Genomic DNA, 143,288 nt, shown 5'->3' with positions numbered 1-143,288 from the left:
TTTTTTTCTCAGCGCCAGCGTCTTTTATCAGTTGTTCCCAATGAGGAGAGAGTGCATTCGGCCGCCTAGAGAAAAAGTGTTGCACCCAACGTTTTTTTCCAGAGCACTCCACCTTTTTTGAGCAGCTGCCCTGAGTGCTTTAAGTTTAAAATCTCTGAACTTTTCAAAGGTGCCGGTGCTGCACTGCCACTTCTTTAGCTATCACAACAAAGACAGGTAAGCTAATTTTCTGGAAGACACTGGATGTTGCTGGTGTAGTCAACCCTCTCTTAATGCAGCGTTGCATTAGCTATCTAACTAATGTGGGATGAGGGTCGAAGGGTTGAGAGTCAAATTGATGAGGGATGAAAGGATGAGGATCGAAGGGATGAGGGATGAAGGGTTGAGAGTCAAATTGATGAGGGATGAAGGGTTGAGGGTCGAATAGATGAGGGATGAAGGGTTGAGAGTCAAATTGATGAGGGATGAAGGGATGAGGGTCGAAGGGATGAGGGATGAAGGGTTGAGGGTCGAATAGATGAGGGATGAAGGGATTAAGGGATGAGGGTCGAAGGGATGAGGGATGAAGGGATTAAGGGATGAGGGTCGAAGGGATGAGGGATGAAGGGATTAAGGGATGAGAGTCAAATTGATGAGGGATGAAGGGTTGAGGGTCGAACAGATGAGGGATGAAGGGATGAGGGTCAAAGGGATGAGGGATGAAGGGTTGAGAGATGAGGGATGAAGGGATGAGGGATGAAGGGTTGAGAGATGAGGGATGAAGGGTTGAGAGATGAGGGATGAAGGGTTGAGGTTTGAATGGGTGAGAGATGGGTTTCTGGGTAGCTGGTGAGCACGGTGATGAACGTGTTCAAAGGCAGGAACACAGGAGGGATCCCGGGAGTGAGACTGAGTTGGGGAGTTGTCTCTTCGTGAGCTTGGCTGCGGATTGAGCCCCAACTGGTTCCTGTATGCAGAAAGGAGCAGAGACAAAGATGTAAGAGGCAAGATGGGATTGGGTGGGTGAGAAATGTGTCGAAGGGAAAGAGAATGCATCAGATATGCTTAAATACTACTGGGCGGAAATGGGATGTGTTCAAAGTGTGGTCTTTGTTCCTGAACCTAGTTATAAAACTACATTTAGCACTGGAAATGGAAACAGGGGAATAGTTAGCCTGGCTCTGTCCAATGAAGGGACAGCTTCCTGTAGTTTGTGCTGGTTGCCTGAAATAGTTTGGCACGTGACAATAAAAAGTTGATTTTGACACTTTGGATTAAACAAACAAGATACAACATGTTAATCTGTGAGTTTTAGAGATGCTGATAGATGGATTATCTCACCTTTGGAGTGAGCATGGACAGCTGTTTCCCCATGTTTCCAGTCTTTGTGCTAAGCTAAGCTAACCAGCTGCTCAGTCCAGTTACTTATTTACCGTCCTGCAAGAAAGTGCATAAGCTCATTTTTCAAAATATCAAAGTGTTCCTTGAAAATTTCAGTTGGTCCATTTCATTTAAAACAGAGAAGTGTTTGTGGAAGTTGTGGTTATTGAGTAGAGGGTTCAGACATGGAGGAGAGTTTGAACAGTACAGGACCAGGACCTGAAGGAGGAAGCCTAAATGAGAAGCAGAAGGTCTCGTGATTAAAATGTGTCCCTCTGCATGAACAGGAACATCCAGCGAGGGTCACCTGTTTAACCTCAGGGAAATGTACAGCATTTATGCTTACCTCACATTTTTGTCACAACACAAATAAAGGATAGATTCTAACATGCCCTTTTCTCAAAAACTGCTGGCTCAGCACTTTGCGAGGCTGGTTATAGTAGCCGTGTTTGTGTGACGGATGGCCTCTTGATCCTATTTCAGTTAGAGGTGTAGTCTGACACCTCTCAGGAGACACTGAATATAGCCGAGCAGAAACCCACTCAGAGGAAACGCACACAAACTGCTGAAGCTCCGCACACAGCCGAGAAGGTCCAGCTGACGGCTCTGAAATGGCCAACATAGTTAGCGGCGTGTGCACGTCTGCAGAAAACAAGAGTAACCGGAGCAACACTCCCGATGTAAAGTTTCCTCTTTCCCTGTCTCAGGAGGACGTCGGCACAAACTCAGTAACTCTTTGCAACTCCTCTTCTGTCCAAGTCTGTGGTGGGCTGATGAGTTTGGCTGTGATCTTTATTGCTTCCCAAGAGAAGAGTAGATTACTCTGTCTCTCACGACTATCTACCTTGTACTTTCCTATCTTTAACAACCTCCCCAAAGAGATATGCACACACTCCCACCTCAGCACGCTGACGTAAACCCTGTTCTATGACTTCAAAAGAACTAGGAAGCAACATTGGCTCATGTTTCAGGGTAAAATCGGTTAAAGTAATAACAACTATACCTGACATTTATTTGTGACATTAGCAGGCTTTGATGAACTTTCTGTAATGCACCAAAGAGAGGAGGGCCAAGAGATAAAAAGAGGGAGATCTTGTACAAAAAAAAGCAGGGTCAGATATCATGCTGGAGGCTGCAGCTAAAAACTGCCATTTTCAGATCAATACATGAGAGAGCAGAATAAAAGACGGGAAGAAAGGGAGAGGAGAGGAAGAGATACAATTCTGTTTCCTCTCCTCCACATGGGCCTCCCTCTTTTCATCGAGACGCTTCATTATCGATCTGACATGAGTGTGTGTGTCTGTGTTTGTGTGTAAGAGAGAGAAAGAGAGAAAGAACAGATGCTTGTAGCTCTCGACAGGCCCGACACAGCGTGTGTGCAGCATGCCCGTTAATGAAAACCCCTCTCAGCCTCGTTTGCAGGGAAGAACTTTTTGGAAACTCAGACAAGAAATCAGCTCCAATAACCTCTTGTGAAAATTAAGAGACCCTTGATTTAACACTCTCCTCCAAGTTAGGGTCACATTAAATAAATATGCCTCCTTGAGTGAAATCTCTGCTCTCCATGCCCCAATCAACTTCGCCTGTACCTTATTTCAAATTTCAGGTCCATTGCTGCAGACGAGTGTTGTCAAACTACCAAAACTATGACTTCGATACAGCCCCTGCCTAAACATCTTACCAATGCTGAAATGATACCATGGCAAAAACTTAACACATTTTCCACTTTACCTGCCAGCCACTCCCACCTGATCACACCACTCCTCTCACCTGCCTTCACAGCTGCAGCTCATCAGCTAGGCAGCCCGGTATTTAAACCTCTTTAGCGCACCCACTCTTTGCCAGATTGTTCTTCACCTACATGCACTCCTTACTGACCCTGCCTGCCTGTGACCTGCATGCATTACCCATTTCCCGGTAAACTCACCAGCCTTCTGTCCCCGACCACCGGTTCTGCCTCAGTGTCTCTGGTTTCAATCCGCCTGTGGCTGTGTGGTGTTTTCCTGCGACAACACCTGCTGCAGCTCTGACTCTATCTGTGAGACGCCACATGCTGCCTTGTGTGTGTGCTCTCCTTTCACCTACCTGTCGGTTCCTCGATCCTTCACCTGGCTTCTACTTTCCTGCTTCTCGTCCCTCGTTGGCTCTGCTGCTTCGCTGGTTCTGAACTCCTCGCCTTCTCGACCACAACATCAGTAAGCTCTTCTTTGTTACCTCTGCCTGCTAGTGGACTGAACTCTTTGGGTTCAAGGACTCACGCCCTTGTTCTCGGTCCCGCTTCCGGGTTCAGTCCGGTCCATTCCCTGGCCTCTGAACCCAGAGACTGTGTATGGGCTTTGAGCCCCAAGATTGAACTATAAACATAATGGCATCTGGGTCCAACACATACCCGTTACACTGCAGTTCAAGGCTGGATTACAAAGCTTCTGAACGAGATACGATCAAAGCAGAGTCCTCGTTGGAGCTGCACAACAGTTCACTTAGTAAGTCCCTCATATAGCATTCCAGAGATATTTGAAGTTATGTCGTATGCAACGTCGTCCACCCCAGAGTTAACTTTTATAGTGTCCAGTATGTCAGATTTTTTGTCCTCTTTAACACTCGATGGGGAGACAAACTAGTGCACGCAACTCAGCTGGAAAAGCCTTGCTACAACATTACAGTACACAGTTTATTTTCAAATAGAGTTAGATTAGACATCACATTAAGTTTTCACTTGCCCGACTGGACAACTGTATGAGGCACTTGTAGTGTAAAAGTTTGTGCCAACAGATCAAACAGTAAGGTTAAGATGTATAAATTGATTAAGAAACTCATATAATCATGTTTTTATGTATAAGGCATTATAAAGCTCTTTGATCTACATTTAAATATGATAAAACATTGTTGTATGTGTCAAAGTACTCATAGCACCATAGCACCAGACTATGTAATCATGTTGTATGCACCTACTGAAAGAACACACTGTGTCTTGTTAAACGATGAAACACATACTCAAATGCTGTAATACATACACACATTCACAGATTGCACTCTAAAGGTTCACCTTGCATAAGACTGAGAGCACTGAGGACTGTATAGAAAGTCCCCAAAATACACATGTTTTTTAAAAATAGAGTGAAAGCGAAACCAGACCTAAGGGAAGAAAACTTGGGAAATTCCAGGCTGCATTACACCATTAAAAATGGGCCCAATCAGAATTGGACACAAAGAAAGGTTTTCCACCAATAGAATTGGTCGTAAGAGGGAAAGATTAGCAAAAAGAGGTGGAGACTCATTTGAATCTCCACCAGCATATAAGCCAGGGTTCTGAAAGCAAGTTTTCAGTCACACTCCGGAGTCTGACTCGCTAAGTTGTATGTGTTAAAGCCTGTTGACACATTAAACTTGATTGCATCGGACTTTGCCTGTTTCCAGTGTTTCTTTAAGTATTTGCCAGCTGAGCCTAAGGTACCAAATCGACATCTGAGGACACCTGATAAGAGACAAGAGGTTCAAGGTCGGGAGCCTACAGGCCCACTTCCAGGCACCGATTTTTGACACTTCACACTCTGCACTCTGAGTTTAGCAAGCATTAATGTTGAGCCCTGCAGATAGCTGTACACACACACACTGCAATGTCACATATTGACACAACTTATAAGAACTCATAGGAAATACGGCACTGTCATTCTTAAAGTAATAGCACTTATAAAATGGGGTATGGCAAGTAGTGCTTAATTTGAGCCGGAACGTACTGGAACACATACCACGATCTTTTCAGAAAAGGCCCTGGTGTGTTCCGGAACTAATTTGCATGGGTCTAGAACTTTTCACATCTAAAAACTACATACAGTATTGGCTGATGTCACTAGTGTTGCAGGGTGGAGTACCGTAGTACTACGGTGCCTCACGTACCACTACTGTGGGATAAGTTCAAAGTCCAATCGCAAGAGGGTGAGTGTCCATGCGCCGTCCAATAACGGCGCGTGCTGGCCACCTGGCACTCAATATGCTGCTGTAGTGGTTTGTTTTCCAGACATGTGAGCATCTTTGAGCAGTGAAAGTTATTATTTATTTCTTTTTATTTGTCAGCAGTGATTTGTTTTCCACAGAGCTCTACGTTTGAGCATTTTACTCGCATTTGCGACTAAAAATAGTTTTGTGCCAGCAAAATAAATCATTCATCACGCTGTGCGAGTCCAGATTTCAACTAGCAGCATTTCTCTCTTTGTGGCAGGTAACGGTTCACAAACCTCACCGCACTTTAGTGACTGTTCTTTACTTATGAAGGGACTGTTCTTTACTTATGAAGGGACTGTTCTTTACTTATGAAGGGACTGTTCTTTACCTGTCAGGGGAGGAGGGTGGCTGGTTGATTTTTATTTTATTTATTTATTTTAGTTTGATCCCCCCGATGTTAATCACTGATTGATGCTGTTTTTGAAGTATGAATAAGTCAATAAGTAATTTATTCCATTGAAATATCATTGATGTATTATAGAAAAGTGATTTATCTTTGTATAAATGACAAAAGGCACATCTGCCTCATTTTTGCTGTGGTATTTTTTTTACTACTCAGAACCGTGATATTTTCACTGGTATCGTACTGTGGGTCCCAGTTTTGCTACCATGACAACACTAGACGTCACAACCATTCCATTCAGAGTTGCGCAGTGACGCGGCTCGGGTGCCGCTTAAAAAAGTGTTCCCCCACTTTTGGGAGTGGGAGAACACTGCTCTCTCAGAGGCCCAAAGTTTTCCCCTACTTCTAATTTAAGCACTGATGGCAAGGTATTACAATATATTTTCAGTATCTGTGTACCGTGCAACATGACTGTAGACAGAAAACATCCTAGGATCAGTCTTTGTACTTTTAATGTGGTGCTTTATCTGGCTATTCACTCTAGAAGCATTAAAATCTGTCTTGATCCTTTATCAGTTTTAGTAACTGTAACAGACGATTACATTTATGTTGTAATTTAATAACATAACTCGTACGAGTTACTCCCCAACTCTGTTTGTAAGGCAACAAACTAAAAAACATTTATCCATTCTATGTACGCTCTATGACTTAGCACCAGTTTGTAACAATTTACTGGATCCTCCCTAAATGTTCCCTTCCTGGGGTTCAAGAGGTGAACATGTGTTAAAGGATAATGAGAAAGACCTCTGCACCTTTCAAGACCTGAAGGATTACTCACTCCCAGCCTGATTCTTTTATTTGAGGCTGTGCACTGCCTTGACATATGGAGTTCCCTGGAATGTATTCCCACCTGTCCGTCCCCTTGTTAATCTTCTTAATTCCAAATTAAATGTGGGAAACTGATCTTCCCTCAGCCTCTGACTGGTGTCATCCCTCTCTGTGTAGTAATATCTTCATATGCTCTAAAAACCTTGCCCACCAGCTTATAAACTACACATTTTTACACCAAATATATTTACAGCAGCTCGTAGATTCATATTTTTGATTCTTATAAATGTAACACCTGCTCCTCTGATGTGATTGGTCACAAAAAAAGAACTTGTCAGAATGAGACGCTCAACAACAAGTGCTTTCAAGGAAGCTTGTTTTACTCTCAGGAGCTATTTTTACTCCACGCTGTGATTAAGCTGACATTTTTCAGCAGACGTAACAACTATGTAAGCTCTCCTTGAAAAAATGAAAAGCACACATTGGCGATATATGCAAAACCTTTGCTATTATCATTCATCTCTCTTCTTCAGCTGATGCATATAAATAGCGTCTGTGTCAGAAGAATCCCTCTCTGAGGTCTCTTGCAAGGTGAGATATTAAGCTATCAGGTAAAAAAAACTCAGTCATTTATCTGAAGTCACTCTTTGAGCATGGCTCGGTGGCCTGTTACAAAAAGGAGATGAGTTCTTTTCTGTCACTCTGAACGATAAGAGAGAGATAACTCATGACTGTAGGCAAAAGTGCTGATGGATTTAGCGCAGTGAGAGCCATCACAGGGGAGAGCATTTGCATGCTGCAGTGAATTGCCTTGTAAGTAGAACCGAGTCGTATATCCTCCACACACCCACCCACCCTTTAAAACACACACATATATATGCACACAGACACACTTACTCTCTGACAGGTTGGAGGCACCAAAACAAATCAGGCCAAAAAATATAAAATTAGATGTTATTCATATAATCAGAGGTGTAAAAACATAATTATTCCCTTTTTGCTACCTTTCTGCTGCACAAACTACTGTGACAGAAATCCCACTTAAGTTCCTGAGTGGCATGGTGTCACTATGATTATACTGAGTTATAAACTAAAGGCTGTTAGCACAAACTTACTTATAACATTGCCCTCCTCTTCACTGATAAAGAATGTAAGCGTCATTTTATGTCAGGGTGAAAAAAGCATTCATTTACATTAAAGAATTCATCGACAAAACAATTTAAATGATCCGAACTTGTCTGAACATTAAAATCTGTGCTAGCATCTGTGTGACGCTGTAGGGGAGCCCGGGGATGATTGTTACACTTTTTGTTTGAGCAAGTGTAACTCAGTTGTTTTTTTTTGTTAGAGCTCTTAAATTTTGATACGTGGTACTCATATTTGTCTGCTATAAATAACACACACTTTGACCTCTACTACACCATCACAGATTATGGAAATTAATGTCAAATACAAAGAGGTATATTGTTACAACGTACCCCAGTACCGGGGTGAGTTGTAACACTAGCTGGGGATGGATGCAACAATGAAATTATTGTGCTTAAAAAAGATTCACAATAGGCTAAATGTATTCAAGAACTTCAATGAACAATAAAGAAAGAACAATAAACTTGTAGGAATACAATAATTATAATATTAAAATAAATAGAAATGTATAACATAAATACAAAAAATAAGTACAATAAAAAAAATATATATAACATAAAATAAATAAAATAAAGAATAATAAATTATTAACCTGTGTGTGTGTGTGTGTGTGTGTGTCATAGCCTGAATGAGGTTGACGTTTGAACAGCATTTGAACAGTTGAACAATAAACACTTTTGAAGAGTAACTATTATCTGAGCAAACTAAGGCATAATACCTATAGCCTATTTTTAATCTGATTGGCAGTTGTGGCAAATGTAGATGTCCTTGCCTGGGCTGCAGGCTTCGTGGGCCCAAAATCCCCACTTTTTAAGAACTGTTACAACCCTCCCCATGCCTAGCAGCTATGAAAGAGCTAACAGTTTTTAGCATTTAGCTTCAAAGCTATAGCACTAATGAAACACATCAAATTAAACTAGAGAAACTACTACTTGAACCTATGTAAGTGAAACAATTGTACATACAACACAATGGGCACTATGCAAAAAACAATTGTGATGAAAATGTTTGGTTTCTCACCTGAAAAACTGTTTTTGGCTCTAGAACAGACAAATTTGGACTCAGAGACATGCGGCTTCACCAGTGAGCTCCAACTGTAAACGGGCATGGACTATGTTGATGATGTCGCCACAGCTCATTTCTCATTGGCCAAACTGAGAGCGTTACAACTATCCCTTTGTTACAACCATGCCCGGTCTCCCCTACTACAGATGGCATAAAAGAAGTGAACGTTGCCTCATAGTCTGAAAAGTGAATCCAATGCCAAAGTGTCTTAAACCTGCATTCTTTCTAATGGCCAGAAGGGGGCGACTCCACTGTTTGCAAAAAAAACGTCTGATTATACAGAACACTAAAACTAAATACGTCCTTCTCATTTAATGTATTACCTCCTAATGACTTTGGTCTAAATCATTAGTTTCAAGTCTTCTTTAATACAGCAACAATTATGGTCTCATTTAGAGTTAAATAGACAAGAAAGCAGGGTGTGGTTTAGGGCAGGGTTACCTTGTGATTGACAAGTCATTACCACCACCTGTGCAGTGTCTTGGGGTTCTCAGTCAGATCCCTCGTTCCTCCCCCGCTCCGTCCTTTACTTTAAATATGGTCACTTCTGGCTCCCAAAAACCAAGAGTGTGGCTTTGAAAGTGCCAAATCAGGCTCCCGCTCAGCTTTGAAGCCAATTTTCATAGTGGCCAAACCGAACTACAGTGTCCAGGTATGTCACATGATGCCACCTGGCCCAAAAAGACCTTTGCTTGGGAAAGAGACGTCTGTCAATGGAGACAGTTTTATGAGCAGCACAACCCCAACATCCAAATTTTATCCATTGACTCCAATGACATTTTCAAAGCCTAGAAGAGCTGCATTATTGCATTATTATATACCTTTACCCCACTCAGGTTAACGGAGGTATAAACCAGAAGTACCAGGCCAGGCCAGCAGAAGTCTCTTGTGTGCTTGCGCTATGTGCCACACAGTGTGAAAGCAATGCCAATCATCCGGGTAACTCTTGAACTCTTTTAGGCTTGATGCACCTCTGAACAATTTTAATGGGAATGAATGGGGCCCCACATCCAACAGTATCCGGCTGACCCTATAGATCCATGTCTCAATCACAAGTTTCAGCACTTCTTCAATACTGCATGATGTTCATTTTGTAAATTATAGTTCCATTTAGAGTAAAATCAGTGATAAAGCAGGATATGATTTATGGAGTGAACACCTCACAGTGCAAAGTATCCTTGGGTTCTCAGTCAGATCCATCGGACGGGATTAGTTTAACGTGATTAGTTTAACGTGGAGACGTGGGGTAAAGTAAGTATTACTAGGGATTTTAGTCCCGTCCAAACACGCCATGTCTGTAATCATTACAAATTATGCCGACTTTTACCTTCTGTAAAATGGTCCAGAGAAAATACCTCGGGTAATATTAATCCTGTGCGAACGCGATCTTCTATAAAAATGTAAATATTTCGTCACGTCCTGTTTACAACCATTTTTCCGCGTTTACAACTAGTTTTGCGCATTTTTCGATGATGGAGGCGCTTGAAGAAGCATTCGGTGTTGTCGGCAGTTGTGATAGTGGACATTCTTCTAATGATTGCATAGCTTTACGTGGGAGACCAATCAAAAAGGTCGAGAAGGAAGCACTTTTCAGAGCCATGAGACTTCTGGTTGTGTTAGGTAGGCCTAATATAAATCCATATTGCTAATCATTGTGTACACACAATCCTGATCATGGGCAATATTAAATATTGGGCTAATCATTAATTATTATTATCCTTCAGCTGATGCTTACAGGAAGCAATGTAGGACACACATGCCGACAGGGAGGTGACGCCAGGGCGCAAACTGAGTTACCATTCCCATCTCTGGTAGAATTAGGGAGATTTCTTGTCCCGTGCGAATCAGACATTTATATTACAGACATCCTGTGGTGAACTGACATTAGTCCACATCCCTATGTAAAACTAATCCCATCCAAATAGTCACTTTTGGCTCCAAAAAAGATCAGGATTCCAAAATTCCAAATTCAAGGCTTCAAAATGGGAGTCCACAAACCAGTGGGTGGTTTTGTCCACGTCTTGTCTTCTTCTGGATACAGTCTATGGGTTGCTAACATCAGTAGGCTAACATTCTCCTGGTGACAATGCTAACATACTCATGTTTAACAAGTATAATGTTGACCATGTTTATCATCTTAGTTTCTCCTGTTGGCACGCTGATATCCGCTAAAAGCCTGCAGCTGATGTCGGTAGTATTGAAGATGTTTAGTGACAAAAGACAGCATTGGACAAATTAAAAATTTAATCCTGATGATACAAAGTAAACGGACCCTGACCAATCTCTCTCCTCTTGCAGAAACCTAACCCAATTAAAGAAGGCAACAAGTGGAAATCAGGGGAAGAATAGGACGGGACATGCCTTCACTATCCTAGGGAATCCAACCACGCCTCCTGAGATGGTCCATCTTGACCCTGGCACATTTAAACTGGTAATGGAAAGGCAATTCAGTCTGGTATAGTTTGACTCAACACAACCAGAAGTGCCAATGAGAAAGCCCCATTGGACATGCCTCCCAAACAGTAGACAAGACATCTTTAGAGTAAGTAAGTGATGAATTAAATCACTGCCTATTTAAGCTTTGATTTCAAACAGACTAAATCAGTGATGTTCTCGCACCGTGTCTCTTTAAAGCTGATGAGCTGCCGGTAACTATCATATCAAAGCCATCTGTAATTTAAATGCTCACACTGGTAACTATTTTGTAAGGCCTGCCAGCTAAATGTAGGAGTAGGGCAGAGTGGTTCCTTTGTGTTGTGTCAGATTCAAGTGCTCTCAGAAGTGCGCTCCAGCTGTGTTCGGCAGTGGCGCTCTATTTATAAAAAGTGCACTGAGGCGTGGGAGGGGAGCATTATGTTGTGTCAATATTTCAGATAGCATAAACCATGGCAATGTGTTACTCAAGGAAGTGAGTAGAAAGGAGATGTCTGTGTGCATAGTTGCACACAAAGAGACACACACACACACACACACACACTGTGGCCTGGCCTATAATAGTACCTATTTAAAATGCTAATTTCCTCTCTCCCGCAGGTGCCTAACTGTGTTTGAAACTAAATTGCTCGTCATAGCAGGTCAATCTGAGCCTAATGAATTCATCTGTTCTCCCATTACACTTATCGATGCTGATTGGTGGACGACAGGTGCGCCAAGTACCTGAGGGTTTGAAAGCAAAGCCTCTTCTTTGTGTTCTCAGGTGGATTTCCACATCAGCCCCTGAATATTTTAGTATTTGGCTTGGATAGGCCTTTGACCTGTGACCTTCTCCATTACAAGGGATTTTTTACTTAGTGGTGCTCACTGACATTAAACTACCCATCAGACTAAATCACCCGTCCCCAGCCGTCCACTACTGACTCTAAGGTCAAGCACTGAACAGGAGCAGCACTTAGCTCATTTCAGGGGATTTATAACATACGTTACTCTGCCCGTGTGCATGAAATATCGACTTCATAAAACTGGATAACAGCCATACAATATGGAGGAAATGTAGCTCTCAGGATGGAGATCATTTACATAAAAATCTATCAACATGCATGGAGACACATATACAAAGTGCCTATAGAGTGTATTTAGTGTTTTCTGAGCCTGCAGCGTTCTGCGATAGCACTATGGTCGGGATGTAAAACACAGGATGCATAATGGTGTGGGTGGATGGTAGGCACACAGAAACACACACATACACGGTTTGATGCTTTAGGCCATCGAGTAATTCGTAACCCTGATTCCTAAGATCCTCTTTGGTTTCTCATGTCCAGCGGTGTAGACTGGTCTGAAATGCTTCACTGCAGGTCACATGTAAACTCTATAACCACAGTCTGTTCACTGGTGTTCAAATCTCTGCAGTACACTTTAACTTTAACACATTTTTACCAATGAATTTTAAAGATTTTCCATAACTTTTCCACAACATTTTTCCCTCATTTCCATGACTTTATTTAAAATGGGTGTGCATATATAACAATATAGCCATGGGTGGATTATGAGTCAGTTGGCCCCTGGGCACAGATATGCAAAAGACCCCACCACCTCTCTTTCACAAGAGCAAGAAACACAGACTTTGTGGTGGTTTTGCCTCTTTTTTCGTCATTTTGTGTCTCTTTGCAGTTCCTTTGCATCTCTTTGTGGTCTTTTTATGTCTCTTCCTGGTCAGTATGTGTCTCTTCGAGTGACATGTTGCAGGTAAGGGCTGGGGGACCCTGACACCTGGTCCCCCTTAGCCTGTGCCCGGAAGGCCCATTCAGTAAACCAAGCATGAATATAGCCATACATTATTTAACATGCACTTTGCAGGAATTTGCAGATCAGCAAACTGCTAACACTTGCTAACTCCACCATTTGTTGGACATTCCTGCCACAAACAAGCTGCTATGCTTACTGCCAATATACCAGACTGGCACTTCACAAAACTTCAAAGCCAAACAACCTTGAAAACTAAAATATCCTGTTGATGTAAAAAACAGTTTGACTTGTGTTTGGATTATAATTTTGACAAGTTTGTATGCATGTATGCGTGTAACAGCCAGTTGGTTTACGGACATGTCTGCTATTTGTTTTGTGATCTGGCCTGAACCTGAGCATTCCCAATAATGTCTGTTTATCGCTGTCATGTCTCGTCAGGCCTACCCTGTCCAAGTAAATCAACGACCCAACACACTGGCAGGATATTTCTTCCTCTAAACATCTACACTTTTATAGACGTTCAGGTCATGACACCTGGTGATTTAATTAAATATGTATATTGGATTGAATCACATGTTGTCACTAGGCGGAGACCACAGTCAGATGCTGCTGTTTTGTACGACTGTACTGTAGATGCCTCCCATTCAAGCTAACAGTAGCTATTCATCAGTACTAACTGTTACCAGCATCATTTGGACATCAATCACACTGACAGTGAATATTCACATATCCTCCTGAGACCCTGTGTCATCGCATTTTGGGTGTACATGACCGTATACTTCATTCTACTAAACTTATGGCCGGTATACACTGTGCAGTTTTGGGCTGTCCCAGACGAAAGATGACCATTGTGGGAGAAACATGGCGATATCTTTAGTCGTGGCTCTAAAACGGTGGTCTTACATCGCACTGTGAGACAGGTTCAAGGACGGCTGTTGACAATGTCTTGCGACCAACGATAACCTGAGATAAAATTCTGACGGTGTCAGAAATTTAGGATGACCATCTCACAGTGTGACAGCTGCTACGACCTACGTCTACTAATCAACCAATAGAAATGCAGCACGAAATGCAGCAATGGTCACCGCGACACCGGCACTAAACCCAAATAAATGATCGCTTGCCATGGAGGTAAAAAGAACAAAAAGAAGTGTGTGGAACTCGCAAAAAGAGGAAGTTTGGTGGAGCTGTGGCAGCAGAAGCCTTGTTGATTTGATGTTTCCTCCAGCTGCTATCATGACCGCCAGAAAAAAGAGGCTGCATGGAAGGAAATTGCGGAGGAACTGCAACTTCCAGGTGAGCAAGCTACCTATGGTGGCGCAGATGGATGACGTACGCTGATGCAGTGCACGGTGATGACGTTGCATATTGACGTACGCCGTAACCTGCGATTCAGTAGTAAACGGCCATCGTACAATCTGCACACATCAAACTTGACGTCGTACCAAAGTTAATTAGATCCATGTCTCAGTGTGTCATGCAATAGTCTTATAAGATTGCTAAAATCACACAGTGTATAGAGGGCATCAGACCTGTTGTCCTCGTTCGTGGACACTTTTTGTTTTGTGCCATCTAGTGGCAGTAAGAGCACAATACACTAATCCATGTAAAAACAAGATGGCAGCCATCTCTGCCAAGTCAGTCTGCAGCTGATCCCGACACAAAAGTGGACAAGGTCTAAAACCTGATCACATCTTATGATTGAAACTTGTTTATTTATGATGAATGATGTTTGTAATTTGATATAGCAACAAATTTGAACAATTTTAGCAACACTGTTCATTTGGAAGTACTCGTTTGAAGGCATCGGGACGTTATGTTTGTCTTTTTTGAGGACACTGGGCCTTAATTACCGTTGACAATGTTTAGTTTTTTATACTTATCGGGTCCTGTTGATCCCAAATAGCTACGAGAATTTAAAAATGCATACAAAACTAAAGTTCAGGTCTCAGGAGGATATCGTATGTGCCTCAGATCTCAGTGTGAAAGCCTTAGTTTCACTACACAACAGCTTTTTCCTTGTGTGAAAGTGTGTTTCTTTAATCAAAGGCAGTATAATCATGGCATTAACGTGATGCCGACCTGGTCTATGTGTATCACATGACAATAGTCACATTTCAACAGGTAGACAGCGTATCACTAGATTTTAAATTAGTAATACTATGAACTTATTTTGCGTAAGAAGTTTTGGAATTTTTCTGCCAATATTTTAAATAGCCAAAACAATGTATTTTAAAAACTTTAACTTTAACTCATGACTGTGGGAACCCTGTAAGTGGTTAAGGTGTACGAATAAACCACATTGTGAAACAAGAAAAATGCCCTCCCCGCCTATCTAAACCATGCTATCATTCTGTTATGGAGTCCACACGCTCACACAGTGAGTGCCACAGACCCCACAGAGAGTAATCACCGGATAATGATAACTGAGTGAGCATAATTTTCCTCCACAGCCTGGCAACACGACACAACAAATTGGCCTCTCTAGGGGGGCTGAAGAGATGTGAAGAAGAGAAGTAAAAAAGGGATGGAGGCAAACAACAAGGGAGGGAGGTAAGAGGCCACAGGAGGATGTCTAGCAGAAAAAAAACATCAGTAAGTGACCAAACATTTTCCACGAGGATCATCACCATCATCAGAGCAGAAAACAGAAGGACAGAATGAGAAGAACAAAAAGAAAGCGATGGATGAAGATTCTTGTGGGCAGAGCCGAAGGAGCTAATCTGGTGTAAGTGGCAGATTTACAGTTCCTCAGCAGCTGTGATGTAATACCTAATGCACACAGTAGCTATAAATTAGCTCATAGCACCATGTGAGCTTTTACCACAGCAGCCCACCAGGCATGCAGAGGGATGGAGCTAATTGCAATCATTCAGTGGGAAGCAAGCGAGAAAGCCCCTCCTCTGTCTGAAGGGACTTTAGGTGCATGTGAAGCTTCACTCTTCTCATGCATGTATGTGTGGTTCAGTTTTTCCCCACTCATCTACAGTCAGTGGACGCCTCTCTTGTATCTCTTGCTGCAGTTTTGAAGGTGTCGTATCAAGTAGCCTCTCCTCTCAAAAACAAGCAAATACCAAAGACTGAATAAAAATACTGGACCTAACCACTGTGATGTCACCATTGGTTCGTAGACTCCCGACCATATTTGCACGAAAGGATGGAGGTGTGGAGGAGCAAGGGCTGGATCTGACTCGATGGCTTGCAGACAGCCTGTTACTCAAAGCAGCCATGCCCTTAATCATGTGCAACTTGAGCCTTTATAAAACCTAAACCGCTGAGTTATATAAAAATTCACCTCCCATACAGTTGTCGTGAATGTTGAAATTAGCTATAGAGACCAAAACTGTTTGTACCAAGACAAAACATGTTTATTTCTCTTGTAAAGTTGGCCATTTTATCATGGGGGTCTGTGGGGATTGATTCACCCCTGGAGCCAGCCTCAAGTGGCCATTTGAAGAAACTGCAATTTAAGGCACTTGCATGTTATTTTTCAGCCCCAGTGGTTGCAACTAGGTAAAAAAAATGCCCGTTTGTAAGGTTGCTAATTGACCTATGGCTAAGCCCCACCCTCAAACGTGATAAGCCAATCACAGTGCGTATAGCCATTCCCATACACTGGGACATTCTCTGCCTGGACGTCCATTGAAATGCATTACAGGAAGTCAGTTTTGTTCGGTTTTATGAGCTTTTCTGAGATTTGAAGTTTAAAAATGGTCAAATGGTGTGCATGGGGTACATGCAACTCTGACACAAGGTATCCTGAGAGGCTGGGCAACCAGATGTATTTTTTACACTTTAAACCACATCTCAAGCGAGAAAAGTGTCTCCTTTGGATAAAGTTGTGTGGTAACGTTAGACCACAACATCAACTCAACGTGAATAAGATTAACAATGATGTCTACATCTGTTCTAAGGTAAGTCAACATTGTGTTTGAGGCAACATATTGTCACTTTGCTGGAAAGAAATATAAAGTTATCTTTAACATCTCTAGCTAACGTTAGCTAAAGTTAGCCTAACGTTAGCTCCTAGCTGCGTTGTTCATCATGTCACCTTGTTTGCTGGGAGTTCATTAGCCTATTTTGTTCTAGTTTTGTACTTTGGTGATCGTACATCATTGTTAGCTGTTGTCCAAAGGGCTCTAGTTAAGCTAACGTTAACTTCAGTGGCACTTTAACTTGTTGTCTTGCTGCCGATGGTCAAACCTTATGCTGCGTTCCAGGCAACCTCTAACTCGTGTTTTTACAACCTTCTACCCGTGAAAATGCACTGGAACGGCTGTCAAACCTGTAACTTCCCACCCGTGAACTCGTACCATTTCGATGTACTCCCAGTTATGCTTTCTGACGTCACACAGCCCTCTAAACCAATGACCTTACTCCTCTAAACAACAATGGCAGCTCCATGGATGCAGTGTTGATGCAAGTGATACACGGTGAGAAATAGACATAAAATAACCCTAATGTTAACGCATTATTGGCAGCCGCTCTAACAGCTGGTTTCCAGTGCAAGAATAAATCAATACAAAATACTTTCCAAACACACAGATAACGTAAAATAAAAGTATAATAGCATCTGTGACCTTATGCGCTGTTTCTCCTCCTCCGTTTCGCTCAAATGAGCAAGGAATAGGCACCTTTGGTGACAGAAGTGATCATAAACAAACACAAACCCTGCACGGTCCGCCATGTTGTTTTGAGAGTTTGGCGTGACTTGCCTGGAACGCTATGAAGTCCTGAGTCGTGACTTGAAGTGGTGACTTAGGGGCTCAGAAACTTGCCTGGAACGCAGCATTACATTGTACGTATGACAGCTACAGGTAGTTAACTGACTGTCCTAATTAACAGTGTCCAGCTGTCATATGGTAGCTAGAATAGTCACACTAAGGGGTTTTAGGGCAACTGCGGTGCACTGCATAGTGCTTGTATGGGAGGTTTACAGGGGTTTATAGCTGCCATTGCAAAATATGCCAATATGAGGGGCAATAAGGGGCCCCTTTCCCCCTTTTGGTGGGGAGAAGGGGCCCAAACATTTGCCTGGTTTACCTCTCTTGGCAGTGCGCCCCTTCATCTGTGAATACATATGTGCCACAGAAGGCTTTGTACAACTTTTTCTAAACAGACTTTGATGTGTGAAATCAGTGGAATTCCTCTTTAAATGCCCAGTGTGTTCCCCTTTTCATTTGTATATAATCAACTGAAAATAAGGGTCGTTGTGTTTTAGTTACCTTAGAATGAGACATTTAAATCTACATACAGGGCGGGTCATCGTCCATAAAGTCTGTCATGTTGTTCTACAGTAGCTCAGAATGGGTAAACTCTGGCACTAGGTAGGACCATTCGTGTTTTTGCGCTTTTGCATAGTTGCCACCATAGTTCTGCTACACACTTGGCATATGGGAGAAATGGAAGAATGGAAGAAACATTATAAAGTCAAACCTTGTTCTTTTTATCTAAACCCAACCACATGTCTGAGCTGTTGAAGGAAGAAAAAGTCAAGTCACGGTGTTCCCTTCCTGTTAAAACGGAAGTACATCCCAATCAGTAAGATATTTGATTTAAATGGGCCTAGTATGTTGAAAGTAATTAAAGATGATATAAAGAGATGGACGGTCCTGCCTCTATCGCTATGGGGAAGAGCAGAGGTAATGAAGATGAACCTCCTAGCCAGACTTTCCTTTCTCATATCAGCCATACCATTAAAGTTTCCCCAGCAATGGTTCAAGGAAATTGATAAATTATTTTCAAGCTTTCTATGGTGTGATAAAAAGTCTAGAATCAACTGTAAAAAACTGGCTATGCCTAGAAACAAAGGAGGGCTGGGTGTTCCAGATGTTCATCTTTATTATTTAGCATACTTTGCCAGATTTCCACTGTCATGGGCGTACAAAGATAAAAATCAATACGCAGTAGATAGCTGGGAGTGACTGGAGGAGAGGGCCATATCTGGATATAATAAATCAATTTCTATAACGTCATTATGGTACCATCCAAAGTAAAATTCCAAACTAGATAATTTGTTAATTGAATTTTCTTGTGAAATTGTAAAGCCAATACATAAAAGACTGTCTATAAATAGAATGTCTCTACCATCCTGTCCAATATGGAATAATCCACTGCTAACTGCTGGAGGTAAAACACTGGCAGAGAGCAGTTGGCAACATCACAATGTCACCCAGGTGGGGCAGATTGTAAGGGATGGAAAAATCATACCATTTGACGAGCTTGAAATACAGTTTGGTTTGAATGACTCTGCATTTCTACAATACCTACAGCTGAGATCCATCTTTAAAAAAATAACATCGAAGGGAATTGTACTGGGATCTGCAAGTACCCTTGATGGTAAACTGAGGAATGCTGCTACTGGGAAGGAACTGTCTCAAGTGTATATAAGATATTAAGTCTATCCCTCCCTGACAGCACTATTTCCACCAAACTACAATGGGAAGGTGACATTGGTTCGTCCCTCACTTTAGATCAATGGGACTTAAAGGGAAATTTCGGTTTATTTCAACCTGTCTCCTATCGTCCTAAATTTGTTTCAAGTGACTAGTGACATAAAAATAATAGTTAGCATGTTAGCCGTTAGCCTAGATACAGCCGGGGCGCATAGTAGCGTCAGACATGTTAAAACGTAAGTGAACGGGCAACCTTCAAGTGCAAAGTTAGTCCACTAAACAAGCTTTTTTTCCACAAAGACCGCCTCATATCGTTAGGATAAATGTCAGAGAACATATAGAAAACGACATGTAAACGTGTTGTCTTACCTTACCGGTGTGCTGCCATGTTTGTTTACCATTTAGCTCTGCTTTCCAAAGCGCGTCTGAAATATCGCAAGAACAAGCAGCGATCTCATACCGTGCCTGAAATCTGGTGAGCTCTAGATAAAGCCCAGCTGGATACTAACGTTACTCCAGGTGGAGGTGTCTCGTCCTCGGTCACATCCAGACCTTGAAAATAAGGCTGCAACCGGTCCCATTCCTTGCAACAGAGGCATTCCTCTTCTGTGGGCACTGGGGCACAGCATTCACAGGTACACCACCAATCTCCAGAGCTACGCAGCCTTGCAGCAGCCATTCCTCCTCTCTCGTCCTCTACCTGTTGCGCCTCTCTCTCTCTCCTCCTCCGTTCTTCAATTTCACGAAGCTCTTCATCAGTGTATTCTGGCTCAAATAAATAAGGGCGGCCATCAAACTCTGCAAAATCAAATTCCTCCTCCACAAAGTCGAAGTCTGGCAAAAAGTCAGCCATTATTCTGTAAATCTTTCATAAAATAAATGAATGAACTTTTCAGGCTACTGTCCGGTTCTGCCTTCCAGCTGTTGCTGCTTGTTCTCGCGAGATTTCAGGCACGATATGAGATCGCTGCTTGTTCTCGCGATATTTCAGCCGCGCTTTGGAAAGCAGAGCTAGATGGTAAACAAACATGGCAGCACACCGGTAAGGTAAGACAACACGTTTACATGTCGTTTTCTATATGTTCTCTGACATTTATCCTAACGATATGAGGCGGTCTTTGTGGAAAAAAAGCTTGTTTAGTGGACTAACTTTGCACTTGAAGTATGCCCTTTCACTTTTAACAGGTCTGATGCTACTATGCGCCCCGGCTGTATCTAGGCTAACAGCTAACATGCTAACTATTATTTTTATGTCACTAGTCACTTGAAACAAATTTAGGACGATAGGAGACAGGTTTAAATAAACCGAAATTTCCCTTTAATATTGAAACGTTCAACATCTATGTCCAACTGTGTTAGATATAAAATTATTCAAATGAAAATTATACACAGGGCTTATATCACACCATATAAGTTAAAATAGATCCAAATGCCTTCCAACTGTGCTGGCATGGCTGTGGTAGGCTTGGTACTCTCATGCACTTATTGTGGTCCTGCCCAGTACACATTTTTGGACTGAGGTAATAAATGTTTTAAAGATGATATTGAATGTTCATATTCCGCAATGCCCTGCTCTGTGTATGTTGGGAAATAGATTGGAAAATACACACACTCGAAATACACAACGTATTGTTGCATTAGCTTTTCTTTTTGTAAAGAGGACAATACTTATGAACTGGAAAATCCGTAAACCATACAGAACTGGCTAAAGGACATCTTGGATTTACTTTCGATGGAGAGTGCAGCTTCAGCCCTCAAAGACTATGATAGTGGACAAGGTGCCCCATAGACTCTTATTAGACAATACATGAGCAACAGAATAATAATCTGACTTAAAAGAATGGAATGTATGAAATGATGAGTAGGACATGAATGGATGTATGGGACAGGGTTATTATGTTGAAATTACTTTAGTGGTTACTGGAAACTGCCCCAGCATCTTCACCCCCCCCCCCCCCCCCCCGTTTATGTTTTGTTTTGTTTGTTTGTTTGTTTGTTTGTTTGTTTGTAGGCATGTGTGACATTGTAACATATGCTGCTCGGGGTGTTTTGTGGATTGTGTTGTTGTCATTGTCTATTGTCTGTTTTGTTTTTTGGAAAATAAAAAAAATAAAAAAATAAAAATTTAAAAAAAAGGGAAGTACATCATACAATTCATGTAACAGGCAGAACTCGACACAGTGTCCCAGAACATAAACAACCAACGAACCCAGAGTACCTTGCACGTTATATCTGGATGTGGAAAGTCCATGACCAAACATACGTGACAAAGCTAGAGTGAGAATGTGTTGTTGATATCTGCAACCTCACTGCTAGTTGCCACTAAATCCTATGCTCTTGACCTTTCGGTGGGGGAAATCACAAACTGACCATAATGTGTTTAACCCTGGAAAAGAATCAGATAGCAGAGTGTCAGCCCCAGCTGTGACCCTAAAGCAGGACTGGAACATACTGTAAATAAGAAATAACACATTTTCCTTTTTACATTTTTCATTTCATCACACTGGTGGTTAATGTTATGTGATGTTAGATGTGCAACTGACTATGTTTTATTAAAAATTATCACATAACTGTCACTTGTGGCCACTGTGGCTGCTGTTTAGCCAAAGTTTAATATTATAGTCTCGCTTTAACTTATTTTCTCACAGCATAATCCAAACTGAACCCCGACAGGCTGCAGCTGAGCCACAAGATGCAGTGCACACTCCAGAACAACCCACCTGTGTCTACCAAACATAAACTATGTGTCATAACAGATAACAACCCTCTGTGCCTCCTGTGTCATCTTTAAACCTTAGAAATAAATGGCAGAGAGGGTTAAACAAAGGGTTAAATGTATCACGTTCTCAGGGGAATGAAGCTAATCCAAAATGGTGGATTATGTAAGGGGAACCTTAGCCCTGGCTAATCCTTCGCTCCTGTCTCACTGTTACACTGTTCTTTGATGGCTGGTTTGCAGTGGAGACGACGGGGAGTCAGGTGAATGTTCCCCTGAGAGCAACAGGAGCAATGCTTTCCACTCACCATCAGACTGTGTTTAAAATCTGTGTTCGAGTACAAACGTTACATTTAATCGACATGAAGAAAGCAGCATTTTAAGTGTACCAGCGAGTACGATTATTTACACATGTGGACATCCCTGTGGCTGGGAGGTTGCTCGGAGCATTTTCCACTACATGAATGCCCCGTCATCTCCTGCTGCACATTAGTTGCTAGCTAATCGTGGGATTGAGGGGCTTCTGTTTGCATGCGGACTTAGCTGCTGAACTCGTGTCTTTATGTCTGTCAGACTAAATGAGCTGTGCATGATGTCATGTTCAATTCATGCTCGTGCCGGCGGGGAAATAGAGGACAGATAAAGAATACTGAGCAGTATGATAAAGAATGTCACGCATGGGATTCATATGCTGACACATTTCATGTTGTTTCTAACAGGAGAGAGTTTGTGCGGGGCGTTGGTAGTGTAGTGGATAGTGTTGGTGCCCCATGTACAGAGGCACTGCCTCGCTGCAGTGGCCGCGGGTTCAAATCCGGCTCACGGCCCTTTGCTGCATGTCAGTCCCCACTCTCTCTCTGTCTCCCCATTTCACCTTCTGTCCTGTCAATAAAGGCAAAAAGCCAATAAAAAAAAAAAAAAAAGGAGAGAGTTTGTGCACGTGCAGAGAGGCGGGATTCCTAGTTTAATCGCCTGGTTGGGTCTGATAATGAGATAATCGGGCAGTCCTCCACCCCTCTGTCCTTGGCTGACCACTCAAACTCCCATCCATTGGCCTCCCCATTGGCCTCTGCAACCAGAGCCAACAACCAAATGGCTGCGAGGGGAATTTTAAGGCAGAGGACTAGTTAATTATGCTAATCCACGAAACTGATAAGGAGACGGTTTTAAAAATTTAAAACCTCTGGAAACACGCACACGCTGAGGCAGTGTGCTTCAGAGGGAGACGGGCTCTGTGAGAAAATATGAGACTGTTTTGTCAGCAGATAGATGAAGTTGAGGAACTAGAGAAAGAGGCGTAATTAAGCTCTTCCATTTTTCTCATTGATCTCCATCTCTGCGTAATATTCAAATCGCCAGTCTCCATTTTCCCCTCAAATACTAAACAGAACTGTTATATTGAAAATTTGACTAAATTCTCTGGATGCTGGACTCTTCCTCCCCCCACTCAGTGCTCAGTTCCTCCTCTGTTGCTGGTATGCTGCTGGCCTTTCCCCTCTCTTCTTGTTAACTGATGTCTGTGGGCGGATAACACTGCTTCACTGATCCACAACTCATAACACACCACTCATCTTTTTTTCCTCCGTTTCTGTCTCATCTCTGCCCAAAACCAGCTCTGCACCCGATAATTCTTGTTGTGCTCAAACACGTCATGACTGCCTTTTGGATTTTGGATTCTGGATTCTAGTGAGCAGCACACAGCAGACTTTTTAAGTCCCCTCTCCACCAGGCTGATTCTAAACTCATTTTCTTTTACAATCAGTGACCAAGAGCCAGCTTTCACTGGATTTATAAGCCTTTGCTGTGGAACTAGTTAACTGTTCAAAGCAGCATTTTGTAAAATTACAAAACAGGGCGTAAATCTGAGAGTCTGGATGTATGGAAGCAAAACAGTGACATAGGTATGACACTGAATTCATAATATTGAATTACTTTGATTGTATGTAAACCATGTGCTGAAATTAATTTGTTCTGAATTCACTTCTGGAATTAAATTACGAAATTATGAAAGTATTGATTTGCAATTTAAAAAAGGGAATTTGAATATACACTCATCAGCCACTTTATTAGGTACACTTTGCTGGTACCAGGTGGGACCCCCTTTTTAATTCTTGGTGTCACAGATTCAACAAGGTGCTGGAAACATTCCTCAGAGATGTTGGTCCATATTGACATGATGACATCACACAGTTGATCCATGATGAGAATCTCCCGTTCCAGCACATCCCAAAGGTGCTCTATTGGACTGAGATCTGGTGACTGTGGAGGCCATTGGAGTACAGTGAACTCATTGTCATGTTTGAGATGATGTGAGCTTTGTGACATGGTGCGTTATCCTGCTGGAAGTAGCCATCAGAAGATGGGTACACTGTGGTCATAAAGGGATGGACACGCTCAGCAACAATACTCAGGTAGGCTGTGGTGTTTAAACCATGCTCAGTTGGTACTAAGAAAATCTCCCCCACACCATTACACCACCAGCAGCAGCCTGAAGCGTTGATACAAGGCAGGATGGATCCATGCTTCCATCTGAATGTGGTTTTTCCAATCTTCTATTGTCCAGTTTTGGTGAATTGTAGCCTCAGTTTCCTGTTGTTAGCTGACAGGAGTGGCACCTGGTGTGGTCTTCTGCTGCTGTAGCCCATCTGCTTCAAGGTTGGACAAGGTGTTGTTGCTTCAGAGATGCTCTTCTGCACACCTTGGTTGGAACCAGTGCTTATTTGACTTCCTGTTGCCTTTCTATCATCTTGAACCAGTCTGGCCATTCTCCTCTGACCTCTGGCATCAACAAGGCATTTTGGCTCACTGGATATTTGCTCTTTTTGGGACCATCCTCTGTAAACCCTAGAGATGGTTGTGCTGAAAATCCCAGTAAATACTCAGACCAGCCCGTCTGGCACCAACAACCATGCCACGTTCAAAGTCACTTAAATCACCTTTCTTCATCATTCTGATGCTGCGTTTGAACTTCAGCAGCTCGTCTTCAACATATCTACATGTCTACATGCATTGAGCTGCTGCCACGTGATTGGCTGATTAGCCTTTAATTGATAGGACAGCTAAGCGCGAAGAGAGAGGGAGCGACATGCAGCAAAGGGTGGCAGGCTGGAATCGAAATTTGTACATTGGACGCCTGCTCTCTCCACTAAGCCACCGACGCCCCTGAATTTTTGTTTTTAATACCAATTGAATTTGCACAGCTTGAATCATTTTTTTTTTAAATTCTGAAACTTGAATTTTTTTTGGATCTAAATTTGTGAACATTCAAGAATTATATATTCAAATTTATCTTTTGAAATTGCAAATTATGAAATTAAATATTTTATTTAAGAGGGAAACAGAACAAATAATTTTAGGTACACGATTTTCAAAGTAAAAGATTTACTGCTGTGAATTTACTGGCGTTTACAGTAAATATCTGTTAGTATCTGTTGTGTTTGTTTGTTTTGTTCTTTGCTTGGGGACTCTTTTGAGGAAACTGTTTTGTCTCTTTCTATCTGTAGCAGTGTAATGCAGGTAACCCTGCGAGTCCCACAACAGTCAAAGTGCAAAACTGCCTCTGCAGAAACCAGGAGAGCTCGGCAGTGCAGCTCTGCCTGCCAGAAGTCGTGTTGCACTGTGGAGACAGTTGAGGATACTAAACCTAAGGGGGGAGAGAGGACACTGGATCATCAGGAGTATCAGCCTCCTTCACCCTCCTAACTCCCCATGTCTTATTGCTTGTCTCTCTGACATGCAGCCTAAATGTTCCACTTCTACATATCAGTGTATTCCAGGTACAGCTGATGGTGAGGCATGCTGTACTCACCTCAGAGGACAAAGCTTGCAGCCTTCTCACACACAACAACAGAGACCTGCAAACCCTGAGAACTACCAGAGGGCTGGCTTCTCACTCTGTCAGATCTCTCCGAAGAAAATTATCCCTCCAGCTTCCCAGAGGCATCAAAGGGGCGAGCAGAGGATGCAAAAAGAGACAGCAGGCAAGAAAGAAACATAAAGTTTTCAGTGCCTGTTTAGTTCTAGTTCTAGTCTAGTTTTGTGCCAAATATATTTCCTGTGTAAAACAGCTCCTGGAAAATGGCGCCTCAATACAACAACATCATCTTTTATTTATATGATTCTGCTTCTTGGACTGCTGAAAAATACATCATACCTGTAATGTAATATGAATGCACTGAAAGGAAATTCAGAAGTAATAATAATAATAATAATAACAGCTATTAGGGTGTGACGTGAGCTTGTAGTGGGACTGAGAGTTACTGACTTCAAGGCATATACACTGATAGAGAGACACAGGGAGAAAGAAAGAGAGGGGGAAAGAGAGGTGGGAGAGAGCCACAGAGTAGGGGGATAGGGGAGAGATCGAGTATCTGAGGGAGTATAATTAACTCCATGGTCTGCCTCTCTGCAGGCCTGCGGCATAGTGCTCTAAAATGCTGATTCAGTACACAGATAGACAGAGTAGCACGGGGAGGGAGAAGGGGGAGGGAAGGGGATGCAGTAGGAGAGAGAGGGAGGAGAGTGTGTGTTTGAATGAGGAGAAAATGTGAAATGAAGCAATAGATAGCTCAGCAGGACAAAAAGTACCAAATGATGAAAGCAAAGAGTAAACGGCGAAAGCAGGAGTGAGAGTAAAGCTGCTTAAATTAAAGTAATACATGCAAGATCCGTTACATAAGATTCTCTTCACAGTTACAGTGGGTAGATACAGCGGGTAGGTATACTTTATAATGTGAAGCAGGTTATCTGCAGTCAGAGGTTGACTTTACTGAGCGCTAAACATCTGCAGATGCTTCAGAGACAGCAGTGCAAAACCTCACTCTGCGCTATCAAGAGGAGAACAGCGACATCTAGAGGTGCAACAAGAGACCTGCTCCGCACTGAATCTTGACTGCAGAACTACCAATATCTTGTTCCTGTATGTTTTCACACAGAAGAATGAGAGGAGCACACTTCTCTCCTCATGTGCAGATGAGATCCTGCAGATCAGTGTGACTCTCACCACTGAATTCAGTGTAACAAAGTTGGCTGGTCCTAAATGACACAAAGATGTGATAGACAAGATGTCCCTTATCGGACATTCACATCATAGGACCCCACCAGACTCACACTGCTATCTGTCTTATGTTTTAAGTCGTACAGGTTTAATTATCCATCCATCCATCCATCCATCCATCCATCCATTTTCATCTGCTTATCCGGGGCCAGGTCATGGGGGCAGCAGGCCGAGCAAAGCACCCCAGACGTCCCTCTCTCTGGCAACGCTTCCCAGCTCCTCCTGGAGGACCCCAAGGTGTTCCCAGGCCAGACGAGATATGTAATCCCTCCAGTGTGTTCTGGGTCTGCCCCGGGGCCTCCTACCAGTGTGACGTGCCCAGAACACCTCCAGCAGGAGGCGCCCAGGAGGCATCCTAGTCAGATGCCTGAACCACCTCAACTGACCCCTTTCAAAATGAAGGAAGGTTGTTCACGAGTGAGGGTAGAATGGAGCGTGAGATGGATCGACGGGTTGGTGCAGCTTCTGCAGTGATGCGGGCGCTGTGCCGGTCCGTCGTGGTGAAGATTCAGACGGAAAGCAAAGCTGTCGATTTACTGGTCCATCTACATCCCAACCCTCACCTATGGTCATGAGCTCTGGGTAGTGACCGAAAGAATGAGATCGCGGATACAAGCGGTGGAAATGAGTTTCCTCTGTAGGGTGTCTGGGCTCAGCCTTAGAGATAGGGGGAGGAGCTTGGACATCCGGAGGGAGCTCGGAGTAGAGCCGCTGCTCCTTCGCATCAAAAGGGGTCAGTTGAGGCGGTTTGTCATCTGATCAGGATTCTCCTGGGTGCCTCCCGCTGGAGGTGTCCCGTGCACGTCCCAGGTTTAATTATGTCTCGGAAAAACCTTTAGTTTTTGTGCACCACACACATGGAATTATCTACAATGCAGTCTCAAGATGAACTCTCTCACTACTCAATGGCAGTGATCTCAAAGCACCTCAGTGTGCAATTGTTTCTATTGACTATTGTCCATTTTTGATTTGTTAAACTTTGTGTATTTTTTCCTTTATCTGAACATCATGGCAAATTAGCAAAACCTTAAAGATTTTCAAAGCTTGAAGGTCCAGTGCAATCAGAGGGATATATTGGCATAAATGGAATATAACAAGTATGTTTTCCTTAGTGTATAATCACCTGAAAATAAGAATAATTGGATTTTCGTTACCTTAGAATGAGCCGTTTATATATCTACATAGGGAGCGGGTCCTCATCTACAGAGTCTGCCATGTTGCATTGCCATGCTTCTACGGTAGCCCAGAATAGACAAACCAAACACTGCTCTAATTAGGGCCATTCATGTCTTCGCTTCAGCCAGCGTAGTTAGAAGCCCCTCTGCAATGAGCAGCATCAGAAAAACACTGATATTTATTTAACATGGAATTGTTTATTCAGTGTATTTACCGGTTTAAATGAAGTGACTGTCTGTGCCAAACAGCATATAAAGAAACAGTGAAACAGTGATGTGTCATGTGAACTGCTTGCAGTGTTCACCTGGTCTGTTTGTTTTGGAGAGGAAGAGACCTCTGCAGATAAATCAGCTCCTGGTAAAAACTTCCTGAACAAAAGAACACTGGAAGAATTCTAAATGGGAGAAGTTTCAGCTGTTGGCATTCTGCAATCCTCACCGCCACTCGCCACATCTCCTTAAGTCTTACAAACTGCTGCTTTAAATAAAGGTTTGAACGACTGAATGAATGTCCACTCGTTTTTTGGGGCAACTTTTAGGCGTTGATGTGTCTCTGTGAATTTACCTTTATTAAAAAAAATGTCATTATTTAAAAAATAAAGGAAAGAAAGAAAGAAAGAAAAACACCTGACAAAGAGTGCGCCCTGGGTCATAGCGCTAACTGAGGGGTTAGTCACAGTTGAAAGTCATCAGTCTGTCACCAGGCTGGGGGGCACAGAGGCAGCTCACATCTATAATGCATCGAGCTCAGTGTCAGGTAAACTGGAGACAAGGACATAACAATGGAGCCGATAAATGCTGCAGAGAGATGAGATGGAGAGATGGCACAAATACTTTTGATTCACAAAATACCAAATAAACATGTCGTTATTATTTTGGAGCAACTACACACAGATGTCTAATGAATCATGAGCAGGTTTCTGCTTTCACATTATAATACGACATTTCAAAACCAGGGATGATTAATGTTCAGGCAGTATATCAGGATCGTGATATGAGACTTGATATTGTGTTAGATTTTGGATCTTATTATATCTTACTATATGATGATGAAAACTCTGTGTGTGTGTGTGTGTGTGTGTTCCACGTTTTTCTCCTCACTGACTTGGTCAATCCATGTGAAATTTGGCACAGTGGTAGAGGGTCATGGGAGGATGCCAATGAAGCAATATTACATCAATTGGCCAAAGGGGGGCGCTATAGCAACCCATTGAAATGTCAAACTTTGAATGGGCATATCTCATGCCCCGTATGTGGTAGAGACATGAAACTTTGCACAGAGATGCCTCTCCTCATGAGGAACACATTTGCCTCAAGAACCCATAACTTGCGCTTATATAGATTTTCCGCCATTTTGAATTTTTTGAAAAACACTTCAAATGGATCTCTTCCTAGGAAGTTTGAGTGATCTGCATGAAACTGGGTGAACATAATCTAGGGACCAATATCTAAAGTTCCCTCTTGGCAAAAGTTGGAAAACTTACTAAAACTGAGCTTCTATAAGGCAATGAATATTGCGGAGGGCGTGGCTCATCACATAAAGGTGTTCTACTATTTGCTTTTACCCACTTGGTCATTAAATCCTCATTACTTATAATTATCAAATCAAAGTTCACATTGTGTTAAAACTTTTTGAAAGCACCAGTAATAAAGCCGACAATATCGTCACATCATCACTAAATTTGGTCAAAAATATTGCGATATTTGATTTTAACCATATTGCCCCTAAATAATATGAACAACAGTCACTGGTGAAATTCACTTTATTTATTTTACAATGAAAAACTGTTGATGGCTTCACTGAATTGGGCTGAAGGCAAAAACCACAGAGACGAATAATTAATTAAACCTGCTTCGCTAAACACCACCAGAGGACAGTAAACACATCATGTTTGTTTTCCGATAATGAAGAACCAATCCTTCTTCTTCTTCTTTAGTGGAGGGTCATTATTTCCCTCATTTTGTTTGTATGCTCAATTTTTATATACAAACTGGCAGCAGAGTCTGACATTTGTGCAAATCAGATCCATGGAGTCAAACATTTCTTCATTATTTTGTATTGTTTATTTTTATGGCTTCAAATGGAAATTTTCTAGAAATTAGATTAAATAAAAGAGTGATTGTTGTCTTTGTGATCAAGTGCCAGCATATGCAGACACATTTAAGGTAGGCTGATGATAAGGGGCTCCTTAAAGCCCTCTGTGTTGAGACTGTTTCACATGAAACAATGTGCAAAGTAAAAAGTCACCGTTGACACTTAAACATCTGTAGTTTGTATGTTACAATATGACACAACCAACAAGGATACAAGGTGCATTCTTTTTTCATTTAAACACATGAACAAGGTTTGCAACAGCAGCATTAAAGCACTCATACATTTGAGTCTGTTCAGATTTCTGAGATGACACCGTGTGAAGAGCTGCTTATAATCAGTAGTGTGAAAATATGTGGTGTAAACATGATGAAACGGATCACATAGAGGACATATAGCAGTAAATGTTCAAGTCCCTGAAAGTATCCCTTGTACCTTTCACAAGCTCAGCAGTGAAGGTTTGTGCTTCCTCGCTGCGGCTGCTCTTCTCTGTCAGCCGTGTCCCGTCACCTGGCTCTGTGCGTCTGAGGTCTCAGCAGGTTGATCGCTGTCACACGGCACGAAGCCCCAAGACTTAAGCAGAGCAAACCGCTGAGCAGGAGGAGTGGAAAAGTAGTCCTTCTGTTTCTGAGAGTAGATCTGAACCGGACGGACAATGTCTCTGTAGCTCCAGTCCTGATGGGGCAAAATGTCTCTGATTAAACCTTTGAGTTATCATATATTTCATTACATGATGAAAACACATTAAAACGTACACAGGTACTTCAGGAAAGTGTATTCATAATCGCAAGCTATCCCAGTTTGACCTAAATCTAGGTTTAATTATTTTATTTTTTTGATTAAAATAACATTTAGTTTTATTTTTGTGTCAAAACTAGACTTTATATCCTCATAAAACAGACTGCATTACATCACAAGCTTCCCTCTTTATTCCCATCTCAGCACCTACAGTACAAACAGAGGGACCAAACAAGTGAATTCTTCCCAGGTTGGGGGCCCATGTGACAACAAAACCCCCACAGACGGGGGTCTCTTATTTAAAGGCCATCAGTCTGAAAGTCTTTGACATGAAACGGTTCGGTCCAATGACTGTGTGTGTCACAGGCGTTATATCTCAGAGTGCTGAGGTCCTGTACCTGCCAGTGAAAGTTGAAAGCCTCCAGCAGCTGTATCCTGCCCTCTCTGGACGGCACACAGTCCGGAGGAGCAGGCTGCACCGTCTCAGTGCCCACCGTCACATCGCCAAACACCAACAGGGCTCTGATGGCAAACCAGCCTCCGAACCTCGGATGCACACACACTCCGAACATCTTCTGCAGGTAACAGAGGGAGATGCATGAAACAGAGGTATGGAAACAGCTTAATTCAACAGCAACCATTTAGATGCTTATGAATGAACGTTTACTTTCTCAGCCCAGGGTTGGTCTGTGACATCAGACTGTTGGTAGTAGAAAGCTGCTCCGGATACGTGAGCTGCAGTCTGAGCCAAGAACTTCGGCTTCCTGCTGGGCAGCAGCTCGTAGTCGTACCTCACATCCACCTCCTGTCCTGGGAAACACTGCAGGGCAGGAAGAGGAAGAGGAAGAGGAAGGGGGCATATTTAGGTGTCCCAACTTCATTATGAAACTAGCCAAAAATGCAAATTTATCCCTCACTGGGGTTTGGTCAGTGGTTTCCAACTGGTGCAGCCATGGGGTCCAGATTTCTCCTCAGTCATTAGGTCAAGAAATTCAGCGTCATGCTTGTGTTTGTCCATATCGTCGAGCTGGTTTGCTGTCTCTGTTGAGTAGCTGTCTGTTAGTCACTCACTCTACCGCAGGATATGTCACTTCAAAATAAAAGCTCTGTGCCAGAAATTCACTGTACTTCAAAATGAAGGGTGTTTTTACGAACTCAACACAACTCCGAGTCACTTGCAGTCCATTCAGTATAGACTCACGACCCACTTTTGGACCACAACCCACCAGTTGGGAACCACTGGGGTTAGATAACATGATGACATATACTGTGAGACCATCAGAGATTTATCACATAGATCACATACTGTAGGTGCAAGGCTACCAAAAAACAGCATACATCAAGGAAAAATATAACACCTGCAAACTTAGCCTGCTCCATGCCGCAAAAGTTTAATAAAGACAACATGTCAATTCCACTCAGATCTTCATCAGGTCATGAACACTGAGCATTCTGACCTGACGACGATCCAAGTAGTGTCGATTAAACTGTTGTGACATGGAGTACGTGTGCAGGCCTTTCTTTTTACCGTCAGATTTTTTGCCTTATAATTTCAACTACACATCTGTGAAGATTCTCAGTCATCCAGGTCAATCATAAGTGCTATATGAGCAGTCCAGTTGCCTTCGATATAGCATTTATGGTCAGCTACACACTATGAGGCTGCGATGCAAAAATAATCATGTGGGTCCTTATTGTCTTCCTACCCATTAAGGTAGGATAATACATGACATTATTTTTCACAGGGATCCATGGATTGTATGTCTAGTTGTTTTTGGCAATCACATTTTCAAAAGAATATTTAAGAATGTCATATTTGAGAACAAATTTACAACTCATTAAATTACTACAAAACAAACGGCCCTCTTTGAACCTGGGGCGAGTTGCCTGCTTTTCTCCACTTGGCATCCAGCCTTGTGTGATATCTATCCTTAAATACCTCCATTATTGGACTAGGTTCAGGCGATATGGACAAAATAAAATACCACAGTATTTTTGACCAAATATCTCAATATTGATACTGTGACGATACTGTAGTGTACACAAAATATTTACACATCAGCTTTTTTTTTTGCCAAAAACCATCTGAGCTTCCAGACGATTTACTATGTCAAAATTCATATTGTAATATTAAATTACAGATTTGGTGATAAAAGAATTTAATCATAATTGCTCACCCATATCCCCAACCAGTCATACAAATATGTTTCTTGTCTGTCTGTCACTTTTAAGGTGAGGTTATTCACTCACACAGACTCACCTTTGAGACAGCAGAGGAGACGCAGTGTTTGACACACTGGTCTATGGGGTCAGAGAGCCCCTGGCAGCCCCTCTCCTCCATGAAGGGCAGGAAGGCTTGTTCAAACATCGCAGGAGTGCTGAGCACCACCACAGCCAGGCTGTCATCAGGGTAAGCCAGGCGCAGGGTGGGAGACAGCACAGAGTTATACCAACCGACCTGGGAACATGGAGGGACACAGAGAGGCACACAGGCAGTAACAGACAGTTTATTCATTACAGTTCGTACATTTCTCACTTGCTGCATCTTATATATGAAAAGGTGAGAAGGTCCTCTTTAAAAACATAAGGCAGAAACTTTGTATTGTGTTGGTTTAAAAGGCTCCACTGCACAAACTGCCCAGCTCAGAGCCACACTGAGGTTACACACTGGGAAAGAAATACTTCCTGAGTTAAAATAAAATCTCCATGACTGATGCTGCAAATATGGACACCTATTTTAAATACATTTAACTTTTTTTTTAACGTTAATCAGTGGGTTTTACTCTCCATCCTGTGTAATGCATTATATGTACGTTACTTTAATCTTACCTTATCTTCTTGTTATTGTCAGGTGTATTTTCATTTTCCATCCTATTTTACATTAGTTGCAGTATTTTGTACTTGTATTTATTTTACACTGAGAATGAAATTCTATCCCTGTTTTCATTTAACATTTATTCCCTGTCATGATCTGTAATTTCCTTGTTGTAAAGCACTTTGTGCATTTCTTGTATGACTGGTGCTATATAAAATAAAGTTAGTAGTATCATTATTATTAGTTACCTCTGCTCTCTGGTTACATTTATATACAGTACTTTTTTTATTTGTTTATTTATTTTATTTAACCATAAAACCTCTTAAGATCAGAAATTACAGACAGACAATACAGTACAGAAATACAGAACAAAAATGTAGCTCTACAGTGGCAGGTCACAGGACTTTTTAACATCAGCTGTACCTCTTGTAAACATGGAAAAATACTGAGTTCAAATACTATACTGCATACAAACACAGTGAAGCTCTGCAAGATGAAGTTACAATCTCATATATCATTTTATAAAAAGGTTGTACTTATGTATTTGCAATCACTCTTATGCGTTTCATAATTAATTAATTAATTTAGATTTAAATTAAATTTTAATTTTTTTAATTTCAAATTTTATTTTGGTTTTTTTTTTGTTTTTATTTATTATTTATTTATTTTATGTACAGAGACCTCTTGAAAACGAGATCTCAGTGAGGCCATACCTGGTTAATGTAAAGCAAGAAAATTCATTCAAACAATTCAAATTAATTCAAATGGATTGGGAAAATAATAAACCTTTAATCGGCTGTCAAAAATGAAACTATTCCACCGACATAATCACATTTTACTGTCTTTAACTCCTCAGACATGGCGAGCAGGTTAACAGCTGGATACATTTAAGTGTTTTTATTGATATATTTTCACACTTTGGAGCCCTCCTTGTTGTCAAGGCTACACAAGAGAAAGAAATAAGTGCCACGATACCTTCAGAGGATAAACTTCAAATCCAAGTTTTGATAAATAGTCCTCTAACAGTCTTGTTATACCTTCCACATTGGCAGTGGAAGCCGCCATTCTTGCGTCTGTCAACACAACGCTTTGGATTGTGGGATATGGTGTTCTTTGGCTGGTCGCTATCAGACATTAAACTAGAATATTACCTTTTATGCGACGACTTCTTTTGAAAAAAAAACGTTTAAAAATAATACAATATACATCAAAATATGTTTTGGGGACTTTCTACCGAAGCACTTAGCGAATTTTGTGGGGAAAGACTATGTGTACTACAATACCCAGAACACCCTTGTTCTACGTCATACGCAATCACGTTGCCGTTATGGGCTCCTGGATTTAAAAGTGGAGTCGCAAGCTTTTCTGTGAGTAGCCTGACTAGCAAGCTAACATAAACGTTAGTGTCGTTCTCTTTATTAAATATATTTTATTCTGTTTCAGCGGCAGGTTGTTTGTTGTATTTAAAATAAGACTTCACTCATTGTCAAAGAAACGGTTGGAAATTATTTTGCCAAACAAACAGTCGCGTAACGCCATTAGCGGTTTTTTAAAAAGTCGAAGTTAGCTTCGGTTAATAACACGACATTAGCTATTTGACGTTTGCAACGCCCCGTAGCGTTATGTTGACGCGTGTAGTGTTTGTTGTGGCGTATCTTTGGTGGCCAGCATCTCCTCCTCCTCTGAAGTGTCCTTGACTTCATCGCTTCCAGTTCAATCTGATCCTGGAAGCTGCAGAGATATTCCCACTGGCCTGGAGTAAGTAGGTTCATTACAGTATCTGACAGCCTGCACATTTTGGCACCACGGCTACATTCACCGGAGCAGCCGCTGATAAGCGTCACTAAAAACGTGCAAATATCCAGGTCTGCTGTAACTTAACCTCACAGAGTGTCAGAGATCTCTGCTGGGTTGATACCTCACCGACCAGCCACAAAACACGTCTAAAGTTACTGTGTCGCTGTCTCACAGTGGTGGTTGGGGTTGTAACGTCACTGTCAGGCCACACAGCGCTGTGTTGCACGACAGATCAAGAATTAGACTGATGCTAATCAGTGATGCGTTTGTTTCTGCAGCTCAGACATGAACTGGGACAATCAGCTGAGCTCTATCCTGTCAGTAGCAGATGGCAGCGTTGCAAAGATGAGGGTGAGTAGATCCAAATTGCTTTCCTCTAATTTAATAGCCTTGCAGAGACTCCTCATTTTAAAGTGTGCGTGGCTTTTATTGTTTATTTTTTATTGTGCATCAGTGAAGGGAGTGCACAACATAGGAGAGCCCTCACTGTTGTCTTGTGATCAGGTGTAAGTTGGTGGAGCTGTCTGTAGATGGCAGTAATGCTCCACTAACATTTAAAAGAAGACAGAGCCGTACTGATTGTGAGAGTTTGGATATTATCTGTGGTTTGTAAATGTTTTTGTCTCCACAGGAGAGGCTGACTTCACCGGGGAAGTTCACCAAAGGAGGCCAAGGTAGGTGGACCAGTATCAGTTTCTAAATATGACTGAAAGGGGAAATTACCTTCTTGAATGTGTGTGTAACTTCCACCTTTTCAAACTTCAGAGCAAAGTGCAAACAACCATAGCAGGGATGTTGGTTTGAACTTGTTTGGTTCTGGCTCAACCTCCCACGCATCCCTCTTCCTCTCCAGATTTGTTTCCAGTGAAGGAGAGGACTCATGATTCAGATTTGGTCCCTCCTGCTCTTCCTCCTCGATCCCCCCTTCTCCGAAAGCCTTCCGCAGCTCTCAGTCCTGCTGTTCAGTGGGCAGACGTAGCTGCTATCCAATCACAGCTCCAGATACAGAGCCAGGTGTGTGAATATTTGTTTAACTATGCCAGGTGCACAAGATCAAATAGTTACCACAGAGTAGTCAAAAAGTATGTTGTGTGTGTGATAGTGTTTATCGTTGACAGAACTCTGTGTTTCTTTCCTAATGTGTTTTCAAGGCGATTGAGTCTCTCACACAGAGACTCCATGACTTGGAAAGGGAGAGACAGACTCAGCAATGTCACATCCAGACACTACAAGGTAACCTGCTGCACCACGGCTACTACCCTCAGTTTACACTGGGTCATGTTATCCCCTTACAAATACACCCACACCTGCCTCCTGCTATTGTCAACTAGAACAAAGGAGTTCTTATCAAGTTCAAAGCTGCTTAATGTGGTCACACCCAAACTTAGATAACAAGTCACATATGAAAAATAAACAGTGCCCGGAGACTGCCAAGTTATCTTCAAGTTGCTGTGTGCTGCTTTATTTTTTATTTTTGACAAGTCTGTGGCTTCCAAAATATAATATCCAGTTACTGTTCAACAGTTTAGCCATAGAAACAAGTTGATTCCACTAACATAGATTTTTTTTTTTTTTTTGGTGACCAATCTTTCATACTGTGCCTCTTCATTTTTGTACAGTCCAGCTGTCTTCTTCTCTGATTCAAAACACAACTCTAACAACACCAGAAATGCCTCCTCCCCTGGCCCTGATACTTTTACTGCTCAATTTAATATATTACTATTTGTATAAGCTGTGTGTGTCCCCAGTGGAAAAATAATCCTCCTTCTGTTTGATTATCTCAGTCATTTCATAAACCCAAAAGGGACAGCTCACCCCTAAATCAAAAACACATATTTTCCTTCTTACCTGTGGAGCTATTGATCAGTCTAGATTGTTTTGCTGTGAGTTGCCAAGTGTTGAAGATATCGGCCGTGGAGACGTCTGCCTTCTCTCAAATATAATGAAGCTAGATGGCACTCAGCTTGATGTGATTCAAGTGCCAAAAAATACCTTTTAAAAACTCAACAGCAATGTGTCTCCCAGAAATCATGACCCTGTTACTCAAGATAATCTACAAACCTTGTTGTGAACAGTTCATGATGTAGGAAGTATTTTTTTATTCTATCAAGTGCACACGCCAAACGACCTCTACTCATGGACAAGAGGCTCTTGACAGTGTGAGGTGTAAACATTTATGGCGTCCTCCTTGACTGAGCTGTAACGTTGGCTAGCTCCATGGTGCTCTGTGAGCTAGCTGTAGATGCATGCTTCCTTCTGCGTGATGGTATGGCTGTAACTTTTCTCTTAAATGTCTGTTCATCAGTATCCTATTAAACATTTAGGATCAACTGTGTTATAGCTGAAATGCAACACTGTATGAAATAGTTGGCTTAATTAGAAAACATAAATAGCCTTCATCCAGAGGACTGGCAGCTGCTACTTGGCATTATTTGCCTATTGGGTTGGATTGTGCTTTTCATCTGTCTCATTGGGCACTGAATTACAGCTCAAAACAGGAAAGAAAAGCATGAACAATGCCTCAATTTTTAGTGTACACACTCTGATCAAGTTCCATTATGATGACGGCATACTGTCAGTTTCCTTTGGCTTATCTCAGGGGAGACGAAGGGAAGTGGAACCAGTATCTGAATTCTCACTGCAACATGAAGCGAGACAACTTACAGGAAAATATGGTCTGAATTTTGTCGAGCATCAGCACCTCCACCAGCAAGATTTATTGACATTAATTAGGCTAAGATGTCATATTTTATGTCTTCCTTGATCTGCTGTGGCTCGTATTAAACCTCATTTGTCCGTTGCTCAGACAAAAGTGTCTGCCAACTGAAAAAATGTACAATTACATATTTATGTATATAAACGCTGCCTCATCACTGCCCTAAAGTTCAGATCCTGCTAAAGCTGTCTCTGCCTTCTCTACTAACTGGCCACCCCTCTACTGTTTGAAAAAGCAAAATATGCTCCTCACTGGAGGATTCATTTATAATTAAAAACATTAATAAATAATTTGGATTTATCCTGAAGGCTGCTGAAGGAGAAAAAAATCCTTTCACCACAGTAACGCTCTCTTCTTTTCCAGAGGAGGTTCAAAGGCTGCGTGAGGAGCTGAGGGAGAGGGAGAGGGAGAGGGCCGAATCGAGGAGGGGACAAAGTCCAGGAGCAGAGAGACGGATGGAGCAGTGGAGGAGAGAGGTTGGACGTGAGCTGAGCAGTCTGCGGGGACACATCACCAGAGCCACGTCGCTAGGCAACCTGGAGGAGAGGTGCATTAGGGGTGGAGCTGGGGGGGCGTAACTGCAGACTAAACTGATGATAGGTCCAGCTCGAGACTGAAATGAAAATGTTTACTCCTCAGTTTGCTACCAGGAAGGTGACACTTTCATTTCAGGTGTGACAGAAAATAAATGATGAGACAGTTTTATCACGACTTTCTTTATTCTCCCACAGTTTCAGCTCAAAACTTCGCCGAGAAGAGCTGGAACACCTGCGGAGAGAGGTGGACCAACTGAAAGCACAACTAAGTGAGTCACACACATACATCATGCCCTTGCATTGATTCTGCGGGACTGCCAAACCCAACGCTGGCCTCCGCAGCAAAGGCAAGCGCGGTCTTGTTCACAACATCTGCTCTTTTTTTTCCTGTTGACAGGGAGACAAGGGGAGGACATGTTCCTTCAGCAGGCAGAAACCAGAGAGACCAGAAGACAGTACGAACACAGCTGCAAGGTACACACACAGTAAATCACCCAGGTTGTGTTTGCTTCTGCACGTGTGGTTTGAATTCTTTCAGATCCTTAACCTTTTCTTTGTGTGCTTTGTTCAGACGCTAGAGGAGCTGACAGACAGCTACAGAGTTCACAGCACTGATCTGGCAAAGACGGTCTCTCAGTATTCTCACACACAACAAGAGGTCCACCAGATCAGGTACATGTGCGAGTGTGAGTGTGTGTTTGGGGTTTCGTCGCTTGTGTTTCTGTGAATTAACTGAAATTGCAATTCACAACAGAACAGCTGTGTCAGAACTGAAGGAGGAGGTCAGGAGACTTTTCCTCCGAGAACGCCAACCAACACCTTTGCTGTCAGCGCACACATCAGGCAAGTCTCTTTCCTTCTCTCGCTCTCACACTCACACACACACATTTACAGCATGATAACACTACGTAATGATGTCTTTTTGTCTGATTCAGGGGCATCACCGCTCCCACTCCCTGGCAGCCACAGAAGAGGGGTCAATGTTGATGAGGCAGAGTCTGACTCTGAAGACTTCAGCCCGACCCCGAGCCTGGCTGAGGTCAGCTCAGATGACCTGTCATGGCTGGATGACAAAGACTCTGGTGAGGATGACTGAATGAAAAAAGCACTCACGCATAGTTGTGCACCTCCCGGTACTAAAGTACAAAGTACGGTGTGCTGAGTCATCCAACACTATGTGTTTTCGTCATATCATTTTCATAAGCCCTTTGTTCTGACTATTTCGATCACACGCTCCAACCAAGAGAGAACATTACACAGGGCACCAGATGGACACAGACTGGTGTCAGCTTTAGTAAGACAAGACGTTCAGTTTCCCCTCCTTTCTCTCCCCCACACATCTGGCTCAACCTTCAGTGATTCATCCCAGGAGATCTGACTCAGCACTCGTCACTGTTTGCCATTTCAGCGTACGGTTAGGTTGAGATGTTGGGAAATGTGCTTATTCTATACTGAGAGTCAGATGAGAGGATCGATACCACTGTAACATCTGTTCAGGATTCTCTGCTGGTTCCCTTGCAGCATCACAGTGACGACAGGAATCCAGGAAGTCACTGCGGCCAGCCTAGAAATAGTCCTGCATGTAGCCCCTGTATTAATACGATGTGTTTTTTTGGATTTCAGTCTTTTTGTAGTAATGATCATGTTTTAATTAGTGAGATACAGAGGTGCTGGAAGGTGCAGTTTGGTACCTTTATATTTAGCCAGGCAAGCTGTTTCCCCGTTTCCAGTCTTTATGCGAGACTAACTGTCTCCTCCATGTATCGATCTTCTTATCTCACTCACAAGAAAGTGAATAAGTGATTTCCCAAACTGCTGAACTATTCCTTTTAAATATATCACAAAAGGGTGCTCCATGTTGAAGGCAGAGGAGTGTGTAAAGACACCAGAATGAAAGAAACTGTTAAAATTAATAAAATCTGGAGATGTAGAGCAGCATTTTGAGCGAAGTCATAGACCCACAGCTCCTCCATGTGCAGATAAAGCAGTAAAAGCTCTCATTTCCTCTCCAGCAGCCTCTGCTGCGAGGCCAGTCATTTCTTGGGAAATTTGGTACCTTATGTATTTGTGTGTTTGTGTTTGTGTGTGTGTGTGTGTGTGTGAGCGTGTGCGCTGCTCACCCCTGAGACTTACTGTAACAGAAGGTTGATGTTCCCGGAAGAGATTACGATCTCTGCTCTAAATGTTTCCCAGAGTGATTTGGGCCCAAGAAGCCGGGCTAATTTGACAATTGTATCCACACATGCACACACGCTCGTACTGGTGCAGAGTTGTTATGGGAAAACATTTGAATGTCTTCCAGCCTAATCCCACAAGAGGCACTCATTCACTCACACACACACACACACACACACACACACACACACACACACACACACACACACACACACAAAGTAAAGCTCCTTCTCTGCTCTTCACCTCTGCCAGCTCTTCATCAGAAGCCGCGAGTGCGTCTGAGCGTTCAGTCCAGACGGAGCGACTTTGCTGGTCCGGGATCGGATCTGGAGGACGATGATGACAATGACGATGATGGTGATGATCTCCTTGGTGAAGATGTGAACCCAGATTTAGGATCTGACCTCAGTCTCAATGATCTCTGACCTTTTATAAGGTGACTGTTGTGTCATTTGACTAAAAAAGGAGTCAGCAACATAAAGACATTTGTCCCAGCTTCTCCAGTACACTACCTGAAATGTGTTATTAATTTTATCTGATCAGTCCAGTTTAGAGTTACAGTCCTCTTCTGAAAACTGAAACTTTAAAAATAGAAAAAGGCTAACACAAACAGCCATATGGCATATTTCCTTTGTGGTCTCAAGGGAAGTGAAAAGGGAGAGGAAACAAAGGATGGCAAACAGAAGACTTGGCATGGCAACAGATGCACATGCATTTAACAAGTAATTAAGTCATCCTGCTTAGTGTTGCTTAACGGGCCTGCTTAGATATATGTGATGCAAAGTTCATACTACTGGGGAAACTTTCAGAGGGGATTTCTCAAAGGCTATTTTTAAACATGTCTTTGTGAGAGAACCAGAAGAGTTAGTGACAGATTGCACAGTGTCAGACTTACAAGTTAATCACCACTTTTTTCTTTTCAGATTGATTTTTCCCTGCTCGTCTGATTATCCTTTTAAACTGTCTGATTCCAAGTGACACACCCAAACTCCTGCTAACAAACTGTGTTGAAACAAACCACCAAAAGATTGAGCATTGTTTGTCGTCAGGCTGGTTAGTGATACCTGCTGGAGGCTGAGGACTGTGATAGCTGCATATCCTCTTTAAATAATCTGTAACTGTCTCCACATGCACAGACTGGTTTGATGCTGGGAACAAACTGGGGAGACAGGCAGCTGTTTGAGCAGGATTCTTTGTGAGAGCTTCACATTCAGAGTCTGTTTTCTGCACATTGCTGTCTGCACAGAACAGTTTTGTAAGCTTTATTTCTCACTGTGAGCTTTACTGGTTGAACCTCTGGCCACGAAATTTGGAAATCAGTTGCTTTTGCCACACCCTCTGTACCCATGTTGCGAATCACTGACACTAAATTATGGGTCCTGCCAGAGTGAAGGACAGAAGCGCTGTGATTGGTCCATTAAACCACAAGGTTTGGTTTCAGGCAGAAGAGTTTAAAATAGTTATGTGTAGGGTTGTTATGATGACAGATGGTTGGGGTTAGGTAAAGTTTTGGTGTAGTTTAAATGTGCAGGACCTTCATCTCTGCCCGTAACGACAGTGAGATCCATAAGAACACCACTCTGCTTTTTATTAGCAAAGTCAGAGCCCACAGTGTGCTTATATTGCCTTAAAGGAACAGTTCACACCTAAATCAAAAATACATATTTTTCCTCTACTTGTAGTGCTGTTTATCAGCCTAGATTGTTTTGGTGTGAGTGCAGAGTTTTGGAGATACTGACCATAGAGATGTCTTCCCTCTCTCCAGTGTATTGGACTACATGACACTCAGCTTGTGGTGCTTAAAGCGTCAAAAAATACATTTCTGATCTCTTTCCAGAAATCATGACACGCTTACTTGAGACAATCCCCAGACCTTGTTGTGAGCAGTTTCATGCAGGAAACTACTTTGTTTCTACCAAACTACACCTGCCAAATGTATCACTGCGCAGAAGGAAGCATACATTTACTGTTAGCTTACCCAGCACCACTGAGCTAGCTAAAGTTACAGCTCAGCTGAGGAGGAGGCCATTAATGATTATCATGTTGTCACAAATGTGAGTCCCTCGTACATGAGTAGATGCACATGGCAACTCACAGTAGGGATGTCACTAGAACCAATACTTTGGTACCAAGGCAGTGCCATTTTAAGTAAGTGCTGGCACTCATTTCTCTCCACTGTCGAAGGTACAGTGGATGCAGTTCTTTCAGACCTGACAGGCAGCATATTTGCCTACAAGTGTTATAGTCTGTTGTTAAATGCCAAAGGAAGTAGCTGACCAGACGAAGCTGCAGCCACAGCTCCGACTTAACTCATCAAAAAGTTGTTTTTTCTGCATAGTTTTTATATTATTCTGTTTTTAATTCTTCTGCACTGAGCGCTGCATGTTTGGTGTTTTTTCTGATCACCAAGAGTTGAAAATCCAAACCCATCAGAGTGGAGTATTAGTCTATCAAAATCACAAACCCACATAGACTAGTACTTTGCCTTCAAAGCAGATCCTCAGTGGTAAATAATAACATTTAAATTCAGTTTGTATGGGTTTTTAAGTTATGTTTAAGTTAGGCCTGTCAAAGTTAACACGTTAATAACGAGTTAACCCAAAGTCCTTTTAACGCTGCTAATTTTATTAATGCATGATTAACACATGTACGTTCTGTAATTATAATTAACCCTTGGCCCACCCTGTAGTTTGGGAACTCAGGAAGCATTGCAGCAGTAACACTGTGGATGGCGAGCAGGAACAAACCTCCATGAGCAGAAATAGATAAAGAAAGGGGTCATTTAAATGGCAAGTTCAGCTCAGAGTCGTGCCAGATGGTTCCCTCTGAAGTTAGACTAAAGCTATTTACATTAACTGTCAATATGAGTTCAGTTACCACCAGAGTATGTCGAGCTGCTTTAAAAAACGGGGGATATTTGGTTGATCTTTACATTGTGTTAGTATGACTTAAGAAACATTCAGTCAATATGTCCATCTGTTGCTGCTTGATGGTTGATGAGTTTGCCATGGTATGCTTTCAACATATGAGCATGCTGTGCCTCTGAGGTTATTCTGGAGAATATTCTGGACAGTATTTGTCATTGTTATGGATTGTTGTGATAGTGCTAAATATACTGTTGCATAAAGCAAGTATATTTGTTCACTCCCATGTTGAAAAGGGTATTAAAAACTTGAAAAATGTCACTTTAAGATACATTTAGAACAGATAAAACAAGTTTAATTAATTGGCGATTAAGTGCAATTAAATATTTTATCAATTGACAACCCTAGTTCAAGTACATGTGGGTTTTTTAATTTTTTTTCTTGGGTATGGAATTGTGGAATTGCACGGGTATTGGTATCTACTAAATTCTTGATATGGTGACATGTCTTCAGGCTAGATCACATTACACGATTTCACCCCGATTTTATGTCGCAGAGACTGTCGTAATCTTTTGAGCGTTCATACCTGGCGACGTGTTTCTGTCAGCAGGAGTCTCGCCAACTGCGTTACGACCTGTGTGTGCACACCACAAGATTTCTCCACCGAGCCCTCGCCGACAGAGCCCCAGATAACGCGGTGACGTCACCAAACTACGTTTTTTAACTTGGTGACGACACATCGTAATGGCATGGATATTCTTCCCAGTGTTGAATCAGATCTGCCTCCAGGGCCTGGGTCCCTGTCACATCATTTTCTGATGTTGCCTGGAAGTGAATTATTTCTCGCTTTAAACATGATTATTGCCGTTTTAAGTTTGACCAAATCAAAAAATTTGTTGTTGGTGTGTTCCCTGTACCCCACACTGAGTACTGTCTTTTAAAGCATGTATAATGGTTGTAAGTTGCTTTTGTAAGTGTTGCACCAAACGTCCCCACAGTAAGTCAAATAAGGTGGTACAAGCGATGAATCCAGAATGTGCAGTGATTTATGGTCCAGTACGTGTTTTGTTTTCCCAGACCTGCGATGCTCTTTGCCAGCGTTGTTCTTACATAATTGATCTGAGGTTTCCAGCAGATTTTGTCGTCTGAAAGCACACTCAAAATTTAGTTTCAAAGACTCTTTAAACATTATCAAATGTGATCTGTACTTCTGTGTCTGTACTGTGGTTTCCAAACAACATACGTTTAGTTTTGTTTAAATTTAAAGACACTTTATTTAAGGTAAACCATAGTTTCAATTTACTCATTTCTGTCATGACTTAAACTGTATGAATTTGCACTATGACGAGCTTTGATCACTTGATGTGCAGTAATACATCAACTGTAAAGAGTCACAGTAAGTTTTAAAGTTGTGCTGATCATGTATTATGTAAGCTACACTCTTCAGTGGAGCACAGTAATGGATATTTAATGGGGTTTCCTTCCTTCCTGACATAATGCACTCTTCAGTCCAGGAGAAATCTGATGAGGGATGAGTTTTTTTTTTTATTCCTGGTAATGCAGCTGAAGTGAAGACAAAGAGGAATCAAAAATCCATTAACAAGACACCAACCTCCTCTGCAGCGTCTTTATATACACACACAGCTCCGTTAAGACCGTAAAGAGTCTCTTTATGCTGTCATGTCTAACATGAGTCGCTGCGTCAGGCTTGCTGTCAAGCTGTTCAATATTTCAGCATCCAGACACCCCCCATGGAGGATCCCAGACCACAGTGCAGAGCCTCCAAGGAGCTGATGGGCAGGTTAGGTGTTGGGTGGGTCTGACTACAGACTCTATCCAGTTCATCTAACAAGATACATTGTCTCGCTAGTCAACAGCGAGCAATAAACGAGCTTGTAGAAAACCGTAAATGGTACAGAGCAGTACGGAGCAGGATTTAAACAAACCTTTTCTACCATGCTGTCTTTGTATAGCTGTTAATATTGTGGTTGAAGAGACATTTAATGAAGAAAAGGCTCATTTATTTGGTATTGTGGCTGGATAATGGCCGATGAATCAGACCCTTCTACTGCAGTTTTATTGCATTTGCCAAGTATTGTGCAGTGGCGCTGCAGTAAAGCAGTGCACTGATTCATTCGCTGAAGGCCTGTAAGGAAATGTTTCGTGTTTTGTCTCCAACAATAAAAGTCTGTGTAAAAGTTGAAAGAGAGAAGTGTGACTTTTTGTGGTAGTTTCTATACATCAGTGTTGCGTTCTTCTGGGTTTTGTTTGTTGGCGCTGCAGTCAAAGAGCAGACTGAAACAAACATCGTTAATGAGCGAGACCTGAAATGCAGAGGATGGTTTCAAAATACCTTTAATCATAAAACACCAACAGTCCATAATCCACATCTGGCAGCAAAGCCTCATTATGCATTCGGGATACGTACAGAGAATTTTTAACAGTAATATCGGAAATCTCAAGTGTGTAATTTAGAAGTGGACGTGCAGATGGGTGACAAAAGGAAAATCACCTTCAGTAGGGCTGAGTGTTGTTTAAAAAACCAGTGACACCTTCTTTTGTTTCTACTTCATTCGATACCCATCATGTGAAGGCAGTGCTGTGTAGTATACCCATACTGTTGAATGTTATGGTGGAATCTCAGCACTCTGAACTGGCTTTTCTGTATCCTACACCATGCTCGACTTCACCACGGGTTGTAGCTGCTGCAGCAGTGGGCCAACAACACGTCACATAAAATCGCTTGTGGTGATTGGCTGCGAGAAAAACCATGCAAATACTCTTTTTTTCTAGATCTGGGTGCAACAAGGACTGAATGCAGGTATCGCTTAGCTGGAGAAGTTCTGATACTCTGTGGTACTGGGTTATTTCAGTCAACACGTTTAGGGAGCAGTGTGTAAGATTTAAGGGGATTTAGTGGCATCTAGCAGTGAGGACTGCAGATTGCAACCAGCTGAATCTTCTCCCAGTTAGATTTCCTTTAGCGTTTATTGTTCAGGAGGTTTTTACTGGGAGCCGAATTATTTGCAGAGGTCTTTTTCTCTCCAACATAAACAAACCAGGTGATTAAAACAGGCAGAAACACTGACTAAAGCAGTTTCAGATTACAAATCGGTGTTTGGCACATACAGACAGGCTGCGAGCCCAGTGCCTCTTAATGTGTGCTCATCTTTTTTCTCTGATAACTTAAGATCCAGACGTTAAGTTGGTTTTTACCAATAGCTGAATTGTCTACAGAGGTCTTTTTCTCTTTAAAACAAACAGATCAGGTGATTAAAACAGGTAGAAACACTGAATGAAGCAGTCTCACATTACAAATCAGTGTTTCTCTAACGCTGTTTGGCACATACAGCCAAGCCGCTAGCTTAGCACCTGTGAATGTGTGCTAATCTGTTTTCTCGGATAACTTAAAGGCGCTGTATGTAAGAATGTGGCCAAAACGGTTACTGCACTCAAATTCAAAATACTGCTGTGAGTCGTGTCCGCCCCCCCTCCCCTACAGATTCGAGGTTGCTGGACAGCGGCACGCTGGAGACTGATTTGTTTGCCCATGGGCGGCTGCCGTGGCAGGGCCGCGTCGCCGCGTCCTTGATCTTCGGTTTTCCAGCGGACCATTCGAGCAAGTCCGGCTTCTCTGCTGCTAACGCTGCTGCCGGGATACAGCTGAGGAGACTGCTAATGCTATGTACTGGGACACTGCTAATGCTGCTTGCCTTGCTGCTGTAGCTCAGCCGTAACTTTAACTGATGCTGAGACTCTACTGACTGCGTGATTGGTAGACGGCGGTGGGTGGCGCAACAGGCCAAAACACAAATTCAAAACATAAACATGATTTGCAGATCGGAAATTTTTTTTTAAATGTGAATATTCTGGCTGTACTATCTACTATCTCTGTGACGTATTAGGAGGATTTTATGACTATTTGCTTTAGACCCAGACGTTCAGGAGGTTTTCACCAATAGCTGAATTGTCCGCAGAGGTCTCTTCCTCTTTAAAACAAACAGACTTGATGATTTAAACCGTAAAAAACACTGAGTAGAGCAGTTTCAAGTTTAAGGAAAATCTTTTTTTTTCTACACTGCTCATCACTGAGGGGCTGCTAACTACGCTGCCCCACGTGAAAACACCAGTGGCACTATCTAGAGCCAGTGTTTGGTTTGTCTGTTCTGACCTACTGTAGAAACATGGCGGTGCAACATGGCCGACTCCGTAGACAAAGACCTGCTCCATATGTAGATATAAACGTCTCATTCTAAGGTATCAAAAACACAACAGCTCTTATTTTCAGGTGATTACACACTAAAGAAAACAGACTGATTATATTATATTCCATTTCTGCCAATATGTCCCTCTAAATCCTGCACACTGGAGCTTTAAAGTATCCAGTACCGATACCCAGCCCTAATCTTCAGGGGTCCCAACACCCTACTCAGACATTTTATGTTGATTTTCCCTTTAATTTGTCACCCATCTGCCGTATTCATGGCACAGAGATTAAACAGTGAACACAAGTATCAGCTCCAATTGATTTCTATCCACGTGGGTTGTTCTGTCATCCTGTTTGTCTCCCTCCCGCTCACATTATCCTGCACGTTTGCAGAGCACACACACAGCGAGGCTGACACACAGTATAATCAATGGAATATTTGTGAACTTACTAAGAGAACAAGGTGCCGTCAGATCAGTCCCATGTAACACTTTCAATACGTTTGTGCCTGGTGAACGCTTAAGCAGCAACTAAGATGAAGAGTTTGTCTCTGAATGACGCAATCATCAGTAGTATTTACAACGCACAGGACAATGCCAACATTGTGTGGAAAGGCCACTGGGCCCGTTTCAGTCTGCAACTGTCATCGTATGAGTGAGTGGTGAACATGCTCAAGGCTAGTGTTCAAACACAGGCAAGTCAGAGCAGCTACCTGGGCCTGAGTGCGCATTTCAATTGGAATCACACAAAGCGCTGGGAATGATGGGTAAATCTGGAAGTTAGTCTGAATATAAATACAGTATTCAATAAAGAGCTGTTCCTATACTGTGTAAGGCACTCTCCCCTGGACACAAGACTCCAGGAAAGACACAAAAAAAACACACACTGCACATTTCAAAATCAGGCCAAAAGGCAGCAGGACCTTCAACACAGAAATTAAAAACAATAGAAGAAGAAGAAAAAAAGAAAACGCTTAAATATCCCCTGCCACGCCTTCAAAGATCCACACATGCACCTTTAACAAACTCACACACCGACAAACACACACAGCCTGCACCTATGTATGCACACAAAACTCAATTTTTCTCATACACAAAAATATTTGTCCTTTTTTTCCACTCCTGAAAAAGTAAAGTGCAACTTTTTAACACTATAATCAGGCCATTTGTTATGTTCTGTTTCTGGCCTCTCAGTCAGACTGCCAGACGTTCTAACACTAAGTGATAAGAGGGAAATTAGACCAGTGCCCCCAGGTAAGAGTCTGGCAGGACAGGCTGGATCTGCGTCCAGGTGAGAACCATCCAAATGATGCTTTTACCCTTTTCAACTCTGGGGAAATCAAAATATATTATACAACTCCCACACCCCAAAAGCAGGGCTGAAAAATATTAAGCATACAGTATTCAACAGAGGTGTCGGCCTAATTCATAATTACAGGCACCAAAATAGACTTTTGCCAAAACGAGCCCTACATGGGCGATACATCTTCATTGTCCATTGCAGCTTCAATCACGTCCTTTCCTACATGTCAGATAAATGAAAGCGATCCAGATGTTTGCTCACACCTACCCAGCATTCTTTCTGTTTGGTGCAGATTAAGGAAGAAAGGTCAGGTTCAACGACCGCTGCAGCATGAGCCTGGATTCATGGAGAATATTTGGGCGCCAAAACGTTTCACTTGAGCCTCCATTAGTAGCTGTACATGGACAAAGGTGTGTCCTCCATCATGTCGTCCTACACAAATGAAAATGGAAAAACACACCTAATTATACACGGCTAATATACGTATTATATGCCAGCATGTCTACAAGTGCTCAATATTTACACAATACTATAGATTTTGTGGCAAATGAGACACGGCAAGGTTTATCTTACTATATAATGACGAAAACTCTGTGTGTGTCTGTTCCACATTTTTCTCCTCACTAACTGGGTTTCCATCCAAATGTATCGCAAATTTTAAGCGAATTTTGTGAAAATGCGCAAAAGAAAATGCAAATATATGCACGTTTCTATTCATTATTGTTTTGCGAGTATTGGGAGTCAACAGGTCGAGCAGAAGGTGGCGCTTCTCATGAAAAATAAAAATGCAAAAGAGCACCGTAGAAGAAGAGGGCGCCGTGAGATGACGTCATTGAGAGCGTCTAATGTCCACAATTGATGTAAACAATTACTGGCACATCCATGACTACGACGAGATTCCTTGGGAACTTCTTGGCTATTGCGAGAGCTCTCATCACACTCATATCAGCGTTGTCAGCGTAGCCTACATAATGCCGTGATGTCTGTGTTGGTTCACCAGGCAGCGCGCATGATGCAGCGGTATTCAACACGTCCAGTCTATTCAGGTAAGCTGCGAAATACACTCACCTGACACTGGAGTAATTACCTCTCTCTAAGTTCACACAGGTGTGTGTGTGAAGTAGAAGTAGGATCCGGTAGCCTACGTCATCGTTTATTCACTAAATCTGTTTCCATTGCCAAAAGTTGCATTTTCCTAATATCGATACGCTTTTCCACCTCCTCCAAGCGTAAAAACCTTTTTTTGTGATATTTCGGCCTTTTTTCGAATTTCTGGCGTTTCCATTCAAGTTTTTTTTCGCAATTGTTGAAAATCTGAATAAAAATAGGTGGATGGAAACCCGACTACTGACTTGGTCAATCCATGTGAAATTTGGCACAGTGGTAGAGGGTCATGGGAGGATGCCAATGAATCAATTGGCCAAAGGGGGGCGCTATAGCAACCCACTGAAATGTCAAACTTTGAATGGGCATATCTCATGCCCCGTATGTCGTAGAGACATGAAACTTTGCACAGAGATGCCTCTCCTCATGAGGAACACATTTGCCTCAAGAACCCATAACCAGAGATATTGGATGAACCGAGATACCCCACTCAGCTCACTTCCTGATTCAGTGACATCAGCGCCACGCCCCCGTAGGAGACTTGCGGCAGCTCTGAATGTATTGCCGTCAATGAGGAAAATGAACGTGATCACAATTTATGGTCAATTCTTTCGCCCTATAGTCACTAAAGTAAATATTGGGTTCATTTTCCACAAGCCACACATCTCACCAACATTCTAACACTAAAGCTGCATTTTTCATCCGCACAGATCAAGAGAAAATTAACTTTGTCTGAGCCCTGTCCGTCTCAGAAAACAAGTTCTCGCGAGATCTTGTGATCTTGATAAACAGGCGGTAAAATCACAGTTAGCTTACAAACAGTTATTTACCGCTAGTAATAAATAAAAAATGCCCAAGCTTTGTGCAGCAATAGGCTGCAATAATAGGAAGAATTTATTTTCATTCCACCTGCTTCTCAATCCGCATACACAGACATACACAGAGCCTCTGTTCAACACGGTGGTGGGGAGGGGGGGGTTGAGGGAGAACAGGCTCTGATTGGAGGGAGAGCTAACCACGCCCACTTAGGAGACAGGAAGAGTAACTGTTTTCTTAACGACGGATAAGCCTACGGTGGGGTATCTCCTTTATCCAATATCTCTGCCATAACTTCCGCTTATATAGATTTTCCGCCATTTTGAATTTTTTGAAAAACACTTCAAATGGATCTCTTCCTAGGAAGTTTGAGCGATCTGCATGAAACTGGGTGAACATAATCTAGGGACCAATATCTAAAGTTCCCTCTTGGCAAAAGTTGGAAAACTTACTAAAACTGAGCTTCTATAAGGCAATGAATATTGCGGAGGGCGTGGCTCATCACATAAAGGTGTATAACATCTCAAGGGTTTCACCCATCACCACGCAACTTTGTAGGCATATGACCACACATAATCTGAGGGGACCCCTCCATTATTGACCCCATCAAACAAAATGGGGGCGCTAGAGAGCTCATTTCTTATCTAGGCCTAACCGCCATATGGATTTTTACTAAACTTGGTAGATATGTAGAACAGGACGCCTCAAGGTGACTGGAGAAATTTAACTCTAATTGGCAACTGGGTGGCGCTATAACAACAGAAAAATGCTTCAAAATGGCTAAAATGCGACCGATCGCTGTGGCTCCCCCTGTGGACCAATGTTGGTGTTGGTTTCTAATGTTTGGTATGACTAAGTCATGGTATGGTATGCTGTACATAATCACAGAAACTGTCAGTGTGTCATTCTGTCAGTCAGTCATTCTGTCTGTCCCACGTTTTTCTACTCACTGACGTGGTCAATCTATGTGAAACTGCACATAGGCATTGAGGACTGGCATAGGTAGAAGGGGACAAAGCTACCAATGGCTATGGACTAGTGAGTTTTAATTGATGGTCAGTAATCATATTTAATGTGTTATAGATCAGCTGAGCCAGAAGAACAACTTTGTAAAACATTTCCAGGGCTGCTGACAAAAGAGTAGTCAGACGTTTTTTGGTAAATACTTTTATTCCTTTTCTTGGCAAGAGTTAGAGGAGAAGATTCACACCACTCTCGTCTAGGAGAGAGGTATCAATCTACGCATCTAACTCTGGGCAAGAAAGCAAATGAACATATTTGCCCATTATCCATTAAGTCTGCACTTTAAGATGGGAAAAAAATGTCCATGAAGTCTGAGGTTAAATGTTCATTGAAGTCTTTCTGATGAGTTAGAGGTAAACACATAAAGGATCCTGCTGGAGGAGGATAAACCCCAACTTGGAAACCCAGAAGCTGTTCTGTTCTTTATCTACAAACATCTTTAGTAAATATCTATTAACCATTAATAAAGCCATGGATTACAACTCATATAATATCATTGTACCGGTAAGTTTTAACAGTATATCTAACAGAGGTTGGAGCAAGTCAGTGAACTGCATGTCACAAGTAGTCTCAAGTCTTTGCACTCAAGTCCCAAGTCTTAAACTTTGAGTTTTGAGTCTTAATCACGTTCTAATGCACTCATCACCAAGTGCATTTAAAGAATGCTTTTTGAAACCTGTATTTAGTTGTTAAAACAAGTGCAACTAAACTTAATCGTAAAAGTGATATTTCACTATAAAGCAGTACGACAACAAAATGAATTTTTTGAATGTTTCTGTCCTGTCTTGTGTGTTTAACTCATCTCATACTGAAAAAAAATGTTGATATTGACATGATACAGTTTGTTACTGCATGCTAATGAACATAAACATTAGTTAATTCAGGAAATGACTGAAAGGGAAATGAATTGACTAATGGCACACTTTTTAAATTACGTACTTTTTAATCTTTGGGCCTCGGGGAAGGTATCAAATATTTTTAAGTCAAAAGTCCAAGTGAAGTCACGAGTCGTTGGTGTTTAAATCCAAGTCAAGTTGCAAGCGTTTTTGGGTTTTGCCAAGTCAGAAAATTTGAGACTTGAGTCTGACTCGAGTCCAAGTCACATGACTTGTGTCCACACCTCTAATATCTCACGTCAGTGCTCAAAAATGTCTGACAGATTAAACACTTCCACGCAGACAGCAGTGGAAGTGTTTCCTGGATGTCACGGACGTGCTCACCATAGGAAGGTCCTGCAGCCTGCGGAACTCAGGTCGGTTGTCTCTCCGGCGCAGTTTGAGGAAGAGGAGCAGAGTAATGATGACGGCAGTGATGATGAAGGCTGACACCAGGCCAGCCAGGAGGGGGTCTAATGTGGGAGAGTCAAGGACCATCGTTGCTGGAACAAAAAACAGGAGATACTTGAGCAGGTTTCTTCTTGATCTAGCTGTAGACCAAGAACACAAGCTGCCAATGCACCATTAAAGATGGAGGTTACTTTGACTTAAAGGGACAGTCCACCCCAAAATCTAAAACACACATTTTTCCTCTTACCTGTAGGGCTGTTTTTCAGTCTTGATTCTTTTGGTGTGAGTTGCAGAGTGTTGGAGATATCAGCCGTAGAAATATAATATTATGGAACTAGATGCCACAAAAATGTAGGAACTATTTTCTTCCTACTGAACTACTCCTGCCTCCGTATCAAAGCGCAGAAGGAAGTCTACATTTATCTATTCATGCACAGGACGCTCTTGAAAACATCATGGCATCCTCCTGGGCTGAGCTCTAACATTGTCATTAACATTTTTTTTGGCACTTTGAGCACAAGCTGAGTGTCACCTTGTTCTTTTATATTGGAGAGAAGGCAGACATCTCTACAGCTCATATATCCAACACTTGGCAGCTCACACCAAAACTATCTACACTTATAAACATCACTGCAGATAAGAGGAGAAGTATGTATTTCTGATTTGGTGGTGAACTGTCCCCTCAACGTGGTGCAAATGGCAGAACTTGGTCCTTAACGTGTTTAAAGCTGCGACTGGGACTAAATATAGACTAAACAGCAGCATGTTGAACTTGAGTGTTCATCATGCAGCTCTGGACAGAAATGTCAAACACAGGATGGTGATGTTAAGCGTCCCTGTACTTGAGCTCGCTGTTGGGAAAGTGAGCGTATTCATGGGGCAAAATTTTAAGTTTTATCTTCAGAATTTCTTGTGGTTTAAAAATCGTTTGTGTATAAAGTTCAGTGTGTTTTATTTTTCTCTGAGAGTGCTGTTAAACACCATCGCTCTTTACCTTTTATGTTGATGTCTCTCTGTGTTTGTATATTTCTGTGCAGGAAGAGATTGTGTTTTTGGCAGTGTGCTTCATTGTGTTGCTATGGAAGACTATTTTGTAAACTTTGCTGGTTTTTTTACATCCTCTGGTTGAAAGTAACAACCACCACAGAGCAGTGAATGCTCCCTGTTCCTCTGGCTAATGGAAAGAGGCGAGATGCCAACTAAGCGTGGCCTAATAAAACCACACAGAGTGAGAGAAGCGGAGAGAATTTTATATGTTAACTGTATCCAAGCAGGCTGGTCGACTGAGAAGAGTCGACGAGGTTTTCTTTCTTTTTCGATGACACTGAACTGAGCCAAACATCCTGGTGAAAGTCCTCTCAAGGTGGAGCGTCGATAGAGAAACGTTTACTGTAGATACTTGAATCGTTTAGCCGACAGACAGAGGGGAGAGAGACAGAAAGAAAACAGAGCAGTCTTGAGGCCTCCGGTCCCATGACTGCCTTTCCCAAACAGAGCCATAATTGTGGAGTGCTTGGTGGTGACAGTGCTTGTAGAAGATGTAGACGGGGGGGTTGCATGGTGTGTGTTTGTGTCTGTGTGTGTAGAGGCGAGGACTGGTTTGTGCTGGAAAACAACGAACAGCATCGCCTTTGTTATTAAGCCAATTCACTTGTGGCTCTGTTAATATCCAGGCTGAATAAATACATACACAAACACAGGAGACATCGTGCACTTACGGTCACCCCCAACGTTGAGCTGGGAGGGGGTTTTGGCGTGGAGTCTGGCCTCAGCGGAGGGGCTGGTCGTCTGGGTGATGGTGGTCTTTAGGTCGGCTTTGCTGGTGGTCGGAGGGTGTTCGTCGGACTGTGATGTGGTTTGTTGTGTTGCGAGTGTCGTGGACTCAGATTTGGGGGGCTCTTGAGAGGAGCTGGACGTTGAGCTAGTCTGAGCGATGACAGCAGCAGTTGTAGATTTGAGCTTTGGTGGCTCAGGTGTCGGGACATGAGTGGACGAGTGTGTTTCGTTGTGACTGGGCTGGTTTGATGCTGTAACTTCAGGAAGTGGAACTGCCGCATGTGGTGTTGTGGGTGGTGTGGGGCTCTGTTTGTCTGTAGTAGCAGTGTGAGTTGTGTGTGTGGTGCTGGTGGGGGCAGGGGTGATGGGAGAGGCAGTGGTGTGAATCTCAGAAGGAGGAACTGGAGGCTGTGGTGTCAACTGATCTGTCGATACATTTCCAGGAAGGACAGCCTCTGTGGGAGAGCTGGTGTTGGTACCTACACAAAGAGAAGGACATTAATCATTTTTCTGCCATCCTCAAATACTGTATGTTTGTAATCAACAAACCAAAAGGAGCCATGTTTGTCACTTCACACCAATTAAAACATTTTCTCACTTTCCTCTAGTGAGCTGTTGCTCAAAGTGTGGCCCGTGGGCCAATGTCAGGTCCTAGAAACATTTTGTGTGGCCCCCAAACATGACATAAAATGCACACATTACATTTTAATAATTTGCCGTCCATTTCAATACTTTCACTCTCAATAGCTTACATTAAATACGCTATGAGGAGGCGGCATCAAACTGTGTCGCCCTCAGAAGTGTCTGTCAGGTTAGGGATAGTCTGAGTGGGCGGAAGTTCGCTGCATAGATCAGCCTCTCATTGGGCGGAACGAGCCACCCGCTGAAGTCCCGCCCTACCACCTCGGGTTGTGTAGCAGTTTTCAACACGTCCTTTACTAACTTCTCTTGCGGAGATGTAGCCATTTTTCTGCCATGGTTCGCGTCCTGTAGGCGATATTTTTGTGGCCGTGTTACACCAAAACCTGTTTCCCCCCGGCAATATTTTTGCAAGCACACCGTTGCTGTGGCACCGCCCAGAACGATTGTGATTGGTTGGAAGCTGCGGTCGTGGGGTTTGAACCCCGGGGTGGGGAAGCCCCTCTGTGCAGAGTTTGCATTGTGGGTGAAGTAAGGGCACAGGGACAGTCTCTCTGGGTGACTTGATCCACTTTAATGTCCGAAAAAGAACGTAGGACAACTGAACATCGACAACAATGGTGGCATCTCACATCTTATATATATATCGCTCTGCCAAACGTAATCATAACTCTCATTACCTACACGTAAGGTGCGCGATATTGAATAGTTCCTATTTAAAAATAAAATACGTAAACAACATATGAATGTAGTTAACATTAAATGATGTAGATGCAAAATAATGAACAGAGAACAACAAGACAATCTACTGGATACGTCCTCACGAAAATAAATCTCATGTTACGCTGGCATCCGTGTGTAGCTTACAGCACCAAAGAGCCCTAGTATGGCTGTAGACCAGTGACACTCACTGGTCCCACAGAGGTCTGGGCTGAGCCCTGAGTGTCCTAAAATCCTAGCAACACCCCTGCATACCCCTGTGTGCTGCTACTGGATTTGATCTTTGGCAAAGATGAGTGCCGACATCAAATGTCAAAAGGGTGAAAACAGGCGATTAATTTATTATACATAAATATTGTTATGTTTGTTTATGAACTGGTGCCTGGCTTCCTGTCGTTTTGTAAAAGTATCCCTGCTGTAGACTCTCACTGTCATTAAAGGGTACATTTTCAATGCTGTGAGCACCACAAATAAAAATCGATTCACCGCAGTGGAGACAGAAAACTACAAGTCAAATATCTCAACCTTAAAGTTGTGTTCATGCAAACACTACTCCAATATAAACTGTTTTTTCCCACAACAAAAAAAGTGCCTAAAAATGTGCCTGTCCTGTGAATATGTTTATGAGCCTGATGTGTGAACCAGCATCTGTGTGTGTTTGTGATCTAGGGCGCGAGAGCAAGAGAGTGTGTGTGTGTACCTCGGGGGGAAGTATTTCACTTCTACCTTTCTCACCCCCCTGTGAAAAGTCACACAGCATTTAATCACTTGTCTCCTCTCCTCAGCGCCAACCACCTTTTCTCTCAGTATATTTTACCAACACTCTCACAGCAAACTGCACCTTATTTAATCACCTTAAACCTTCTTAATTCTACTCTTTTACTTGTATCGTACACCATCTGAGACGTTTCCTTCCTTCTCTGTGCTCCAGTTTTTTAAAAACCACCCTGAGCTGGCTGTCAACACTTTAACCCAGTCACTCGCTCACTCTGTGGCCCACTTCTGGACGTGGAAAACAGAGATACGGACTTTGTTAAATATAGCTCCTAAACTCGTAGCCACCTGCTGCCAGGCTCCCTACTAAATTCTTCTGAAGTGTGACAAACCTTGTCAACTGGCAAACCCCACGACATTATCAGATCACCTTTGTTTGCTGCACCACAGAGTTGACGAGCCAAGTGACTAATTCAGTCGACTATCAGTCCCCCAGTGTGTGCTCTTCTGGTGGATAACACAGGATTAAAAAACAGAGTTGCATAGTTACCATGAGCTTTGGTTGGTTCAGGCGTCACAGCCATGCTCTCTCCCTCTGTAGTCTTGTTACTGCTCAAACTGCTGGTGCTGTTTGAACTTGTGTCGGAGTCACTCAGTGAAGGTGCAGCAGATGTACGAAGGATGGGGTCCGGATTAGAACCAGGCACAGACTCTGCAGATGGAGCCTCAGGATCACTTTCTGAAGCAGAGGAGGCAGCAGTGTGGTCACCATCTGATGAGGAGAGCCAAATTTGGATCATGGTCAGTCTCTGGTGACGTCTTCAGAGTCATTAGCAGCTTATTTGCTCATTATTCCACGCAAACAGGAGACAACAGACAGTGTGCACACTCAGAGACCGTCTGAATCAATTACGAGTGGGTATAAATCATCACAGGCCGCTGTTTATCAGCGCACTATGTTGGCAACTTGTCTGTGTTGATCATATGTATGTATGTGAATATTGTAGCTGTTTGCACTATACTGCCCAAGACGAATTTCCCTTGCGGGACAATAAAGTTTATCTTATCTTATCCAAACAATTGTTAAAGGTCCTATTTATGACATTAAGCACATTAATATAGCAGCAAACAAATATTTGCTGTGTAAAGATACAGAGGAGTAATGACGACCTCAGCAGAGAATGAAGTCCTGCTACATCTCTGTGTGTTGTAATACGAGCTTCTCTGTTCTTTGTTTTAGTAGCCGGGCCAGCTACGCATGCACACGTGTGTCCCACTGGCTAGCTAATTGCTGTGGCTCTGCACTGCACCGCTTCAATTACCACTGATAACACCGTCCTGACCCACGGTGGCGAGACAGTGTTGCAAAAGTACAAACTCTCTGGTACTCCCCGGTACTTGCCAACCTTGAGACCTCAAAAATAGGGAGGATTTTGAAACCCCCAGCAGAGTACAGGGAGGGGAGAGGGCCAGGCTGTAAGGATCCACACACCCCACGGTCCCGGATGCCTGAGCAAGGGGAAGCTAGGAACCCTACCACGTCAGAGGAGGGCAAGACTGGTCCCCCGTCGACCTCCAAGACGCTCCTCAAACCCCCATTATAGCTTACTGTCGGATTTATATGCAGATAATGGTCAGCAAGGAGAAGAGGTGTCGCCTGACTGATGCCAGCCCAACAGGCACCACTCTTTGGCCCAAGAGGGTTGGAGTAGGAGGCAGAAAGGATGAAGCACCAATGGGGAGGTGACAGTAAAGCTTTAGAGTCATAAGGCTTATACATGCTGTGATCTGTGAAACAGCTTGTGATTTAGAAAGAGAATTATGACATTGAGAGTGCAATGAAAAACAGGAGTCTTCTAGAGTTGGCAAGTATGGTCCCAACCATTGGTTAACACCACTAGCTCTGCCAGCACTGCCATTGTTAGCACTGTTAGGCTCCATGTTTGTTTGAGATGTCAGAGGTGAGAGCCGTGCGGAAGCACTCCCGGCCCCATTGTCACACATACCACATTGAAAACTAAATAAAAGGTAAACACATACATAATTTATCCGGGGAAAGTTATCTGACTTTTTCCAACAGAGCAGTGCAGCACTTTTATAGAGTTACATGCTGAGTACATCCACAGTGCTTTATTGATCAGGGAGCTGCTTCACTGGAGCAAACAGGAGTTTAGTGTCTTGCTAAAGTGTTGCATAAGAAGATAAGTCACTGTATTTACTTTGCAAATCCTGATTTTCTTCTGCTCTGGGAGCCAAACTCTGTGGCTCCCAACCATTTTGGCTCGTGACCTTTTAAAATGATGCAAAATGAAGCCACTCATGGCCCCTTGAGCTGTGAGCACTTCAGCTTAAGTGTGATGATTTCAGAGGCCTGAAAAGGTAAAACGTATCCAGTTTCGCCATTTAAAAAATGACACGTAATTTGTGAAGCAAACATGTTTATTTCTCGTTTCATTTCTTGATAATTATGTCATGACTCATATTTATCTAAACAACTCTCGGGGGACCACTGAATGGATACTGAGAATTTTTAATGACACACAACGCAGTCGCATTCCTGTCGAACATCATCTCAGAGCACAAAACAAAATGGAAAACGGCTGACTTTCACTTTGCATGACATCTTCTACAACCCTCATGAGATACAAGAACTGCTTTTGACGTAATATCCCTTTAATGAAGACACTTTCTATCTCTATTTCCCCTTTGGTCTTAATCTCGTTACTGTACAAGTCTTTGTTTCTGTTTCTACCTGCTTCCCTTTGATGAAGACCAGAGCACTGTTGTAATGTAATGTCATTACCGTTCAGTGACACACTGCCATGATGCCTTTCATTACCTCCATAATCACTCACTCAGCTCATCAGCACACACACTGAAACAGAGCGAGGGACCTGTGTGAACTCTAAATGACACAAAAACAGACACACTCATGAATAAAAAGAGGTGCTTAGCTGTAAAATACTGGCCTTTAGCTCCATTAGAGCTGCGCAGGTCAAATGTTGGAGTAGTATGCTGTACATATGTGTGTGTGTGTGTGTGTGTGTGTGTGTAGAGCAGATTCATAAAGAAAACCACTGTTTCCACTCCCCTCTCCAGATATTACAGGGTCTTACTTTCCAGGCCAATGCAGCATGTACCTGGGGAAGCAGCTCCTGCTCACTTCTTGACCCTGCCAGCGAGAGGAACAGCCAACCGTTTCTCTGCGAGCAGATGTTCGACACTCAGTGCTGGACGCGCCTATCAGTACTGCCTTCTGTGTGAAACCCAACCAACTGCTACTGCAAAATCCCATAAGCACTGGTGTAACAGCGCATGACTGAAAAAGCTGGAGACAGCTCTGTGCACGCTGCCCTTGGCCTTTTCATCCCAGCTTATTTCAGATGTTTACTGCCAGCCATTGTCTGACCTCTCCAGCTGTATATCATGCCTCTGGCGTCTCATCTTCTTCTCCAGTCCGAGCTCTTATTATGCTACAAATTCACTATATTTCGTTAGTAGTTGGGTTGTTATATTAGTTATTGCGTCATTGAACACAAGCACTGTACATTTGCTGGAGAAGAACATAACTAATCACGTATAATATTGAATTGTGAACAAGAATCATCCAACCAGGAGAACTAAAGGACATCAAAATGTGTCGTCTTTAAAACATTATATAACCAGTAAATCAGGAAATGAACTTCATCCTCAGAAATAACAGACAAAATGAGACAATAAAAAGCCGAGTTTTAAAGGGTAAGTTCAGGGTTTTTTAACCCGACCCTAATGTCCCATGTTTTTGTGTCTAAGTGACTGATGGGATCAACAGTTACAGAAAGGGCCAGCACTGAGCATTAACATCCTCTGAAAGTGCTTGTTTTTGCCACTGACAGGCTCTGACCAGATTATGGAAAGGATCCCGACAAAGATAGACTTTTTTAATGAAGACTAGGATCCTTTTGTTTAACCAAACACAGTCTCAAAATCACTATCGCCAAACTCACCAGGCTCCATTTAAAAAAATGGTAATTTTATCCACATACAACACATTTAATCCAGAGTCGACAGAAGTGACTTAAAACTCACAAAAACCTTTTGTCTTTCTACTGTTCCAACAATCATCAGCTCTGGTTTGGTTGAAATTAACCCTTAATTCACCCAGTTAGATGTAAAAACATGCTGCCTCTGTACACACTAAAATTACTGTTTATTTAAATGGAGTCTGGTGGGTGTGTTGATAGCGATGTTGGTCTGTTTGTGGTTAAACAAAACGGATCTTACTCCGTAACAAAAAGGTCTATCTCTGTAGGGATCCTTTCCATAATATCTGAGCCTGTCAATGGCAAATACAAGCACTTTAACCAGACATGCACTGATGGTGGTTACATTCCCAGCTGACCACCAGTGTCTTTGGACGTTGATATTTGATTGAAGTTAGGTTGTGAAGATTGGTGACCAAAAATCAATGTCAGGACAGCGTCTAATTCCAACTTCAAGACGTTTATATTTTGTTGGTTTAATGTTGTGCTGTTAAGGGACTAAAATTCAGTGTCTTCTAAACAACATTTAGTTGTAAGGTTTGGAGAATAAAACCCAACTTCTGCCAAATGTCGTAACGATAACATACACACACTGTAAAATCCTGATGTTGTTAGACATTAGAAATATCGTCAACCAGATTTTCAGTCCGACCAAAATTTTACATCTGTCCAGCCCAAGAGTCCAACGTCTTTCTGACATCAGACTGACGTCCAGTGCCAGCTGGGTCGTGGCCTGTTTCCCAGCTGCAGTGGTCTCACTCTGTCCTGGACCAGTTTCAAAACTGTTGCCTCGATTACTCAGACAAAAAAACGTGGGAAAATATGGTCCAGCTGGAGCAAAAACAAAGTTACCCATTATGTATTATTACATAGGCTCATTACTAAGTTTTAATAGCTGGATGTTTATTATTTTCATATTTTGTGCATTATGAGACTGTTAAATTAGTTTCATCCAGGTTAATGAACGCGTGCAGCTAGAAAAATAACCTCTAGAAGTGTATGAAAATGTAATTGAAAGGCGACTGGTTGAGTTGAAAATCAGGCTTTTGACCATGTAACATGTCAGACCAGAGAAAGATTGGATATTTTTAAATGTTCTTAGCTGGAGGTTTGAGTCGCTGCCAACAGAAACAAGAGGAAAAAAATGAATGTTTTAAACCAACAAGTCAAAAGTTCTCCCTGACTCTAACATCCTGGGTCTTTATTTCATCTCTATACTGTATGTTTATGCACATTCGGCCCTGTGCAATCAATTCACTTCAGAAAGTGCGGTGCCACTGAACTGCTTTAAAATCTGTTCATAAAGTCTGCACAGTGTACTACAAAGGCAAGCCAATTAGCATGAACCCAGTGCAATGACAGTGTGCTGCTGCACATAGTTATAGGTGTCATTTATCACAATGTACTTCCCTGCTCATTTACAGCCAATAAATGTCCTCCAGTGGAGCCGAGCTGTTTTCTATTCATTTGAATTTGAGCCGGAGGAGCTGATGGGACAGTTCTGCCCAATAAAAACCTCCTCAAATGTCAATAGTCTCATTTTCCTTTTATGTGAGTGAGAGACACTGATGGAGACGGAGAGAGGAGGTGGGACGAGGAGGAGAAACAGTGGAACAGGTAGGAGAGAAAGCGGAAGGCGGGTAAGAGTGAAATACAGGATGTGTGAGAGGAGTGTAAATGTAATGCAAGCAGAGAGAGGAAGCCGAGAGGGGGGAGGGAGGAAGTGATGTGAGAGATAAAGTGTGAGGCTGTTAAGACAAATAGTAGAGGCTCCAGATTAGAAACATTTAAATGAGGCTGAGATTTTTTGGAAACAAAGCGAGGCCAGTATGAGACTGAAACATATTGACTGGAGGTGGAAGAGTGTGTGTGAGTGTGTGTGTGTGTGTGAGTGTGTGCGTGTGTGTGTGTGTGTGTGTGTGTGTGTGTGCCTCTGATCTCAAGGAGGGTTGAAAGAAAACACTCAAGAGGAGGATACATGTTCACACTCAACTGTGTCGTTAACAAAGTTCAGACTGTGAACTCACTTCAGCTTAAATCTCTGTTTAAGACACCACAGGTGCCTGGAGGCAGGTGAGATTAGTGTGTGTGTGTGTGTGTGTGTGTGTGTGTGTGTGTGTGTGTGTGGTACAGTAAACCATTATGACTATGTCAAGCCCAAATTAATGAAACCTTGACACCATATAACAAACCAAAGTCCACAGTCAAACTCAGCATATTAAACCTACCATGTTCAGCAGATCCCAAGTTCATGAGCAGCAGCGCACAAAGGCCAATCCACACTTTGGTCTCCATCCTCTCTGTCCTCCGACTACACAGGAAGAAAATTACACCAGCAAACTGTGGCCCAGACTCGTCTCTGACTCGCCTTTCTCTCTCGCTCACCGTCCGATCCCAGACTTTAAGGGAGTAGTTTTAACAATCCCAGGCGGCTGCACTGTGCTCAACCCACTGCAGACAGCAGCTCTGCCAGTGTGTGTGCGTGGCTGAAGGGACTGAAGGAGGAGTGTGTGCGTCCTGGCTGCTCCCTCTCTCTCTCTCTCTCTGTCTCTCTCTCTCCAGAAACAGTGCCACGTGTTCCCTGTTCAAAATAGTCAGTGGGTCTGACTCTGTGCCATGACGCGTAATTCAGCAGCAAGACTGACACCTACCCACACAGATCCTGAGGGCATGCACAGCAATACGACGGAAAACCATGCAGCTACAACAGTGTGGGCCTATTATACTGTGCAGCAACCCAAACTGCAGAGTCCAGTCCTCTCTGATAGTCACAGCAATTGAGAAACAAAAAATAATTATATTTATTTTATATAAAAAATGCATTTTTACGCATCAGAAAAAGTGCAGACATGCTTCACACGCTGCTCCTGTTATTTTCTCCACCATTTCTACTCAGGGACTTTGTTGTGAATGTAAAGGAACATCTAGATATACTATTTATTATATGTATTTACTATTCATGAATTATAGTAGGCTATAACATGTAGGCTAATTAAAAACGCTGTGGGTTTTATTGGCCTCTTCAATATATGCATTTTATTTTTTCTTATCTAAATGTTTCTAAAATTAATTAATAACAAGGACCACGATGGAAATACGTCCTGTGACATGTTGTGTTGTCCTTGATGTTTATTTTAATTGTGCGTGAACACTGGTGTTGTAAACATGGACGTGTGGTCTTAAAAACTGTCATTTTATTTCATTTTTTAAATTATTATTATTATAAGTGTTATAAATAGAAGTGGCCTAGTATTTATTTATTTTTGCAAATCATTATGTTGTGATTTTTTTTATATATATATATCTTTTTCTGGAGTTTCAACTAATGTAAAACTTGTAAAACATATGGACATGTATAGATGAGGTGCGACTATGTATATATGATTTATTATTAATACTTTGCAAAGAAACTAAATAAAATTTGACCACAAAAAAATATAGTTGTTGTTTATTTGTTTATTTTTGTAAATCATTACATTTTAAATATATAAAGAAATTAATAAATAGCTTAAAAAACAACTGCTGGCCTACATCCGGGACGACATGGAGTTTTTGTCACTCTGAAGTTTTTACTGTTCAGCACTTAAAGAATGAACATTTTGTTTCAGTGTCTGACTTGATCCGGAAGCTTAAACTGTGTCGTCTTTACTTTTTTGCATGACTGGCGCTTTCTGCAGGGCGTTGCACTGTACTGTGATGTCTTAGTTGAGCCACGTGGTGGCGCTGTCGCTCCACAGCTCACTCTTGTCATGGCTTAAAAACACATTTAGTTGGAGATAGGTGGTGAAACAAAGTGCAATACTTCTCTGGAGGGTGTAGCTCCAGTGAGGTGACACTTATATAGTCCCTCTGCTAATTCAGATAAGCTTCAACATTTATCTCCACTTTTATAATACTGTAAACATCAGGAAAGCATTCAGAGATTAGAATAAAAATGCTCTGTGTGGGTTTAATTGTTTAATTTAACATCCCATCAGGATATTACAGTTTTTAAGGGTAGCTTTATTTTCAACAAAGTGATACAAATGGAGTCATCAATAATGATTATCAATTCTACTTGGTTGCCTTATTGTTAGCCTATCTATACCTATCTGTATGTGAAATAATTTTTAATACTTTTTGGCTGACATTGTCTGGTGATGACTTTGTGAGGGGAACTTCTTCCTGATGAAACTGTTTATACTTTCAGTTATATTTAACATTTTATATATTGCATAGATGGGAAACATGTCAATATATAAGTCTATTTTTAGCCCTTCCCGCATATATCCGATATAGCCTTTATTTATTTGTTGTTTGTCTGTGTGTGTGTTCACTGAAGTCTTCCAGTTTCCTGCTGGTCCTCATGTGAACACAACACCTACAGTCTACCACACAGGTTACACACAGTCTCTGGCTGATGCACATGTTAGATATAAAGCAGTGTGTTACTGCTGCTGTTTATAAACACATCTGGATGTGTGTTTGAGTTTCACTCTGTCACTTGTCATTAACAAACAGGGTCTGTAGGGGATTAGTCACTGATTTGTAGCTGTGGAGGTTGTCATTGTGGTCCGAATCACTCAGTGCTCTGTGTTTGCTCTGTGCTTTGCTGAGCATCCAACAACTGATGGTTAAAGAGTAAATACTGAAAATAGAGACATTTTGTTTTGTTTTTATAACACATTCATTGTATACAAATAGTGTACCAGTGTGTGCACATTGGGATACACATTAGAGCCAGTACAGACACAGCCTGTTGCCCAATAAGAGTGAGGTATAATGCGTATTTAATGCCTGATTTTGCTTTTTTTTTTTTTTTTTTTAAAAACATCTTGATAATTTCAGGTAGGAAAGATGCATTTGGAGGGTTTCCCAGCCAACATTTACATGTGGATAGTAAATGGGCTGAAAAATGGGTCCAATATGGAGCTGTTCACAGGTTCCTTATTGGCCCCATGACACTTGCTCACATGGGCGGGTTTACCCAAGTGGGCCCCAGATAAGATGCCCATTTTGGACCCATACCCACTTTGTACCCAGGTAGACCCAACACGATCCATGTAGGACCCAATCGAGGAAACCCACCCAGAGCATAGGGGCAATATGGAACATGTGAACAATCCAAAATAGGGCCTATTTTACAGCTTATTTAGCACCCACAGGGGCCCCACATACAAGTGTTGGCTGGGTTATGGGGTGTGTAACCAACAAACAACGTTTCCTTCCTGCTAAAGATTCATATCTGATGGTTTTAAAGTAACATGTGAGACACTGTTAATATTCTTAAGTCCTCTGGCCCCATCTACATCTTCATAATGTGATGATGACATTTCATTGAATAGAGGGTGGAATGCGGCATTCAAATGTTCATATTTGAGAAACGTCAGAGTCTTTTACCGTAAATATTGACAAAACGAACCCGAAACGTAAGATAGCAACTAAGTAACTAGGAATAATAATACAGTATAATTATAGAAATACACATCAGTATATTTTTCAGGTTCTATATATCCTCCGCCTTTAATATTTTGGGCACTTACAAAATCGCTGTTTTATTTACTGTGGTGTTGGGTGGTCCTTGACCAGTTACGCTCCGATTACGACATTTCCCACGACGCCTGAATGTAGCAAAAACCCCTCGGTGACGGAGCAGAAGCAGAAAAGCGGCAGGGAGCTGCCAGCATCGTCTCAAACCGTCGCAGGACCGAAAGGTGTGAAAATATCGGTCCTCTAGACAGTCTAGAGGTAATACACGGAGACGGCTTCGTGTTGATAATGCTGTCACACTCTGAAAATGTTAGTATATCTGTCTCGCTTGGCTGCTTTCGGCACTAGGGTAGCGTCAAGTTACATGCATTGCTACGTTAGCTAATTTGGCGTTAGCATAGCAGCGCTAGCCGTTGCTATAGTATTCTGTAGTGTATGTTAGCGGCAGCTAGCCTGCTCTTAAGTTAAGCGAGCTAACGTTAGCTTGCCGGGTTAGCATCTTGTGTCATCTCAAATTTATGATGTCGTCGAGCTAACTTGCCCATTCCAGCTGCTGCTGGGGAAATATGTTGGCGGTGGCAGTGTGTTAAAGAGGAAGTTTAACGGTGGCTGTCAGCTCCTGAATGTGTTGCTCCTCTTTGATCATTTGACAGCTCTGTGTCAGCGGAGATATGGAGACACCGGGGAGGATAGCAGCAACACCGGACGCCCTGGACTTCACGGTGGAAAACGTAGAGAAGGTGAGTTTTGGGACCTCTCAGTCCTTATCATAGTCCCCAACATCTTAAGAAGCACCATGTTCTCCTTTGACTGTATTAGCGGTCTTGTTTATGAAGAAACAGCTTTAAGAGGGGAAGCTGAGGAGCTTTATCTGCCGTGTAGCCACATAATGATAATAACTGTTACTTCACTGAATTCCTCTGGAGAGGTAATGTTGTGTGTGCATACAGGAATTTAGCTCACCTGTCCTCACATCTTTAAATTAGTCTTTACTGAGTGGATAATGTTTAGAAAGATGATCAGCTGAGAGCTAAATAACAGGTTGTAGCCCGCCAATTCTTTACCATCTCTGTTGTTGTGAAATGACTGGGTTTTGTTTTTCTCTGGATATATTTGTGTGTGTGTGTGTGTGTGTGTGAGAGAGAGAGAGTGCGCGTGCATGCGTGCTTGCTTGGCAGTGTTGCTGCCAGGTCGCTGCGATGAATCTCCCAGTTGGGTGGCCACTGACTCGGACACGAGGGGATGGGTGGGGAGAGACAATGGGGAGGATGGAGAGTGAGAAAGGTGCTCCTGTGGAGGAGTCGATGTGATGAGATGGATAGGGGGATGAGGAGAGGGAGGGAGGGAAGGAGGGAGGGGTGGGACAGGGTCGATGTCTGTGACAGTGCCAGTAAAGAAAGAGGAGGGGGTAAGAGGAGGTTGGCGATGCGACAGAAATGATTAGAGGCAGGTTTGAGGGAGAGGAGCACATTCCTATGGGGGAAATGGCTTGGCTCAATACTGGGGTTCTGGTGTAATAAAGGAGGAAGGAGAATGACAAACAATGAGCAAGGCTCTGTCTCCCTATGGCTGATCTCCTTATTCATTTGTTCATGTTTTTATGTCTGCAGGTGAAGAAAGTGGGGCTCTGTTGTAATTTTGGGGTTGCAAGTGCATGAAGAAAATGCCTATTAACTAAGTCAAAAACATACTAGTACATATTGTATGCATACCTAGGTAAGTGCATAATTCACGTATCTGTGAGGATCATAAATAATTTGTTGTGGTGTACTAGGGAAACGTTCAGTGATAGTAACTGATACCCAACCTTTTAGATTTGTATAGATTTTTTTTTATTAGATCAAGCTGTTTTTTGTTGGGTTATCCAGTATTTAGGTGTGTCATTACAGTGGACATGAATACCCCAAGTCATCACAAATAATGCATCATATTTATCAAAAATATAATCTGCATGTCAGATTCAGCATTCAGTGATTCATTTAATTATCTGAAACAGGAGATGCTTCCAGAGGCTGAATGTCAGTGTAGTGATAATTCAATAAACATTTTTAATTAAAAAAGCGTTGAGGAACGTCATCTGTGATGACATGGCAGTGTTTGTTTCTACACTGAACTCTGACCTTTAAACTGATTTGCTTTTCCACATTGTACGACACAAAGCGGCCACTAATATATCACGACAAAATGTCATAATATTTTATTCTGATTTCATTTACTGTGTGCGGGATTGTATAGTTAAAGGTGCATTTTCAGATCATGTTAAAGCTTTCAGTCCTCTCCGAGTGGTGCGGCAGCATCAGTAATCTCATTAACTGATAAAACATGACAAACAGCATCTGAAGTATTATTTCCCTTCAAGGCTATGAGCCCTTTTGTAATAACACCACACTTGCATTTCAAAACTGATGAGATATTGTTCTTCACAGACTCAGCTATATTTAGAAAATATATGTAGACTATTTGAGTGAGATGAGTCTTTTCTCTCCATATTTTTGTTTTTATAGATAATTTGTCTCGACATATTTGTACTTAATTAGTTAGGGAGTCAGTACGATGCTGTTCATTCACTGGAGAGAGGGAGTTTTTTAGTACCTCTGTGTGCCCCTAAAAGCATTATAATAGTATCTGAGTCAAACCACCACCTTGTTGCGTTAAGAAAAATTGGAGATGTTTCCTTTTACCTTTTGATTTTTTATTGTGTTCTCTGCCAAACAGTCACAACAGCAAGTAGTAGCCTAGTTCTGTACTGTTCATCAATACAAAGTTGAATTGCGCTTCCCATAACATGACGAAAGCAAAACCAGTTTAAAGAGTAAAATAAAAAAGAGCATCAGTGCAGAATTGTCACTGTTGTTCAGTAGGATGGTGAAGAGTGTGTGCTTGTTGTAGACATAGCGGTGGAGATGATGGTTCCTGGCCCAGTAGTTGTATGTGTCCAATAGAAAGCTCTTTGTTCAATGTTGGGTCTGTGAAACAAAGTACCACATTGTCAGTATCAGTTTGTGTGTATAATGAATGGGTATGTATACAGCCTTACATTTCCGCTTGGCTATAATTAGCCTGTAGATGCACTATTCCACTATTACAAGCAAATGGATCTCAGAGGAAATTCAGAGCTCTACACTTTGCTGTGACACAGTGTGCTGTTAGGATTTAATCATTTTGCATGTCTCCCCTGAGACAAACAACTACTGTACCACCAAAAAGGACCACAGCACAGTGCTGGGTCAGCAGCATCCTGCCCAGGCCCACTTTGTAATCACCTAACCTCAATACCTACACAGGATGCTGTCCATAGGACGCTGTCGAGGTCCTTTCAGTCGTTCGTAGCTCCCAGGCTCTGCCTTATGGAAACTGTGTTCAAGTCAAGTTAGGATAAGATTTATGTGACAGCAAGAGCTCTCCTCTTATTAAATAGCTGTATGGCATTTAAAAGCAGAGGAGATGATTCAGCCTGCCAGCTAACATATTACAGAGCATAGCTAGGAAATTTGACACTGAGAATTGATGCATGGTGTATTGAGTGGTCTTGTGGTGGCCGGAGAGGCTATTACAGAGAGAGATAGGGATCGTGATGACTATTACTGTACCATCCAGTCATTGACAGAAATGTATATGGGTTCAAGGTGGAACACATATCTTGCAGGTTACATGATACACACATATACTAGTGCCAGCATTTTTGTTTTATACTTTTTATTTTAGCAGGCTAGGAGACAGTATCCTATATGTATGTACATTGATTCAGTGACTGATGATTCTTCTGAATTATGTGATGGAAATTGTTCATGTAACTGCGGTTTGCACATGGAGACACTTGGTGCAAGGGTTTGTTTGCTGTTCATGTGCTGAGATTTTATCACTATTGGCAACATGGTATTCTTAATTTCTGTCTTGGCTGCGTGCTGTCAACAACCACCCGCGCACACTCTCGCACAAAGTATTCTTCTTTGTTCCCTCATTAATCATCATTCCTCTGCATGTCTTTGGTTCTCACAGTTATACCGCAGTGTCATGATGGGTCAGTGGTGCGATGATGCCTTCCGCAGCACAGCAACAACACTGGCCTCCCATCACTACAATGACTTTGAGTATGACACTCTGGTGCACAGATGGCTTGAAAACACACTGAACTGATGGCAGCAAGATGCCATTACCTGCTGTGTGTAAACACAGTGTGCAAAGACAAAATGTGTGTGTAGGCGCGTGCACTTATTCCTCATGTGGAGAAGGAGAGATTTCTATAATGTTTGGAAAAAACATCACGCTGCCACCTGCTTCTCTTGATCTACATCTCCTGCCTTGCACTTGCTAATAATTTTAATAAGATTATTCGTATTTTATGGATGATAGCGTCTAGCCCTCTGCCCAATTTATCTGCTTCATATTTGTCCTTGATATTTTGTGTAGTCGAGGTATTTTTGTGGGCTTTTTCAGCTTAGCTCAGGACCTACACTTGTTATTCTCCAGGGCTTGGTAGGGAACAGACAAGTGTATACCAGCTACAGTAAATCCATGGTCATGTGTGAGCAGATGGTGGATCTGTCTAATTGAGCGTTTTTTCATTTGCATCCCTCTTCTTCCTCCTCCTGTTGGAACGGGACTGTGGAGGAGGCTAATGACCTTTGACAGTGTCTGCCAAGAGCGGGCCATCCTCAGGTGAAGCCAGGTGGTTCAGGCAGGTTGCCACCATCTGTAGATACAATTAGTTGCTTCAGTTGCACTGACTGCTTTGGCTGCACATAAACACTACTTTTTCTAGGGGTGCGCATGTTTTTTACTTGTTTTAAGAACCATTTAGTGATGATAGGCAATTATAGTTAGTTAGTGGAAATAACTGCTGCATGTCTGGCCTGATTTCTAGGAGGAGACAGGCGGTGGTTCTTTGTAAGAAGATTAAAGCAGCAAAATGAACAGACTGTTTTGTGTCTTGTGCTTTGATAATAAACCTAGGAGGGACAGACACGCTCAGACACAGACACAGTGCTGTTTGGGATTGGATGAGGAGAGGTCTGCGATCACACAGTGGACTGCGGTAATGATCCGCTGCTGCTTTGAACTCGGATATCACAGTTTCGTTTACAGAAAGGGTAGAGTGGAGCTGACTCACAAAAAAAAAACATCCTAATGCTTTTTAGAATGAAGGCATGATAATGATCCATAGAAAGACCTTGCTGAATTGCAACACAATAACACATTCATATTCATGAGTTCAGTCATGCAGCTCTGTCTGTAGTAATCTGTTCACATTTACAGAAGAAACACCTGGTTTCATAGGTGCAGAGGTTTTCCTTCTGACAGTTTTGAAAGTGCTTAGATTCTCATAAAAAGTACAACATGACTGTGATAGATGTTAGTGGACTACAGAGACCTTCATGCTAAGTCAAAGCCACATATATACTGTACGTGCACACGCTGCATATACTGTATCTGCACCTATAGCTGTCCCTCACACATGTACAAATGCCACCTGACTCTCTACAAACAATCAGCTCATTAACACCTAGCCAGTCGTGTTCGCACTCTGGTACAGTAAGTAGAGGCAGATAATTGTGTTGCAGGATGACAGACGGAGAGAGAACGCCACCTGAGACTGTCTGCTTCCAGTAGGCATTGACGCTGCCCGAATGTTCTCTCTACAGCTGCAGTTCCCAGTATTATTCATCCTCCCTTGTTTGAGAACCTAAACTTCACTGATGAGGGAATGGGGAGAATTGTAGATTTTAGAAGAAGACTGAGATGAAGAGAGAGAGAGCTGAGGGATGGAATGAAACTAGATGGACAGTTTAGGCTGGAGGGAGAAATGAGAAGGAAGAAAGAGGAGAGAATGACTGCTGGTGGAGGGATTTATGTGTGCAGGCTTCAGGGGTAAAGACAAGGATCAGAAGCTCGCTGAATAGATTTTTTTTTTCCTGTGTTGCTTGTCAGACACTTAGTGCTGGCTGCCAGCAGTTTTAGTTCAGCGAGCATGTACTTGTGTGTGTGTGTATTTGTGTGTGAGACAATGAGAGAGAAAAAACAGGCATTTTTTTTTTGCAGAGTAGTGCCTAAACCTCTCTTCTGGCACTGCCAGGATTAGAGGTGTCTGTTTAATTAATGCTCCCTTTTCCCCTTCTTTTATTTCCCTCTCTTATACACATCCTTTATCTTCTTTCTCTTTGGCTTGCTCCCTCTTGTTCTCTCTGCACTCAAGTACTCAAATTACTCAGAGCTGTACTTCAGAGAGTGCTGTTTTCAGGTCATTGCTTTCACCATTGTTCAGGTTTTCGAGGTAAGCTGTCTACTACGTGTCTGTGTGCTTGCCTGTTTGCGAGTGAGAAAAGATGCTCTTTTCTCAAGGTAACCAGCTCTTCCCACCACACAAGCGCTCAAAGGACCGTGCTTCTCCTCTCTCTACTCCTCTGTTATTTCTGACATCCACAATTGTGAATGTTTGGAGTGTAGTTGCAAACAGTTCTCAAATTGAGTTTGTTTTTACATAGTTGTTCAACCCTCTCGTGGTTTAACGATCCACAGATTGTATGCATTCTTTGACTTCTCTCTCCTTACTCTCCTCTGTCATCTTTATTTCCAGGCCCTCCACCAGCTGTACTACGATCCCAATATAGAAAACAAGAATCTAGCCCAGAAATGGCTAATGCAGGCTCAGGTCTCGCCTCAGGCCTGGCAGTTCTGCTGGGCCCTACTAAGCCCAGATAAGGTACAGTGGACACACAATATCTCACGTGGAGACACACACACACACACACACACACATACACAAGTGTTTTGCATCATTTGCATCAAAATGTCATCTCTCACAGGTGCCAGAGATCCAGTACTTTGGCGCTAGCGCACTTCACACCAAGATCTCACGCTACTGGTCAGACATCCCCACAGACCAGTATGAGTCTCTGAAGACCCAGCTGTTCTCCCAGATTGCCTGCTTCTCCTCCGGCTCCAAGATGGTGCTCACCCGGCTGTGTGTGGCCCTGGCCTCTTTGGCACTCAACACAATGCCTGAGGCCTGGCCCGGCGCAGTGGCAGAGATGGTGCGGGTGTTCCAGGAGGAGGGAGGAGGGGTGGATGGGCGGGCACGCTGCCTGGCATTACTGGAGCTGCTCACCGTTCTGCCTGAGGAGTTCCAGACCAGCCGCCTGCCACAGTACAGAAAGGGACAGGTATGTCTGCAGGTACCACCTTCCCCCGCCTCTGCAGGTGGTTATGGCCACCTGTTCAATGTTTACAGGTTTTCTTTTTTCTTTTTCTTTTTTTTTTTTATTCATTTGTTATCACAAGGTATTTTGAGTAGGGCTGCTGCCTGGAAGTCGGAGATTCAAATCATCAGTCGGAAATTCTGTAGTCAACTGAACACTGAACATCCAGCTGAACCCTGTTCAAACTCTCAAACTCAGTATAGAAAAAAAAGGAACAAATAGTCAAATATTAATATTCAGAAGCCAAATCTAATCCATCAAAACATCTTCTTCCATGGGGCAAAACAGTCAGCAGTCATGCAGGACTTCATCCAGTCATTTTAGTCATTGTAAAATTCTACAAGTTATATGTCCTGCTTGTCGAGGATGCATCAGGACACAGCGTTTGCACTACGAAAGATGTGGTCAGATGCGTCCCCTCACTTATATTTCGAGTTGTCCACTTGTGATCGTATTGCCCAAAATGCTTGTGAATACCAGGTTTAAACAGGCTCTTAATCTTGCAATCAGTAGCTTCCAGATATTTGATCTAAATCATAAGTTTAGTCATATTGGACTGTTTAATGCTGGTGAAGTTACTGTACAGCTGCTTGCATTGAACAGAAATGTTTGGGAGGTTTGTGTTTTTTTATTAGACTAAAAAGTTTTTCAATGAAATATAATTGATTATTTCTTTATGTTCCAAAAAGTAAGGTATCAACAAAGCATCATATCTGTGTCAGTGCTAAAACACGGGTATCTTTATGGCACCAGTACTGAAAAACTCAGACTGAGTCTGTTCATTACGCTGAAGAACATATCACACATGGGTGATACAGTTGCAGTCTAACCCTCATTATCATCCTCCCTCTAGGTTCGGGGCGCCCTGGGCCGGGAGTGGGGGTCAGTGTGTCCCTTACTCCAGCAACTGCTGCGAAGGACAGACAGCCCCGGGGCGGTGAAAGCTCGCGTGCTGCGCTGCCTGTCATCCTGGGTGCTGTTGGATGTGCCCCTCAGTGAAAGCGAAGGCCTGGTGCACGACTGCTTCAGTGCCCTACCTGACCCAGAGCTCTTCGACACAGCGGTGGAGGCAATAGTCAACGCCATCTCACAGCCCGACTCCCAAAGGTGTGTACAAATGTGCGACAGTACGCACTCACAACCCCCAAAAAAGGCCGAAAAAAAGAAATAATGATACTGTATGGCATGAAAGCTTGTCATGGTTATGACGGGAGAAACTGCACTAGAAGAGAATAGAGATAGAAGAGGGAACAGAGAGGGAGAACAGAGGGGAAAAAGAAAGATGCATTAGCCAAGGGCAGGAAACAGACAGGGTGGGCACTGGAAGGGCATCAGGGAGGGAGGGATGGAGGGAAGGAGGGAGGGATTGATGCAGGGCAAGTTGACAGCCAGGGGGAGGAGAGCGGCATTTCTCGGTTGGCTGGCGTTGCTATGGTTACAGAGCTGGGGAGAGATGTCATCATGCCCTGGTTGATTCAGACATGGCAGGCACCCATTACCCCTCCCCTAGAGAGAGAAAGAGAGGGAGAGGGCGTTGGTGACAGGACGATGCAAAGAGAAGAAAGGGTGTTAGGGGAAGGTGTGAAAGTGTGCGAGTATGAAAGACTTCATCCTCCATACCTCTGCACTGCCTCTTAGACAAGAGGGTCGGATCTGTGAAGTAGCTGCTGACGAGTCCGTTTAAACACACTCACATTTTGCAGAGCAGATGGTGGGAAGACGATTAATGGCAGTGGGAGTCACAGGTAGAACCAGCAGCAAGTGTTGCTGGGCTCCTGTAGGAGAGAGTACGTTAGTGAGAGATGGGATTCTTCTGATTTTCCTTGCTAAATTTCAGCTGTTCTCACAATTACATCACAATTTTCTATCTCTTATTTTGTTCCGCTTAATACTGATCGCAGCCCTGCATGTTTGCCGGTGTGTGTTTGTCAGGTCCTCCCTAAAGTCTTGACTCTCTCATTAGTAGTGTCTCTTGAGACACATTTGGCCTCTGTCTCAGTCAGAGCATTGTGTAATTTATGGTTCATATTTAACTACTTAATGTAGTGTGTGTTTTGTGATGGTGTCTATGAGAGACGAGGAACAGAAATCCCTTAGAAAACCTAGTGCAATTTTTTTTTTTCCTCCATCCTCTCTAGGAAGTCATAGCCCACCTTTTCCCATCTGTAGATTATGCTCTCTGTGTTTATTCTATTTTATCTGTTCTCCCACTCTGCCTCTGTTTCTTTGTGCTCTTCCTCTCCCCTTTCTCTCCTCTCACCATCAGTACTAAGCCCTCCTCCCTGTCTCTTGTTCTCTCCCTCTGTTTAAACACATTACAGTCAACTCATTTGGGGGGATGCTATTGGTCCAGCTGCATCCTGTTGCCAGGCAACCCATTTCCCCTGTCTCGGAGTGTTGCAGTAATTGCAGAGGGGATCAGAGGTGGGAGGGGGGAGGGGGGTAGTGGAGGGAGAGAATAAAGGAGTCAGGAAGGAGGCAGAAAAAGTGTATAACAGCAGGGCAGGGAGCAAAGGAGGAGAGGACAGGCAACTATGAGTTAGAGGAGAGGAGACTGCAGCAGACTGTCTCAGAGGAGGAACCTCCAGAATGTCTCGGCTTATGAGGGAAATGGGGAAGCACACAGGAATTCATTCTGCCTTTTTAATCGTATCACATACACACCAAGCGCTCTCTTCCAAAGCTTAGAGTGCATGACCTGCATTTGCAAAGCACCTTCTTAAAAATGAATGATCTTTTGAGTGCATGAGTGCAGTCTGCCATTCACATGTACACACACACACACACACACACACACACACACACACACACACACAGTCACTCACTCAGAGTAAATTGCAGCCGGTCCCTGCGCTGCTTTCAGAGTCACTCAGGCACCCGAACACAGAGGATGTCGGCAAATACACATACAGGTACTGGCTTATTAGATGGAGGCCAGAGTCATACACATCACATCTCAGCAGGGTGGAGCTCTCTCCAGAGAAGGCTGAATCAGTGTGGGATGCTGAGTAGGGGACTCAGCTTCATAATGCAGGACCACAGATCCGGCTCCTCGGATTATAAGAGATCCTGAGGGAAATTAGAATAATAAATGCTTTCCAGGACTGCAGTATGAGGTGCATTTAACCTGCAGAGCAGAGCATTCATATCAGTGTCATTTTTACTGGTTGGCTAGGACTGTTCTATAAGGGCATACACTAATGCTAGTTGTTTTTCAATGGACAGAAGATTAATTGACAACAGTTTTATTAATCAAACAATTCTTAGTCATTTATAAAGCAAAAATTCAAATCTTTGTGTTTCCAGTTTCTCTGTGCGAGGATCTGTGACTTTTCTGTGGCGCTATAAATTAAATAGCTTTTTGGTTTGGACTGTGAGTTAGAGCTTTGATTGTAGCCAAAAAATCAAGCCAGACCCTACATGAACCTGCATAGTTTCTGTCCAAGCCCGACCCAATTAAAAACCTGAATTTTTACTGTATGAAATAATATGTACTGCTATGTACAAGCTAAGGGCTGACATGCTGTCTCGCACCATTTCCTCTCTTGCTTCTGTTACTTCAAGAGTCTGTCATCGGCTCTTCGTCTCATGTACGACAGGTTCAGCAGAGCAGGCTCCGTACGGCAGTCCACAGCGATGTAGCACGCAGATGATGATCACCGCTCTCCACTGCATGAGACAAACACTGCCAACCAAGTCGCCTTGCAGCCCCTCCCTCTCTCTTTATCACAATTTCCCTCCAGTCCAATGCAACTCTTGCAATTTATGCACAAGAACTGCCAATTTCTTGTTGTACAGTATGTATGCAAATGAGCCCCTAATTCAAGTGTTTTGTCTGTTTAAGTCTAATTCTAACTCTCAACATTTTTATTAGTTATAATGTGCTGATGGCAACACATGCCATACATTATTCATTAAATTACCAAAAGATCTGCACACAAAAAAACACTGGGAAACTGACGCACACGCGACCCAATTCAAGCTGGAAAGTATATCGAGAAAATACAGCCAGGCACGGCAAGAAGCCCGACAGCTTGGGTTGGGCCCACTTGGTTCAGGCAGAGAATCAGAGCTTGATGTCGGTTGGACAAAATAAGCAATTTGAAGACACTTTTTTTTCCTGACATTTTATGAATTAAAGTAGAAGCACAAAACTTTACAACTTTTCCTACCTAGTGTTTTCAAGTTGTACTATTGTTGCTTCTGCTGTCACAGAGACAACCGGATCGCTCTCCATTTCCCTCAGAGCCTTAAAACTACCACAGCTTCCACACTTACTTTGGTTTCACTGTCCGTGTCCACCATTTCCGCTACTGGGGATAGTATTGGGATAGCTACCGATAGCTACCAAGGAAAACCAAAATGCTTTTCGCTTCCTGTTAGAGTGGTTGATGCACTTCCTTTGTGCTGCAAATCAAGCCTTAGTGTTCCTGAGTGATAGTACCCAGAATTGCAAAGTGAAAGTGAGGCTTTTAGGGACCCAGTCTGAAGGCTGATGGTGTCATTGTTCTGTAGTCATTACATTGTGCAGTCAACATTAACTTCATAATGATAAGTTAAAGCAAAAAATGTGTTTATTTCCACTTTGAACGATTACTTGAAAAAAACAACCAACAGATGAGCTAATACTGGAAACAGTGTTCAGTCGCGCTTCAGATTGGATCCTCAGAGATATTGTGAGTCACTGGTTTTTGGTTGATTTGTTTATTTTTTGTTTCTTCTCAAATGTTGTTGAATTCACACAACCTTGCTGTGTCATTGATGAATATTCATTGACATGGACCCACGTCTTTATTGACGTTCTCATGAAAGATGAAGCACCAACTGCATACCACAAAACACCCCTGGGACTGACTCACCCGTAATATGGTTTACATTTATAGCATTCACACATGCACATAATCTCCTCTGTGACATTCAGACGTGCGCACACACACACGCCCTTCATCTCCAAATGTCACCCCTTCTCTTGCTGTCATTAAGGATGACAGGAGGATGTTGTCTGATGTTGTCTGATGTTGTGACATGAGCAGATCTGAGTCTGTGTTGAAGCCAGTGTGTCAGAGTGTGTGCACCAATGTGTCTGTGTAGGTTTGTGTGTGTGTCAGCACATGTGTGTGTTTTAGCCAGAGTGAGGGAATTATAGATGGCTGAGACAGCAGGAAAGAAGACAGAATAATAACTGACAGCAGCGCAGCTCTGAGCTGGAGCTTTGAATAGATTTTCTGGTTCCCTGCTATATGTGTGGGTTTTTTAGGGTGGGTGTGCTGGATCAGAGGTTGGACTGACTTGGACTGAGATTTGATTTGAAATAAACACTTGTCTTGAGAAGGAGCAATAAATACATCAACCTAGCTGTGAGCGGTGTGAGTCAGTTATATATTCACCAGTGGAGGCTCTCCGGCTGTGCATGCTATGTTCTTCTCACTTGTACAGCACTGTGTGCAGCAGCTTTCAATCATTTGCTTTAAATGAACGAGACTCCTAACTGTCAACTGTCTGTGTTTGTTTGTGTGTCCGTGGGTTTTAGATATGTGAACACTTTGCTGAAAATGGTTCCTCAAGTGCTCGCCCTCCAGGAGCAGCTCAGAGAGGCTGTTCAGAATGGAGACATGGAGACCTGCCACGGTATCTGCCGTATCGCCGTTACACTGGGAGAAAACCACTCCAGGTGTGTGTGTGTTTGGGAGTCCTGTAACAGTGTAAAATTTTATTGTAGATTTATATTTGTCAAAATGTTTTTCATATACGACTGACAGTATTCACCCTTACGATGATATTTAAACATTCTGTAATTCAATGATGTTGAAAGCAACAAATGTAAATGTGTTTTAGCCATTTGAATATCAAAATAAAAATATTGTCCAGTTTTTAAAGGGACATTTCTCCCCAAAATCAAAAATATTTTTTTCCCCTCTTCCTGTAAAGATGTCTGCCTTCTTTTCAATATAAGATAAGAAACTAGATGGCACTTGGCTTGTGGTGCTCAGCACCAAAAGAAGTACTAGGGCTGCCTCCAACAAAGAATTTTCCTGGTTGACCTATAGTCATGATTAAGGTCCATCAGTGGACTAGTCTCCTGCATGTTTCTGATATGAATGTAATGATGAAATGATATATTTTGGTGGTTTGAGTTGAAGATGTGAGAAAGAATAGTATCAGTAACATTGTTAACACTGTGCTACATTACAGAGAAATACAAACCGTACTAATGAACCTTCATTAATATAGGCCTATATTTTATCTCCAAGTGCACGTCACACACTGAGCGAGCCGCCTGTTAATGACGCTGTGGGCTAATGGGCATGTAGCTACTTCCATGTTTCAGATGATACGTCATGTTTGTAGTCGACCAATGAAGATGAGTTTACATATCACCTTGGGTTCGTCCTTCACCTTCTCAAAATGATCCCACACTTTGGATTTCCTGCCCGACATGTTATTAACTAGCCTGTGGAATAACCGCAGGTACCAGCCCTGGAAATTAACCTGACTCCTGTCTGACTGCTGAGCGTGGACACTTCCTGTGTCTGTCTAGAGTTTTTCTGCGACTAAGTGACCAATTAAAATCATGCCGACTAATGACCTTTCTGGTCGACTATTACGGGGGGCGCCCTAAGAAGTTCATTTGAAAAACCCAACATTTGTCACGGTTACTCAAGATAATCCATTTTCTGTCTACCGTACTGCACCTGCCAACTGTATCACTGTGCAGGAGGAAGCATGCATTTCCTGCTAGCTCACCTAGCACCACTGAGCTAGCTAAGGTTACAGCTCAGCCAAGGTTAATGTTTATATCTCACACTGTCACAAGCGCGAGTTTCTTGTCCATGAGTAGACGCACACTTCGTTCTGCACAGCGATACTGATGGCAAGTGTAGTTTGGTAGAAAGAAAATAGTTCCTACATGAAACTGCTCACAAGGTCTGTGGATTATCTTGAATAACTGTGTCATGATTTCTGGAAAGAGACATGCCTGTTGAGTTTTTCTTGAGCAACACAAGTCGAGTGTCCTCTAGTTCTAGAGGAGACCGATACCTCCAATGCAACAACTCACACCAAAACAATCTAGATTGATAAATTGCACCACAGTTAAGAGGAAAATAGTTTTTTTTAGATTTGGAGGTGAACTCTCACTCTACTATATAAGAGAAACAAATTTCTTAACACTCATTTGCACTGAAACAAGTCATGGCAGAAGCAGAGTCTGCACAGTAAGACGTGAGACAGACTGTTACATGTCTACTTTTAATGTGTTGCTGTGTCAATGAAACAGAGAAAGGTGCTGATGAGCCCATGTACCACCTGCTGCCAAATGACACTTCTTCTTTTTCTCTCTCCACCCACTTCTCTCTCTCTCTCTTTCGCTCTGTAGGACTCTTTTGGAGCAGGTGGATCACTGGCAGAGCTTCCTGGCTTTAGTCAACATGATCATGTTTTGTACAGGCATCCCCGGCCACTACCCGGTCAATGAGACCACCAGCTCGCTCACACTCACCTTCTGGTATACACTACAAGTAAGGAATGTTAAAATCTGATCCGTGTTAAAGTGATGTTGTGGTAGTTTTACAAACAAAGCGTACTTTATATGTTCCTGCTGCTATGATTTACTCACGTCTTTCCTTTAACATCGTCTTTACGAGGCACGTAAAGCCAGTCGGCACATGGTAGTGTGGTGAGGCTCTATAGGCAGCTGCTTGAAACAGGCTGTATAAAACATCTCTCCCTGCACATCCTGATTGAATTGAAGTGCTACTCACTGAAGTCTCATGGGCATTTGTTTACAGTTTTCAAATAATAAAATATGACAGCCTGTCTGAAAACATTTGCTTTTTGTCTTCTACCTTATCCAGCATAAGTCTGAGCAAACAGACTATAGTCACATATTAGATGGAGAAAATCAAATATCACAATACTTTTTTTTACCAAAAATCTTGAATTGCTGCAGTATTGTAGTGTTGACTTATTGGTGCTTTTACAAATATTTACACAGTGAGATTTATGATAAATACTGATCAGTAATCTGGATACACAGCCCATTTGACGTAAGAGAATGTTGGCATTGTACATTTCTGCAAACAATAGACCTTACATTTATATGTTTCGTACATATCGTGTTCCTAAAGTGTTTATGAGCTAACTTTGTCATCAGGAGGTGTAGGGAATGGTGGTTGGCATGGTACCAGGGGAGGTGGCTGCCGAGCTGCAGATCACAGTTCAAGACCAACAAACAATGTTTTTTAGCCAGCCATTGCTACATTTCCATCAGCGATTGCGTCCCCAAAGCTGGGTATTTTAAACCAAAACGTGATCTTAACTCACCTGACCAAGTGATACTTGTGCCTAAACATAACTGCATTGTAACCACAGCATTGTTAAAGCACAGAGAAGCGAAAGTTTCAACATATCCAGGGCATAATAATATACACATTTTGCATATTAATGATTTCCCGAAGTGGACATTGCCGATATTGATTCTGGCGATTGGGTTGTGCTTTAATGACTAAGTGGGTTTGCAATTTGCATGTCCACAATGTGTTTATTATGCTGTGTGTATCTGTGTATTTGTGTATTTTGGTACTTTGTGTTGCTCCCACTGCTGCAAAACTAATTGCCCCACTGGGGACAAATAAAGTGATTGATTGATTGATTACTTTACTATGATGCAGCCTTCAAACTAGGAAATGTAAACAACTTATTATATTACAGCAGATAATATCTAATCTCATATCACAGCATTGATATGTCGGTGTATTACCCAGCACTGTTAGATAACTGATAGTTTTCTCAGTGTTAATGGCCTGTGTGAATTGTGACAGATGTTTTTGGTCTGTAAAGTGAATAAATTATTTCATGTGCCAGACAATTTTCTTCTCCTTATTCCCTCCTCAGGATGAAATAATGTCATTCGAGTCAGATAAGCAGGCAGTGTATCTGCAGGTCTACAGGCCGGTATATTTCCAGCTGGTGGATGTTCTGCTGCACAAAGCTCAGTTCCCCTCTGACCAGGAGTACGCGTCCTGGTCCTCAGATGAGAAAGAACAGTTTAGGATCTACAGGTGTGTGTGTGTATCTGTATGCCTGACAGTCTCTGTATATGCCTATTTCTGCTGCACACTGTTGTGTGCAAGTGTTTCAGTGACGGTGTAAGTGTTTCAGAAATTACTCGCTGACAGGATGATTGGTCAGCATATGAGTGTGTTTTGCTCTAATAGACTCACTGGACTGGCAGCTGAGAGGGCAAAACCTGTCTGGCAGAGATTAACAGATATGTGTGTCAAAGTTGCGTGCTCCTAAAATGTCTGTTTGTGCATGCCTGTCCTTCAGGGTGGATATCTCAGACACACTCATGTACGTGTATGAGATGCTGGGAGCAGAGCTGCTGAGTAACCTGTATGATAAACTAGGGAGACTGTTGACTAATGCAGAGCAGCCCACATCATGGCAGGTGGGTGAGACGTACACAGACAAGCAAAGACAAAATGTGGACTATTTTCTGTGTGTTTAAGTGTTGCACAGAAGCCGGTATTGAAAATGTGTCATAGCGGAATTGATAAACTTTTTTTTTTTTTTTTTTTTTAGACCAGGACTTCTGTTTTTCACATTTATTACACGTATGTTGCGTGTAGTCTGCACTCTCAAATCAAAATAAACCCCAAGAAAACCTAAAGAAAGGAATTAAAGGAATGATTCCATTACATTGATTTGGGGTTATTTTAATTTCTATTGGTACTTTTTTTTAACTCTTTCATTGCTGAAATTCTATATTGATCGATTGATGCTCAGCAAATACACTGACGTCCTTCTCCTCCTTCAGCACACAGAAGCCTTATTGTATGGCTTCCAGTCCATAGCAGAGACGATAGATGTGAATTACTCTGACGTCATCCCCGGCCTGATCGGACTCATCCCCAGAATCAACATCAACAACGTCCAACTAGCAGACACAGTGATGTTCACTATAGGTGAGTTTCATGGGTGGATTTAAAGGATCGCAGCACACGGGATAAAAAGTTAAAATAGATTTAGTGTAAATCTTATGACAATACGATGGAAACAGGAGATGTTTCAGTTCCATAACACTCATGTTGTTTCTCATTCAGTGTCTGAAATGTTTATCTCCCACAAGGTGCTTTGGCTGAATGGTTGGCCGACCACCCGGTGATGCTCAGCAGTGTCTTGCCCTTGGTGCTACAGGCTTTGGGGAACCCAGACCTTTCTGTTTCTTCTGTCTCCACACTCAAAAAAATTTGTAGGGAGTGCAAATATGACCTGCCACCCTACGCAGCCAACATAGTAGCTGTCTCTCAGGTATGTAGAGGATGTACATCTCTTTTATTTAATATGCCATTGCTTTTTTTCACTCAGTTGATGAAGTATGAGAGCTAATTGCAATCAATTGTATAAAGTATTTTTTACTTTTAATGACTAAGATATTGCAGACTTCTGTGATGTTCCTGCTTTCCAGAAATAACATTTACTCTTTGAAATTACTTCAAGTTATTTTATTTTAGGGTTTTGTTGTGCTTTCAAAAGAATAGAACCGTCACTCTGACTTTATCTTTTCTCTCAAGGAGGTGCTTATAAAGCAGATCCACAAGGTCAGTGTGCACTCTCTCACACTCACTTTCTGTTTTGTCTCTGCACTGAAGTGACATTTAAACAAGAAATGCTGTTAAAGAATTGCGTAACATAATTTCAGCCTGTAGTCTAAAGACGAAATGTAATGTGTCGTGAAAAATCTGTTCAAAGGGATAGTTTGGATGTTTTGAAGTGGGGTTGTATGAGGTACTTACTCATTGTCACTGTATTACCTACAATTGATGGAGGCAGGCTCTCCCCAGTTTGGATCAGAAGGCAGGAGGACTGGCATGGAAGCTAGACAGTGTGCTGCTGTGGAGTGGCAAAACGTATTTTAGTCACTTAACTGTTCGAGAATATTGAGAATATTTCCCCTGCTTTACCTTGATGACAGGCAGCCCTGTCCGATGGGGAGCTAAAGCTGTTATCTGTGCTCTCTTCAAAGCCAGACTCCTTCGACAAAAACAGTTGTTTTACTCAGCAGAACACGGGAGCCACTGGTTTACCACTGCCCTGATCCAAATAGGTAGCTGCGGCTGAAGCAGCTGTGTGACCCGCCCACCAGCTACATGACTCACCCACCATACCTACACATCAGTCCATGATCAGGAAATGCTAAGTTAGCATTCAGCTAGCCCCTGAGGAGTAGGTTAAAAGAGAGGCGGTTAGGGTAGGCGTATGGGTTACATCATCTCTCATAAGGTGAATCACATCTTCATGTATGATGAATTATAAAGTGGATTATTGCTATGTTTGGCCTTATGTTTATTCACTACACTTGCCTGGTGTAGCATCGATGGGTCTTGTACTGGTGGTGGGGGCGATTTAAAGGGGCTTGCTGTGTGACTTTGGTGTTTAAAAGGTTAGTTCACACAATTAACACAAACTCACCCAGTGGTTCACAACCTTTTTCCTTAGGGGGAGCCCTTTACTATCATTGAGTAAACTGATGACCCCTGACTAAGAGACATATTTTATGGATATTTCACATTATAATAAATGCGTAACAATAGAGAACAACTGACAAACTGTACAACTAACCATAGGCGTAGATGTTTTCTAAAACGTGCAGTTGTTCCCCACAATAATAACAGTACTGGGGAGCCCGAACGACGCATAGTGCATCCAAATTCACACCTGTTCTCCTCTATGGTTTTTCTCCGTGACCGTGCATCATAGCGAGAAGCTAATGTGTCCAATGTTTTCACAGCGAAAAAAAAAATGATAAAGTTACACTAAAATTATGTATAACAGAGCTTTCATACAGCTTTGCACACACATTACTGTTGGATGGATTACTCACGAATGATACCACACACATCATTGTGCTGTCATCCCATCATGCTATAAATACAGATCGATTGTCTACAAAATAAAAACCTGACAAATTTCTTTACAATCCATTATACAGATCTTGTTATCAGTCACTTCATATAGTGAGGAATATCGTATCTTACCACGTCTTAGGCTTGCGTGTGTTTCTCCCTGTCTATCCACATTTGTAGTCCAGCTTTCAAGATGCAAATATCTCCATATTGTCCAGTTGACACTCCATCAAACTTTGTATGACAAGACCAGCGCACTTCACCTTTGCGCACCCAGACAACTGCAGACTAATTATGCATGCATGACAGGGCCGTAGTCACCATATACATTGAGGGGGACATGTGTTCCCTTCCCAATGCCCAAAATGCCCCCCAATATATAACTGAAACTGAAAAAAAACAACAACAAAATGTTCAGGTCAGGTCAAAGAGCAGTGGCAAATATTATCTTGGAGGACATCATTGCACTTGGTTGACTATTTTTCTATGATCTTAGATGTAAATATTGCATGTTTCTTTCAGATAAAACACATTTTTGACTTGTGAATGAGTCAATGGAATTTCTTGCAATAATGAAAAAATACTGGCAATCATGTCCGCCTGGCACAAACCACATGTTTTGGACAGCTGTGAAGTGACAGAATGTCCCAGCATCATGGTTCTTATATTGCCAGATTCCAGAGAGTCTCCCCTCTTCATATATGGCAGAATATGTCAACTTCCAACTTGCTATGGTGAGATACATGTAAAAATGTAAGAATTTAGTCACACAGATTTGTTTTTCATTGATATAAAAATTAATATAAAATAGAGGCACATAGAAAGACATGTCATGATGGCAAATCTGGATAGCCCAGATTGTCCTGAAAAAAAAAACAAGATATAGCATGTGTATGTAGCCTTTATAATGACTGTGATATGAGCTTAAAAGTAAAGGCAGTAAAAATACCCCCCAAAAAAGGCCAAAGGCCCATAGGGTTGAACTGATGCACGAAAGGCACAAATTTGTTCATAAAAAATCACCAGAATGCAGGAAATTAAATTAAAACTTCTTTTGTGACTAATGTAGTGTTTTAGTCTCCCTAATGCTTGGCCAGTATTCTATTAGCTCTCTGGTTGTTTTAACTGTGCACTTTACTAATGCAGGACGAGGCTGTTTAGCAGAGAGTGAAGGCTCTGTCAAAATATTTTCAATGTGCCCTTATCCTGTGACATTTTCAATTTGTATCTTTAATAATAATCCATTGCCAACTGTATGTATATTTTTAACAAGTTGCCTTACACCCCTTAAATCAAGAGGGCCTCGTGAAGCTTCAGCGACCCTTAGTGGTGTCAGGACCCCCAGTTTGGGAACCAGTGAACTAACAGATAGAGCCAAAGGTAGACCAGCAACTCCTGTGTTCTGCAATGTTAAGTTACTGTTATTAAGCATAGATAACAGCTCAGTTCCCCTTTGGAAAGTCTGTCTGACGGCAAAGTAAAGTAGCGAAATTATTCTAAATATAGCGCACATTTAAACTGATATTGATTTTTTAAGGTAGCTAAAACAGGTTTTGCTGCTGTACATTGCTAAGCTCCTGTGGTGGTTCTCCTGTCTGCTTCTCCAAACTGGGAGGGTGTGACGATTATGGATAAGTATTACATACAACCCCACTTTAAAAAATCCAAACTATACGTTTAAACTCACTGCTTGCTTGAGCTGAAGCTAAACTTGTGATCATCTTCTCTTGCAGACAAGTCAGTGTATGTGGCTGATGCAGGCTCTCGGCTTCCTGCTCTCAGCTCTCCCTGTGGAAGACATCTTAAGAAACCTTCATTCTCTCATCACCCCCTACATTCAGCAACTGGAGAAGCTAGCTGATGAGACGGTGCGTACACAGACCAACATGTAACAGCACACATACACACACGGAGCAGACACAACTGGACTCTGGCCAATAGGAACAGGCCTTGTTTCTGTGTGGTGTCACTGCAGTGGAACATTTCTCTGCGGGACCAGATTGGATTTGACCCTGCACCATGGGCTAGTGACTCACATGGAAGTAGCAAAGACACACTTTCTCTCACTCATGCAAACACACACACACACACACACACACACACACGCACACCACCCCAAGACAGAAGACAAATGAACTCAGAGAAAAATGCCTACACAGGCGTACAGTAGGTCATGCTTTTACATGTGCATGCACACAGTCATGCAAAAGAAGATTCTTTACCCTGTTTAAATGTCAGGTCTAATGGACCCTGGATTTTCAGACCGTCACGCTGGATGGTAAAAATGTGGAGCTGATATTTATCTAAAAATACACAGTTTGATTTCTGCTGTATGTGGAACAAAGTAAAATTTCTCCTGATCTCTTGTTCTGCAGTCACTGAAGACTTTGGGTGGGGTGAATAGAGATGTCAGTTTAGATGAAGCTTCTCTCTGTGTGCCTGTCTCTGTCCCTGTCTCACCCTCCACCCTTCACACACACAACACACACACACACACAGTCACACACTGTCTCATCCACCGTCTCCGACGTCCTCTCTTTCTTATTGTTTTCCGTCTAGCTTTTTGATGTATTGCCATTACATCAGACTATGAAATCAGGTGCTGTGTCTGGAGCCGGACAAATAGTGGCACCTAGTGGGGAGACCTTCAGGTTACATTACGTCAGGGGTGAATGACCATGATGTCTGACGGGGCTGACTGTAAACTGTGATGTCACTCTGACCTGAGAGAGTGAGAGTAACAGTATCACCATGGCGAGGGGAGGTAGATGTTGAAGGAGAGATGTGGCTCTTGTCCTCTTCTTAGTCTGTTGGCTCTGTTACATCACCATGGCGACAGAGCAATGATTGAACACTTAGTAAAAACCTAATTAATGATTTTAATCTGGGTTAGGTGTGTGTTCATGTGCTGGTGCATTTTAGTGACACATTGCTGAAATACCTTTGATAGATTTTTTTCTTTGAGTGAGATGAAATATTTTTTCATTTACCAATTATTTTGTTGAGTAAATGGATAATTCTGATTTTTTTTTTTTTTTTTGATGTGGGTTGTATAAGACAGTTATCCATAGTTAGTGTATTATCTACAGTAAATGGTGGTTGGCCCTCAGTTTGAGGAAGCAGGCAGGATACTAAGCTGCTGTGGGTGAGAACAGAATCAACAGTATTTTAGCCACCTAAAAAAAGTCCCACTTAAAAAAATCATTGTCAGTTGAAGTGTACGCTATATTTAGAACATTTCCACCACTTAACCTTGCATCAGACAGCCCTTTCCAACGGGGAACAGAAGCCGTTGGTGTTTTAAAGGGTTGATTCGGACTCACCAAAGTCACACATGAACAAGTTAGCTGATCGAGGCAGCGGTAGACCAGTAACTTCTGTGCTTTGCAAGGTAAAGTTACTGTTTTTGTTAAAGGAGTTTGGTGGCTTTGAAGAGAGCAGAAATAACCGCTTCAATACCCAGTCAGAAAGAACTGTCTGACAAAAAGGCAAAGTGGTGAAAATATTCTAAACCTAGCGTACACTTAAACTGATACTCATTTTTTTAGGTGGCTAAAATTTGTTTTGCTGCTGCCCCCGTCCACAGCAGTACATTACTTAACTTCTGTGGCAGTACTCCTGCCTGCTTCTCCAAACTGAAGGTATGATGACTGCCATCTACTGTAGGTTATAAATTAGCCCATTTTACACAAATAACCAGTGATGGGTGTGATTTTTAGATAGCATGCCAGCATTCTGGAAGCAATAGAGGCGTGATGGGTATGAAGTGCAGGGCTTCCTAAAATATTATGGCAATAACAAGCATTTAAAAACCCTAATATCTGGTGGTTGATTTCGTCCTCTTCTCAGAGGGCAAGGACCCCTCAGACTTTTATTATCTCTCCAGTCTGCAGACATTTTAAGCTGCTGTTTTTCCTCCTTTGAGTTAGCTCCTAACTGCTACTAGCTACTTTTTAAATCTCCCAGCAGTGGGTCGCACACAGAGCACGTCATCAAACAATGACACCCGTCCCATTCTGCCCCTTTACACAGACGTGGATTTGGCACCGTTTCCATCTCCACTACTGGCTTAAAGGCGAAACAACTATGTCCCCCCCATTCCATGAATGTACCTTTTCTACAGAGCGGTGAGGCAGAATAACAGCGCAGCATTCCCACCTTGAACAGGCAGTGTAAAAATAGCTACGTACATACCATGGATAAGTGCCTCATATAACCCCATTACAAAACATATGAATTATCCCTTTAAGTAATGATATTGCTTTACACTATTTCTCAATAAATAATAATAACAAATGCCCAAATTGTAAAAAGTAAGCTGCCTTAAACCTGCTTTCTTCATCTCTAAACAACTAAAAAACTAAAAATATTCAGTGTAACTGGCTAAATTGATCAAATGAGTCATTAAAAATGTTGTGATTTATGAGCACCACAGTAAACATATTTGTAAATTGTTCGGTGTTCCATCCATTCATTTTCAAAATTGTTTACCCTCTTCAGGAGTAGCTAGCTTTTAGGGTTTGTTTGTCCTCTTGAATATTTCAGCAGTTATTTTTCAAGGAAGGCACTATGTACTAAATGGGCCAGAGACAGTGGGGGTTCGGATGTAGAGTAGCAAATTCCCAAATAAAATGACCTCTCTTCTTTCCTTTTTTTTCTTCTTACAGCCTAATCCCTCGAATAAATTAGCAATTATCCACATCCTGGGACTGCTGTCCAACCTCTTCACTACACTCGACATCAGCAAGCAGGACGATGAGTCAGCGGACGGCTCAGCACCACCTGTCAAGACAGCCCCTCCTCCACCTGGACCAAACCCAGTCAGTCACCACACATATTATTATTGTCATCAGTGGGTTGAGTGACATGGATACACTGACTATCAGTAACAGGGTGGCTCTATGGATGTTAGACATCGACATACAGTATAAACATACAGTATGTTCCATTTTAAGACTTAATAATCCAGCACACTGCAGTTTGCCAGTTTAGAATTGCAGTGGGGCACATGGTGCTCACAGCAACATTGCTTGTTGGAGGGGTGAGGGTGGTCAACAGGAAATTTTTGCCCTGTCACTCAACCATAGTCATGAGTCATTCTGCTGAGAGGCAGTGCACCCATGTGTATACGCTAATGTCTAATGCTGCTGCTTGTTTGTGACTTTCTATGCTTTCTTTTAATTAAATAAAGTACATCTGTTTTTCAGGTGGTGGTGGTTTTGCAACAAGTGTTTGCTCTCATACAGACTGTACTCAGTAAGTGGCTCAACGACTCGCAGGTTGTAGAGGTGAGTCATCGATGTGTGCGGCCACATGCTGTCACATCCTCTGCTTTTTAAGAAATTAGTCCACATAATCAGATATGACATGTCAGTGCAGCTGATCTAATGTTGTCCCTCAGGCGGTGTGCGCCATCTTTGAGAAGTCAGTCAAGACTCTGCTCCATGACTTTGCTCCCATGGTGTCTCAGCTAAGTGAGATGCTCGGGCAGATGTACAGTACAATTCCCCAGGCCTCAGCCCTCGACCTCACACGACAGGTACACAACACACAAACACACATTAGTATTCTTCCTTTAATGCTTTACATGCAGAGAGATTTACAAATCTGTCAGCTCATCAGCTATGCTCCAACGAGCCCAAGGTTAATGAGGATACAGTTGAAGTTTGTAAAACTTTATCAACAATTGCACTGTGTAATCATGACTAAACTCTCAAACATCTTTTGTTTGGACACATAAGTCAAAGTCATTGCTTTTATTGTAGTTCCGTTTTACTGATTTTCATTGATAAAGTTGACTAATACAGGTAGATTTCTGCAAGGGAAACCTAATTTCTTGTACACACGACAAGATGATGACGATTATAAGATGATGTATTTCATCCAGCGCTGTTTGTTGTGTGTTGGGGGCACATGTGGAGGTATGTGTTTGTAGGCACTGCAGCGGCGGACAGACACGTAACTTAGCTGTGGGCTAATGGGCATGTAGCTACTTCTGTGTTTCAGATGATACGTCATGTTTGTAGTCGACCAATGAAGATGAGTTTACATATCACGTTGGGTTCGTCCTTCACCTTCTCAAAATGATCCCACACTTTGGATTTCCTGCCCGACATGTTATTAACTAGCAAATTAAATTCCCACATGGCCAAGTCATATAGGCTTTGATTTATTTTGACAAGGCAAAGCTTCTTATAGAGTTTTTTTTTTCTGCGACCAAGTGACCAATGCAATCCTGCTGACTTATGACCTTTCTGGTCGACTAACGTTTGGTCGGCCATTAGAGGGCAGCCCTAGTTCGGACCCCGCTTGCTTTCCACGGTTATAAACAGAGCTTTTGACTTTCTTTTAGAGAGAGATGTACATCCCAAGCAGCACACACTGCTGTTTATATGCACCTCCTCTGCTGATTTTTACAGAGAAACATTCAAGTTTTAAAAATACTTAGCGCTCTGAGAGCACAACATTCTTATCTGAGTGCTCTGATTAATAACTTTATACCTAGATAGGGTATATACTGTGAAAAATTGGGAGAAACCAGGCACATATATGTTAAATCAGACCTTCAGCACCCCCATGATCCTTTGTTTCATAACCACATTTCTGTGTGATTGCGATGATTTTACTGTGAGATTGGCAGTCCAGTCAGGCTCCTCAGAGTGAAAATGTTGATTGACGACTATTTGGGGTCACCCATAACTAAAATAAATAAGTCTGTTTCCGCAGCTGAACACTGTCTTATTTGTAAAATTCAGACACACTTGGAAAAAAACTGTGCTCTCACCACAGGACTTGTTTTCTCACTGCACTGTCAGTCCAAATGCTGTGACTAAAAAATAAAAAAATAAAATCCCTGCAGGCTGCAGCATCATAAATCACCAATACACTGAAAATATACTGGCTGTGATTCAGAAATATGGGCGGTGGCAGGGGATATATCAGATACTAACCAGCTCTATGCAAACACAGGTTTTACAGTAATCAGGTTTCTGTAGTGCGTGTAGCGACGTCCTGTGGTTTACTGCCGTAGCCTGTTTTTCTTCCAATAAACCTGCTTTCTTGTGTGCAAGTAAACACAGCGAGTGTCTGATGTGAAGTCCTGCTGTTTCAGATGGTGCATATCTTTGCCAGCGAGACAGACCACTTCCCACCCATCAAGGCTCTGTTTGAGCTGGTTACCTCGGTAACGTTGTCCATCTTCCAGCAAGGTAGGGGGTCCAGCAGGGGCGGGACTGTGAACACTGTCTAATGTGTCTGTTTATATCAGTGGTAGACCTTAAAATGTTTCTGATCATATTTGAATTCACAGGGTACAAAATCATGTCTTGGTGAAATTGTAAACACATTTGTTAGAAAATAAAAGAAAACAAATGTTAAAAATGTTGTGTTTAGGGTGATATACCTGATGTGCTATTGCATTTAAAACAAGTCAGTCTGAAGGCCACAAATAGAAAGGTTAGAGGTCACTGGACTCTGTTGTCACAGTCGACCTCATAACTCATTAATGCAAGTGGATCCACAAAGTGTTGTGTCTGCTTCATGTGTTGAATTAACAAAGTCTCAAATGATGATTTTATCAATTCAGACTGTTTCTACTGATCTTTGATTTAGTCATTATTATGGTTTGCTTTAAACTTCCAGTGTGTAATCAACACCTTGTAATGTTTTCTATATTTATCAGCCTAATATTTGCTTATTTCATTTTTTGTTGAATCCATTTATTTGAATTTACTGTTTCAGTGTTTGGGCTGCATGAAAATGACTTCATTTTGTAAAGCGTTCAATGTTTATCGAAAGTTTCTTAAGGAGTTGTATGCATCATTCAGAGTATCATGATTATTACACCAGCAAAAACCAATTTGCTATGTGAAGACATAGTGCAGTAATGGTATCCTGAGCAGAGAATGAAGTCCTGCAACTTTTGTGTGCGTTGTTATCCGAGCTTAGTTACCGCTGATGATGCCATCCTGACCAACGTGGCAGAATGTCCTTGTCAGGGAAGGGTAGCACCCAGCCTCTGGTTCCCTCCCAGTTAAACACTACTAGCACTGTCAGCACTGTTAGAATCGTTTGCTGCTACCCCCAGGCTCAGCCACCTCCATGTTGAGAGCTGTGTGCAAACAATCCCAGCTCAGACTCTTGAGTCGTAAGACCTATTCACACAGGACTAGTGTTGCCTGGGGACGTCATGTGATTCAGAAACTACCCCTCAGGTCTGTGTTTCATGCGGCGCCTTCACACAGGAAAAACAAAGCGGTGATGTACAGTGTTAATCTCCTTCTGTCTTTTTTAATGTGAGTTAAACAAACTTAAACTTTACACTCTTCTGATGGATTTGAGCTTGCTCTTTCTGCGATTCAGTGTCCATGCTGTGTAGGTAGATGAGCCTCTGGCACTCAAAATGCTGCATAAACTTGCCAGCCTCCAAAATTCTTGACCTGAAAACAAGCAGAAACACGGAGCAATGAAAAGAAAAAAAATCTTAATACAACCCCAAAGCACAGAGAAGCCGATTCACACGGGGCTAATGTTCTCACACGACCTTTGTGTTTGGCGAAACATGGCGGGTAATTTGCGGTAGAATGTTTTTTGACAAATTACAGATGTGGCAGAATCACACGGGATTAAGATCACAGACAACCTCCGCAATTGTTGCAAACTACCAGAGGTCCCCAGGTAACACTAGGCCCGTGTGAATAGGACTATAGGTGCACTCTGAATGTCGCATACAGCTCCTTTAATGTGTGTGACCCCGGGGAAAGACTTCATATTTTCACTTCATATAAGAAGGACATGAATGAGATGATATAATTTCATCCACTTCACTTTGGTTAGGATACTTGTACCAGCTCTGTCTGCTGCTCCCCTTCCCTTTGTGTTGTCCCTTCTCTCCTCCTCTCCTGCTTTGACTGGTTAAGTAATGGCTGCCTCTCCTCCTCCCTCTAAACTCTTTCTTTTCTGAGCAGGTGCCTTTCATTAGACAGTATCAGATACAGGATACAGTCACAGCACAGAGACCACTAGCTTATTCAATTAGCTCACATTTAACATAGCAGGGCGGGACAAGTCAATACAGCTGCAGCCACTGCTGTGCTAGGATTAGAGTCAGGCTCTCCATCACAGCCCTCTGAATAAGCCCTGAATTCTCTGCAGGGGTTGTGTGTGGATGAGGGCTGGAGGGGGGTATTGAGCAGGAAACTTGTTTGGAGTCTGGGAACAGCCAAAGCTGGGCGCTTACTACAGACGTTTGTTCTGTTTCATTACAAGTTTGCTGTTGGAGTCCCTCCAACAGCAATCTTAAGCCATCGGAGAAAACCATGTTTGAAAGTCAGGAATCTCGATGTGGATTCTTCAGCCCAGAAGCTTCTACAGGAAATGTGTGTTTAATTGTGCATCATTTGCAATCTGTATTAAAAAGTCTTGTAGTCTGTGTCCAGCATAAAGGGAGGTAGTGATATCAGAACCTATCCTGATGTGTGAGTGCGATTCATACGGACGGCTATGGGTTCACCTTTGAAGCAAAGGGGATCTTTTTGACCAGCTCTGAATGGACCCTTTACAGAAACCTCCTCCTCGTGAGGCACAGTCTGAGAGGAAATGTGCTGCTTGTTGTTTGATCACATTGATGCCAGCGGTGCCTCGTGGGAAGGAGGTCAAATGGGGTTCATTCAGGTTGGGTGCCTCTTTCCCTCCAAACTGTAACAGTAACAGAGGTGCCTCCTGGGTTCCCACTCCAAACCCACTTTTGTTTCTTTAGGTTTGTTCTTTTTCTCTCGTTACTTCTTTCTTTTTTTCTCTCCAAACAGACCCATGTCTTTGTCTTCTGCCTGTTTTTTGTTTTTGGTTGGTCTGTTCTACCAAGACTCTGCCAAAGCTTCATACGCCCCCTCCCCCCTTCTCCCCTTTGTTCCTTACTCACGTGTGAATTATTTCAATGAAATATTTTTGAGTTCTCTTTTATTTCCACATGACTGTTGAATCTATTCAGTTGCTGTTTGTATATTATTCTTATTCTCTTATGATTTCTTAAGTTTCATCTTTATTATATTTTAGGACCCAGGGATCATCCTGATATTGTTGATTCATTTATGCAACTCCAAGCTCAGGTGTGTTTTTGGTTTCTTATTTCATTCACTTTGGGTTTCTCTCTCTCTTTCTCTCTTTTTCTGATTTCTCCCTGTTTCTCTGTCCTCTTCTCCCTCTCTACCTCTCTCTGTTCTTTGTTACTGGGCCCTAAGGTGTCCCATCACATAGGCGAGGCGGTGGAATGAAACGTGAGGGGAATGTTTGAAGGGGAGACGTCTGTCTCTCCTCAAACGCTTTTGATTCTAACAGTCACCTCGCCACACAAAATGAAGACCTCGATGTACAGCTTTTAGTTTCCCTGCAGAAACGAACGAAATCAGTGTGATATGCTCACTGATAACACACCAAGCTTATCTTGTGTGTTTAACAGTATTACTTGTAGGCATGGGATGATAGGAAATTTTAAGTCATGATGATCCAGGTCAAAGTAAATGAGATCAAGCGGCGACCCCCAGGGCTGAAAAATGAAGCTAATGTGGAAGTTCCAAAAACTGCAGTTGTTTGAATGGCCACATGAGGCTGGCTCCCGAAGCAACAGATCCCCATAGAAAAATAAAACAAAATGCTTTTGGTCTCTACAGCTAATTTCAGCATTTACGACCAATAAACAAGGGAGGGAATTCTATGCAACTCACCCGTTAACATTTTATCAAAGCTTAAAGTGGTGCATATTTCAGGATGTGGCTGCTTGAGTTGCACGCTGTCTGTGAGGCGTCGCTACAGTCTATGAGTCAGCTCCACCCTCTCATCCAAATTTGGTCACTTGTGGCTCCAAATATCCAAGATGGCGATACTTGAGGCTTCAAATCGGAAGTCCACAAACCAATGCATTATGTCACAGTGGCCATATCTGTTGTTTTATACAGTCTGTGATTGCGATTCACAATTTCATCCCGATAATCATCAAAATGTGCTTTAAACTCTTAAAATGGCATTAAAACAAACTGAACACAATTTACTTAATATTCTGTTAAGACACAAATACTTTTTTTGAATCACAGACAGGATACACTAATTTAAAAAATGAAAAACAGGCTTTTTAACAATTTGAAATGGCGTCATATCTTTCAGTATGAACTGTGCTGATGCTTGATAACGATCGGTTGGCGTGTATGCAGCCTGTTTTTGCAGAGTCACATCTATCGTTGTTTGCCCAGCAGTCTCTTTGGGGGTCGATGGACACAATATTCATGATTATCCCGGTAATGGAAATTCACCAACATCAACGTATTGTGTTTTTTATCATGATCTGCGATCAAATTGTGTCTCTTCCCATTCCTACTTAGAATACTCGCCCTGTGTGGCAGAGATCTTGAATGGCCTCTAAAAAATCACACAGCTGTGGTAAATTGTCACGGACTCTGTGTCATGATTAATTAAACATTCTTTTATATCCATTTCCAACAGCACTCTGTAAACAAGCTGTCATAGTTAGATGAAGACCTTGTATTTCCACAGTCTTCCCACTTGCTAAGAAAGACAAAAAAGTCTTACTGGATGATGGTGCACTTCTGACATTTAGGAAGTTTTGGAGAGATTTCATGAACCTAAGATGTCAAGAAATTCTCATCAGAGGGATCTGATCCTTCTAAAAATAATCCTGTTGTGTGCTTGTTGCTGTTAAAAGCTGCGGGCACTGAAGACACAGTCGGCCTCAACTCACTTTCAAAAAAAATTCCCATCATTTCAAAAATAAATTCATTTATTTAACAGACGCGAACATGTTCCAGACATTGTTCTAAATAGAAAAAATGAAATTAAAAATCCATTGATGTTATAAAAAAGAGTCAAACAGTGGTGGAAAGACTAAATCACACCCACATTAGCTGCTGGATGTGTGCGCCATTAATTCAGTCAAACAAACACAACCCAGCTTTATATTAAAAACTGAGTTTGAATGTCGAATGCTCAGAAAGATAAGTAAAGATAAACCTTTTTCCTTCAACATCTACGACGCATATAGATTTATTATACAGCTCAACAAGCTGATTAGAAAATAGAAAAATGAGCGTCCGTGTTTTTTTATGCATGACTGTATTAAGCACTTACATTTGTACATCTTTTCCCTTTTTTCTGTAAAGTCAACATCAGGGTGCATTAGCTCCTTGGAAAAACATCAACACACTCAGCGCCTTAGATGAAATATTTTTAGTTGATGCAGCGCTCTCGGGAAGATGATGTAACGGTGTCAGCATCGGCGTTGTGGTCCCAGGTGACTGGTTAGTCTCTGAGCCCGGTCCTCCTCTGAAGTCATTCCAGCCCAGAGCCAATCAAAGCCCAAATGAATTAATATTCAACTAATATTAATCAGTTCAGACAAATTGGCTGATGGCTCTTCTGTTTTATATTTTTGTCTTCCGTCTTCATTCTTCTTCCTTTTGTTTTCTATCTTTGGATAGATCTGACCTTCATCTCTCTCCCTTTCCCTCTCTCCCTCTCTTCCTCTCCTCCATCCTGAATGAGTTCATTATTACAAGATGATTATTTCTCTTTATCTGCACATGTTAATTACTTACACACTTCTGTTGCATATTCAATCCAGTCAACCAAAAACAAGGAAAAGTAATGTTTCAAGTACAATTGATTTCAAGAAACAAAACCATCATTGCCTTTAGTTTGACTTAAGTTTCCAATGATTTCAAAGTTTGATTTTTTGCAATTTGTTTGTTATACCTGCTGAGTTCTGCATTGGAGGATCTCTGTATGAGTTTGGATAGTTCTTCCTAAACAGATGGAGAGAGTACTATAGCCTGGTAGGCAGATCTGTTCTCAGTCCTGTGTTGCTGTCAGATCCGGCTACCAGGCTGAGCGGGTATTGTTGATAGCAGTATTTTTGAAGCAGCTTATGTAGTGGGATGTGGTGAAGCAGCACCGATTGGGTCGGGCCGTCAGAAACATGCTCTGTTTAATGCCTTTATCTGCCTCGTAGGCCCTCAAACGGAAGCCCGATTTGTTCTTGTCTGAGAGTCTTGACGTGAAAGCAGTGTTCCACTGTGGTAAGTTTGCACATGGTTTACACAAACACACACCCCTACACACTGTTCTGGGTGCTTTGCTACAGCTCCTGAGAAATATGTGCCTGTCAGTACAAAGTAGATACTGTAACTGTTTGACACCATCCCTCAGTAGTTTATTTATGTTTTCTGGCTCCCTCTCCCACTTCCAGGAGTTCTGTCACTCAAATTTCCTGAGGCTCCGACAGTCAAGTCAACGTGCTTGTTCTTTGTGAGCGCACACACACACACACACAGTTTGAAATCCTACAAGAATATGCATGTGTTTACAAATGAGTCAATTGGCTTTTAATGTGCTGATTCGGTCTGTGCTTCTGCTTCAGACTGAACTGTTACCCCACTGCTCAGATGTGCCTCCTCTGGCCAGAGTGGTGCAGGAGGACGGCAAACTGTTGATCCAGGCCGTGCTGGAGGTGAGAAGCACCACATTCAACATTTACACGTCACACCACAGGAAAGTTTCATCATTTCATTGATGCTGCAGTCTGCTGTGTTGTTGCACTTTGAGCTTCTCTGCCTCTACTGCTGTAATTAAGTCCCTGTTGTCAAATTTCTCCCACCGCTCTCTTCAGGGCATCGGAGGCGGAGCGTCTCGGAGCCTGATGGACCAGTTTGCAGAAGTGCTTTTCTGTATGAACAAGCACTGCTTTTCTCTGCTCGCTGTGTGGTTGAAAGAGGCACTGCAGCCTCCTGGGTTCCCGTCATCGCGAGTCACAACTGAACAGAAAGACAACTTCTCAAATCAGATACTCAGGTAACAGTCGCAGACTTCTTTTTACAGCCGTACTGGCTAATGAGTGTCTGGTCATGTGTGTGCGAGTGCGTGCGTGTGTGTATCTGTCTGTCCACAGCTCATCTGGCATTCTGCTGGACCAGTCAGCCATTTGTGTCCACATGTATGAGTGAATGCTCAAGGATCTCTCGTGGTTGCAGATTCACAGATACAAAGAAGGATTAGAGCCATGTTTTAAAAAAATCGAGATTTGATTTTGAGAATAAAGTCACAAAGCAGGAGCTGACCTGCTGTGTGTGTTTTCCTCATCCTAGTGATCAACACATCTGGATTATGCCAAAGTTTGTGTGTATGTTGGATGTGTTTTCATTCACATCCCCTAAAATGGCGGAGCAACACCGGTCCCAATTTTGGTGCTGCATTATATTACTTTGTTACTGCTAAAACATATATTACTGTCACCCCAACACTGTTTAACACACCTTGTTGCTTTCTATACCATGTTTCTGACTTTCAGGTCTTAATCTGTGACTTTTAATCTCGTTATATAATGACTTTATTCTCGAAATCTAAGATTTTGTTTTCTTCAACATGGCCCTAATCCTCCTTCGTACACAAGTGTTGAAAACCCTGGGGTTTCTTTTTTTGGTGGGGGGGGTGGTTGACATTCATTGACTGCTGACTCCTCCGTCGTCTTAACCAGCCGTAAGAAGCTGTGAGTTTATTCAGAAATTATCTCGGCTAAAAACAACAAGCCTTACCGTCTGTTGCAGGCCACATTTTGACATTCAACATGGTTCAGAAAACTGACATCTATGGAAAAGTTTGGTCTCATTTTGAACCGGAGCATCTGCAGATTAATTCCATACCTGATACGTTATGATCTACTGAAGATAAGCACGATACGAGATAGGTCGACCATTTTTGTCTTTGCCACCATCTTAACTGTAAGGGAGCAGGGACGGACAATTCCACTGCCCAGAGCTCTCAGCAGTCCGTTATTCAGCTGCACAGCATCATACCACCCTGTTCCAGAAGTGAAGCCTTTTGCCTGCGAGATTTATAGACTTGCAGATTTTTTTGATTTAGTAATTTTTCTTGATACTTGTGTCTCTACCATGAGTATGTAGGCCATGTAGTTAAATGTTTTCTTTTCTCTTTTAGTTGTTTTTTGTTGTTACCTCCTGCTCTGTTGTGCTGTAGCCTACCGACAAAGTAAATACCATTAAAAGTCCAGTTATGAACGACATACATCGAAGATTTGTGACTGTGTTTTACTTATTAAAAATACATTCATCTTTATAATTACAGTGTATCTATATTTCACATATGGTGCCTGTTAGTAGAGAGGCTCGATCTGCTCTGTGCAACATGCCGTGGCTCTGTCAGAAATAGATGAGGCGTGTATTTTTTTTTTGTCTGCTGGAATTACAAGAATTGTCCAGAGTGGCTGCGGTCAGCTCAAGAGGCGCACAGCTGCCTGGCAGAGATCTGCACACTAATGAGTGCACTTTCCTTGTTTGCACATTTGTTCTAATTGTATGTATTTGTTCTCCTCTCTGCCCCCCTCCCTCTTTACTGTCTCCTCTGTCCTGCAGAGAACGAGTGAACAAGAGGAGGGTGAAGGACATAGTGAAGGAGTTCACACTACTGTGCAGAGGGCTCCATGGTACAGAGTACGCCGCTGAATACTGAAAGTCTACCCTTGAACTCTCACCTAACCGTGACCTCTGCCCTCAGCGCAAAACAGCCGGATGCCACAACAACACAGTGCTCACAAACCCCATCAGCGAAGATATCATGAAATGATTGTAACGATAAACCCGCCCCGCCGCAGGACAAGACATGGAACCATTCCAGCACAGACCTGCCATCGGATTAATGGTCGAACATTAAATTCCCGGTGGCTTCAGGGAGGCTGTCCTCTCTGCTCCGATTCTCCTTTTTCTGTTGTGAGATCGATGGTTTCTCTCTCCCTCCTCTCTCCTCTTTATTTCTTTGGAAGAGCTTCGAGCAGCACTCCCAGCATGCTGCCTTCTGTCTCTGTCTTGTTCTGCCTTTCTAGATCTTCCTGTGGTTCCTAGGTTGTTTCCTGGTGATTAGCATCCATATGAAATGGTAGTGGTATCGTACGTAGCTACTCGACATTATTTTTCAAAATAAATCAAATTAATTATATAAATGTATATGTATACACATATAGAAGGATGGTGGTTGTCAGTCCTGCTGCTGCTAATGGGAAGAGATAAGGACCAATGTTAGGAGGGGATTCTGCAGGAACAATGGCATTAATACAATAACATTTACTCCCAGTCCTGCCCCTGTGATCTCTGCATTTGCCAAATTATCATGTTTTGTGAATTTTGTCTTTTATTTTTATGTTAAATATATATATATATATGCCTCTTCGGGGGGTATGAGTGGAGAAGGAGGCGGATACCACATATCTGGACTAAAGTCAGTCTGCTCTGTTGCCCAGCCCTCTGTGTACAGGGCTGTACCTCATGTACATACAGTCCCACCCAGTCATCCTGCAGTCTCCTCAGATTGTGCTGTGGTTTTATGCATTGGTCCCTTAGGTAAGCAGGACTGCCTAGAGCGAAGGCTAGAAGGGAGAAAGGAATTATAGTAGCTGGCAGCGAGAAAGAGGCACGAGATGGAAGCTGAGAAGGGAAGCGAGTGTTTGGAGGGATGAATAATCCCGACGACGGACTGCTTAGTCACTGTAATTGTGCAAAAATATTAATCAAGTTGTGCATATTAACAGTTATTGCCGAACACTTCTGTGTATTTGAGTGTATGCGTGTGTTCATACCTGTATGTATGAGAGGTTGTGTGTGCACAGATGTATCTTTTTTTTCCACTTGTTCAGTGCACTTATATTGGACCTACAGTACACATGCATAACTTCCTCCCATCTCTTAAACTAAGAGCTCGTTCATTTCTTCACACTCACTCTGACTGCTCTTTTCTTAAAGACTGACCAGGCACATCCAGCGTTTCACCTCTGCTGCTCATCGGCAATCACACCCATCACCCGTCAAACCTCCTTATCACCTGGAATGACCAGCCAGTGATAATCATTGACCAGACTCATCTATATATCGATCTACTATTGACACCTACTACTGCTCTTAACAAAATGCTTCATCCATCTGGGTCACTGCCTTTGGAGAGGACCGTGAAGGATTAGAGAGTTCAGTCACAAAACGCAACATCTCTGAGAAAGTTATTCAGCATTTGCAGCAAGAATTAACACCGACATTCTGTGCTCATCCATTATGCCAGAGACATTATTGGAGAAGTGACGTGACGGCTGTAAAATACACTGTCTGGTGAATCAGCAGGACCGGTTGACATGTAATAACACTCAGCGTTGAAATGTACTTTGTGGTCTCTGATAAACTTTATCTCAGTCTAATCCTTCTGTCTTATCCGAGGTGCCTGCAGACATGTAGCATGTATGTGTTTTGTCGAGGGTTTCGGGGTTCAGGGGACAAACATATTCAGTGTGTGGAAAGATTTGGGAATCTGTCAACACTGATCCTCGGTCTGTAATCGTGGTCTCTTTCTGAGGTGGGAAAATAAAACAGTGTTTGTCACAGTTGAAGGAAAGAGTAGTAGGTGGAGGAGGGGAGGGGGGGGTATGAAATGTACATTGTTTTTTTGTACCTTGGCTTTAATTTATTAAATATATCTAAGACTGCAGCTCCTGACTCTTCTGTGTGTGGGAGTAGTTTCGTTCTGTTCTTTCAACACTTCAATCAAAGTTGCGCTGTCTGCACATCCTGCGGATATTTTCCAACATCTCTGAAACAACACAAGTAGGAGTGCGTTTTTAAATTTAGTTTAACCTTTAGTTAAACAGATAAACCTCTTGAAAATAAAAATCTCTTTTTTAAGAGTGCCCTGGTCCAGACAGGCAGCAACAGCAGAGAATTTAATAGTGTGGAGACAGATTTGTTTGCTTTCGCCGCCAATGCTGCAAAGTTAAAGCAGCAAATAATCGTACATACTTTAGGAACAGTCTGTGAACAGAGAGCACAGCCATTTACATATTGTTTTCTTTGTGTGTGTGTGTGTGTGTGTGTGGCTATAAGCTCAAGTTAAAACAGGACAAAAGCTGTAGATTTAGCCATAATCAGTCATTTAATCAAGAAAATTTTAAACATCTGGAGTCAATCCTTGTTTAATAAATGTGGAGTTTCCCCGTCTATCATCAAGGCTGTAACCAGGACTTCATGAATACTTAATAACTATTAAAGTCGCTTTCCAAGCACTCCTAAACCCCAAAAAGAAAATCTCCAACATGTTTTAACTGGTGGTATTTTTCTTTTTAATTTTCATTTTTAAAAAAGCTACCCAGTTATATTTTCTGTAAAATAAAAATATATTTAATTATAAAACTGACCAAATGTCATATTGGTCTTTTAAAGTAAAAGGTCAGTGGTTACTTATCAAATATAATAGGTTACAGATTACTAGTTACCCTGTTAAAGATGTTATATATTATGTACCTATTTCAATAACTTCATTAAAGTAAATTATTACATTTAATTACTTTTTGATTATTTTTCTGACAACTGTCTCAAACTTGGCAATTTCAAAAGACCAAATTTGTTCCAACGGCTTTGCTGACCCACGTTGTCTGGTAATATGCCAAAGGAGGACATTCCCACACGGGGGTAAAAGATGCAAAGCAACAGAATGATGATTGTATGCTACATATAAGAATATTTAAATATTCCAGAACAGTCATTTTATTTTCCTATCATTACAATCTAAATGCTGTGTAAAATCCAGCATGGAACTTCAGGTTGACAAACACCAAATCCTTTGATTTATTTAGTTGGCATAAAAGCCAGATTTAAAGGTCCCATGTTGCAAAAAAAGTAAGTCAGTTCCCCATCCAGTCGTTTTTTTTTTTTTATTGTACAGCAGGTGCAGGTGCACGTTATGGACACATTTCATATTCACAAACATTTGCCTTTAAACAAGCCATTAGGACCTCCGTGAAGTTGTGATGTCACAACTGCGCTATAAAAGTGATCAGTTTTAAGTCCCATCTTACTAAGATACTCTTATCAGAGAGCCTTTCCTGATTTTACTTGAGTTTTAAGTTCATTTAGTCTTTTATTTCCTCAGTTTTTTACACCAACGTGTTTTTATCAGGTCTTTTTAAAAGTTGTTGCTTTCATGTCGTCTGTTTTAATTATTGACATGTAAAGCACTTTGTAACACGGTTTTTAAAAGTGCTTTATAAATAAAGATTATCCTTATTATTATTATTATTACTATAAAGCTAGAAACTACGGCAACAGTTACAGTCCTCCCCGACTACAATGATGATACAGAGACACGAGCACAGACGTGGATGACTGGAAAACACTGACCCATCAGAGCGGACTGGGCTTTTTCAGGAGGGGAGCTCGGCACGGTTTTGTCAAGGTGCTGGAAACATTAATGCATGCCGTGATTCAAGTCTAATAAACTGAAAGCTCAACAATAAAGTGAAATATTGCATAGATGTCAGTTTGCGGAAATCTTTTTCTACCTATGAGGAGGGCAGCTTAAAGAGACCGGTGCCAAAAATGAGTGTTTCAGACTAAGGGTGAATACATTAATATTCAGGCAGACAGTATGAGGAAAGTAATGTTTTGTGTTGAACATTAAAGCATGTAAATGTGTTCTAGTGGAAACTAAAACACAAGTATGGACCTTAAAACAAGCATCACATGGGACCTTTAACTCTAAAAAAAGCACTGAAAGCAACATAATTTTTAATTTATAATAAGAAGACAACATTTATAAAACAATTTTACATTTAACAAGGCGACAACTTTACTTGTAAGTCTTCCAAAACTTACTGAAAAGAGTCTGACCTGTAACTGTGACCCACTCCCATTCAATCACTAAAAACTCAGCTGCGCATGCGCACAAAGCCGAGTGGCGCACACGTGGGTGCAGACGTCCCTCCATCCTGTCCTGTCAGCCTGCAGACCTCCACCACCACACCAGCTTCAGTCCATTCAAACGCTGCACCAGTTTGTCCTGGACCTCAGCGGCGAGCAGCGCCTCAACTCTTCATCCTCATCAGACACTGAACTACGGAAGCTGCGACGCGTAAGTTGAGCTAACTAGCTTCATGCTAACTCTGGTACATTTTAGCCACTTTAGCTTCCGCACAACAAAACACGGAGAAACAGCCGCCAAGTTTTGTAAACAAAAGGAGACTCCGGACATCGTGACGCTTCTGTCTCATGGCACGAGACACACTGTGTCCTCCATGTTGGCACTGGAGGGGACAGGCTGTGTGGCACCAGCAGACGCATCAGTCAGTGCTGGGAAAGTAGTAGGAGTAGTTGTGTGTGTGTGTGTGTGTGTGTGTGTGTGTGTGTGTGTGTGTACTGAAGGGGGTTGCACTAACAGAAAGCTGCTGACCGTGCAGTGTGTGACCTGCAACATGCACACAATCAATGAGTTATCAGGAGGCTGTGTGTGTGTGTGTGTGTGTGTGTGAGGTTATCTTCATATATCTTGATAATTAATGACTCAGAACATCTGTTTAAAAGACTGTGTGTTGCATGTGTGTTTTGTTCTGGCAGACTGTTCACTTTTAATTCACAGTTTCGGGACACCATGATGAGCTCTAGAGCTTGAGATCAGGGGCCCAGACATGAAGCAGATTGTATTCTGAAATAAGTTTGATGCTTTCTCTGGCACAAGAATTTCTTTCCTGCTGCTCCTCACCTTTTCAGCCGTTCATAATGAAGCCCCCTCCTACCTGTCTGAACTCCTTCATATCTACACACCCTCCAGTACTCAGATCCTCCTCTGCAAACCTCACATCACCATCTGCCCACCGGACCACCAAGCCTTCAGCTGATCGCAATATTGACTTCCTTTCCACCGTCTGAAAACACACCTTTTCAAGCTGGTGTATTTGATCTGATTTAATGGAGGCACACGTATGGTGACCTGCACTGATGATGACTTTATACCTGATGTTTATAATTATGATTTTTGTCTAGTCATTTAGCTGTGCTGGTCCCCATTTTCAAAAAGGAGACCGGAGGGTGTGCTCCAACTATCAGGGTATCACACTGCTCAGCCTCCTGGGTAAAGTTTACTCCAGGGTGCTGGAGAGGAGGCTCTGACCGATTGTCGAACCTCAGATTCAGGAGGAGCAGTGCGGCTTCCTTCCTGGCCATGAAACAGTGGACCAGCTCTTTAGCAGCGTTGCTGCTGGAGGGGTCGGGGGAGTTTGCCCATCCAGTCTACATGTGCTTTGTGGACTTGGAGAAGGCTTACGACTGCGTCCCTGGGGGGGTCTTGTGGTGGGTACTGCAGGATTATGGGGTGCAGGGCACGCTGCTTCCAGCCATCTGGTCCCTGTATGACCAAAGTGAGCTGTGTCCACATACTTGGTTACCCCGGACATCCAGAGTTCTCGCGAGAGCACAATTTGAATTTGCTCAGCGAGTCACTCTGGCAGTCAGTAATGATGCTCATTACCCATGGCGTTGGAGCCGAGCTGCACCAATCACATCGGTGTATCTCATATAGGCGGGCCAGAGGCGAGCTAAACAGATGACGACAGCGCTGCGACGACGAAGTCTGGAATCAGTCAGTAAAAATTGCAAGATGGCTACGGATGAACACCAGTTGTTTGAAACAGCTTTGGCCGCTACAATGAACGAGTTAGACTTGGCTTTTTCTCTAAAAGAGGAACAGAAGACGGCGCTCGAGTCTTTCCTTTGCAAGAAGGACGTTTTCGCTGTTTTACCGACCGGATACGGCAAGAGTCTAATCTACCAGTTAGCTCCGCTGGTAGCTAAGCTCTGGATACGTCACCCCGTGTATTGTTCTGATTGGTCGTAGTGTTATCCAATTGCGTGCAGAGATATTTTCAAATGCATGCTTTTCATTATTCATAGCCAGACCCTAAATCTTTCTAGATTTGGGTCTGGATTTCCAGGCTAATACTTGGTGTAAAGTCGAACATGTTCTCGTGGGTGTTGTTCGTCCGCCGATCCTGTTTGTGAAATTCATGGACAAGATCTCGTGGTGCAGCCGGGGGGAGGAAGGGGTCCAGTTTGGTGACCTCAGAATTGCATCTCTGCTTTTTGCAGATGATGTTTTTCCGTTAGTTTCATCACACTGTGACCTCCAGCATGCACTTGGGCAGTTCACCGCCAAGTGTGAAGCGGCACCTCCAAATCTGAGGTCATGGTTCTCTGCCGGAAAATGGTGGATTACCCTCTCTGGGTTGGGAGTTACTGCCTCAAGCGAGGGAGTTAAAGTATCTCGGGGTCTTGTTCACAATTGAGGGTAGAATGGAGCGTGAGATGGATCGGTGGTTTGGTGCGGCGTCTGCAGTGACGATGCACAGAGGGAGCTCGGTGTAGAGCCGCTGCTCCTCCACATCAAAAGGGTCAGTTGAGGTGGTTCGGACATCTAATCGGGATCCTCCTGGGCGCCTCCTTTTAGAGGTGTTCTGGTACGTCCCAGTTGTAGGAGGCCCCGGGGCAGACCCAGAACACACTGGAGGGATTATCTTGAACGCCCTGCCCTCATCTTAGAGTTTAGAGTTGGATACCGTGACCTTGAATGGCAACAGAGCAGGTACCAGTACGACATTTTAAAAACATGAGCAAGTTGTTTTGAGATGTGCATGTTAACAAGTCCTGAAGCAGCGGGATGAGGTGACAGATCTCAAGACGAGTGGAAGATTATTCCAGTCAGATGGAGCTTCATGTTGGGATGACCTGCGTCCAACGTCTTTGAAAATTCTGTGGACAAAGAAAAGGGGACATTGCATATGTCTAAGTCTTTTACCCCTCATGAGATGCTTTTTCCTAGACGTATACGTATGAGAGGAAAACTTAATTGGTGCATGTTGTATAAGATCATGTTTAGTCAAAATATGAGCAGTTCTCTTGAAAGATATGATGCATTATAGAAGCAGTATTCTGTGCTGACATGAAGTGTTTTCCATCTTTTGAGTCACAAGTATATAAACTGAGATTAGGTGGATTGACTGTGAGGCAGCTGCAGCATTTCTTTAACACATTTCCTTGGTGTGAACACACTGAGATCTTGGAGAGATGTTGGTGTTTGGGATTCCTGTCGTCCTGCAGGCTGTGCACAGTGTCATGAGTGGCCCTCTATCTGATTATTGGTTTGTTTTGACCTGAACTGAACTGCAGGTTAAAGGTCAGCCTCAGTGAGAGGAGTCTTTACTTGTCATTGATCACTGGTATTGACCTTTGACCTCTGATTTGGTGAGCCCTTACTTTAGAATATGTCGATGGTCGGGGTAAATCAATGCCATCGCCTACAATTCATCACCTCTGACTTTGTATGATTGATTTTATTAATGGAGGTCTCTCTGTGTGTCTTTAAACTGGATCAAACTGTCCGTCTCTCCATCAGTCATGGCTGTAGTGCGCTTCTACAGTAGTGAGGCTGTGAATGGGAGAGCCTTACAGAGGGCAGCCAGGCTCTATCCCCAGCTGTCGATCGCCACTGAGCTGTGCTACAATGTGGAGCTGACAGGTGAGTGTGTAACAGCTCAGTGTGAAGATGCAGAGTTTGAGCACAGATACATATTAATTGACCCTGTGTGGCCTGGAGAAATCGTCCACACGCCTTCTGTCTTTTCCATTTGTCCATGTTGTCATTGTGTCCCCGTGCTCTCTGCTGCAGGCTGCGAGAGTCTCAGTGCCGAGCAGAAGGAGGTTCTCCTCTGGTTGTTTCGCCCGCCCCTGCAGGCAGAGCCGCTGTCTGAGAAACCAACTCTCACTGAGGGCAGCGGGGAGAAACTGGTGGAGATTGGACCCAGGTACTGCTGCACCCACACAGTCTGATAAATGACCTCTGTCACACACTGTGGCTCTGCTTTTGTCCTACGATCGCTTTTATGTTATCGAGTACATTTGAATCTGGTGAACTGAGCGGTACATGAACAGACTTCGATACAATGAGCGCAGGTTTTAATGTTGTAGGGTAACTTCGACGAATGTGCACAATTTTAAAAATTGGTCCAGTATTGAGTGAGACCGCAGCGGCGAAACAGGCTGCAGTAGTACCACTCAAAACACATTCGGTCCGTTATTTCACGTCCACTAAAATGCATGTTTTTGCAGCTGACTGGCTCAGATTGTTTTAATAAGTATCTGACCAGATTGTGGAAAGAAACCTGCACAGAAAGACTTTTTTATTAAAGGTTAAGATCCTTTTTTTTAAAACAGAAACCACCCCAAAATTGTTCCTGCCAAACCCACCAGATTTTAAAAACAAAAACACTGTGTCGCCGCCTCGTTCATTGTGGTCTCAAAATGGAAACTTTGGCGTGAGAAGAGTCCAACATAGGTTCACCTGTGAGGACACATCCAGCTTTGACTGGTTTCTTGTGCTTCAATAAAGTAAATCAAAAGATAAGAATCTTTTTATTTCCCCCGTGAGGTTATCAGAGTGTCCAGTGGAAGATAATATGGAAATAATCTGCAACACAGACTGTGGGCGAAGATGATTTGCATTCTGATAAATTCTGTCAGGCAGAAACATAACTGTACAGAACAACTTCAGGTTATTCATGATTAAAGAAATTATTGCTTTTGTATCTGTGACACTGGAGGAACTCGGCGTCAGTGAGACGGACGTCAAAGTGCAAAATTTCTTCAAACAGTTTTTATTTATGTTGTTGCTGTTTTGCTCGTCAGGTTGAACTTCTCCACTGCCTGGTCCACCAACGCCGTGTCCATCTGCCAGAGCGCCGGCCTCACTAACGTCACACGGGTCGAGCTGTCTCGCAGGTTTCTAATCAAGGTTTGCACACACAGATAAAAATGACTTTCTCGAGCACTGATCCAGGATCAGTTTTCACCTCACGTCTCTGTCTGTCTCCCCTCCAGCCGAGGAACAGAGAGAGCGTGAAGGAGCTCAATGGAGACGTTAAGAAGCTGATTGAGTGTCTGTATGACGGTATGACAGAATGCATCTATAAACATCCCATCACCTCCTTCACCGTGGAAACCAAACCACAGCCGGTGTTTGAGGTGGACATCGTGGGCAAGGGTCGGGCAGCGTTGGAGGCAGCAAACGATGATCTGGGTGAGATTCTCGTAACAGTTTCTCTTCAGCTTCAGCCTCTTTACCTCAGTTATCATACCTGTACTGTAACCCTTCCTCTCTTCTCTCTTCCTTTATGCCTGCTCTTCAGTCTCGCAGCTGTCTGTGAGTACACTGTGTCTGCTGGTGGAGGTTATAATGTCACATGATGCATGACATTATTACTTAGCTGAAGTCACAGGACAGCAGTGATGTAGCTGCTTATCTGACACGTGCATGTGTTTAGTGTGTGTGTGTGTGTGTCTAATGTGATGTGAAAGGCTCTTTTTTATTAAAGGGTTAATTGCAAGCAGGCAACCAATTACCAAGAAGAAGACAGTATATATATATATATATATATATATATATATACAGTACAGGCCAAAAGTTTGGACACACCTTCTCATTCAATGCGTTTTCTTTATTTTCATGACTATTTACATTGTAGATTCTCACTGAAGGCATCAAAACTATGAATGAACACATGTGGAGTTATGTACTTAACAAAAAAAGGTGAAATAACTGAAAACATGTTTTATATTCTAGTTTCTTCAAAATAGCCACCCTTTGCTCTGATTACTGCTTTGCACACTCTTGGCATTCTCTCCATGAGCTTCAAGAGGTAGTCACCTGAAATGGTTTTCCAACAGTCTTGAAGGAGTTCCCAGAGGTGTTTAGCACTTGTTGGCCCCTTTGCCTTCACTCTGCGGTCCAGCTCACCCCAAACCATCTCGACTGGGTTCAGGTCCGGTGACTGTGGAGGCCAGGTCATCTGCCGCAGCACTCCATCACTCTCCTTCTTGGTCAAATAGCCCTTACACAGCCTGGAGGTGTGTTTGGGGTCATTGTCCTGTTGAAAAATAAATGATGGTCCAACTAAACGCAAAGCGGATGGGATGGCATGTCGCTGCAGGATGCTGTGGTAGCCATGCTGGTTCAGTGTGCCTTCAATTTTGAATAAATCCCCAACAGTGTCACCAGCAAAACACCCCCACACCATCACACCTCCTCCTCCATGCTTCACAGTGGGAACCAGGCATGTGGAATCCATCCGTTCACCTTTTCTGCGTCTCACAAAGACACGGCGGTTGGAACCAAAGATCTCAAATTTGGACTCATCAGACCAAAGCACAGATTTCCACTGGTCTAATGTCCATTCCTTGTGTTTCTTGGCCCAAACAAATCTCTTCTGCTTGTTGCCTCTCCTTAGCAGTGGTTTCCTAGCAGCTATTTGACCATGAAGGCCTGATTGGCGCAGTCTCCTCTTAACAGTTGTTCTAGAGATGGGTCTGCTGCTAGAACTCTGTGTGGCATTCATCTGGTCTCTGATCTGAGCTGCTGTTAACTTGCCATTTCTGAGGCTGGTGACTCGGATGAACTTATCCTCAGAAGCAGAGGTGACTCTTGGTCTTCCTTTCCTGGGTCGGTCCTCATGTGTGCCAGTTTCGTTGTAGCGCTTGATGGTTTTTGCGACTCCACTTGGGGACACATTTAAAGTTTTTGCAATTTTCCGCACTGACTGACCTTCATTTCTTAAAGTAATGATGGCCACTCGTTTTTCTTTAGTTAGCTGATTGGTTCTTGCCATAATATGAATTTTAACAGTTGTCCAATAGGGCTGTCGGCTGTGTATTAACCTGACTTCTGCACAACACAACTGATGGTCCCAACCCCATTGATAAAGCAAGAAATTCCACTAATTAACCCTGATAAGGCACACCTGTGAAGTGGAAACCATTTCAGGTGACTACCTCTTGAAGCTCATGGAGAGAATGCCAAGAGTGTGCAAAGCAGTAATCAGAGCAAAGGGTGGCTATTTTGAAGAAACTAGAATATAAAACATGTTTTCAGTTATTTCACCTTTTTTTGTTAAGTACATAACTCCACATGTGTTCATTCATAGTTTTGATGCCTTCAGTGAGAATCTACAATGTAAATAGTCATGAAAATAAAGAAAACGCATTGAATGAGAAGGTGTGTCCAAACTTTTGGCCTGTACTGTATATATATACCAGGGTTTTCCCTGCCTATCTAAGACAAAGGTGGGCCGCCTGGGTGATTTTGGCCGCCGCCTTGGTTAAAGTGTGTGTGTGCATAGGGGCGTTCACATGTAGCATCTTTTGCGCGCACAAACCCATTACTTTCAATGTAGACATGCGTCGTGCGTGCTCACAACCCAAAACGATGCCGTAGCGGCGTGCATTTGGTACAACGCGCTTGTTTTTTCGTCCGGTGCACACCTCCACAGACCTGCTTCTCTCTCCGGTGTTGTGTCAGATCCCGGTTCCCCCTCAGGCTGTGTCTCTCCTACTGTTTCCCACGGAGCTCTGCCCCATTTGAAAGACGAAGGAAGCTCGCATGTGGAAAGACGTCGCCTCCAAGATGTAGAATGTGTGTTATAGAAGAGAAACACACATTTCAGGACCGCTGACTTTTATCATCAGAACAGACATGTCCTGTGATTTTCAGCCTCCTTTCATATTTAATAGAGGGGGAACAATACCTGACAGTAATATTCTCAGCAGTCAGGATGTGCCTCCTGTAAAGGGTAAATATAATCATAGATGGCTGAAAATCACAGGACATGTCTGTTCTGATGATACAAGTCAGCAATGTGAAGCTCAAGCATGTGGGCGCCTCCTTTCATATTTAATAGAGGAGGGGGGGCCGTATCTAAAGGAACAGCTGTCAAGATGCCCCCGCCACAGGCCTTTGCCACCTTGGTCTTGAAAAACCCAGGGAAAACCCTGTGTACTTGCAGATACGGAGAGGGTTGTGGGTGCAGCAGTTAAACAGCTGAACTCAAGACCTTCTTTCCTTATTATTCTTCCACATTTTACATTTGATTGCATTTTTATTATAATGTAATTATATAATTCAACAGTTCTGTCTGTTTTCCACATCCCAGAAATCATAGGGCCCAAACTTTTTTGATCACAGGGGAAATTTAGGCACCCAATGGTTTCAACCATACACACTCAAAAAATAATATCCACAGGAATAGAGAACAGAAACATGAGAAGAACAATAGAAACCTAAGAATAAAAACATAAGAGCAGAAACAGAGCAGTGAAAAGAAAGTCTAGTCCCCAGAGCTCCGACACAGAGCTGTAATGGAGGTGGAACAAATGAAAGGTGATTAAAAAGTTACTAAAAAGTAAAACCAGCCCAAGAATAACGATAGTTATGGAGAAAATATAGGTTACATGTAATGTTCACTGACAGCGGCTGGTTATTCCTCTCTTCATATGAACAGGTTTCACACTGACACTGCCCACCGCCACAGAACATGGTGTGCGTGCTTATGTTCGCGCTCTGCTGATTCACTTCTGCACAGCTTCATTAATATTCACAAGCTGCTCAAATTGATGAGAATAATTTCAGTGCATACTTTGTAGGCTCTCCCATGCTCAGCTGGTGATTTGAGGGGATAATTAAAAAGGACCTATCTGGAATTTCGTGACACTGCGGCCATTTAACTCTCCCAAGGATTGATTTCACTTTAAGTTGACTGAGGAATCAAAACAGTGAAACGTGGAGTTTAAGGGATAATGATTCAGTGACAAATGGAAGCGACAATTTTTTAAATCAGTCCAGGGTTGAGTGAAAGCACTGCAGCCGATTGCGGCAAAGCAGACTGCAGTGTAGCCACTTGGGGGATTTGTGCACCATCACTGTACGTCCACTAAAAGTGTTTTTGCCACTGACAGGCTCAGATTGTCTTCAATGACAATCTGAGCCTGTCAGTGGCAAAAAAAAAAAAACAGTGTCTGACAACATTATAGAAGGGATCCCTGCAGAGATAGAGCTTTTGTTTAACCAGAAATAGACTCTCTTCATGCCAGAGTTTACGTTTTGGGACCACAGTGAACGAGGCTCTGCAGAGCAAATTTCTAAGAATAATGCAGCCAATAGGGCGGCTTAAGACTTTTAGTCTTGTTGGTCTGTTGCCTGCAGCTGCAGGAAACTGTGCTGACGACTTCTATAAATGAAAACACTGCACCTTTAACTTATTACCCAGCTTGTTTCAGTGTTTCATTAATAATTTCCAAAACGTACTGTAATTGAACAGATTTCAGTTCTGAGGTCACGTGATGACCGCTGGTAAATTCCATCCGCTGATGAAAACTGTCGATGCTTCTGAAAACAGACAAAAAGCTAAGCAGTGGGTCTGTCAGAGTTTTTTCATGAAGGTAGTTTCACACTTGAAGTGCAGCTTGGGGCGGCAGGAGCTCAACCCATAGAGATTTAGGTTGGGAACCGGAGGGTCATTGGCTCAAGTCCCTGTCTGGACTAAATATGGAGCATGGAGTGGTAGCTGGAGAGGTGCCATTGAACCTCCATCTGCTCAGGGCGTCTGTCTATAGGCAGCCACCTCGCTCTGACATCTCTCCATATAATGCATGCATACGTCTTGTTTGTGCATGTGTGTGTATTCGACCCTGTGTGTACATGACAGCAGAGTGAAAAACAAATTGATTTTTCCCCTCAGAGATTAATAAAGTAACTTCTGTATTTTTCAATCTGGCACCTGTTATCCCCTGTTTTCGTGTCTAAGTGACTGATGGGAACAGCAAGTTTTGGATAGGGATGCACCGAAATGAAAATTTGTGGCCGAAGCCGAATAATATTAAACGCTTGGCCCAATACGGAGTACCGAATACCGAATGCTGTTTTTTAGTTTTTCATTGGTTTTGCAGATGAACCCTCCAGATTAGTGTTGTCACGGTACCAAAATTGGGACCCACTGTACAATACCAGTGAAAGTATCACGGTTCTGAGTAGTATCAGGATACCGCAGCAAAAATGAGGCAGATGTGCCTTTTGTCATTTATAAAAAGATAAATCACTTTTCTATAATACATCAATGATATTTCAATGGAATAAATTACTTATTGACTTATTCATACTTCAAAAACAGCATCAATCAGTGATGAACATAGGGGGGATCAAAATAAAATAAATAAATAAAATAAAAATCAACCAGCCACCCTCCTCCCCTGACAAGTCCCTTCATAAGTAAAGAACAGTCCCTTCATAAGTAATGAACAGTCCCTAAAGTGCGGTGAGGTTTGTGAACCGTTACCTGCCACAAAGAGTAATGTGAACAGCTCGTTTCTCCTCTGATACGCCACATACTGTGTGCCGCCATGGCTCGGCTGTTCAGGTACTACTGGGCAGTCATGACAACAAGTTATTCACCTGGAGCCGGACTTCTCCGTCGCCGGTAAGCCGTTATCATGCGCCGCCGTATTTGACAGGAATACATTCCTGTCTGTGTCTGTGACCCCCGTTCAACCCACATCCAGCGGGATTCGCCTTTAGTTTCTGCTGCTGGTTGAAATCTGTACTCGCACAGCGTGCTGAATGATTTATTTTGCTCGCACAAAACTATTTTTAGTCGCAAATGCGAGTGCGGTGACGGACGGAGTAAAATATCGCCACACTGCCAACATTTTACTCCGTCCGTCACCGCACGCTGTTTGATTGTGTTATCAAAACACGTCGCTTGTATTCGGCCTTGCTTTTCACTTATTCCACCGAATACCGAATGTGTATTTTTTTGCAATATTCGGCCGAATATATTCGGTTACCTAATATTTGGTGCATCCCTAATTTTGGAACTAGTCCAGTGTTGAGTGAGAGCAGTGGTGATGAAGGCTGCAGTGTAACCACTCAGAGCATGTACGTCCACTTTAAGTGTTGTTTCTGTCACTGACAGGCTCATATTGTCATTGTGAGTGTCTGACAACATTATGGAAGGATCCCTACAGAGATAGAGCTTTGTGTCAAAGAGTGCGATCCTTTTTGTTTAACTAGAAACTGAAATTGTTATCGCCAAACCCACCAGACACTTTAGCGTGCGTAGAGCCACAATATGATCTCATCGAACAGAGCGAATTAAGAGATTTATGTATTTTATTTCTTTGAATAAAGTGTGTTTTACGATGGTAAAGTTACCGTTTTCTTTTAAATGGAGTCTGGTGAGTTTGGTGATGGCGATTTAGGAGCTGTTCTTGGCTAAACAAAAAGGATCTTACTCTTAAATCCCCTCTGTAGGGACCCTTTCCCTAATGTTGTCAGACACTTGGAAAAATAATCTGAGCCTGTCAGTGGCAACAAAAAAACACTTTTAGTATGTTGCAGCAGTCTTGTTCAATACTGGACCAGTTTACCAGAGTTTACTGTGTGTGTGTGTGTGTGTGTGTGTGTGTGTGTGTGTGTGTGTGTTTGTTGATTCATTAATTTAGCATCCCGGCCAGTGTTAAATGAGTGCAAACATCTGTGTGGGGTGACGTCTGCAGTGCTGTTTACAATAATTATACAAGAAGAAAAAGAACAAGATCCAAGGTAGCAAGATGTCCTGATGTGTGTTGCTCTTAACACAGGTCTGGCCTTTGACTCCTGGGATCTGGACTACTACACAGCCATGTTCCAGAGGATTAACAGGAACCCCACCAGTGTGGAGTGTTTTGACCTGGCCCAGTCCAACAGGTGGGGTCTGTCTGCAGCCAGCAGATTAGCGGGGCCTCTTTGTGTCGAGCTTGTTGCTCGGCTCTGTAGTTTTTGTTCCTGTGTTTTTATTCTCCAATGTTTTCTTTGCACCCCGGTGTCCCAGCGAGCACAGTCGTCACTGGTTCTTCCGGGGGCGGATGGAGATCGACGGGCAGGAGCAGGAGGAGACTCTTTTCAGTCTTATAATGGACACACAGCGGCACAGCAGCCAGAACAACGTCATCAAGTTCTGTGACAACAGCAGGTTGGAGTGAAATGTTTCTGTGTGTGTGTGTGTGCGTGTGTGTGTGTGTTTCTGTTCACACTGACTCAATGTGAAATGTGTGTGTGTGTGTGTGTGTCCAGTGGTATCAAAGGGATGGAGCTGGAGTGTGTTTACCCAAAAGATCCATCCCAGGCCAGCTCGTATGAGACACGGCACTCGCTAAGACACGTCATCTTCACAGCAGAGACACACAACTTCCCCACAGGTCAGAACGCACAAGACATTGTGTTTGCTTACAGCTTAAAGGAATACACACCCACTAAATGATCACTTTACATCAACTCATGGTGAGTGGAGAATCCATCTTGGCCTTTTTTGGATTCTCTGTTCACTGTGGAGGCATAAAAAAATCTTAAACACTCCCATGTGACCTGTAGGCGTAGCACCCTTCAGCGGCGCCACCACAGGGACTGGAGGTCGTATCAGAGATGTGCAGAGTGCTGGAAAGGGAGGCCACGTCATCGCCGGCACTGCAGGATACTGCTTCGGCAACCTGCACATACCAGGTCTGCAAAACGGCGTGCCTCATTTTCTTCGCTTGAAATGTGCGAAGGTTAATAATGATACGTCATTCCTCACTGTCTGTTGCTCCAGGCTACGTTCTCCCGTGGGAGCCTGAAGGAGAGGGCTGGGAGTATCCTTCCAGCTTTGCTCCTCCGCTGCAGGTGGCGATCGAGGCCAGTGATGGAGCCTCAGACTACGGCAACAAGTTTGGAGAACCTGTCCTGTCAGGTAGCAAACCCTGCTGAAGCATGCTGAGGTTTACTTTGAAGATATACGAAGTGTGATTTTACTAAAAAGATATTTATAGACTCCTGGGCTGCCCCTGACTAAGAATTTCCTTAGTCGACCAATAGTCGTAATTTAGGGCCATTAGTCCACTAGATGATATTAATTTAATTATTAAAGTATATATTTTGAGTGAGGTCAACACACTCTGAGGTAGCATCTGCTCACTGGTTAACTTGCCCCTGAAACCTCTCAGCTTTCACATGTGCATCAACATTAGGTGTGCAAAGTCATCCCGAGGGCCAGATTGGACCCTTTGGTGGGCCGGTTCTGGCCCCCGGGCCATATGTTTGCAGGGTTCAACGCTAAGGTTTTTTTTCACTTTGATAGCCACTTAAATTAAACAATTTTTATAGGGCAAGTAAAAACTGACTTCGGGCAAGTAGATCTCTGACCAACTTGCCCGAAGTCAGTTTTTACTTGCCCTATAAAAATTGTTTAATTTAAGTGGCTATCAAATAACAAAGACTGCAGTTATTTTTATGTTATGTAATCTTTATTCACACTGTATTCATTAATTAAAACAACATATGTCATGTATTGTAACTTAATTCCTACACAAAAATGACAGTGTCAGGGCTTAAAGTGAAAAATTTGTCGATCATTCTCCATCTATAATTTTGCGCCCTACTTGAGCCATGCCCACCTCTATTTATTTTTCAGCTACTTAGCTCTCTCTCTACTCTACCAGTAGACTACCACATCCACCTGTTGCACAAAACGCACACAGCAGTGTTTCCCCTAGGATGGAGTTGTAGCAGCGGAGGTGAAGCACACGCATGAAAAATAATTTTCACATGCGTGAAACTTTTTTGTATGCTTGCAAAGCACAGCCTGCTGGGATGTTTCTGTGTATCTACTGGCACCAGAAGGGCTCTTTAGGACTAAGTACATACAGTACATGTGTGCACAGTAATGAGCAGGTGAAATGTCTGTCTAGCTTACATATGAGGTGTCTCAAGATTTAGGAACATACAATTTTATTGAATATAATAAAGTAAAAACTCACTTGACATGCTGCTGTTTTGTGCTATGACCTATTTAAGTGTTGGAAGTTGTTATTTACGTGACAACGCCTGAACGCAACACAAGCTCAGCATGAGTGCCGTGCTACGCTGCTCGGAGTGCAGCGTGTTTGTCTGTGCGTAACAGCAATCTGATGGTTATTTACACACTGTCCATAACAATAACTTTGTCAGATGACAAACTGCACCGGGCTCGGGGTCAGGTTTGGTCAGGAAAATGCGGCCCGAGCCGCTCTAGCGTGCTCACCTGTGTGTGTGGCGGAACACCGCCGTGCGCGATACAGAGAGCACGATGACATAACACCATAAATAGTATATTGTTGTGTTATTATATGAAGCGTCCGTCGCGCAAAATAATATCAATGGGGGCTGTGGGCAGGACATTGTTACACAGCTGTGCCTGTGACTTCAGGCAGAGAGACTGCTGCATCAGAGCAGAAGAGCACGTTTTAAAATACATTTATTTTATCAATTAGTTATTAACTTTTACTATTTTTAGCAACTTGCCCGATCGGGGAAGCGAGTTGTTAGTTTACATGCCCGACCGTGAGTTTTACTTGCCCCGGGCAATCGGGCAATCCTTATTGTTGAGCCCTGGTTTGACACCCCTGATCTAAAGCTGTTAAAAAATTGTGCTAAAATGCCTAAAGATATGCGATTTACTGTCATATGTGACAGAAAAGCAGCAAATCCTCACATATGAGAAGCAGAAATCGAATAACAAAAACGTTGCTGATTCATTTTCTGTCAATCAGCTAACTGATCAATCAACTAATAGTTGCAGCTCTGGTTACTTAGAACGCATTCACTCTGGAGCTATTTGGTCCGCTTTAAACAAACCCTGGATGGTTCGGTTCGTTTGGAGTGGTGTGAACGCTCATTCGAACTCTGGTGTGGACTAGGGAGGGGCAGCACAAGCAAAAACACTATTCGAAAATCACGGCAACTATTCGACGATTTTTCGAATAATCGCCCTCCCACTCCCCTCTCGGAGCCACGTACACAGAGATCCATTCATCATTACGGCCGGGCTCCACTGGCTGCAAAGCGTCACGTCAGCGTAGCCTCACGTCAGCGTAGCGTTACGTCACGTCAGCGTAGCGTCACGGCGTATTCATTTGGGCTCCACTGACTGCGTACGGAAGCGACACGTAGAGAACCCAGCAGGGTTGTTTACCGTTTGCTGAGCCGAGAGGCTGCATGAAATGTTAAAGCATTTTCCACCTAAGTTATTACATATATTTGAGTTATCTACAAGTTTACTGTACTGTTTGTCATCTACTCGCTTTCAAATGTCCGCCACGGACATTTACACAATGTCACGGATAAACATGGGTAAATGCATGAAAAAAAAGTCATCACATATCACCTCTGATAATGGTTTATTCATTTAAAAACACATTGTGCTCGTTTAGCACACTATTTCATGTAGTTTTTATCTGTTGGAGGGTGGCGTAGGGGAGCGTAGCGCGACAAAAATAGAAGAGCCACGTAAAATAGAGAGTTGTCACGCGACAGACGGGGGTTGTCGCGCTGCTCCCGTTGCCGGAGGAGCCACTGTAATTGATTAACAGGGGGGCGAGCTGTTACGGGACTCACGCTGCAGACGTGTCGCGCCGCTGACGGCCCGGTGGACCCCGGCCGTACGGTCCCTCGCCGCCTCCTGCGTGCCTCGCTCTCAAATGACTGTGCATACTTGTTGTAGACTTGTAGATACGCAAGCTTTGCCTCACAGAGTTTGCACTGCACCTCATTTTCGTTTATTTTGTCGAAGTTGTTCCACACGGAACTTTTTGATGACTGTAGTAGTCTCTGCATGTTTCTCCTGTTTGTAAAAGAGCATCAAACTAGCTGGTAGCCCATCTCACACCGCTGTAGTAATCCTAGACTGCCCTCGTGCGGTTAGGAGCTGAATTGCATGTCAAATAAAGGGGGGAAATAAGATGGCAAATAGTAATAGTCCATTAAAAAATCTATTTTTCAAAATAAAACGACTATTTGAAAATTCAAAAATCGTGACCCATCCCTAGTGCGGACCAAACGAGGGAACCCTGGTCAACTTGAAATTGGGGGTCTTGGTTCACTTGCAAGTGAACCCTGGTGCGGTTCGTTTACAGTAGGAAGTGCAAACGGACTATCCAGCCAACCAAAGAGAGGAAGTGACGTAGAGCGCAGTGCATTTTGGGTAGAAAAAAACAAAGCTAACAGTGCGAACCAGGAGAAGCAGAAAAAAAAGAAAAGGTTGGAAGCTGTCTCGTGGGCAGACGAGGAGTCGTGAGGAGGTGCAGGCGCTTATTGATACATGGTCAGAGGACTCTATGTCGCAGTTGCTTGTGACTACCCACAATGGATTTCCGTTTTCGGTCGTGGCCAAACGATGAGCCGGGTTTTCTTCTTCCTCGTGCTTTTTATTCTTCCTGGTCAGTGGTTGTTTTGGGCAATACCGCCAAACAAGCAGCTGGTGTAACTGCGTGATGTTGTCCAGGCGGTTTGGTCCGCTTTAAAAAGTCATTGTGAAAGTGAACCAAACCAAATGAAGGTGTGAAATTTTTCATCATTCACCGCCCAATCGAACCAAGTCCTCCGGACTATCCTGGTGTGAATGCGCACTTAGAGTAAATTCATTTTTGAATTTCTGTAACAGCTTATCCTGTTGGGGGGTCATGGCAGGGTTCACCCTGGACAGGTCACCAGACTATCACAGGGCTGACACATAGAGACAGACAACCATTCACACTCACATTCACACCTACGGACAATTTAGAGTCACCAATTAACCTGCATGTCTTTGGACTGTGGGAGGAAGCTGGAGCACCTGGAGGAAACCCACGCTGACGCAGGGAGAACATGCAAACTCAGCACAGAAGGTCTCCCAGACCCTGGGGTTTGAACCCTCCACCCCATGTTTGAACCAGGAACCCTCTTGCTGTGAGGGACAATGCATCAAGTCATTTATTCTTAGAACATAGGCAAATCATGTTGTGTAGAAAGCCTTAATAACAGTGGTGCCAGGATCAGTTCTTTAGTTTCATTATTTGTCAGAAAACACAAATAGTTTCTATAAAATAAAACGGAGAATAACAAAGACATTTTGGCATCTTGGTGGTTTCAACTTGATAAATGATGTTATCTCTGTTTTCAGTCTACAGATGGACCGATTGATATTTATTTGTTCTGATTCCCTCCCCTCAGGTTTTGCTCGTTCTTTCGGCATGCGGCTGGCTAATGGAGAGCGGCGAGAGTGGATTAAGCCAATCATGTTCAGCGGTGGTCTGGGCTCTATTGAAGACACACACATAAAGAAAGAAGAGGCGGAGGCCGGTAATGTTTTAGCTCAGTGTGTGTGTGGAATGTGTTTAATCGATGCTGCGGCTATATTTACACACATCCATTAATGACTCACGGCGTCTCTCTGCTCCTCTGCTCTACTTGTCGATCAGGAATGGAAGTGGTGAAGATCGGAGGGCCGGTGTACAGGATCGGCGTGGGAGGAGGAGCGGCCTCCTCTGTACAAGTACGGGTGCTACAGTAAATCACACAGCAGCGACCTCACCTGATGTTTCGGTGTGTTGAAATACATGTTGGCTTGCAGGTCCAGGGGGACAACTCCAGTGACAGAGATCTGGGTGCAGTGCAGAGGGGAGACGCCGAGATGGAGCAGAAGATGAATCGTGCTCTCAGGGCGTGTTTGGAAAGAAGCAGCGGGAACCCAATCTGCAGTATCCATGATCAGGGGGCGGGAGGAAATGGTGTGAGACATGGGCTCTTTTCATGATTTATGTAAAGCTTTGATGATGAGACAAAAATGAACATGTTGAATCACATTGGCATCTTCAGGTAATGTGCTTAAGGAGCTCAGTGAGCCAGCGGGAGCTGTAATCTACTGCAGTAGATTCAAGGTAATGAGCACATCAACACGTCTCCAAACACATTCTGCTGCTTCTCATTTTATTTCACTCCGATTGTTTCCTCTTATTGTTTACTTTTCCCTCCATCTATGTTTTATAGAAAGGTGACCCCACACTGAGTGTGCTGGAGCTGTGGGGGGCAGAGTATCAGGAGAGCAACGCCCTGCTGCTCCGTCCATCTGACAGGAGCTTCCTGGAGAGGGTGTGTCAGAGGGAGAAGTGTCCCGTTGACTTTGTGGGAAACATCACTGGAGACGGCAAGGCACGTTTCAGCCTGGATCAAGTCAATAAAAGCACATCCTCTGCACAAATCAATACGCTTTAATGATCAGTGGTTGTTGGCTGGGTCATATAAGCTCAAGTATCACACTACAACCCAGCCATACCCTTTATAGGTACTTTACTATTTCTGTAAGCTCAAAACAAAAATGTAGTTTTTGAACAAGCTGCAGTCAACAAGCGATTCTGCTCCTCTGCTCTTCTCTAATTATACAAAGAGTGCTTCTGCCTCCCTGCTGAACCCAGGTGCACTCTTTCGTTCGGCAGATATTAATTAAACATGAATCAGTACACCATAGTACAAACGACCCTGTTCGAGATCAGCATCATTTGTCTTTATTTCAGTCTTAATTTCTGCTGCAGATTGTGCTGGTGGATGATGAGGGAGGCAGCGGTGATGAAGCCGACAGGAGGCGCCGTCCTGTCGACCTGCAGCTGGAGTGGGTTCTGGGGAAGATGCCACAGAAGGTGTTTAAGATGGAGCATCTGGCCTCCACCCATCAGCCTCTGGCTCTTCCTGCGGGGCTGAAAGTCAAAGATGCACTGGACAGAGTTTTACGTTTGCCCGCCGTGGCGTCCAAACGCTACCTGACCAACAAGGTGTGTTTTCCATCCTCTCTGTCTTTAGAGGTACATTTGTGCAGACACTTAGTGACTCTCCGTGTCTTCACTCCCTCCCTCCCTCAGGTGGACCGGTCTGTTACTGGGTTGGTTGCCCAGCAACAATGCGTCGGCCCTCTTCACACCCCATTGGCCAACGTAGCCGTTGTTGCTCTGTCACCGTTCAGCCTGGAGGGAGCAGCCACTGCCATCGGAGAGCAGCCAATTAAAGGGCTGGTGTGTCCCACAGCCGGGGCTCGCATGGCTGTTGGAGAAGCTCTGACCAATTTGGTGTTTGCCAGAGTCACAGCTCTGAAGGTGAGAGGCTGACGAAGAGTGTGAGGAGAAGCACAGATAGGACAAATCAAAATACTGCACATAATGATCCTGTTTGAGAGCATTCTTCAGTACTGAAATATCTCTGTTGTTGAAATCCACTTCAGATTGGAATTGGTGATGATTTACTTTTCCTTTTTTTTAAATAAATTCTGGTAAATGTGTGTTTTCAGGATGTGAAGTGTAGTGGTAACTGGATGTGGGCTGCTAAGCTGCCTGGTGAGGGAGCCTGTCTGTGGGAGGCCTGCAAAGCCATGTGTGAGGTCATGGGTCAGCTGGGAGTGGCCATCGACGGGGGCAAGGACTCTCTGAGTATGGCCGCTAGAGTGGGGAAAGAGACGGTCAAAGCTCCAGGTACACTCACTGTGTGCCCCTATGTGTGTGTGTGTGTGTGTGTGTGTGTGTTTACATGCATCTGTGTGTTTACATGCATCTGTGTGTGTTTTCATTAAGCTCAGCTCTTCCACTGCTTCTGTTTCAGGTGCTCTGGTTATTTCAGCATATGCTGTTTGTCCTGACATCACAGCCACTGTGACGCCCGACCTCGAAGACCCAGATGGAAAAGGTATTTCTTTCTAAAGGCCCAGATGTACTGAAAGCAATAATTGATTTGCCTCATTCGATGCACGTCACTTGGTGCTCCTGTGGCGCGCTGCAGGCATCAGATGTGAAATGGCAGCACCACAGAGGTTACAGGTTCCTCCATTAACGCTTGGTACATTTCTGTTTGAGTCATGTTATATGAAAATGTACAACCACAGAATCAGCAGGATTTTGGTTACAAGAGGAAGAAGATTTTAAGAGTTTATTAATCCCCGAGGAGAGATTCAATTTTTTTCACTCTGTTGTCACATACACAGGCCGGAAATACACACATTCACCAACAGGACCTATACATGCATTATATAGAAAGATGTCAGAGCGAGGAGAGGTTTAATGCCTCACTCAAGGGCACCTTGGCAGTGCCCAGGAGGTGAACAAGCACCTCTCCAGCTACCAGTAATATTACATAAATATATGTATATGTGTATATATATATATATATATATACATGAGAGAGAGAGAGAGAGATATAGATATATATAAAAAGTTATTCACTTCACCTGTCAGTGGTTTGAATGTTTTGGCTGATCGGTGTACACACACACACACACACACACACACACGAGGCAGGAGGGTGTGTGCAGCTGCTTTTGTCAGTTGGATGGCAGTAGAAAAGCTGTAAAGCCGCTGGGGACCAGCCAGCTCATTTCATCTTTTATTTTTCCTTCCAAGTGGGTGAAAGTCACATAAAGCACAAACTCTGAACCCATCAGCTGTCGGTCTGATGACAGTCGTCCTCTGGGGGCAACAGCCAATATTCAGAGGTTCCAGTGCACCTAGTGCAGGGGAAGGCAACCTGCGGCTCCAGAGACACATCCTGCTCTGTAGCTCCTGTGATTATGTTTTTAACATTTAAATGTTCATATACCAATGAAGTGATTCTTACATTCTTCAGCTGTAAACATTTATAGCCTACACACCAAAATATTCTAATGTTGTAACATTTCATCTAAAATGTGCCTCATACATCTACGTCCTGGTGCTTTTCCTCTAGATTGTGCCAAACCTGAGTAGCAGTGGCGAGTCTTGAGTCTCCCTCACCAATCTTGCTTTGGGTTTCAAATCCAAAAGGAAAAGTCTCTTTAATGGTGCATGGACATACTCATTTACTGTCACCACTAACGCTGCAAAGTTAAATCACTACAAGCAGACACCTTGTGGTGAAACATGATGGATGCTGATTAAGACCTGTTAGTGATGTTGTTAGGATAATTTAGACTCAGTAGACCATGTTACCTTCTCTATAGTGCTCAGATATGATCAGCGGCTCCAAACAGATTTTTATTACCTCCTTGGGTCAAACGTGGCCGACCCCTGACCTCACAGATATCTGGGCCAAGACCTCCTCTTCTGTGTGCTGGTCATTTTGGCTGATCTATATAAACACATATCTGCATTTGATCGTAGAGAAATAAAACTAATTAATACAAAGTTAGATCATCATCAGACTATAGCCGATGGGTGCAGATATTGCATTAAGTCCGAAGCGTTCCGCCTCTCCACACTGACTGTTTACATGCCGCTCAAACGGGATCGGTCGATACGGTAACACTTTACTTGAAGGTATCTACATAAGAGTGACATGACACTGTCATAACTATGACATGACACGGTCATGAACCTGTCATGAACATCATGTACATGTCATTAACATTTATGACTGCTGTCATTAAGTGTCATTCGGTTTTTGTAATGACAAGTTGACATTGTTTGGGTTGTCTTGATTATGACAACTTGACATTAATTAAAGTGACATTACCAGAAGTTGTCTTTGTCATGACAACTTGACATTAACAAGAAATGCACCTCTTTTTGTGTTAATGACAAGTTGACATAATGATTGATACAAAGACAACTTCTGGTAATGTCACTTTGATTAATGTCAAGTTGTCATAATAAAGACAACCCAAACAATGTCAGCTTGTCATTACAAAAACCAAATGACACTTAATGACAGCAGTCATAAACGTTTATGACATGTACATAATGTTCATAACAGGTTCATGACCGTGTCATGTCATAGTTATGACAGTGTCATATCACTCTTACGTAGACACCTTCAAGTAAAGTGTTACCGTCTATACTACTCAGACTACAAACAGAAACCAGAACACTCCAGATCCCAAAATCTTGTTGAGTTGCCAACAGATTGTGCATATGCATATCTATTTATGGAGATCACATGATGTACAGCTGATTATAACTCTGTACTACGTTAAATAATTGCTGTTGTTAGCTTTATGTAGCAAGTTAGGTTCAAAGACCAGTAAACATTGATATAGAATAGATTAGGGATGCACCGAATATTCGGTAACCAAATATATTTGGCCGAATATTGCAAAAAAACACACATTCGGTATTCGGTGGAATAAGTTAAAAGCAGGGCCGAATAATAGCCGCGTGTTTTGATAACGCAATCAAACAGCGTGCCGTGACCGGCGGAGTAAAATGTTGGCAGTGTGGCACCCGTCACGGCACTCGCATTTGCGACTAAAAATAGTTTTGAGCGAGCAAAATAGGCTTAAATCATTCAGCACGCTGTGCGAGCAGCCTACAGATTTCAACCAGCAGCAGTAACGAAAGGCGAATCCCACAGATTGTGGGTTGAACGGGGGTCACAGACACAGACAGTAATGTAGCCTATTCCTGTCAAATACGGCGGCCATCGGCTTACCGGCGACGGAGAATTCGGCTCCAATAATATCCTCTTCTTGGTGTCATGACTGCCCAGAAGTACCTGAACAGCCGAGCCAGCCGAACACAGGTATGTGACGTGTCAGAGGAGAAACGAGCCGTTCACGGCCCACAAACCTCACCGCACTTTAGGGACTGTTCTTTACTTATGAAGGGACTGTTCTTTACCTGTCAGGGGAGGAGGGTGGCTGGTTGATTTTTATTTATTTATTTTATTTTGATCCCCCCTATGTTAATCACTGATTGATGCTGTTTTTGAAGTATGAATAAGTCAATAAGTAATTTATTCCATTGAAATATCATTGATGTATTATAGAAAAGTGATTTATCTTTTTATAAATGACAAAAGGCACATCTGCCTCATTTTTGCTGTGGTATCGTGATACTACTCAGAACCGTGATACTTTCACTGGTATTGTACAGTGGGTCCCAATATTGGTACCGTGACAACACTAATCTGGAGGGGGTTCATCTGCAAAAACTAATGAAAAACTAAACAACAATATTCGGTATTTGGTACTCGGTATTCGGCCAAGCGTTCAATATTATTCGGCTTCAGCCACAAATTTTCATTTCGGTGCATCCCTAGAATAGATGATATGGGGTGCGTCTGTTATGCTAATGTAACTACCAAGGGTTTAAGCTGTTATTTTAGTATCTGACATGTGACAACACAGATCTATAAAAGTATCCATAGGCAGTGGGAGTTGTTTTAGCACTGCTTATATTGTTTACAAAGTTTAAAGCTAAGCTAAGCTAACGTCAGCTGTCTTTTTTTATTTCCCTCGCTTTTTTATTTTTATTGTCTCAGGTTCAATCCATACAGTTATCTTAAACAAAGATAGTTATACAATGTGACAAGAAAACAAAAAAGACAAAACAAAAACAGCCGTCAGCTGTTGCCATAGTATCAATACACAGCCAGTAAACAAACTAAATGAATATAATGATTTATTGGCTCTTATATTGGTTCTTTAAAACAGATAAAAAGACACATGGTAAGTAAATAAGCATCATTTCACCATTTATAAGCGCCATCTTAGTCAGAGCGAATGAAATGATGAGCAGGATAAGTTCATCGAAACAATAGCTTTGGTCACTGGAGCCTCATTTGACAGTTGTTTCACAAAACTTTTTAGTGGGTGTTGGGTCATTTAAGACAATAGGTGGTTTTCTTTTAAACACTCGATCAGATGCGTTCAGTGTGTCTGCGCCACACACACACACACACACACACACACACACAGTTATAATCAGAGCATATGTGGGATTGTTCTGTTTTCATAGTTATGAAAAGTTTTATTCTTGGCAGAAATACAACTTCTGAATTTGAAATATCCTCATTTCACCCAGGCTGCACACATCTCTCTCTCCAGCAACCACACACACACATTCCACACACACTCCTCAGTAACAGACTCTGACCCTTTGTCCTCTGTCTGCAGGCGTGTTGTTGTGGGTTCCTCTCAGTCCAGGCCATCATCGTCTGGGAGGCTCTGCCCTGGCTCAGTGCTTCAGCCAGCTGGGAGACTGCTCTCCTGACCTGGAGCAGCCAGAGCTATTGACGGCCTGCTTCAACACCACACAGACACTCATACATGGTCAGCATGCACTCGCAGGCAGAGAGCTACCTGCCACAGAGGAGGAGGAAGTTAAAGCTTTGTTTACTGTGATGCTTTGTGGGCAAACTTTTCCTCAGCTTCATTTTCATATTCAGTTTATTCTCCTAACAGATTTGGACTGTGACACACTGCCACCTAGTGGTTTAACTGAGTAGTGTTGGTTAATAAAAAGGAGCAGGACCTGGTGGCTCTTCTCTCTTCTGTCACATTACCTGCTGAGTAATGATGACATTACATTGACAGCACAGCACACTGTCAAAGTTATCTTTGCAGTCAGTGAATCAGAATGAGAGATTCCTGTTCTTTCAGATCGTCTGCTGACTGCAGGACATGACATCAGCGATGGAGGCCTCATTTCCTGCTTGTTAGAGATGGCGTTTGCTGGAAATCGTGGGATTGACGTTGAGCTGTCGTCACAAGGAGCTGGAGGTTAGTGAGCTGATGTGTGTGAAAGTGTGTAGTTGTAATCATAGACAGTATGGAAGAAGTAGACGTAGCCAACGTGATGTCACCTCAGTTTACGGACTCAACATTTGAAGCCTTGACTTTGGCGATCTTGGATTATTGCAGCCATGAGTGACGGTATTTAGAGCAGAGGATGAGCATTGCTACTAGGGATGTACGATGATATTGTCATGTCATTGGTATCAGCTGATCTTGTCTTAGGAATGAAATATCAGAATCGGCCAACATGCTCATTTCTGCTGATATGACAAACTAGGGTTGGGTACCGAAACTCTGTACTTTTTGTCCTTGGTACTGATTCACGTCGGTACTACCGAGTACCGATTCACTTAAAATGAATCAGTGCCAAATTTTGGTACCTGGGGTGGAGGCGGAGCGAGAGCGCATGACTCGCACCTCAGACTCGGCAACAATGGTGACAAAAAAAAATGTGCAGACAAAAGTTAACGTGCAGCAGTGTTCCTAAAAGTTCTCAATAAAATGTCGAAACTGAGAAGTTTAGACTATGGGCCCGAACGACGCATAGTGCGTCCAAATTCACACCTGTTCTTCTCTGTGGATTTTCTCCGCGACCGTGCGTCATAGCGAGAAGCCACGCATATCAGCGAAAACAGCAGAACTGTAGCTTTCCGACAAGGCCGCTTGTCATTAATCCAATGTTTTCACAGCAAAAAGAATTGATAAAGTTACAATAAAATGATGTATAACAGAGCTTTCATACAGCTTTGCACACACATTACTCTTGGATGGATTCTCGTAAATGCAGGCTCGCACAGAAATGCCACGCATATCACATGAAAGCGCAGACCAATGATACCACACACATCATTGTGCTGTCATCCCATCACGCTATAAATACAGATTAATTGTCTACAAAATAAAAACCTGATGAATTTCTTTACAATCCATTATACAGATCTTGTTATCAGTCACTTCATATAGTGAGGAATATCGTATCTTACCACGTCTTAGGCTTGCGTGTGTTTCTCCCTGTCTATCCACATTTGTAGTCCGGCTTTCAAGATGCAAATATCTCCATATTGTCCAGTTGACACTCCATCAAACTTTGTATGACAAGACCAGCGCACTTCACCTTTGCGCACACAGACTTGAAACTAGTGATTGTGGTCATAAACTCATGAGGAACATGTTTACTGAGGTAATAAATCGAGTGAGAAGTAGGGTCATCTTCTCATAAATACAGTCCGACTCCTCTTGCAGCCACTGGAGTCGCCCCCTGCTGGCCATTAGAAAAAATGCAGGTTTAAAGCACCTTCTCAGACCTGCAGGCTACGTCCACCTTCTTTATACAGCCTGTGACTGTAATCATGAACTCATGCTGTGTCTTTGCTGCTTGTGTCTCCACAGTCATGGAGCTGTTGTTCAGCGAGGAGCTGGGTTTGGTTCTGGAGGTTTCGCAGCTCGATGTAGAAACAGTGTGTCAGAGATACAGCGACGCAGGCGTGCAGTGCCATCGCGTCGGCAGAACCTGCGGCTTCGGACCAGAGGCAGTGGTGAGACATCAATCTCAGTGTGTCTTCACAAGATTCATCTCATCTGTGATGACCGTTGATTCCCCTCACCTGTCCTTTAGGTCAGTGTTCGTGTGGATGGACAGGAAGTGCTGAGAGAGCCGCTGCCTCACCTCAGAGCATTATGGGAGGACACCAGTTTCCAGCTGGAGCGCCTCCAGGCCGATGAGATCTGTGTGAAACAGGAAGAGGATGGGCTCGCCAAGAGGACACAGCCCTACTTCAGACTGACCTTTGACCCCTCTGAAGTGCCCAGCATCAGCCAGCTCAGTAAGACCAAACATACCATTTACAGTGATTTGGTGTTTTCTGAGGCAGAGTCCTGCGTCAGGTTGGGCACCCTGAGTCACCCGCAAAACAAGGGATTCACGGGTGGTGTTTTTTCCAGACTTTCTTCCCAGAATCAATTCTGGGAGAAAAAAAGCACACACAGGTTGGATCACTGTCGCTGGATCATAATTATTACATTAAAAGACAAAAGTCTTCAACGCAGTCAAGTTTAAACCGTTGAGTCATTTTAACCACCAAGTGCTTGATATGTGATTCTTTAGGTGCAGGCCAGCCTCGTGTAGCTGTGGTCAGGGAGGAGGGCAGTAATGGAGATCGAGAGATGTCTGTGTCTCTGTATATGGCGGGCTTTGAGGTAACTATTTAAAGCTTCATCAGGTGGATATATGTTGACCCTGGCTGTGTTGCTGGTGTGTGTGACTCCTGTCTGTGTCTTTGTGTAGGTGTGGGATGTCAACATGCAGGACCTGTGCTCCGGCTCTCTGACTCTGGAGTCTTTCAAAGCCGTCGTGTTCGTCGGTGGATTCAGCTACGCAGACGTTCTGGGATCAGCTAAAGGCAAACAACAGCACTACATACACATGCTCACAGACCACTTTGATATACAAAGCCTTTTTGTGTAACACCATCCATCCTTTATAACAGGCTGGGCTGCTACTGTTGCATATAACCCCAAGGCCAAGGCTGAGTTCGATCGCTTCCGGCGGCGGGATGACACACTAAGTCTGGGAGTGTGTAATGGCTGCCAGCTGCTGGCCCTGCTGGGCTGGGTGGGAGAGGGCGAGGACGGAGCAGGTACGAGGAAAAAGGCACAATAATAATAACAACAGGGAAAACAACACTGTAGTAATGAACGAGACGACGCAGCAGCAATGTGTGAAGACATCATCACAGAGACCTTTTGCAGAGCCTAGTTTAAAATGCTTCTTTCCATTCTCCCCCCAGAGAGTGAAGTGGTGCTGACCCATAATAAGTCTGGCAGGTTTGAGTCTCGATTCATCAGCGTTGGGATCCAGGAGTCTCCGTCCGTCTGGCTCAGAGGCATGGAGGGCTCAGCTCTGGGAGTCTGGGTCGCACATGGAGAAGGTAGAGTATTGTAACATCGATCGTCTTTAATTTGTCACACAAGTTGCCAAAACTGGTGCTTGTAGTTGTAAATTCTGATAATAACACCAAGCTGTGACAGATTAATGAGTCTGTTCAGGACAGAAATGCAGCATTGTATCTTACGCCTACCACACAAGAAGACTTTGCAAAGACATCCTCTCACATCTAAAGACAATGCGAGTTTTTAGTCACACACTTTAGGATTTTGCAAAGACTGGAGGATTTTGCAGGGTCACTGTTTACAGACTACAACTAGATTCCTTTTGAGATAACTTCCCATCCTGCTCCTGGTGGAAAATATTACACCAAACTTCCCTCAAGAAATGTGACATACTAACAATTCCTTACACGTTAGCAAAAATACACAACTCTTGAAAGATAAGATAAAAGGCGTCATATGTCGACAGTATCTTTGTCAATACAGCATCAATATAATCCATGCAGATAAACTCTGTTTGTGAACAAACTTTACATTTTGGATTGTGCCTCCTCTACCTCTACATCAGCCTCCGTTGGCAGCGGTCATACTTCAGTGGGAGGAGACTGTGGGACTGAGACGTGAACTGTTTCAACAATTAAAGATTTCTCACTAAATTAAGAGCTGGATGGTGGAACAGATGCATGTTGAATTAAACACTGGCACTGTTCACTCTAAGGTTGGGCAATATGGCCCTAAAATGATACTGCGATATTTCAGGGCATTTTTGCGATAATGATTTTCTTGATGCTGTGACAAATTAGTACAAAAAAATGTATTATTGATTTATGAAAATGATCTCTCATTTCTTTAGTTTGTGAACAACAACAGTAACAGATTCAGATTCTGTGGTTCAGCTAAATAAAATCTACCACAATTAAACAGTCCCCAAATACAGAAAATGTCCCCTGGGATCTATATATATAAATCAACAGGTGATTTCCTTCTCTGTTTTTATGCTCTGCCATTTCTCCTCTAATCATCACGCTGTGACCTGTGACAGGCTGTTACGATACCACAACTATCACACATTCACATGTATGTAGTTTTTTTGTTGCGTCACAAGCATCACGTAGGTTTACATTACCAAAGGTTTCTGACAGAATCAGAGAGGAGAGGGAGAGACGGTGTGCTGTTGCCAGAGGAGCCGCTGAATGAGTTCCCTCTGAGCGCTAACTCACAAAAAGAGTCTGAGAAGTCCGGAGCTGTTCATAAAACATTCAGGACGCCACAGTTTATTCCACACTACTGAAGCTGCTGCTCTTTGAACCACCGCGGAGTTGGCAATAATTTAGCTTTCAGCCAACACGTCATAATATCGCAAGTAGGGCTGCTCGATTATTGACCAAATATTTTGGTCGAGCAAGAGTGAAAGCATTGAATTTCCCCTCAGGGGGATTAATAAAGTAAATAAACTTAAACTTAAAATTGAAATCACGATTATGCGACACATGTAATGACTTATATTGTTTACACGACAGCATGTCATTTCTGTCTCTACATGGTTGCACTTACAGTTCTCCTCTGCTCTCTGTATCGCGCACGGCAGAGTTCGTGAGGATTTCATTAACTTTGAAATCGTTTGACCTCAAAATCATAATCGCGATCACCCGACGATTAATTGCACAGCCTTAATTGCAAGTATCATAATACAAATTTTTCACATGATATTAAAAATTCTACCAGTATAATTGCGAACCAGATGATATGGCAGGACTGTAGTTCACTCCACAACTCCACCAGTTTCTGCTCCTCCATCACAGTTTGAGAGCTCAGAGTCTTGTTCATGTACGTGCACCTCCTCCATGTTTACTGTCTACCCTTTTTGCTGCGTCCTGGTCAGCGGTGTAGTAGTAATTGATGAGGTGGGTGTACTACTAGGTAGATAGGTAGGTTACTGATGAGGAAGTGGGTATACTCTCCTGTATATTCCAATGGCTATTTAGCTGATAGGTGGGTATACTGTAACTGGATAGAAAAAGGAGTGGGTATACCCCGTATACCTGAGTATACCCTCCACTACACCACTGGTCCTGGTCGGTGCTGGAAAGAGCGCAGAAGACTAAAAACTTTCGATACGGGGCGTCGGTGGCTTAGTGGTAGAGCAGGCGCTCCATGTACAAGGCAGTTGCCACAGCAGCCCGGGTTCGAGTCCAGCCCGTGGCCCTTTGCTGCATGTCTCTCCCTCTCTCTCTCTCTCTCTCCTTCACACTTAACTGTCCTGTCCATTAAAGGCAAAAAATGCCCAAAAAAAATCTTGCTAGTAGCAACGGTCATTACACTGTTGCTATGTAGCCCAGCGTTGAAGTGAAGTGGCTGATTTTAACATTTCTTTTAACTTATTTGGAGAGTAGCTGTAAGGATTTTGAGGAATGGGATGCCGCTGAAGAATAAGAATACGGACTTTGTCTGCCAAAAACAAAAGAACATTATCCCTTACTTACACCAAACGTTCAAGAGAGCGCACCAGCTGAGGTAAATGATTTTATTCCCACACTGAAAATTTGTCCGTAACAGTGAAGCCGTTTGGTGTAAGGTCTGCAGTGTTTGAGCACAAAAAGGTTACTCAGTGTGAAACTTCTGAACTTGTGCAACAGTGCTGACTCATGACTCACAGGTCAGGATGTTATGCAATCAACAGCTGTGTGTCATATTGATTTTCCCCAAAACCTTTTCTCTACACAGGTCTGATGCAATTCCGTAGCTCCGTGGCGCAGGATAAGGTTATTTCTGGTGGGCTCGCCCCCATTCGTTACCTTGACGACCAGGGTCAGCCCACTGAAGAGTACCCTCTGAACCCTAACGGCTCCCCGCAGGGCATCGCAGGGCTCTGCTCCAGAGACGGGAGACACCTGGCCATGATGCCCCACCCGGAGCGCTGCACCCTGAGCTGGCAGTGGCCCTGGGCCCCGAGGGACTTCAGACGGTCTCTCACACCGTCACCTTGGCTACGTATGTTCAAGAACGCAGCCGCCTGGTGCAGCAAAACAGAGTGATAGTACTCTGTTTACATTTCTGGTGCGGTCAGAGTAGTATTACTGTCTTTTTGGAGGTGGTGGGTCATTGAACCTGTAAGGCCTGATTACATTTCTCAATCTCTCACTACACCTTTTTACTTCCTGTGGTACTTTGTCTGTTGCATTATTACAGATGCCTGCTGGGATACTTTATGACTTGATTTTGTTATGAACCAGTCCAGTCTGCTGATGTTATCAGTTAAGAAATGGAATTTGCTAATAAATAAATAAATAATGAAACAGCAGAAGCATGTGCAGTGTGTCATGAGATAAAATAAAGGCCACGTAAGTCAATAAATAATTTTTATTTTACACAAAAAACACAAAGTCATACAATTTCAAATATTTACAGATGTTAATATTACAGTACTGACATGACAGCTTCTTAGAGGAATAAAAATGACACCATGGACATTTTTTCTGGGAAAAAAAATAAAATATAAAGGATAAAACAATTTAAACCAAAGACTCTTTAATATGGATTAAACAGCTCCCTGACTAAACACCCTGGGCCTCAGAAACCTATGGTGTGTAGGACTGAGTGGATCAACTGAAACTTCTCACAAGTGCCAAATGTTTAGAAGAACCACAAAGCGAATGGTCCTGTCTAGAGCCAGTGTTTGGTTTGTCCAATCTGGGCTACTGTAGAACAACATGGCGGACTTTGTGTAAGAGGACCTGCTGATATAAACAGTTCAGTCTAATGTGACAAAAAGAGAAGACTCTTATTCTTAGGTGATAATTATACACTACTGAAAACAGTAATTATTATGTTCCATTTCTGCCATCATATCCCCCCAAACCTTCCACACTGGACCTTTAAGGAACAAGAGTGTGTAAGGACAGCTGAGCCAGCACACTGCGTGACATTGTATTTTAGATACCACTCTTGTAGGCTCTGTAAACACTCGACAAACAGGCCTGAAGTCCACCGTCTGAGAGGCTCAGACGGCGTCTAACATCTCGACTGTTCCACACCGTGCTGTTGTCAATATTCTTGCATCCACTAATCCAACTAGCTGCAAGAAATCCAATGAAAGTCCATGTCAGACAGCTTGTACCGACACGCCGGCAGCATCTGTCTACAGTGAATCCCTCATTACTCCGTGTGAGGTCGCAGCATTCGCAGAGCGTCCTCCTCTCTCTGGTGCCATTTGCTGGTTGATGTTGATAACACAGGTAAGGAGCAGGATGACCACCACCAGGTCGTCAAGGACCCCCAGCAGTCCACACAGGGAGGGGTCTGTTTCCAGGGGATCTGATGAGGAGGAGACGGGGTCTAGAGGAGGGTAGGAGATGGACACCACGGTCCCCACACAGCACAGGGCCACCCTGAAGAAAAACAACCACACGAGTCCTCCCATGGTGCCCAGGCCCCGCGCCAGTAACTGCAGGAGAAGTGGCGCGTCACACAGGTAGTCTGTTACCTGGAGGGGTCAGTGTGCAGAAGAGAAGACGGGTCAGAGAGGAAAGCTTAATGAATGGTTCTAGATAGAAACATTCACACACGATAAAAGAGAAGGGAGAAACATTTTTGCAGCACACACACACACACACTCAAATTTTCCTTTGTGGTTCCTGTATTTAGTTGAATTCAAAGATACTGAGATTTCATATCTCCCTCAAAGGGACAGTTTACTGTTGAGTCCTTCAAATGTATTATTTTTGGCGCTTTGAGCACCACAAGCCGAGCGCCATCTAGTTGTATTATACTGGAGAGGAGGCAGCTGATATCTCCAGCACTCAGGTGAGAGGAAAAACATGTATACTTTAATTTAGGGGAGCTCTCCCTTTAAAAGTGTGTGGATAAAAAATAAGCTATTCAGTATCTATTTAAACTCATCTCAGGTGCCAAACTTCGAAGACTGGTGTGCTGTAACAACACCTTTTATCAAATAGCTCCACCGTAAGATTATGTGAAAGAGATCCGTGTGGGAAAGGAAGGTGTGTCAGTGCGAGGTGTGTTAATCTGACACCTCCATTGTTGGTGGTTGTTTACAATAAATCCTTGAGGTTGCATAAGTGGTATTCCTGTTACTAAATCTATTGTCAGAGGGAATGCTGGAGGAATTCTCATCTTTCCCATGATCTAATCTGATGTGGCGTTCAAGGCGATTAAGAGAAAGTTGAACCACCTGATACAGACACAAGCAGAAGGGGAGATAACAGAGACAAATACCTTTAAGGATAGTTCAATAAGAGAGTACTGACCCTTCGTGGGGCTCCAGAATAACGTTTGTTGTAGTCTGTGATTTCCCCAAGAACCTCCTTTGACTGATGGTCTGATCGACTCTCGTTAAATAGATTACACAGCACGCTGACCTGGAAAACAGACAAACACTTTAATTCCATGTTCAAACTCAGTCTAAACTGACTGACTTTTCATCAGATCATGTGTACCGCACCTTCTGTCTGCAGAGAGGGCAGCTGATTGCATCCAACCAGGAGCCATGTCTCCAGTAGGCGATCAGACAGGGAGCTGCAGAATACAAACAAAAACCAACACTTTGTCATCTAACATTCAACAGTTTATACCATGTTGCATCATTGTAGTGAAACCGTGCTGAAGGTATGACCAGCAGTCAGAGAAGTTACAGTATTTCATCACTGTTAACGATAACAGACCCAAGTGTTTGCTTGATCGAGGGTTGCAAAGGCCCATGAAGGCCGAGGTAAGACACAGGTACAGTGATTACTGTGTTAAGGGTCTACAGTATGTTGGAGACATGACGGTCTAATTATAGCAGAGCTCTTGCTTGTCTGTAAGTGCTGGATGCCCTCTCCGTCAGGTTGACTGGTGCTGCTCTCATTACCATACTGAGTGCAAATGAGGAAGTTTGGTGAAGCGTGCTTTAGTATTTATGCTCCTGCTGTAGTTGCTCCAACAGCCTCGAGGTATGTTTCGACTCTCGCTGCCTCACGATGTTGCTGCTGTCTTTCAGTAATGATTTCTTCATCTTAGAAATCAAATATTTTGAGCATGCTCTTCTGTGACTGAGATGTGAAAAATGCATAAAAATTTCTTTCTGTCTTTCTTTTCTTTTCTTTTCAATTTCATTTCAAAGACGTTGCCTCATGTAATTGTGGTGGTGTGCTCCTTTCATGCAGTGTGTTTCAGGCCTGCCTCCTCCCCTGACCACACCCCAATTAGTGCCACATTATTTAAGGCCCTTGGTGGCTAGGTTCATTCTTTTGGCTCGTGTCATCTTCCTTGTTGCATCTGGTTGTTAGCAGCTTTGCTTTGATCCATTATCTGCACACAGTGCATGTGGAAATGCTGCTGTCCTGCCCATGAGTGATCCTGTTAGTGCCCGATGTTCGAGGTGGTTAACCTGCTGCTGTTTTGCTGTTTAGCACTTATTTTTGCTGTTATTAACCCAACTGGGTTGTTAGTTGTTTGTAACATTTTTTGAACAAATTCTTTTCTTTCAGTGAAGCGGAGTGCTATCTTGTTGAGAGGCTGGACACCTATGGTGAGGTCCCTGCACTTAATGCATGCGAGTAAAAGAATCGGGACACGAGTGTTGATTGCGCTGTTGTTTTGCTGTGTTGCACTGGAGGTGAACAGGTGGTGACACCCCTCAGTGTGGTTTGCCTCTCCATGACTGGCTCTGCTCACTTCCCCTAGTTTAGTTTAGTCTTGTGTTGGTCTGGATATTTTATGTAACTTGTGGTTTTATTTTGGATAAAGACTCTTTTAAGTTAATCGCAGTAAAGTATTTTAATTCCCCTGTTTTGCTACTTTTTGCTAAATTTAATAAAGCATTTGGTTTATTTTGACTTCACGTCTCTGTCCTTGTTTCAGTAATGAGCCTGTGTGCCCTATTCCTAATTTTCAGCTAAATTTAAGGTTCTTGAAAAGGTATTGTAATTACCCAGGTGGCGCTGTCTTTCCTCTTCTTACTTTCCACTTATCCCCCCTCGCCACATAATATTTGGGTGTATGGTGCCATAGAAAAATTGGACGGTCTGATATAATATCTAACCCAACTCAGAAGAATATGATGATATAACATGGTCATATGTACTTTTGTGAATTTGAACTTAAAGGTCCAGTGTGTAGGATTTAGTAGCATCTAGTGGTGAGGTTGCAGAACTGAAACTGCTGCCGTGTGCCACGTGTGCAGGAGAACTACGGCAGTCAGTGTGAAAATGCGAACGTTTGATTTGTCTGTTCTCAGCGATTGTAGAAACAACATGGCAGCCTCTGTAAAAGAGGAGCCGCTCCATATGTAGATATAAACGGCTCATTCTAAGATCGATAAGTAGATGCATGCGGCTGAAATGAGTTTCCTCAGAAAAGTGGCTCGGGTAAGGAGTTCGGACATTCGGTGAGCCGCTCCTTCGTGTTGAAAAGGGTCAGTTGAGGTGGTACGGGTGTGTGATCAGGATGCCTTTTGGGCGCCTCCTGTTGAGAGGTATTCGGGGCACGTCCTACTAGTAGGAGGCCTCAGGGCAGACCCAGAACACACTGGAGGGATTATATATCTCATCTGGCCTGGGAACACCTCGGGGTCCCCCAGGAGGAGCTGGAAAGCGTTGCCAGGGAGAGAGGTCTTGAATACTTTACTTGGCCTGCTGCCCACGCGACCCAACTTCGCAGTTGAAAATGGATGAATTCTAAGGTAACACATTTTCAGGTGATTAAAAACTAATAAAAACAGTTATGATAATCATATTACATTTCTGCCAGTAGATGTCACTAAATCGTCCACTCTGGACCTTTAAAAGTGTGACTCATATTACGCTTCTGTCCATCTGTGAACTGCTAATTGATTGCGTTTGTTTTGGGTGACCGGCCACACTACATGTTATATAACCGTACACCTTTGAGAAGAATGATTCGAGTAAAGCAGCCAGGTGAGAATTGGAAAACCATGGCAACAGTTAATTATTTGCAGCCGGACAGAAAGGCCTTGAGGCTTTAGTCACGCTGACGCTTCGCCGATCAGCCAATGAATGAATCAACAGGAGATATGAACACATGATGCAACCGTTGAGCAAGTGTGAGAGTGAATAAAACATGAATTAATCCAGTCTCATAGATGACAGATTGAAAGAACACACGAATGAAAGAACAAAGCTGCTCTGATATGTCGTGTGTTGAATGTCGTACCACAGAACAAATGGCCACAGTTGGTCTGGACTGGGAAGCTGGCCGTCTGTAAACACACTGGACAGTGCAAGTCTCGGCTTGTGGAAGGACACGACTGTGTAGGTTCCTGAAGAGATGAGAAGAGAAGAATACAGAGAAAAATGTTAAGAGACGAGGTGGAAAACAGGAAGAAGGAAATAGAAGCAATGTGAAAATAAGGAAGCAGGAAGAGGACAATGTGAAGACGAGAAAAAAACCTACAGCCAAATTAAATATTCCTGATTCTTTGATCTATATAATTAAAAACAATAATTATAATAGCTGCACAATAGACGTTTGGGGACGTTTGATCAAGCCAAGGTCTGGGGTTAGACATGTAAACAGATTATTATCATGTGTTTGGCAGCAACACCACACTGTGACCCTCATAAAAGCATTAATAATCGTAACACAGGAGCGCCTTCCAGTAATAATATTTACTGCCTGTGTGTGTGTCCTCGCGTCACTGTTTGTTTTACAGCAATAACAAAAATTCACTGAAGACCCAGCCTCAGCTTCACATGTGTGTGAGTGAATAAACGCTCACCTTGTGGCGGCTCATTAACGTTGATGCCGACTGCTCAGGGGTGCACACCAGAGATGTGGGTGACCCCAGGTGACTGTGACCCACTGGGCCTTCAGAGGGAAGACAGTCCAGTCTGCAACGTGACACAACACAGCGACAATGATAAATACTCCTAAAATACTGCTATTATCTCGCCAGTGATGAAATACTGACACAAAACTAACGATTTGTGAGATAAGGCCGACTGCACTCTGCTCTTTTCTATTTGTGGGTGACACATGCTGATGCTCTGACCGCAGCAGTTAGTTTACCAACAGGCTTTAAAATAATGAATTAATAATTTAGGTTGAAAGTTAGAAGCATAGATTTAAGAGATAATGTAGATAGTCAAATTAAATCAGGCTTCACAACTTCAGCATCACAATCTGGCTTTCATCTTCAAATTGCATTTACAGTTTATGTAATTAGTTAAAACAGATAAACACATTAACATGTCATTAATACGTCATACATGCATATCATGATAGTTTGTTTGTGGTTTGCACTCGTCTAAAACGTGTTTAACTTCATATTTTTTGGAGCTCTTTAAACAGATTAAAAGTAATAATATCAGTTGAAGATATCACATCACAATGTTTTTGATGGACCAAGCTGAGGTTTCCCCTGAACCCAAATCCCAAATCATCTGACTACAAAACACAGCCCCATGTGAGTTTTAAGAAAACAAACCCTTCAATACTTCCAAACATATGATGAGACTCACCTGGACTGGGAGCTCTGGTACGGGTGCATAGTTGAGTGAGAAACAGCAGCTGACAGGTAGTTACTGTCTCCCAGCAGGAAGTGAAGTGCTGCCTGACAGCATCACTGTACAAAATAAATTGGAGTTGCCTGTTAATGATCAACTACACCCTCCAATATCAGCTGGTCTCTGAGCCTCCCTGCTTAAAGGGAACGCTAATGGCGTCAGATCAATACAGCAGCAGTGCTGCTCCTACAGAACGCTTATAAAACACACAGAATATCTTGACCAACTTTATTGTTAAAGTATTAAAGTCATCACACTGGAACAAAGCCCTTTCCTTCAGTCTGCTCAGGGACAAACTATTTGGGGTCACATGACTTTCTGGCAGATCAAAGCAGTGCAGTGTTAAAGTAGGTCAGCTCTGACCTGCCAATCATTTACCCAAAGTTTACTCGGCCAACAAACCCACTTTGCATAATTCTACTCTCTAAAGTATTGGTTGTGAAATACATGTGAGTGTCCCTGACATTAACAATGTTATAAAGGTTGTAGGGAGGGGCCTCAGCTATACATAAAAACTATGGAAGCAGATAAGAGACAGACGTATTTGTATTTTAACAGTCACTGAATACTTGATATTGATATTTAAACACCACAGAATTCACAGCACTGAAATATTTTACTTTGAAAACAACATCTGAATTTAGTGGTTCTGATTCACAACACATTCTCACT

General features: G+C 42.8%; 6 protein-coding genes across 12 annotated transcripts; 3 read left to right on the top strand and 3 right to left on the bottom strand.

Moving 5' to 3' along the window:
• Positions 1-30,012: 30,012 nt before the first annotated feature.
• Positions 30,013-35,017, bottom strand: mmachc (metabolism of cobalamin associated C). Its single transcript, XM_033621200.2, has 5 exons — positions 34,888-35,017; positions 33,358-33,555; positions 31,765-31,917; positions 31,496-31,672; positions 30,013-31,034 (listed from the first exon to the last, which is right to left on the bottom strand). The coding sequence occupies exons 1-5, from the start codon at positions 34,975-34,977 to the stop codon at positions 30,852-30,854; spliced, it is 801 nt and encodes a 266-aa protein (XP_033477091.1). The 5' UTR covers positions 34,978-35,017; the 3' UTR covers positions 30,013-30,851.
• A 219-nt stretch (positions 35,018-35,236) lies between these two features.
• LOC117253302 (uncharacterized) lies at positions 35,237-47,492 on the top strand. 3 transcript variants are annotated; one of them, XM_033620655.2, is made up of 12 exons: positions 35,237-35,279; positions 35,988-36,060; positions 36,341-36,383; positions 36,563-36,723; positions 36,861-36,942; positions 38,789-38,972; positions 39,157-39,230; positions 39,359-39,435; positions 39,533-39,633; positions 39,716-39,804; positions 39,897-40,043; positions 41,389-47,492. In XM_033620655.2, exons 2-12 carry the CDS (start codon positions 35,995-35,997, stop codon positions 41,559-41,561), a joined length of 1,197 nt encoding a protein of 398 aa, XP_033476546.2. In that variant the 5' UTR covers positions 35,237-35,279; positions 35,988-35,994; the 3' UTR covers positions 41,562-47,492. The 3 variants fall into 3 exon arrangements, with proteins under 3 accessions (XP_033476546.2, XP_078024593.1, XP_078024592.1); XM_078168467.1 differs by lacking the exon at positions 35,237-35,279 and adding an exon at positions 35,281-35,311; XM_078168466.1 differs by lacking the exon at positions 35,237-35,279 and adding an exon at positions 35,288-35,670.
• Positions 46,337-64,141, bottom strand: LOC117253522 (uncharacterized). The gene is made up of 5 exons (XM_033621022.2): positions 63,838-64,141; positions 58,138-58,359; positions 55,457-55,993; positions 53,673-53,830; positions 46,337-49,941 (listed from the first exon to the last, which is right to left on the bottom strand). Exons 1-5 carry the CDS (start codon positions 63,902-63,904, stop codon positions 49,897-49,899), a joined length of 1,029 nt encoding a protein of 342 aa, XP_033476913.1. The 5' UTR covers positions 63,905-64,141; the 3' UTR covers positions 46,337-49,896.
• A 3,047-nt stretch (positions 64,142-67,188) lies between these two features.
• LOC117253816 (importin-13-like) lies at positions 67,189-102,533 on the top strand. Of its 4 annotated transcripts, none has more exons than XM_033621522.2 (23): positions 67,189-67,302; positions 67,732-67,818; positions 73,653-73,778; positions 73,882-74,238; positions 75,128-75,381; positions 79,805-79,945; positions 81,650-81,791; positions 83,167-83,333; positions 83,602-83,722; positions 84,092-84,239; positions 84,404-84,585; positions 84,849-84,875; positions 87,914-88,048; positions 90,848-91,000; positions 91,388-91,468; positions 91,582-91,719; positions 93,292-93,388; positions 96,234-96,286; positions 99,196-99,262; positions 99,433-99,491; positions 99,604-99,693; positions 99,853-100,034; positions 101,612-102,533. In XM_033621522.2, exons 2-23 carry the CDS (start codon positions 67,750-67,752, stop codon positions 101,706-101,708), a joined length of 2,886 nt encoding a protein of 961 aa, XP_033477413.2. In that variant the 5' UTR covers positions 67,189-67,302; positions 67,732-67,749; the 3' UTR covers positions 101,709-102,533. The 4 variants fall into 4 exon arrangements, 3 of the variants coding, with proteins under 3 accessions (XP_033477413.2, XP_033477412.2, XP_033477411.2); XM_033621521.2 differs by having other exon boundaries at positions 67,204-67,336; XM_033621520.2 differs by having other exon boundaries at positions 67,230-67,387.
• Positions 102,534-105,963: 3,430 nt separating this feature from the next.
• pfas (phosphoribosylformylglycinamidine synthase) lies at positions 105,964-136,393 on the top strand. Of its 2 annotated transcripts, XM_033622214.2 has the most exons (28): positions 105,964-106,136; positions 109,449-109,571; positions 109,722-109,857; positions 110,738-110,843; positions 110,930-111,128; positions 117,515-117,620; positions 117,745-117,885; positions 117,987-118,111; positions 118,284-118,412; positions 118,501-118,638; positions 122,913-123,041; positions 123,161-123,234; positions 123,313-123,469; positions 123,558-123,619; positions 123,729-123,890; positions 124,271-124,507; positions 124,595-124,825; positions 125,017-125,197; positions 125,325-125,408; positions 129,586-129,741; positions 130,072-130,191; positions 131,596-131,741; positions 131,822-132,029; positions 132,311-132,402; positions 132,491-132,605; positions 132,693-132,842; positions 132,993-133,133; positions 135,817-136,393. In XM_033622214.2, the coding sequence occupies exons 2-28, from the start codon at positions 109,451-109,453 to the stop codon at positions 136,125-136,127; spliced, it is 3,957 nt and encodes a 1,318-aa protein (XP_033478105.2). In that variant the 5' UTR covers positions 105,964-106,136; positions 109,449-109,450; the 3' UTR covers positions 136,128-136,393. The 2 variants fall into 2 exon arrangements, with proteins under 2 accessions (XP_033478105.2, XP_033478107.2); XM_033622216.2 differs by lacking the exons at positions 105,964-106,136; positions 109,449-109,571; positions 109,722-109,857; positions 110,738-110,843 and adding an exon at positions 111,238-111,251 and having other exon boundaries at positions 111,006-111,128.
• Positions 136,394-136,434: 41 nt separating this feature from the next.
• On the bottom strand, positions 136,435-142,696 carry LOC117254165 (E3 ubiquitin-protein ligase RNF170). Its single transcript, XM_033622218.2, has 6 exons — positions 142,572-142,696; positions 141,830-141,941; positions 141,265-141,370; positions 138,554-138,627; positions 138,360-138,470; positions 136,435-137,575 (listed from the first exon to the last, which is right to left on the bottom strand). Exons 1-6 carry the CDS (start codon positions 142,598-142,600, stop codon positions 137,231-137,233), a joined length of 777 nt encoding a protein of 258 aa, XP_033478109.2. The 5' UTR covers positions 142,601-142,696; the 3' UTR covers positions 136,435-137,230.
• Positions 142,697-143,288: the final 592 nt, after the last annotated feature.

Source organism: Epinephelus lanceolatus, chromosome 6 (assembly GCF_041903045.1).
Source record: "Epinephelus lanceolatus isolate andai-2023 chromosome 6, ASM4190304v1, whole genome shotgun sequence".
In the NCBI taxonomy this organism is placed as follows: Eukaryota; Metazoa; Chordata; class Actinopteri; order Perciformes; family Serranidae; genus Epinephelus; species Epinephelus lanceolatus.
Note: the sequence above shows the minus strand (reverse complement) of the source record. Positions and strands in the feature narration are given on the sequence as shown.

What these genes read in the sequence shown, in the direction of transcription:
- LOC117254165 (XM_033622218.2), bottom strand. Translation starts at nt 142,600, where the DNA reads ATGCACCCGTACCAGAGCTCCCAGTCCAG. An exon ending in TACCAGAGCTCCCAGTCCAG is followed by an intron (nt 141,942 to 142,571) that starts GTGAGTCTCATC and finishes GTCACGTTGCAG; the next exon opens with ACTGGACTGTCTTCCCTCTG. An exon ending in ATTCTGGAGCCCCACGAAGG is followed by an intron (nt 137,576 to 138,359) that starts GTCAGTACTCTC and finishes TGACCCCTCCAG; the next exon opens with GTAACAGACTACCTGTGTGA.
- mmachc (XM_033621200.2), bottom strand. Translation starts at nt 34,977, where the DNA reads ATGGCGGCTTCCACTGCCAATGTGGAAGGTATAACAAGACTGTTAGAG. An exon ending in TTGAAGTTTATCCTCTGAAG is followed by an intron (nt 33,556 to 34,887) that starts GTATCGTGGCAC and finishes CCATGTTCCCAG; the next exon opens with GTCGGTTGGTATAACTCTGT. An exon ending in CTTTCAACTTTCACTGGCAG is followed by an intron (nt 31,035 to 31,495) that starts GTACAGGACCTC and finishes TTGCCCCATCAG; the next exon opens with GACTGGAGCTACAGAGACAT.
- LOC117253522 (XM_033621022.2), bottom strand. Translation starts at nt 63,904, where the DNA reads ATGGAGACCAAAGTGTGGATTGGCCTTTGTGCGCTGCTGCTCATGAAC. An exon ending in GCTCAACGTTGGGGGTGACC is followed by an intron (nt 53,831 to 55,456) that starts GTAAGTGCACGA and finishes TTTTTGTTCCAG; the next exon opens with CAACGATGGTCCTTGACTCT. An exon ending in GGCTGCAGGACCTTCCTATG is followed by an intron (nt 49,942 to 53,672) that starts GTGAGCACGTCC and finishes TCATTTGTGTAG; the next exon opens with GACGACATGATGGAGGACAC.
- pfas (XM_033622214.2), top strand. Translation starts at nt 109,451, where the DNA reads ATGGCTGTAGTGCGCTTCTACAGTAGTGAGGCTGTGAATGGGAGAGCC. An exon ending in TCAGGGGGCGGGAGGAAATG is followed by an intron (nt 123,470 to 123,557) that starts GTGTGAGACATG and finishes TGGCATCTTCAG; the next exon opens with GTAATGTGCTTAAGGAGCTC. An exon ending in GCCCAGCATCAGCCAGCTCA is followed by an intron (nt 132,030 to 132,310) that starts GTAAGACCAAAC and finishes GTGATTCTTTAG; the next exon opens with GTGCAGGCCAGCCTCGTGTA.
- LOC117253302 (XM_033620655.2), top strand. Translation starts at nt 35,995, where the DNA reads ATGAACTGGGACAATCAGCTGAGCTCTATCCTGTCAGTAGCAGATGGC. An exon ending in TCACATCCAGACACTACAAG is followed by an intron (nt 36,943 to 38,788) that starts GTAACCTGCTGC and finishes CTTCTTTTCCAG; the next exon opens with AGGAGGTTCAAAGGCTGCGT. An exon ending in GCTGTCAGCGCACACATCAG is followed by an intron (nt 39,805 to 39,896) that starts GCAAGTCTCTTT and finishes TGTCTGATTCAG; the next exon opens with GGGCATCACCGCTCCCACTC.
- LOC117253816 (XM_033621520.2), top strand. Translation starts at nt 67,367, where the DNA reads ATGCTGTCACACTCTGAAAAT. An exon ending in CACAGTGATGTTCACTATAG is followed by an intron (nt 84,240 to 84,403) that starts GTGAGTTTCATG and finishes ATCTCCCACAAG; the next exon opens with GTGCTTTGGCTGAATGGTTG. An exon ending in CTCCACCTGGACCAAACCCA is followed by an intron (nt 91,001 to 91,387) that starts GTCAGTCACCAC and finishes TCTGTTTTTCAG; the next exon opens with GTGGTGGTGGTTTTGCAACA.